General features: G+C 23.5%; 3 protein-coding genes across 4 annotated transcripts in view; all 3 read left to right on the top strand.

The window, feature by feature from the left end:
• LOC129606634 (larval/pupal cuticle protein H1C-like) overlaps positions 1-41 on the top strand; it is an 837-nt gene extending 796 nt beyond the window's left edge. The window contains exon 1 of the mRNA XM_055517048.1: positions 1-41. This exon is cut by the window's left edge and continues 796 nt beyond it. Within this exon, the coding sequence (XP_055373023.1) occupies positions 1-41 (41 nt within the window).
• Positions 42-945: 904 nt separating this feature from the next.
• Positions 946-4,195, top strand: LOC129606686 (uncharacterized oxidoreductase dhs-27-like). The gene is made up of 5 exons (XM_055517121.1): positions 946-1,202; positions 1,642-2,002; positions 2,125-2,454; positions 2,562-2,860; positions 2,939-4,195. The coding sequence occupies exons 2-5, from the start codon at positions 1,691-1,693 to the stop codon at positions 3,264-3,266; spliced, it is 1,269 nt and encodes a 422-aa protein (XP_055373096.1). The 5' UTR covers positions 946-1,202; positions 1,642-1,690; the 3' UTR covers positions 3,267-4,195.
• Positions 4,196-35,154: 30,959 nt separating this feature from the next.
• On the top strand, positions 35,155-106,274 carry LOC129606618 (S-antigen protein-like). Of its 2 annotated transcripts, none has more exons than XM_055517026.1 (3): positions 35,155-37,185; positions 52,856-53,594; positions 106,122-106,274. In XM_055517026.1, exons 1-3 carry the CDS (start codon positions 37,092-37,094, stop codon positions 106,123-106,125), a joined length of 837 nt encoding a protein of 278 aa, XP_055373001.1. In that variant the 5' UTR covers positions 35,155-37,091; the 3' UTR covers positions 106,126-106,274. The 2 variants fall into 2 exon arrangements, with proteins under 2 accessions (XP_055373001.1, XP_055373002.1); XM_055517027.1 differs by lacking the exon at positions 35,155-37,185 and adding an exon at positions 45,529-45,677.
• Positions 106,275-144,179: the final 37,905 nt, after the last annotated feature.

Genomic DNA, 144,179 nt, shown 5'->3' on the forward strand with positions numbered 1-144,179 from the left:
ATGTATCATTTGAAGGTCATGGTACCCAGTATGCATGGTAAATTTGAGAATAATTTATTGTTGATTTCATATGTAATGAATAAAACAAAAACTAATTGAAGCAAAAATTTATGCTACATGTATTCGAATAAAAACAATATTTTTTTTATAAATAAATAAAATACGTACTCAATTGATATTTTCAAATATAAAATAAATATTAAATTTTTTAATTTCAATATTGTCAAAAATAAAATAATAGACATCACGAGTCAATAAACAGCAAACTGTCGGTTTGAATAATTTTATAAAAATTCAATAATTCGTATCGAATCGAATGTATAATAATACATCGCGTGTCAATAGAGTATCGAATCGCTGAGTGATAATGACATTTATTGCAAAAAGTTCGATGTTGTAAACACAAACGAATTTATACGAATGATTTGTGTCTTTAATATAATTTTTAAAATTTTTACGATAAATAACACTATCACTATATAATTCGGTACTCAACATTCAAAATGAAAAATTTCATTTGACATTAAATGTCAAATTGCATATTCTCTAATTGGTGTCAAAAAAAAATTATTCTTATAGAAAAATTTCTAACCTGCAAATACATTTTCTTTGAAAAAATATTATTAAACTTTGAATTACACTTGTTCAAGTTAATGTTGTCCTTCTAAAATCCGTTCAATTTATTTTTGCTGTCTGAACATCCTAGTTAATTGCATTCCACCATATGATTGAAGGAAAACATAATAACAGCGCATGTTCCAAAGTGTTTCTCAATTGCAAACAAAAAAAAAAAGAACGGAATAAAAATCCTCATATATCCTTGAAGGGGAATGAACTAGATGTTTTTTTTTTTTGCTACATACATACAAATATATTTAAATATATTTTAAGGAAGATAACTTCTGTCAAATCATTGTCTTTTCATCACATTTTGGGTGTTAATCATTAAAATAAAATAAAAAAAAATTTTTTTTAAAAATGTTTTTTTAATGAAAATTTTAATACGACGTTCGTTCCAAAAAATTTACAATTTTTTATTAAAAAACAGTGCCAAATTGTTATTTTAAAATTAGTAGATTGTTTTTCTTAGTTTTTTTGTTTTTTAAAGAAGGAAGTAAAGTGTCTTTTTATAAGGACTTTCAATTAAAAATAGTTTTCAAAAAAAAATTTTTTTTCCAAGAGAGAAAAGAAAATTTTCTGAGGTAAATTTAAAGTGTCAAAATTTTACGCTAATTATAAAAATGTTGTCGAAATTGTTAGAGAAGTACAAAATTTATTAAAGAAAGATATTGTTGTTAACAAAAATTCGGAGTTCCCAAAGAAAGTTTTGCGTTTTTTTTTTAATGTTAATTGAAGCCTAACAAAAAATCTACACCGCCCTTTTTGTTGTTGTGTCTGCAATGTGCATATAAAAATCGTCAGATTTTTGAAAATTTTTTTTTTTTATATAATTGGGTGCAATATAGTCAGTGTTTCTCAAATTTTTTAATTAATAATTTTTTAATTTTAATTTTGATAATAGTTTGATTTTTGTATTTTTCGAATTTGTTTTTTTCTTTTTAACCACAATCATATATGTAGATATGTTGATACCTACTTGCTTTAATAATTTCTCTCTTCTTTGTTTTTTTTTTTTTACAGAAATCAAATTTTTTTTTTGTATTTACGATATAATAATTTGTTTATAATAATGTCTGATGGTGAGGAAGAAATATGTGGAACTGATAATTGGGTTATCAATTTGGAATGGATTCAAGATTTTTTAAAAGAAGTACACGAAGATGAACAAGATTTTACTATTAAAAATTATGATGTATCAAATGGTAGTACGAATGGTATACGTAATTTAAGTGAAGTTTTAGCAGTCAGTATCGATTATGAGTATAAATCTGTAATGAAACGTTTAGATTTATTTATAAAATTATTGCCGCATGATCCATTTAGCCGGTATTTTGTAACTGAGGCGCAATTCGATTTAAGAGAAATAAAATTTTATACTCAGGTATGTAAATAGTCATATCAATTTCATTCTATACTTATAAATATATTAATTTTTATAAAATTTAATTAATTGCGTTAATTGAAAATTTTACTATTTTATTATTTTACATAAATAACATGAAGATATTGCCAGATTTATTGGATTTTCAAAATAAATATTTAAAGCCAAATGAAAAACCATTATCAATTAATGTGCCAAAATGTTATCATACAACATATACATTAGGAACATTTATTGAATCAATTCATCAAAATCCAAATTTAAGTCCAGAACCACCCGAAAGTATACTAGTTTTACAGGATATGAGATCATTAAATTATAAATCAGCACATTTTACAACTGGTTTAACATATGATGAAGCAAAATATGCCATATCATCAATTGCAGTTGTTCATGCTTTATCAATTGGTATGAAATTTAAGGAGAAAGTTAATTTAAATGAAAAATATCCGGTATGTTATATAAAATATTAAAATTGAAAATTATTTTAAAATTTTTAAAAGATTATAATTAGAAATTTATGTTTTTTATTTCGAAAAAATATACGTACAATATGCAGTTTCTTTTTCAAATAAAAAAAGCGTCCGATAGTTATCAACAGTTGGTAGAACAAGGTTTACCTCAATTATCGAAATTTTTACATGAACGAGGTGGTAAAGAAGATGTATTGAATGCATTAAATGATATTCATTCTCAAACACGTGGAATAATTGAAGCATTATTACAACCTGTTGAACCAATGGGTCTAATAACACATACAGATTTTTGGTGTAATAATTTATTGATGCGAGAAAAAGCTAATCCATCTTCAGATGATAATTGTGTTATTTTAGATTGGCAAATGGTAACATATAGCAGGTACATATAGTAAACATATTATATTATTATAATTATAGTTATATACGTACACTAATAAACTTTAAATTTTATTTTTAGGCCGACAAATGATATTGCACTTCTTTTGGTGTCATCATTACCATCAGATATTAGAAGAGAAAATGTTGGTCATCTTTTAGATTATTATTTTGATTGTTTAAAAACGAATCTATGTAAAATTGATGTTGATTTGATATCAGATCTTAAATATTCAAGAGAAAAACTTGGTGAAGATTACAGACAATCTCAATTATTAGCTTTATTATTATGCATTGGATCTGTTGATATTGCATTAGGAAATCAAGAAGCCGAAAATAGATTTTTAGATGTTTTGGAAGATTTCTATAAGGAAGGAGTTTTAGGAAAAAATTTCATTCAACAATATTAAATTATAAACAAAATGACACTGTTTCAGTAAAATGCATTTAAATGTCAGCTTTCTATAGCTGAAAAAAATATGATACAAATTTGACATAAAAGAAATTAACATTTTTATTTAAAATTACAATACAAAGTATACAATATATCTTATATTATATATATATAGAAAAATTTTAAGAAATTTCAGCTTGCAGTTTTGAAAAAATAAACAAAAAATATTCAAAATTTGATTATTACCCTGTAAATGTTAAAAAAGATAAAAATTTACAGAAAACACTAATCAAACAATTTGACATAAATAAATTTTCAAAATATTACAAAATAAAAGTTGATAAAAAAAAACAGGTTTACAAAAATAAAATTGAATTCTCAACTAAACTAATCATGACAAAATTTATATAAAAAAAAAGAAATAATTATTTATTAAAACGTTAAAGCAATAAAATTTTTTTTGAACTTCCAAGTTTCAAACCAGTAAAAAAAATCGTGTACAAAATCCTATAGAATTTTCGACCGATGCAGTAGCCATAAAAAATCCAAGACAAAATAAAGCCGTCATTTTGTTTATATTTTGTAATTATTTTGTATGAATAAAGAAAAAAATTGGAATTTCCTACAGTTGTATCCCATCTAAATTAGCAAGGTTTAAGAACTTTAGTAATTGTTTTTTTCCACTTAATATTATTGCATTAACAATATTATTTTAAAAATTCTCTTTCAATATTTTTGGAAAAAATACACAACTAATTAATTTTTTTAGCCGGCATAAAACCTAAAAACGAAAGCATACTAATGTAATTATATTTTTATAATTTAAATTAAAATTCAAGATATCTGTAAAACGTTTTGATACATACATACATACTTACACATTATTTAGATAACATAAATACATAATTTAAGCTCTAATTTGATGTTTTTTTTAATTATTTTTTAAAAAAACAAATTATCATAACACACAACATAGATTAATTAAAATATTTAATACGTAGAAATGGACACCAATAAAATTCTTCATAAAAATAATTATTCATGTTTTATTTAAAAAAATATACATTTTTAAATAAATTAAATGTTAAATTTTGAGTGATTTGTGAAAAAAAAGCAAACAAAAATAGTTTGACATTAAATTACTTGTAACGAAATATCGATTAATATGAATGAAAATCGATTAATATCGCCCAGAAATAGATATTGATTAAAAAAATTAAGATTTTTTTAATATTCATTATATAGGTGAACTGAGCTCCCTAATAATCTTAAATAAATACCAGTTTCCCTCAAATTCTTATTTTTTTTTTTAAGCCATTATAAGTGGCAAGAATCAATTTCATTAAAATGTCAAAGTAATATTGAAACTTACACGCATAACATCGCATTTTGAGGCTGTAAAATCATAATTGTTTTTCTATTCTGGGTAAAATCACATATTAAGAAAAATGGCTGAGTTACGATAGTCGTAAATACAGAAAGCTTCCTTTTTTTATTCAATGAAATTGAATTGATTGATTAATAAATTTAATAAAATTTAAATTTATAAATAAAACCTATAATAGTTAATTATTAAAATAGCCGAAAAACACGACTTCTAAATAAAATTCTATAAAAAAAAAACGTTTAAATCAGCGACATTTAACAAAATAACTTTCTCTACAATAATAAAAAACATTTTTACTGCTTATGAGTAATTTACTTTTTGTATGTATGTAAAACTGCATTTCTCATTTAACGTAAACCTATTTAACATAAAATTTAAATTTAGGTAAAATATTCTCAGTTTATTACTTTTCATTCAAAATTTTTTTGTAGAAAAAATTCAATTTGAATTTCGATAAATTTAATAGTCATTTAGAAAAAAAAAACAACCCAATAAACATTTAACACTTTTACAATATTTAGAATTAATTTCACAGTTTCAGAAGCTCTGTCAGCCATTTACTTTCTAGGTAAAATGTCATGTTGAATTATAGATGTCAAAAAAAAAAATATATTTTGACAATTGCAACGCAAAAAGTCGCGATTTTCTTAACCTCAATAGTGTTTATAGCTTTTCTAATTAAATTTCAAGAAATATTTTAATAAAATTTTATAATTTTATTAATTATAAGTACAATGTGAAATCAAATTAAGAATTAACATAACAATTATCTGATTTATTATTGAATTAAAAAGTTGTATATCAGTGTATAAGTTTTTTTTTTTTTTTTTGAGAAGCTTCAGTTAAGAATCTGCGGGAAATTTTAAGTGTTCCCCCATTAAGAAAAGTATAATTTAATAAAGTGTAATTACTTTTAATAAAATTTATAATTGAATTGAAAAAAACCTAAATAAAATATAAATTAAATTTAAAAAGTTAAAAAAAAATATAAATGAAAATTTTAATATTGTAAAAGGAAAAAGTTGGGCGCTGAAACAATAATTTTATTGGTATGATTATGTGTTGCCATTATAAATGAGAAGTAATTTGCAAAAGGAAAAATAGAAAAAATGAAAAAAAAATTACCTAGCTGACGTTTTGTAATTTATTTTTTCTCTTTTTTTTTTTTTTTATTTGTTTATGGCTACAACAAAATGGTTTGATTCTATGATTTATTTTGGTTTAAGAATAAAATATAATGGTTTAGAATCTAGATAATTTGAATGAAAATTAATTTATACAAGTAAAATTACTCTACCTAATAATATTTTTAAGAATATGTACACAAAATTGTTTATTATTTTTTTTTAAATACTTTGAACATTAAATACGAAATTATTATTTACTCATATAGATTTGAAAAAAAATATAAAATTTGCAAATTGTTCAAATATTGATAGCTTAAATACACAATAATAATATGTGAAAAAAAAAAATTTATTTAGAATATTGAATGGGGTCTTCACATTTTTGAAATTGATTTATAATTCAATTTTGTGAAATCCAATTTTAATGAAATATGTAGACGTACTTATACCTACATGAGTATCTACTTGAGTACATAGTTTATTTCGTTATTAGTCGCTGATTTTCTCATTATTTTACTATGGTTTAATAATATACTCGTGTAATATTCCAGTAATTTAGAACAATACTTTTAAAAAAGAGTTGCTTTTAGTAAGTATTAAGTTATCCATATGATCACAGAGGAAAGCAATAGAAAGATTTTCTTTAATAAATTTCTGAAACGCCGTGAATCATGAAATTTAATAGGGAACTACTATGGAAATAGATACTTATATTTTATAAGGATTAAATTTCACACCGGTTGAGGAATCTGGACACTAGTTTCTACATTGATCCACTAAAAATATTAATTTTCACTTCTCTAAATTCGGTAACTTTAAATAAATTTTTGTTTACTCAAAAAAAAATTAACATGTATCATACATAATTATAATACTTATAGTTGCACTTTCCTCTACAAAAATTAATGAAAGCTCTTAATTTTAACCTTCTTGCTTAATTTAAAAAAATTGAATACCTACTTAGTACTTATAATATTTTACTTAATACATAAGAAAATATTTTTCTTAATATTAGATTAATTTAATATGCAGGCTAGTAAGAAGATACCTACCAGAGTTTCACCGTTATTTTTGTGTGAATTTCAAAATATCGGTTCTTTATTTTTAGCATTATTAAATTAAGGTTAATATTTTCGTATTTTATCATTGATGACTTTTAAACTGTTCACTTTTATAAAATAAAAAATTTTACTGCCATACTTAAATGGTATGTGCTAAAAAAGAACGCTACGTCCTATGTAAATTGTAAATATTAATATGATTTATTTATTAGATTTCGAAGTTGTAGGGCTTCGGAAGTTAAATGAATTAAACGATATTTTACAATAACTTTCATATTAAGTACTCGTAACTACTTGCTACACCTGATACACTCAACGTACTCATTTATATCTAATAAATTGTATATTAAGCGCACTACTTTTACTCGTAATACCTACATTTCACTGCGTGTTATTACTCTTATAAAAGTTTTGTTTTCAGAATAAATGTAATACTTAATTCTGTGCATTTTTCTTCCATAAGCTTATGTAATCTTTTAACAAGAACATAATTTAAATATTGGTCACCATCCTCCTTCCTAATATCTACTTATATGCATTTTATCCAATTGAGATTAGTGAATTTTTTATTTTTTATGTGAATAATTTTTAAAGTGAATAAATTTAATAATAATAAAAAAAAAAAATATAGCCTAAAAAAAGTTTCAGGTTCCATCATCACCTTATCCGTGTTATAAAAAATTTTTTGTTTTTTTTTTTGCTGCGTCGTCAATTTTTTCACTGAATTCAAGTGCAATGTCGACGGACGGCGACGCAAATGATGATACTGATGCTGGTATTGATATTATTGATAATGATGAGACATTCATAAAAAAAAAATATGTATTTTTTTTTTTAATTCTTAAGCAGAACAAAAATAAAAATGAAAAAGAAGAATAAAATAAGAAAAAAATCAAAGTTTATAACCAAAGATTTGAGATATCTAATAATGGTAACTTGGTACCCACCAAAAATATAATAAATAAATAAAACATAAAATATAACGAAACAACCAATAAGTATACAAAATAATAAAATAAGATTTAAAATTTAAGATTTATAGAAAGCAAATTTCCTTGGTATTTGTTTTTTTTTTTTTGAAATACGGCAAGGTCGCCTGAATTGCCGATTTAAATAATTGTTGTGTTTGATTCAGATAAGAAATCTTCATTTTTTTAAATTATTATTACAATTTACAATGAAAAGCAAATTGTATAACAGTAAATTTATAAAAATTTATTATACCTATTTTGTTGTACTTACACATTTTCAATTTATTTGTGAGTTTCTTTTGTATATTTTAAATATCAAATTGAAATCAGAAAAATTGTATTTTTAGTTAATTTCTGTTGACTGTTCTAAACGTCAATTTAACGTCAAATAAGTAATGTTTTGAAATTTAAGTGTTATACCTAAATGAACATCGTATATGGATTCCGATCGCTAAAAAAATATTGTTTTATATATTATTATACGTAATATTATAAAAGTAATAAATTGATATTGAGGCATGATTCAATTTTTGAATGTCGAAATGCAAAATATATAATAACTTTACGTAGAACGCAGCGTTCTTTGAAGCATTTATAAATACCATATATATTTTATTCTTAAGACATATAACAGGTATTACTGTGATAAGCATGAATTATTTCCCAAGAACGAATAAATGGGATCCAAGAGTGTTAGCTTGCAAGTTAAGATTGCAATGGGATCCAAGAGTGTTAGCTTGCAATTAGTAACAGACAATTATTATAAGACTCGAATTAAAGAAAATAAATGTAATATTGAGTACATTAAGAGAATTATTATAATTAAGTTCAAGAATTGAAAAATTCAATATTGTCCAAGTTCTTACAAGTTACAAGGCCATTCAATGTTAAAATATAATCCAACTTTCAAAACCAAACAGACAAATTATTTTATTAATTTTACTCTGTTTTCATTTTTGGATTTAAAAATGTGCTAAAAATAAAAAAAATTTTTTTTTTTTTAAGAAAAAAGGAAAAAAAAGTGTCGGCGGGAATTTTTGTTTTTGGTTCTCTACACATTTTTTTTTTCGAGTTTTGATTTTAGGTTTTTTTTCTTTTCTTTTTTGGTTTTACGTTCTTCTTTTATTATTATTTTGTCTTTTATATATTTATAACTCTTATCTTTTTGGGTGTTTTTGCATTTATATAGCTGTTAGTCAGTTGAAAAAGAATTTCTGTTGATACCACTTTTCGTCGTGACTTCTTACTTTAAAAAACAAAAAAAAAAAACGAAGAATGAAGTAAATAAAATCCCAAACTTAAAAAAAAAAAAACATATGAATCCAAGGAACTAATATTTAAAAAAGAAAAAGAAACTCAAAACAAAAAAAAACAAACTTGATTTGATCTTCAAAAACTCATCGCTATGTTTCGAGTTCACTTACATTTTGAATTCACTTTGACTAAATAGATTCAATGTTAACCTTTAAAATATTGTTTTGTATTTATTAAGCAATTCTTTCATTTTCTGTTTCGTTTATAAAAAACTCATATGTTGTGTAAGAAACAAAAAAAAAATACACCTGGAAATGGTGGAAAAAAAAAATATTGAATTCATGTTCTTATTTTAATAATCGTAGCCAAAATATTATTTGTAATTTGCATGAATTTAAAGGTTACTACAAAATTAAATGGGATTATGTTGGCGAGAACGAATTGTGTACTTAAATTTAAAAAAAAATAAATTAAATTTATAATCTGGGTACTAACATTATGAATTTTAATTCTAAATTTATTAAGGATTAAATATATCAGCACTAGAATTGAAAAATATAAAAGCAACTACGTACGAGTATAATACCAGGGAGTCATTATGTACTTCAAGTTTCTCATTCTAGATTAGGTTATGTTAAGTTGCAAGGCCGTACACTTAGGTCCGTTGTGATGCCACCGGATCTCCCCCCCTCTCTTTTACTAAAACCAGCTCGAGCTCCTCAGAAACCGGTCATGGTCTTTAGTATTTACTCTCGCTAGTTCCGTAGCCCGCCGAAAAAATTAATAATTGTAATTCTTGAAATACAATTTGGAAACATTATTAGGATTAATTTAGAATATTTAAATTGTAAAAGATTTGTCTGTATTTTTATTTCGAAAAAATTAACTATAACTATTCTAAGAACATAGGCGAAATTAATGAATAAGAACATAGGCTTCGATACTCGTATGACATTGCGTATTACTAAAAATAAATTTCTTTAAATTTCACGGTTTGGAAAAAATTCCATTTCTCTTAAAACAATTTAAGGCTAGAATTTGTGTCAGAGTAGTTTTGGGCCTATACAATTAATTAGATAGCGATATTTAACTAAAATAATTTTTTAATTGCTTATTAAGTATAACATTATTAAATTTTTAAGAGTCAGTAAATCTTGAAATAATAATTTTTGAAAAATTTTCATTAGCTTCGGAAATTGAATTAGATTGAGAATTAATGATATTTATTGAGATATAAGAGTAAAATTTTTGAATAAGAAGACGATTACTGTTACATTCTAGTTTCTTTTTCTTTTATAATTACTCCCTTTTATATTCCTTTCTCACACTTTCATATAACTGTGTACCTTCATTCATTCTATTTAATGCTCTCTTACACAGTTTTAGTTTTGTTTCCCTTTTTGTGTGTAAAGCACTTGCAGAGAAATTGAGAGAGAAACTTAAAAATTACTACCAGGTTGACAAAAATGTTTCGTAAAAAATTTCACCTCATAAGTTAATGTTTAATTATGAGTAGTAAGCGCCGGATCTGTCATATATGCAAAGTAAGCATATGCAATGAGCGCCAGAAAATAGGGGCGTAGTTATTATATGCAATATTAAATGTTTGTTGCATATTGTTCATTGTTTGGAAAGCGGTAGGCCAAACTTTTTGAGAACCGCGTAGGGCGCCGAACAGCTCAGAACCGAGACTGTGAGTAGTACAGGGTTTATCTTATTGTAATTTATCTAACTGAGGACAATATTAAGATTTTATGTTAGAACTTACTATTTTTTCTTAGAAATTCAAATCCTCTTAGTACATACACACACATTTACATATAATGTAAATGTAATGATCGCTTCTATTATTTTAAAATACTTTATATATTGTGTTTACATAGTTAATAAGTGACTTATTTACTAATTAAATAAAAATTAAATTAAGTAAAGGAAAAAAAAAATTGGACTATAGCTAATCGGATTTTCCCGATTTTAAACAACATAAAAGCAATTATTTATAAAAATTATGGAAAATTCTGATAAGTATAAGAAACTTATAATGTAAGAATTATATTTTAATATTATTCTAAAACAAATTGTATGTATATGTATGTATATTTATGTTATTTAGTTATTTATTATAAAATTTTAAGTAGGCCAAAAGTTAATAAGATGTTATTAAGATGAATAGATCCTCGTGAATCATTATTTTTAATATTATACTATAATTAAATTAAAAATAAATATGTATAACAAAATTCATATAACACTTATCTATATTTACATACATACTTATATATTATATGTATATAATCAATTATAGTGCAAATTTTATATAAAAAAAATATAATGAAAATTCTATTCATTTGACATTGTACTTATAATGATAACCTTAATATTTTAAACGTGTATCATATTACTAATTCTTTAAAAGTTTAAATATATATATATATACATATATGTACATATATATTTTAAAATCGATTTTTGAATTAATTAGGTTATCGATTTATTTGTTATTCTTTACTTAGCTGATTTGGACATAATTTAACTAAAAATAACTCAATATAAATAAGTATTACAGTTTGCAATATTTTACATAAAAAAAAAATCATTTAGCAGAATGAATTAAAAATTTAGAATAACAATAAATTTTATTTTCGTCAGTTAAAATTAAAAATAATCGAAATATTTTCTCTTATCAAATATTCAATAATTTTGTAAGTGATTTTTATAACAATTTTTGGGAGTGTGCATATTTTGTGCTAGAAAGCAAAAATATGTTATTCTAATTGTTCGAAAATTCGAATTTTTCATTAATTTGTACACGTACTTGCTATTAAATGCTAAATCCTAACTGTTCCTTTTGAGAAATTTTCAAGAAATGAGTCTTTCATACTTATACTGTTATATTTTCAAAAATACTGTTTTGTTATACTGTTATATTTTCAAAAAATTCACTAAAATCACTTCGAGTCTAAATTGATCTCGCGAAATTTTAGTACGGGTAAATGAATATGTAAAATGCCATCAAAAAGTTGCTGAAAATCACAATTTTACAGTCTGTAATTTAAAATGTTATTAAAACTAATTTTTTAAAATTGAGCTATTCTGAATAATTTTTTCTGTTATTTAAGTAGATTTCTCTAACTTTTGAAATTTATTTTCAAGTTTATTATTAATTTTCCATTGTTTCGTTTATACAACACAAATATTATGTACCTTAAATTTTGCTTTCATTTAATCATCTTCATAATATACGATCATACATTCAAATCTTGATTTGTATATATATGTGTATGTATATGTACATATTTTACTAAACGCACATCTTCGTGTATAGTATATATATATATATGTATTTATTATGTATACAACAATTAAATACACGTTATTAATGTAATTTCTGAATATTATACCTATATACATGTATATTTGTTATTAAGTGCATTTGTGTTTCTATGCAAAATGTAAATACAGTAGCATCGATTCGGCAAAGGCCATTACAAGTATACTCATATTATACTTATATTTATTATAATAGTATAACATGTTTTAAAATTAAACTAAAAAAATTTAATTATGTAATTGCGGCTTCAATAACAGTAGTATTTTACTTAATAATTTCCGCATTCGAAATGATTTTTTTTTTTGCAAAATAGTTGCGAATGTTGACAAATTCCAAATGAACTACACATAATTTTAGCTGAATAACTTTTAAATTTAGTACTTCGTTTATTATATTAGTAATAAATCAAAGAAATTTATAAATTGTTATAAATTTTAAAATTTTAGTACTTGTATGTACAAAGAAAATATAATTAAAATTTTAATTAACAAAAAAAATTCTATCGGCTGTTAAATGAAAGCATCTCATATATTGTGATTATTAAAATAATTATTTAAAATTTTTAATTTTCGAAGAATTACTTGAGATTTTCGTTATATAATTCCGATAAATTACTTTATCGTCTTCTATTTAGTCATAAGGCTAACTTCGTCGTCTTATGACTAGATTTAGATTAGAGCCACCGCAACCATTCCTGACATTCATTGTAGCCTCCCCACGCTCCCGCCTATAATATCCCCGTCCCAACTATAAAGCCGGAGATATCCCCAGACCAAAAAAGGGTAGCGGCTACACATAAAACGCCTTATGACTAAATAGTATAAGTATTCAAAATTAAACATTAAAAAATGTATTCTACAAAAATATTGGACAATTTTTTGTTTGATGCAGTTAAGTACGAAGAAATATTTCTATTTTTTTTTGTAAAAAAATAAGTTCATCTCTAATGAGTTAATATACTGATTTGATATACTCGTATAACTTTCTACCACTGTATATGAATTATATATACACAAAAAAAATTTTTGTATTTTTGATCATTTTTTTTTAAATTTTCTTTGTTTTATTGCACATAAATAATTATTTATATATACTTATACAAATGTTCATAATGCCTTTATGCCTAAAATATACAATATATACATACTACATATATGAAGATGTTCTTATATTATATATGAATAGGAATGTGTACATATTAATAAATAACAATAATATGTATAAAGAAAACTCATTTTAGTAGACAATATTTCTATGAAGCATAAAATTATACCTGACTGCCTGAATTCTTTTTACATACCTGAATGAAGTATTTTCTTATTTTTTTTCTTTTATATTAAATATATATATACATACATATGTATGTGTATTTTTGTACCTACAAAACTATAATTTGTTTTTCGAACGACTTTATCACTTAAAAACTAAAAAAATTACAGTCAAGTGCCTTTAATATTGACACGATTTTTTTTTAATTATTCCACATTTTTATAAAACTCTTTTAATCCTTTTTATACATAGTTACAGTGTGAATTGTTATCAATTGTTAAGTCTATTTCTTTCATACTTATTGTTTAAGAAATTCATTTAATAAAACGAAAATATGAAAATTTTATTTACAGTACCCAAAAAATCCTGACAAACAAATTTAAAATAACAAAAATTTCTCTTTAGTTTAATTAATATTTTCAGAATTTGGAAATAAAATCCCAATTCTTTGATTTATATGCATTAGATTTCTTTCACATGCTCAGGTTAATTCTCTCTTGTATAAGTAATTGAAAATTATTTTTATTTTTGCTATCTAGAATTTTGATTTTTTTTTCTTTCATTAATATAATTTTTAAATAGATTGTACTGTATAAATTGTTTTTTTTGTGAATAAGAAGAAAAACTAGAAAATTTGAAATGCATTTAATTTTTATATCAGTAGGTATGTACCCATAATTTAAACGCTTGTAAGTATATGAATATGTGTGTATGGTTTCATTTTTATATAAATTTTTTTTTATATTCTTACATATTTTACTACATACATGTTAGATTGTCTTCTTTAAACAAAAGAAAGAATAATAATGTATTCATAAATACAAAAAAAAAAAATTTGATTCTGCCTACAAGTGCCATACATAATTATGTACATACTTATACATAAATTTTATTGCATTTACCCTAGCCCTATATGTAATTTTATTAAATTAATAAATTCAAAATAAAAAATATTTAGCATCACATATCATAATCGATTGTTGTAGCCAACTACTGAAATTGACAGCACATAATCATCGGTTTTGTTTAACAAAAAAAAAAAAATGATAAATTTATTAAAAAGAAAAAATGAAAATCTCATCAAGATTCAAACTAAAAATCATAATATAAACCTGCTCCTGATTCCTTAATTTTACATACTCTTACACATGTATATATACATTTAGTATAATTACATATTTACTATGTACATATGAAACTGCATACATATTATATGTATGCATGTACATAGCTATACATATATTGCATCTCTATAAATATATGCATATGTAAGTAAATATAGATTTGCCAGTATGTACCTATATGAAAATTTTTGTATTAAAATTTAAAATTTTTACGTTTATGAGCATATACACATAAATATATATATATATATATATATATATATATCACAATTTATATCTAACTTCTCATATGCATATGCAATATGTATATATAATATTATATGTAAATATTATATTCAATTTATATATACATGTTGATAAACAAATGACTTACACAACATTTACAACTTGATGCTGAGATCAAATTTTATGTTTTCTTTTTTCTTTCTCATTTCTTTATAGTTATTGTTGCATTTTAGGACAGAAATAAAAAAAATAACCTAAAAAAAAAAAGAAAAGGAAAGAAGATCATCGCAAGAAGAATTTCTTTTTTTCTGTTTCTGTTGTTGTGGTTTTATAAAAAAAAAAAAAAAGGAGAAAAACCCCGAGAAGAAATTCTAAATTAATTTTATATTGTTTGATCAAATTCAAAAAAAGGCGCACAATATCTTAAAAAAGGTTTTTGTCCTTGCTATTAACAAATTAATTAATTTTTTTTTCAAATAATATTAAAAAAAACTGTAAAATTATGTGTGATAACATTGAATGAATGTAAATTTGAAATTAGAAATAAAAGTGTTACTCAAATATTTTAAATTTATTGAAAACATTAAAAATATATATATATATATAAGAAATAATTAAAGGATTCGAAAGGACGTAAGAATTCAGTTGAAAAATACTGAGAAAAATATTTTTTTTTGTCAAAATATAAACAAAAAAAAAAGTGCTAGAATTTTTTTTCATTTAAAAAATTAAATAAAACAAAATTAAAATTTTGGATTTTGGTAAGTAATTATTTTATAATATAAAACTTATTTTTTTCTATATTTTATTTATTTTCTTTAAAAATTTTATTTTTTTATAAAAATTTTAAGCTCCAATTGATGATCAACTTAAAATTTTATTTTGATTGCTTAGTTGAAAGCAATCAACATCAGTTAGTTAGGAATAAGGCCGCTTCATTATCCGAAAATTAAATTTATTTAGAGAAATACTACATATGTACATGGTTATATTAAGTATAATATCATTTTTAGGATTACCAGATTTAAACTCTAAAGGGTAATAAACTCTTCAAGTTGTGTACTGTTATTTGCAATTTTTCTGATCTTAAAACTCTAAGTTAGAAAATAAAGTAAAATTAATATCAGATTCTGAACTGTTAAAAATAATAAGAGAATTTGTTATACTTACATAATATTGTTAAGAAATATTTTGAATAATCGGTTTTTGTTAAAATTTTCAAATAAATTCGATATTCTGTATAATAAATTTAACTGAATTTAAAATTAAAATAAGATAATTTGATAATTTGAGACTTTTTGAAAAAAAGCGACACACTTATATGCAAAACTCGCAATTGAAGAGATAAGCACAATTTTCTTTCACATAAATTTAAACGGATAAATGCATCGCGAGTGAGTCCAGAAATTCGGTTAAAAGTAGCCAAAAGTTTGTAATGGCACAAAAAACATGCATTTTGAAAAATTTCATCCCTTAAATTATTTTGTATTGCTAAGCGACATAAAAAGGCAATTTCGAGATTTTAAGGTGTTATAATCAATTCCTAAAATAGCTTTGGATATTAAAAAGGTATAGAATTTTTGATACATGAAATTTGATGATTTTCCTATTTTAACTCACTTTATATTGTTGTGGTTGCCGAGTCATTCGTTCATTTTGCTATCATTATTATTGGGTGGAGAAGGTACAAAAAAATAAAAATCATATCTGAAAATTATTTTCATTACATTTTTTTTTTCCGATTTCTTCATTAAAGCAGTATGGAAACCTCATCATTTACATTTTTATTTATGAACATTTTTTAAAATTTATAACATGAAATGTTGAAAAAAAAACAAAAAGAAAAATTATTTTTTCTCTGCAATAGAATAAAAGTGAACGGAACAGAACAACGGTCAAGAGATATGGCATTAAAGAATAGAAGAGAGGTAAAGAGAAAATTTTATCAATGAAACAGGTTTTTCGTATACGCATAAATAACAAAAAATATGTTTTATTTTTTTATTTTTATTTCTCTCTTTATATATGCTTGTCTTCTTACCTATCTTCTTGTATATTCTTATCGTTGTCGTTACCTGTTGTCTTGTTGTTTAGTGTGCACCTTAATGGCTGGCGTTTTAATTTTTTTTTTTTTTTTTCAAGAAAAATATAAAATAACCAAAAATAATAACGCATCTAAAAGTATGAATATAAAATGAAAGAAAAAAATATCGAAAAAAAAAACTAAGAGAAGAAAAAAGTAGGATTAGTATACCAAGAGTGGTAAAAAGATAAATTTTGTTGCGATCTAAAAACCAAATTTGCAATGTTGTATATATTTCCATTCAAACTATTAAAATATATAAATAATAACAATTAAAAATAAAAAAGCAAATCAAAAATTTACAAAAAGAACTAGTTAAACATTATACGTTGTTCAATTTAATAAATATTTTGATATCTAAAATAAGTAACCATACAAAATATCATACAACAAACCATCCGATTAAGATAGAGTTATATTGAAAAAGAGTAAAAAGAATACAATAAAAATTTTATTACATGAAACACAATATAATGCGAATTCGTTACGCGAATTATACAAACGAAAAATTTTATTGAATGCTCAGCGGATTCAAGATAAATATTTAAATGTATGGAGTTAGTTTTCAAATTATAATTTTAGTAATTGTGCATACTATACAAATTTTACTGAGATGGCGAGACAGTTCGATTTAATATCTCTTCGTCAGGGATATATTGGAACAGTTATAACGGAGTGTCAATTAATTGTTAAAAATGCAAAGAGCATTAGTCTCTACGCGTATTATCTCAACAGGAATTGTTGTGGCGGATTATCTACTTTCCTCTTTGGCTCAGCTTTGGTAAAGACTATCCCGAGATTTTTTAGCTATTAAAATGAAAAAGTTTGAAATGTGTAAACTTTTAATAAATGCCGGTACCTAAAATTGTTAAAATAATCCTTCTTGAATGGTAATTTCGTGTACGCTTTTATCGCTCATAGCAAACGCTATTTCATTGTACTTCAAACAATTGAAATTTAAAAAAAAAAAATGTATCTGAAAAAGAATTTTATAGTATGTAATTTACCTATTTTATTTTCCCCCCTTTTATTTTTTTTTTTCTACTATTACAGTTGCAAAAATCTATAAATTTTACAAGATCTTTTGAAATGATTTTCGATTTTCCATTTCTTTTTTATGTTTTTGTTTTTTGGTTTTCTTTTTTTTTACTAAAATGTCATCAGATAAAAGTATGAAAATAAAAAATAAATTATGTTTGAATGTGTGTTTTTTAAAACAGAACAAACAAAAAAAATATAAAAGAGTAAAGAGAACATAACTAAATTGGTACAACAAACAAGGACGATGATAGTTGATAGTAGATGAGTACATCATGTAATCGTGTATCTTTACCGAAACAAAAAAAAAAAAAAACAAAAAAGGAAAAAAAGAACATTTGTTTTTTTTTTGTTATTTTTATGTTGATAGTTTTTGTTTTTGCTCGTTTTTTTTTCATTATTAAAATCCAGATGGCATTGCGAATGCGCAAGGTCTTTTAAATTTTAATTTATGATCAAATTTTAACACCTATAGGTGAAATGATTGCTTTCAAATAAGGAAAATGTAGAGAAGAGAAAATAAGTGCAAATAAAAAATTTTGAATGAAAATTTTTTTGAGGAATCAGAAAAAAGAAATGAAAAATTATAGGTACACAATATAAGATGCATAACATGTATAAAACATAGTTGTAAAACTTTATTAAAGAATTTTCAACAGGTTTTTTTTTTTGTTAATTGTAAAAGATGATATAATTAGTGTTATAGACAATTTCATTGCTCATTAATTTCTTAAAAGATACAAAATAGATTTTAGAGTTCATTTTATATATTTAAAAGATTTTTACGATCATGCTTTTAATAGAAATTTTTAGAAAATAAGAAAACGATATTAATAGTGAATTAAAATTTTTTTGTGACAGCAATAAGTAACTAAGCATATAAGTATAAGTTTCAGAATAAGACGGCTTAGACGATCTTATATTCATTTATAGTTTTTTTTTTGCTTATTTTGTTAATCCTATAAACATGGAATTGTAGTGGTTATTAAGGTTAAGTTGGTTTGATACATTGTGCTATCATGTACCGTAATATAAAAAATAGTACTATTGTTGCCACCTACCAACTAACATATTTCAATCTGGGCAAATATATACATAGATCTAATTTACTCGGATCATTTCTATTATACTCGTATTATTATTAAAATCTTTTAAAAGAAATCATATAGAAATGTCCTCACTTGTTATACAATCTAGAATAGATTCTTTATATAACAGTACTATAAATTAATTCAGATTAAACGAATAGTTTTTAAAGTAGCATATTCCCCCCGTTAAAAATATTATCATTAAAAGTATTATCATTAACATATACCAAAATGTAGCATAATTTTTAAATGCTTTAATATCAAAATTTGACGGATAATTTGAGGTGTTAAGACAATCAATTAATTATGTTTTTTGATTACAACACAAAATTACTTTGCTAGTAAATATATAATTTCGGAATCGTTTACAGTTTCGAGAAAATGACGTACCTAAAATTTATATTTTAATAATTTTGATAGTCAGTGACTTGTGAAGGGATTAAGCTAGAAAATTTTCTGCTAACATAATGTCTAGAGGCCGTTAAAATTTGGAATTCCTATACAATTTACCGGGAATAAAAACGAGTTTAAGATGATGGTTAGTTTTAGCAGACATTTTAAATATTATAAATTCTAACTACGCTCTTTCGAATTAGAAATAAATTCTAATTTTTCTATATTCCATTGTTTCGACATAAAATATTTTTCATAGTTTCGACACAAAAACCTAAAACCTCCTTAAGCCTAATAACTTAAAAGAGGGGGAGGTAAATAAAAATTTTTTTCTAGATTAAAAGAACCGCAAAAATCTGTTTAAGGTCCATTTTTTTTTTCGGACAGTTCAGTAGTATGCCTCCTTAAGCCTAATAATTTAAAAGAGGGGGAGGTAAATAAAAATTTTTTTCTAGATTAAAAGAACCGCAAAAATCTATTTAAGATCTATTTTTTTTTCGGACAGTTCAGTAGTATGCATCTATAAAAAATTCGTTCGTTCGGACTGTTCGGCAATTGAATGTGTGATTATTCGGACCGTTCGGCATTATTATTTTTAATTTAGTTAGAAATTAAAACTGTAAGTTGGAGTAGTTTTTTTTCTTACTAATTATTTTTAATAAAATTTACTTAATTTAAAATTTAATTTTATCAAGATTTATGAATTTTAAGTCAGATTTATTTTCATTCCTATCAATTTTAAATTTTCCGTGATAAATTATCAACGCATAAAATTTCTTCAATTTTTTTTAGGTTTGCTCCAAATTTATTTTTGTATGTATATATGTATGTTAAAATACACCTACCGAATTTCTTGAAATGAAAGATTGATTATTCATTAAAATTGTCCAAATTATTACGATATAAAAGAAAGGAAAACAAAAAATAAAAATTTATCCTATTCTTATAATTTTTTTGTCTTTTTTTTTGTTTTCTATTACAGTTATAAATTTTTCTGCTTTAACTGTCTTTAATATACACTACTATACTTAATAACTGGTGTTTCAGCAAAATTTATTATTATTTCCAAGGCCATTATTATAACTATATACACATACTTAAGTACTTTTTTTGCATTATATTTTCCTTATATTTTCTCCTTCTGATTACTACGTGTACAAGTGTAAAATTTCTGTATATGTGTATATATAAAAATCCCTTAAAAAATAAATTTTTATACATACAATTTTTTTTCCCTTTTGCTTTGTTTTTTATTTTTTTTTTTTCATAAGGATATCGGTACGTATACGTATATCAATTCCTTTAATAATGTATTTTATATAGAAAAGATGTATGATGATTGTATACAGATCAGAATAGATACATGATAGATACATATATGCATGTATATATGTACACGTATATGTATAAAAAAATGTAAGTATTAAAGGATGTTCCATGAATTAAGACCGTAAAATCATTATAGTCAAAATGAAGTTTATAGAATGATGTCTATTTAGTTAATAAAACAAAAAAAAATTCAAGAAAACGGAAACAAAAGAAAGATATAAAAAAAAAAACGTAAAAGAAAGTGTATAACAGATTTATGTGAGATGATATAGAATGAATGAATTGTGTAGGTGTCCTTGATCGCGTCACTAAATTAATATATGTACATATTTTCTTATGTACATATATATTTACAATTTGTATATCAATATGTACTTGTCAACTATTTATAATTCTATATAATATGTACATACATATATATATACATATATAGGTATCTTCTACATCTTCTATATTATTATTGAAAATATTTTAAGGTTTGAATGATAAAAACATATTTAGTATTCATAATGGCTAAAAAAAAAAAATTAAAATTTTATTTTTCATTATGATCTTTTCTATTTTAAAAAAAAAAATGTTTTCAAATATTGTAAAATAATTATTATATACCATTTCATCCAATTTGAAAATGGAACATAGAACTTAGCAATGTCACATTATCCAAGTTGCAAACCAAAAATTATTTTTGATAATGATATATGATTCAAGTTGTAAAGTTTACGTTTTGTAAAAATGTTCATAACGCAAAAAAATTTTTTGTGCATTTGGTTTACTTACTTACCTTCACCGGTTTCAACAGATTTATTGCGGCAAAACTATTTGCTCATCCACTAAAATAGATGCTTCCATAGATAAGTATAAATTATTAAAAAATTTAAAAAAATAGAAGAAACAGCTGTTGTCAAAAACAAATTATGTGATAATAATTGATGACATCTAATGAAAGTTAAAAACTGTTTCAAACCAACAAGCATTTTATGTAATTTGTTCAAACTATGGTAATTACATTTGGTAAATGGGAGTCACGGATAGTATTTATATTCGAAATTTTCATAAACTGCAATACTACAAAATAATAACTACAAAACGGAGTACTACTAACAAAACGCAATACTGCAAAAACGTAACGTGATTATGCTTTTGACTATTTCATGAAAGCAAAAGCAATACATTTCAAAAGATAACAATTTCATTTTATTGCTAATAATTTAGCAATGTTTATGATCAAACAGGATTAGCAACATTTGTTTATGAACGTAAATATTCCGTTTTTTTTGCTATATATTGCTGGTAGACAGGATAATTCATCTTTTCAATGTAACAAAAGGGAAATGATTAAAGATATGGCAGGAGTATGGTTGTTATGATACTAGCATGAAACAAAAGTATATAGACAAATAAATTATAAATATTTAGTGTATAGTCAAAAATAATTTAAAATTTATCAGAAAATTTAAAATATAGAGAGCGGTCTCTTACTAACATTAAGATCAAATAAACTAAATTTTGAAATAATAAATTAGTGTTTAGTACATGGAAACTTTATCTGGTTCCACAACCTCATTTGTTGCTTACTTATTCAAATTAAATATTGCATATACTGAATTCTACTTAATTCTAATGAATCTATCGTTTAGATTTCGATGAAATAATTCAAAATCTTATTTTTCTTGTTAAAAATTTTGTTTTTATAGTTTATAAGTTTGTATTTATCTTAATATGTATATATATATATATATATATGTATGTATGTACTTAATTTAAGTGCAATTATAAAAAAAAATTAAATCTTTACAAAGAAAAATGAAAATATGTTAGGTATGGTAATTTCAATTAGACATATTAATTTTCTGAATAAAACTTTTAAAAGTTTTTTTTTTGAAATTTAGAAAGTAATTTGTTTAAAAGTATTATTCATACAATATACATATGTATGTATGTACACATATATGGTTTGTTTTACTACACATAGGAAGTTATTAGAAAACCAGAAAAATATTGTTGATTTTATTATTTTTGTATAAGTTTGTATGTTTATAAAATTATCTTAAAAAATCGAACAGTAGGTATGATACCATACTGTTCGATTCTTATATATGTAGGTACATTTGTATAAATGTAAATAATATATATTTTTGATGCGTGCATGCAATTAAGTTTAAATTTTACAAAAGTTTCTTTTTCGTACATTTCCAAAAAATTTGTAACAAAAATTTTGTATTTGTTTTACTCTGTACATCTTTCTGTTTGGCTGGATTCTTCAAGATAACACCGTATAATTTTATAAATATAATAGATGTCTTATTATCTTAAGTAGATGTTAGTACGAAGAACTCAAAAAGATGTTCTTCGCAACAATCAGATTTTTTTTTAACCTCACTCTCATTCTTCTACCAATTCTATGAAAACACAGAAGTCCGTAATTACTTTTATCGTAAAAAGCTATTATAAGTAGTATGTGGCACGTATTACCCCTCAAAGTTTACAAAATCCTAATTTTGATCTCATATTTCACTTATATGGCAAATAATAGAACTTTAATTGTTGAATTTATTGTTAACATATTAGCTATTTTAATGACTATTATACAAAAATATTGATATAGCAAAATAAATATCAAAGCCGGAAATTGTTAAATTGTATCTTTAAAAATATGAACGAACACTACAATATGTATTTTTGTTCTCTTATATGTTGCGTGTTGTCTATATGAAGATTCGATCTTATTAGTTGCCCAATCTCTTTTTTTTATAGGCCATTTTATAAGTTTATATTAAATATTATTACTTATAAAACATTATTATAAATTTTATATAATAATTCATTAATTTAGACCAAGCCAATGATTTGTAAAGAAGCACATTTCCCTTTGAACAAACGAATATAATATTTCTTTTTAAAAACAATCGTCACATTACTCTTGTTAATATAAATTATGGCATACTTTTAGGTTAAAAGAATATGATTTGATTACACAAGACAATTACCATTAGCCTCTTGATTTTTGTAACTATTTGTTATAACGATTCGCGAAAAACATTAACGGAAGAAATTGTTAGGATGCCTTTTATTAGTCTTATAAAATTTCCTATTAAATAATAAAAAGGAATTTCATTTAAAATTAAATTTACATTTTTAATCATCAACTAACCAGTGCCTAATTTAATTTATATATTACTTTTTCTAATATTTCTCCTAAATTTATGCAATATCATGTAAATAATTTTAATAGAACATTTTTTTTCTTTAGATATTTTTGACCCTTATAGTCATAGTCAAAAGTCTATTCTTTTGTCAATTATTTGTATTTTGTTACCAAACAAAAGAAATGAAACATATATATGCAGGCATACATATATACATAGTTATATAAGATTTTATTTGTAAATGCAAATGTATAAATTTTATTTCAATGTTATGCAAATAAACTATTGCTTGTTGCCTCACATTCAATGGCTAATTAATGATTAAATTATTGATGAGACATTAATGATAACCCAAAAGTGTTATCAATATAATGATAATTACATATATTATAATGTTCATATCCTATATATTATGTACTGTAATAAAATATAATGTGTACAATAATATAGACATAATACGGAAGTTAAAATTTTTTTCCATTAATATTGCATTTCAATAGAGATGTATTAGAAATTAAATGTATATATAGTTATCCATTTATACATATATATATATATATATATATATATATCTATATAGAACCATTTGCGAGTATAATTTTCGAGGAAGTTGGTATAGTATTTTGATTTCGCATTTTGTTAAAGGAAATGTCGTGGAAATACTAGTGGGATTATTATACTTTTATGACATCTTCGGTATGTATTACAAGTAGAACATAAGTTTTTTAACAACTTTAATTCAGTAACTCATCTATTTTTAAGAGAATTAACAATTTAAGCTCTTTTTAACCCGGTCGCACTCTTTTTTTCTAAGGGTCTCCCTCATCAATTTTTGTTTTTTACTAAAAAATGTTCATCTTAAAGACTTAAAATCACTTTTTAAAGTTGTCATAATATCACTAAATTTTTTTTCAGTTTACAATGTGTTTAAAAAATTTATATATATATGTACGTACATATATAATATACGTAAATAAAAATATTTATTTATACATACATATTATACTCTTGCATAAATATAACATGCACATGTCCATACATTTTTTTAAAATAAAAAATAAATTTTAACAAATTTAAAAAAACACAAAACAATAAAAAGTGCATCAGAGAGAGAGACAGAGAGAGAAAAAAAAAAATAATTGTACATTCCCTCAAATGTACTCTAAAATTTCCTATCATCAGGTAACACAAACATCGCAAAATCGTCATTATTTTTATAAAAATAATAATAAATAAAAAGAAAAATAATAAATGTACATTATTATGTATATATGTGTGTATTGAAATTGTTATTATATGCATATGTATATATATATATATAGAGTTGTAAATATATTATACTTGAATGTATACTATACGTATGTACATATGCGCATAAAGCGAATGCATAAGTATAAAAGTTTGTATACACTCGAATATAATATCGGAGATGTTGAAGAAACAGCAATTGTTTTTGTATTTTACACAAGTAATTTTGTATATGTATCCTCTGCTATTTTGGTTCCCAACCTGCCTATTTTATTTACCTTAGTCCAATTACTAAAAAAAAATTCAATTTTTTATTTTTATTTCATATACACATTTGTATATATGTATGCAAACATACGATATACACAAATATATTTGAATCTTATACCGTTCTCTATTTGCTTATACTGCATATCTGTATCTCTTTCTATACACGTATACCTACCATTAAATAAAGATATAAATGGACATATGTACATTTGTACATACACAGTATACAAAGAATATTCAATTTACCTGATAAAACATGTATGTATAAATTTATTCCCAATATTATATACATATGATTTGTATACTTACTATTGAATTTTTTTTAAAATATAAAAATATACAATATACGAGTACTTATTTGTATGCATAAATAGGTATAGTATGTGTTTGTTTAATTGTAAATGGGGTTTTAGTAATACAAATATAAAATTTTTATATTGTGTATACGAATTCGCTAGCATACAAAAGTATAAATGCAGGAGCCTTTTAACTTATGAATTTGTGACACAAAAATGGTATTTAAAATTTGTTTTTATAGAAAATTTTTTAGTTATCGGTTAGGAATGTGTTACCTTAAATATTATGAAAGGGAATGGAAAGAAACACCTTTCAGGTGATATTATAAAAAATTTTATTAAGTTACATTCTTATCACGTTCTAATAAAATACTTAACAGTTGTTCGAGAAGAGCAAATTACTACAAATTGGGTATACACTTGATAATCGGTAATAAGGGAGAAATAGATTTGACTAAAATGTGGTCAAATTATCGGTTTTTAGGTAGCGGAATCATGTGGAATATACAAGACACTAAAGAATAATAAAGAAAAAAAATGATGGATAAATAAGAGTCTGCCTTTATCTGACGTTCGGAATCTTTTTCTGTGCCTCAGTATGACAAAAAAGGTTGTTAAGCACTTTTTTAACATATACTTAATATGACTTCAAATACATACTTATGTATATATGTATTTATAATTCAACTAGGCATATGATTTGTACACACATATTAGATTAACAATATCGCGTAATAAGTTGTGAATGTCAAATTTGTTTTACAAACTAAAATAAGTATGCAGCCAAGTTTGGAAATAAAACATAAACGCTCAAACTTACTTAGCATTAATAATTCAAACATGTAAAATTTAATTTTTACACCGGAATAATGCAGCATGATGGCTATACTTTATTTTAACGACTATGTAAAATAGGTCATCGCTATAATCGATTTACATTGGTTTACATCGAATTGACATTTGGTTATTAAAGTGTTCCGGAACTTATTTGTTATTTTACTTTTTTGACGCAATTGACTGTCGACTGACTTTAAATTATAATCAGTTATCCGAATTATAATTGACCAAGGAGTTAAGCTAAAAGATGTTAGATGCGATAAATTTATTTGTTATTGGAGTAGTCAAAACTGAACTCAAGAATTTCACCTCTAGTAAATGGGTGCAAAGTATTATTAATTTGCGACATATGAATTGATTTGTCCAAGATGAAAATGACTTTCTTGAAAAGAACGTTAGTTGCGTACATGCTCAACATGAGGCTTTATGTTTATGCCAAATTTTGATGCCGGAACTTACAATTACAATCTATAGTTTTAGAATTTTTGTTTGCTTATTTATAAATTGAAAACTGTTATAATTTCTAGCTCAATAGCCTGGGTTTGCCCTGTATTTGATATGATTTTACTCGGTAAAACAAACATAAACATATACGTACCTATGTTTCTCAATTGAATATATAATTATACCTATACGTTTGTATGTACATATGTTTGCATACATAGACACATTATGTAAATATATGTTTATTGGGTAAACTGAATAAATATTGTATGAATATATGAACGTATAAATACAACTACATATGCTGTCATATATCTAATATAATTTTATCGAAACATCAACACACGCATACATGTTTACGTCAATGTATTCTGATTCAACTGAATATTACATAAATCTACAGATATTGTACGTTCATAATGTGTGTTTTATTCGTTTTTATAACACACGTATATACAGTTCAGCTTCATACTTTAAAACATTACAAACCTTAATGCATTAATAAATAACGTATATTCATAAGGAATAGTCTGTAAATTATATATGTATGTCATTTTATTCTTAAAGTATGTAAGGTTGATTATAGATTTGTATAAAATGAAATATTTTATTATTGTTTTTTTCCATTATTTTCTATCTCTTTCATTATTTCACTTTCTGTTACTTATTTTGTTCTCTTTCTGTAATTTTTAGCTTTTCGTTTTCGAAATGTATATATATATGTAGATGTATGGATGTATAAAATTTCATACTGATATAAATCTATACATCTGCATATACATTCATATAATAAATAGTTTATAATAATAAAAAATTTTATAATATGTAAGAGTGTTATAATATGTAAGAGTAACGTGAACCTATAAACATACACACTTAAAATTTATAAAAATGCGTACATACATATATTAACATGAATATGTATAAAATTATATACAGTTTTAAATGTCAATATGTATATTAATATTTGAGAAAAGTAAATATACATTTATACATTCGAAAACAAAAAAAAAAGAAAAAAACGAAGAAAAAAGAAGAACGAAAAGAAAGAGCACAAAAAAATAAGAAGAAAAAGCGATATGTTTATGGGGCGGCTATAAAACGTGTTTGTGTTGGTTTTATGAAGAGCATTATTATATTTTTATACTCTTATTTGCTTGTGGCACAAAGCAGTGTTACCAAAGATTTTTGCCATATTTTACTAAAGATTAGCAAAGATACGAAGGAGTACTATCTAGTATTTAATAAAAAATTAATACACGAACATTTGTCTTGCACTTATCTTTCAGATAAGTGCAAGACAAATACATAATTCAAGTGCAAGTAATGAACAGCGATTTCATAAAATAGCTTCTTGAATTTTTGAACAGCTTCTATTGTATGGATGTAAGAAACATAAACAGCAAATTAACCTTATATTAAAAATAAATTCTAACCGGAACAATAAAACTAGAAATTGTAACTTTGGAATTAATAAACTACTTCGCTTGCCTTTTTATGAAACCAACCATTGACATTAACTGAAAAATATTTCGAAAGTATAACTTAAATGAAAAAACAAAGAAAAACCTTATTTAAATCAGTATAAAGGACATCGGTCTGATCTTTCTTTTGTACATTAAGAGAAATGGAAATTAATTTCGCCGAATTCGTAACAGTAAATTTACCACTGAGGAATTCATGTTGATATTCAAATATCTAGAAGAACAATAAAAGAATATTCGTATAAACAATCTTCTCAAACATCATAAATAAAAATTTATTATAAAAATTTTGTCTACATTTTTAATAAAAATTTTTTTGCACCTCTTTTTTGTAAATTGAGTTCATAAATGACATTTTCCATACATCCGGAAAGACACTGCAGAATTTTATTAATAATGAAATCGAAATATTAAAGTTCGATATCTTTTTAATAAAATTGTCGCAAGACCAAACTTCTTTATCAAAGTGTTATTGATTCTTTGGTGGTTGTTGTTTATCAGAAATAGCGCACAGGAATTGGTATGTCGATCAAGTTTCATCTATTATGTGTTGTTAGAGTATTTTGAAATTGAGGTTCTAAATTTCTAAGCCTTGTGAACTTTTTAATTTCTAGAAAGGATCCAGAATGAATTAACAGAAAATATTATCGAATTTCTTTACATGGCATATCGTCTGAAAGATTTTGGAATACTCTACAAATTCTGTTTCAGGACTCTATCAAGATTTCGTAATTGGAGATTTATTCAAAAATCCAGTTTTGTGTGGATTAGATTAACGAGAACAAACCTACTAATAAAATTCACTCAAAGCAACCGATAAATAAACACCCTAAATAAACATTATAACATCTTTAAGAAACAAACTTGGCAACAATATTCCCCCCTTAAATTTCATTTGTTCTTACATATACATATCTATATGTAAATATACGTGTATACATATGTACGTATATTTTTAATACAAAAAAAAAAAAAACAAAAAAATTCAGACTTATTCACATTTAGATCTTCACATTGCCAGAAAAAGTAACAAAAAATAAATCAACAAAACAAAAAAAAAAACAAAATTACCTTTAATATGTACAATTTTCAAACTACCATAAATAATACGTTGTTATAATATGCCTATACCTAAAATATACATATGCATGTGTGTGTATGTGCTTAAATACAATAATAAATTCAAACCTAATATCTGTAGTATATTCACATAACCGTAAAATATATAAACAAATATTTATGCATACATGTATGTATGTATATATTTTATATAATTTGTATATCACTACATACTTAAATATATTTAGATTTAAAATATAGTATGTACCTACATACTTACATATGCATATAAAAACAACAAATTTTTCAATTCACATATTGATAGTTTTCCAGAGCTATATTTTGTATACTTATGCATATACATACTAGGTACTTAGAGTATCATATACTATATATGTATGTATGTATATGTATATTTATAGAGTATGCACTATATACTTTTAATATATATGTACATACATGTGTATATGCTATAATATACATACATTTATTATTATTAGTAGTATACAGAGAACATCGAACAAATTTAAAATCTTACATTAATTTTGTTCCGAAGAATAGTTATTTGTAAGATATTCTTTGCTTGGTTCTACCTATGATTATCGTACACATTTCTATTATTGCTTTTTGGTTAGTTAGTCAGCTAGTTTTTTTTTTTTTACAAAGTTTTTAACTACAGAAAACTATTTTATATAAAATCTTTCAAATATTTTTATATGAGCATGAATATAGGAATATATTATGTTTTCTACCTATCTATATATGTATGTATACATACGTATGAAATATTTTACTAAATGTATGTATGTACACATGTTCTAGTATGTAACTTATTACAACAATATTCACACCGATATCGATAAAACGAAATTTTAATAAAAGTTTTTTTTTTTTTCTTATGTTTAATTTCAAATTTTTTTATTTGCTTTTTATTTTATGCTCCTTTAAACATAACCGGTATACTAGTTTAATAATTATACCAATTTTTCTATTAAAATTTCGTTCTACCGTGTTTATAAATCATAACCTAAATATGGAATCTTTGAAATCAAATTAATGCCCCAACAATATAATACCCCCAATTTATTTAACATTTTCGTATTCCTATGCCGTGATATGTATTGTATATCGAATGAAAATTTCGTTAATTCGAGCTTCACATTTTGCTAATAATTAAAAAATAATTTACAGTTTTTTTCAACTTAGCTTTTTAACCATGAAAATTTACGGGACCATACGAAGTCAATTGATTTACATGATAATTTTCCCATGTGATTAGATATTGTATTTATAAAGTGTATTATTAAGTATTTCTATTTATGTAGGCATTCTTAATATTTTGGTGTTAAATTAATAGAGGAGCTTGAATACTTATTGGTAAATTGACAATGATAACAGAAGCAGTATTTAATAACAACGGCAACGTTGAATGATATAAAAAAAATATCAAAAAGAGAAAAAAAAAATTTACGTATAATAATAACAATAATAATAATAAAAAGAACAGAAAAAAAAATCATTCCTTTCTGTTTCTAGTGTGCCGTTCAAATCTCTTTTCGGTTTCCCTCTCTTTCTAGCTACTTTTATATTGAATCTTTTCGTCACTGCACTTCTCTTTCTTTTGGCTTATCTTTTATAAATTTTATGAAGAGAAACATAAAAAAAAAAGAAGAATAAAACAGAAGAAAATAAATAAATAAATAAATAAATTTTTTTTTTTTCGGTTTGCTACCATTTAGTTACCGTTCTAGTTGCTACTTGATAAAAAGAAACTCTAAATATGTAAGTGAAAATCATCTGTATGAACTTAAAATAATTTCAAAGAAATTCGTGTACTTACATATGTGCGTTTCATTTCACATTTAACAGATTTATTTAAATATTTCGAAACTCAGTTATAATCTGCATCCATAGCTCTTCATATGATGGTTTTTATGAATTTATTTTCTTGAAAATTTCCTCACAATAATTATTTTATTTATTTTCATCCACTTTAATATTAATTTAATTGTAATTCTTTCTATAATATTATTCAATTCATAACGTTACTCAGATTGAAAGATTAAATTGACAGCAATTTTTCATTTTCATGAAATATGAAAAACAAAAAATTTGTCTTGAGTTCGAATCCAAATTTTACCATTTTTAAAAAAAAATTTTAATAATATTTTCATTTTGAATTGAAAATGAAAATAAAAAAAAATTTTATCCTCGTGAATATTTAAAAAATAAAAATATTTTTGAAAAGTATATGTATACTATAATTTGGTGGTTTATATTAAGAATTAGTTCCTATATATTTGGTATGAGTGTTGTTGAGATTGTGGTTTGTTGTGTGAATGTGTTATTAGATTAAGTTTAAAGTTTTCAAAACATTTTTTCGACTTAGATTTTTAGATTTGTAGTACGACCGCACAAGCTGTGGCTAGAGGCTGGTCAATTTTTAGACCGGACTTAGGTCTTGATCCGTCAAAATTTTGACATTTTTTGTTTTTATATGTAAATAATATGATTGATTTCGAAGCCAGATTTTACAATTTAAAATTTTTGTTTTTTTGTATTTTGAAGCTTTTTTTTTGTAAAACAATAAAATTTATATTAGAAGAAAAAAATTTTATGATATCTAGAGACCTTTGTTCAAATCCACATTTCTATTAATATTTACATTTTTAATAGAAAAACATAAATTTTATGGAAAATTTTTATTTAAAGTAAGTTTAATGAATCATTTCACATTTGAATCAAAATATTGACATTCGAGTTGAAGTAGTTGCAGAACACAATTTTATTTAAAATTAAATTTAAAAATAATAAAACAATGAATTATGATGCAAACAATAAAAATGGCTATTGCAATTCTATCGAGAAAAGAATGATCCAAAAATTTTAGTAGTCAGAGGATTTGTTTTTTTGTCACGGAAGATATAACTCAAGGTTAATGAAATAATTATGCTTCTTGAATTTGTAATATATTAGAAAAATTAACAACGGAGAAAAGTTGGATTCAAAATTCCTGTACTGGTTTTCGAAAATATGAAATTTATATTTTCTTTTGTATACTTACATGTATTAAAATAATTATATTCGGCATTACGGAGAATAGGGCGGAAAAATCTTTAAGTGACTTCGGCATGTTAAAAACTTCCAGATGATAATCACCAAAGTCGATTTAAGAATATTGCAATGGAAGGGGTATTGTCGAATAAATAAACATTGGGGAAACGATTGTGAACTTATGTCCGATAAATAATTAGAAATTCTGTATGAAAAAATTTTCGGTTGTTGTGCGCTATCGCTTCTATTTCTTTATTTAAAATATACAATTATTGTAGTGAAACACAATTTGTAGAACTGTAAAATTTCGATGTATTTTATTAAAATTTGAAACTGTCCCCAAATTACCGCAGTGTCATTCATATAAAAAATTCGAACAAATACATTAACTTTTGTACCTAAAACAAACCAAAAGTAGATAGATACATTGAAAACAATAAAAAAGAAAAAGGAAGAAAAATATGAAATAAAAAAAAATGCTTTTATTTTTAAAATAAGGGAACACCAATAAAGATTCCAAAATCTTAAAAATTTTAAAGATTCATTTAATTTAGTGTAGGAGTTTAATGCAAATCAAACCTTTCCTTTTGTAGACATATTATGATGTGTGGTTGAATGCTCTGTTTAAAATTGACCGCAAACTTCAATCAATCAATAAGTGAAACAAGATGAATTTCAATTCGTCTTACTTTATAACAGTAATTTACAAAGTAGGAAACAGTAAGTGTTGGTTAGAATCGATTAGTTTTATTTACGGCTATCGAGATATGAATGCTTCTATTTGTGTTATAAAAGTTTCTTCAAAATTTTAAAAATTTATTCTCCATTATTAGTATTGGATGATATGAACTGAACATAAATACGTTTATGATCAATTTAATTGATTTGATTATTAGATAATATTAGAAAAATAGTAAGATTAGCATTTGGCAAAAAAATTTCGGTAGGGCTCATTGGATGGAGACCTGTTCTTCGAGCTGTTTCCCTAATTCCTTAGTGCTTGTTTCGTATTTGCAGTTATGTATTTTATACACATAAACATCTACACATAAAAAACTTTAACTTTAAAAGTAACAGGAAACTAAAACGAATTATAGATACAGATTGAAAATCATAAAAATAAAAATAATTTCTCTTTATATATACGAATAATAAATAATAAGTACATAAGTATATCTATATGTGTACGTAGATATGTACATACATTATTTATATATATCAATATTTTTTCCCTCATTGCTTATATACCGAACTAAAAAAAGCATTTGTTATGTACATACAAAAGTATATAAAATTTGTATAATAACGACACTCACGCATAGCGCAGCAGCAGCCGGTTGTATTAAAAGTATATACACACAATTGCACGATTCAATATACAATTATATACTTATAAAATACATTCGTATATATTTTTATATTACAATAAAACGAAATGTTACCAGAACTTATGATTTTTAAATACATAATATAAAAAAATTTTAAAAATATTTTCTTTAAATATCTTTAAATTTGTAAATTTCAAATGAAAAATCTAAAACTGACTTCTCCTCATCCTTTTTAAAGTTCTTGTATTTCGAACTTTTGCGACATATGTGAGCCATCATCAGTATATCAGAAATTTAAATTTGCCTATAATAATAAAAAGTCATTCTTATAAAAGCAATATTTTTATATTACCTTACCGCTCTCGCATATCTTTTAATGAGATAGTTGCCGAGCCGATGATTTTAAATACAAAACCTTTATTCATAAGTTAAATATATCAAAATTTACATAGATAGAATATACAAAAATTATACATAGATAGATTAAAGATCTCATAGATAGGTGCGCTCTTTATACCTCTTTGTGTGCTATAAACGAAACCATGACATAAAGCGTAAAGGCGTACAAAAAATATTTTGAAGAGGAGGTGATGGTTCTAAAGAACTGCATAAAAAAATAACGCAATTAACGCATACAGAATCACCGTAATTGCAAAAAAAAAAAAACACAAACCCTTAACATAAGACTGACAGCTGTCACATTCTCATCTTAGTCATATTATAAAAATAATCGTATCTCTTTATTAATTAAAACGTCAACTTTTGTTTGTTGCATGTTACATTTTGTATTCAATGTCACAAATAAGAAGCCTCACATTTTTTTTTTTTTGCTAACGCACGGTCTTATTACAGTCAAAAAATCAACTTTAAATAACTTCCAGTATTTGTAATTGATATTCTGAGAAACCAATAGTATCATATGTGTTCAAATTGAAATTGACTTTGGTTTTGAATGTAAGACAATGTTTGCAGTAAACTTTGTTGGCAACTCCAATAATAAATACGTATTTATATGACAATCTATTTTCATTGCTTTTATTATATATTCAGTATTGAAAGACAATCATACAAACCTACTTTATGTAATAGACAGAGACCTATCTTCGAATTCAAAAGTATATAATATAGAGATATGAGATATTTAGGTATATGTGCATGTATATTCGTAAACGTAATTCATACACACACATACACTATTGTAATACATATTTGAATATAAGACGGGGAAAAAAAATTAAAACCTAAGTAGAAAATAATAAAAAAATCAAAAGAAAAAACGAAAATAAAAAGAAAAAAAAAATATTTTTTCGGTACATCATTTCAACACAAAATTTTTGTTGCTTTTGCTTTTTATTTTTATTATTGTTGTTTTTATATTATTATTATTATTATTTTTTTTTGTTTTGTCTTTTTTATTTTATTATTTTTGTTTTTTTCTTTTATTTTCTTTTTCTTTTTGAATTTAGTGGATTGCATGAATGTTACTGACTGAGACTCTCAGAATATACCACAAATTATTGTATTGTCATGGCGTCGTCAGCGACGTTGTGTGTCTGGCAGTCGTCGTATCAGAACTGAATTAAAATAAATAATAATAAAAAAAAAAATATAATAAATAAATAAATAAATAAGAAATAGAAAATAAATAATAAAAGCAAAAAAATATTTGATAAAAAAATATATATATTTTTTTTTTAAATATAATTTGCAAACTGCAAAACAGAGATAATCACAAAAAAAATAATAAAAAATAATAATTTTTAATTTTAAATAAAATAAAAATTATATATAAATATATATGTATATACATATATATTATATACAATAAATAATTTTGGAATTGAAGACGCGAAAGTTGACGTAAATGAATCGCGTGCTGATTTTCGGCGGTTTAGTAAGCATTTTTGTTTTCTGATATTTTTCGGTTTTGAAACCCGGTTCATTTTTCGATTTTTGTTTCTATTACAAAAATTATTTGTGTGACAACAAGAAAAAAAATAATAATAATAAAATTTTTTTAATTTTAAAATATGCAACGATCTTAGAAATTTTAATTTATAAATAATGAAAAAGAAAAAATTAAAAATAATTTAATAAAAAAAATATTTTAAATATCAAATGTCATTTTTGTATTTTTTTTTTTTTTTTTTGTTTGAAAATATTCAATATTTAAACGAGTGTATTATTTGTTATAATTTTATAATAAAAAGAAAAAAATATTAAATTAATTAAAACAAAAATTTGAAGTATTATTAAAAATAAATAAGAAAACCGAATTATTAAAATAATATTAAGAAAATATTTATAAAAAATGTATTACTATTAATAATAGTAGAAAAAAGTATTGTTTACATCACACACAGGATATATTTAAAAAAAAGAAAAACAACAACAACAGCAACAAAAGAGAAAGCGAAAATGTAAACACACAATCACAATATCAAGGAAGAAAAATAATTTTTATATTTATAAAAAAAAACAATAATTGTTTTTGACAGATTAAAAATAATAAACACTAAGAAGTGAATGTGTTAATTGTCACATTAATTGTTGTGTGAATGTGATTATATAAAATAAAAATGTATATAATTGAATAAAAAAAGTATAATTTTGTTTTACAAAAAAAAAATAAATAAATTAGTATTTATTATTTAATTTAAAAGAAAAGAGAAGATAAATAAAAATTAAAAAAAAAAATTAGTAGCCATAATGGAAATGAAAAGGACTTGTAGATGATTAAGAACAATTAAGACACAAAACAACATTTTAAAAATGTTATGATTTCTTTGAATCACAAAATTTAATAAAATTTTTTGACATTTCTTTTAAACTACAAAAAGTCAAACAAAAAAAAAATAAATTTATAAAATAATCAAACAAAAAAAGAAAATTTATTATTATTATTGTTATTTTACAATTTTACGTTTTTAAATGTGTATATATTTCACAATACATTTTGAGTTGTCAAATTATTTGACAACTCTTGAATATATGAATGACAGATAAATATAGTGATTCAAAGCCGTCGGTAATATCATTAATTAGTGATTTTATCCAAAAAAAAATTACAAATATAGAAAATTCAGAGTGTTAGTATTATTATTATCTTATTTATACATATATAATTTTTTTTAAAATTAATAAATATAATATATATATTAATAACGAAAAATTTTGATATACCTATATTTAATTTAATCTATTTAATAATCTGTTTTTGTTTATTTTTTTTTTTTTTTCAAAAATTTAATTTTTAAAACTATGATTTGCTCCCATATCTATATTTACAATACATGAATGCATATTAAGTTTTTAATTTATAGGTATATTTTAAATTTAATTAAAAAATTCTATTGAAATATAAAATAAGTATGTTTGCATTATAATATGTGTATTGAATTTTGATAAATACAATGTACATACTGAAATATACTAAATGATGAAATTTATATTTATTACATGTAAACTATACATGTACGTACTTAAACCGGTTTTTGAGGAAGAAAAAAAAAAATAGAATGAGAGGGTGAAATTGAAAATGAAATATATACAGTAACTTTGTTGAAGTTTTCAAATTTGACATTTCAATTGTCAAAATTATCACAGTGACTTTTGACAGTTTGAATGTCAATTAATAATTAAATTTTAATAAAATTGATTAAATTATGTAAATGATGTATGCAAAAAGCAATTAGTTTTTACTTATGTATATATACTTGTATATGTATAACATGTGCAACTATATTTGTTATTTATTAAGCATTGTATTTCATTAAATAAATTAACTATTATTTTAAGTTTAATTATAATGTTTTCTCAACTATATATTTTGGAATAAAATTTACATATGTATAACAGATTATGTGTACATTGTGTTCAGATATTTTTGATAAATATGAAATTTAAGAAGATTGTCAAATTTTAAATGATTTCTCAATTTCTCTTTTAAGAATATTGAAGATTATTTTAATGCCGAATTTGTTCTGATTTTTGGAAGATGTTAAAGTCTTTTTAATTAATTTTTGCTTTCATTTCAAATAAAATTTTAAAATATTACAGTTATGTAAATGTTTTATACTCGGTAGATAATGTAGGTTTATTTAAAAATTTTAAATAAAATTTGATTTTTATTTCGAGTCTTCTTGTTTGATAAATATATTTTACGTTTTTTTTTTGTTGGCATAGTGTGAACTTTTATGTTCTCTAATTCACTATACTGTACTATATACTGTATTTACTTTTTCAAAGAAAAGAAAACAATAATAAACGAAAAAGGATATGAACATGAGAAAGAGAAAAATATAGTGATTTTTATTTTTTTTTATTGCCTCAAAAAATGTGCTTTGCTTCAAATATCTAAATAAAAAAAAAAATTAAAAAAAAAGTATGGTAAAACAAAAATTTATAAAAAAAAATCTATAATAATACCTAAATTCATACATACATACATATGTGAGTCTGTATTAGTATCTGAAAAAAAGTGTAAAGATACATAATTTTCTTAGTGTGAATTTCTTGATAATAGCAGTAAATTTACAGCAGGGGTTTAAAATATTCGAACGAAATGAATTCTTATAAATAAATTCTTCCAAATTTTAATATTAATAAAATTTTTAATAATATTATTAATGGGTGATTTAATTAAGTATACCTTATAATTATAAAGATTACTTAATCATGTTTTAATTCATTTAATAGGTTCAGAATTTTCAACATTCTCCTTTTATTTCCCTAACGTCTCTTTGGTTAAGACTAGCTTTGAAAAATCGATTTTTTCTCTGAATTGGGGCAATATCTGTTCGTAGAACTTCATGGTTTTATTAACCTTATTTATTCAAGGGTTGTTGGTAACTCAATTTTTGCGTTTTTTTCAAAATCTTTCTTCTCTTTAGCAGATTTTGATAAACTGTGAGTCAAATTCAAAATAAGTTGCTTAATTTTTAATAATGATTTCTAATAAACTGTTACACTTGACAGTTTACATCGTTAACGTAGTAAATGTAGGGCAACTACAGTTGTGGAGAAACTCTATTGAGCCTACACCGGTTTACTGTGTATATTAGGACAAGAATCCATGGAGATGTATTAATATTTCTAAATACATTCACCATATTGATTGAATGTACTTACTAATAATTTTACTCGTCAAATTTTATTTCCACTATTCCATCTTTGTGTATGTGTATTTGTGTATATAGAATTTCTAAAATTATATTTTAAGTTAAACAATTATGTATGTAAGTATTATGAATGTATGTATGCATAAATAGATAGTTTTTAATTGTGAAAGATTACTTTCAATTAGATATCTTCAAATGTCATTTTTGAATTTTTCATTTTAAAAATCAAAATAATTATTAAAAGTTTGTAAGAAAGAATTGAGTATTCTTTCTTCTTTATTGCTCATAATATTGAATCATAAAAAAATTTAAAAAGTCCACATTTCTTTGGCAGAGATTCAAAATAATTTTATTATTTTTCTCTTCTTTTTTTTTTTTTTTTTTGGAAAAGTACAATATCATCTACTACCGCTACTACTACTATTAGTACTACTACTACTACCTGTATTAATTTTGATAATTCATGTTGACAAACGTACTATTAATTTATATTTCTGTATGTGTGTGTGTGTGTGCATCCATACTTTTAATCGCAAGTATAGATAAGCAACGCGCTATATCAAATTATACATACTGTGTGTATAGGATATGAACGTGTAAATGTAAATTTTATGAAATCTTAATGCTATTAAAAGCATTCGAATGAAATTTTATATGAAAAAGAAAATAGAAAATTTAAAAAAAGGGAACAAACAAAAAACCAAAAACGAATTTTTATAAAAATTTTCATATTTTCCTTACATTTTTATTTTGCATTTTCATAAATCTAAAGCTGCGTGTAGTATATAATGTTATAGGTATGTACATATGTAGGTATTATAATTTCATTGTGTTCCGAAACAATTGAAATGTACAATCATACTCCTACAAATACAATTTTAAATTGATCATGTAGGTTTTTATTTGCAATTTGAACAGGTCTCTGACATTTGTTGTACTCTGGCATTCTCATTTGTAAACCAAACTTTTTTAATGGTTTTTGGTTTTCTTGAAATTTGATTTTTTCGTGTTTCTAAATATTTTATGTATCAATTGAAATAATTACAATGATTTTATAGAGGAAATTTTATAAAATGCATAAAATTTTGTCTTTTTTTTTTTGGAATTGGAGAGTAAATTCTTTGTTATGTAGAGTAATCTTAAATTTTCCCACCATAAGAACACATTCCTTGCACATTATTTACTATTTGAACTCTGGAAATTTTTTACTTTTCTTACTCTCTGAATGTCCATTATATCTTTGTTTTTATTCTAAAGTACGCTAATGCACGTATATGTGTGTGTACATACAATGGAATAGAATATATTGGTAAAACCGAAGAGCGAATATATTTAATACATTTGATTTTAAACTTTGAATCTATGCATATTTTGTAATAATATGTGTGCCTAAAATATTTGACTAAATATATATAATACAATACAAACGTAGCAATTGAAAAAAAAAAAAAAAAACAAATATACATTTATGCACATATACACACAAATATAGATAAAATTTTATTCTCTTTAAATTACAATAATGTAGTATAAGTAATTTGCTTTCTCCAAGCAAACATAAATACATATGTATTTTCAATATGCTATCCCTGATATAATAAAATTGTTCAATAGTGCAATGCATGTGTGTGAGCAAAATAACAATTTATCAATTTTATTTTTATATTACATTATATTTCTCTTTCTTTTATATTAATTATCAATATAACAAAACATTATTACAAATTCATGTAGTATACATGCACTTATTTATGCATTTTATAAGTGTAATATTACATCCTTGAGAAATATTTTTATATAAGAATGTAAAATCATGTGTATATACATTATATATTTTATGAACATACGGGCATACAAGTTTGCAGCAATAAAATAATAAAAAATAATAGATACGTATATGTACATATATAAAAATAATTTTTATACTCATGCATACATAATAATATTATGTATTTATAAAAACTGTTATAATATTCGTATAGAAACATAAATTTATTGAAGTACATACGAGTATGTATTCCTAAAATGAATGAGCACCTTAATATAATTTGAATAATATAAAATTGAATGAATATACTTGTGTGAGTAGAATTTATATAAAATTTAAAATTATACGTATGCAATTATTATGAATGTGTATATAGGTATAAATATGTACATATATATCTCGCAAGTTTGTGTTTCAATTTAAAGAACACAACCAAATACACTTAAATCACGAATTTAACCTAATACATACATCATGCTATCATATTTAAAAATATATGTATTTTTATTCTCTTCTATTAAACTATTGTACATGCATGTATGTATATACAAATCAATGTGGATAATAATTATGTGTAAACATTTGTTCCAAATCTATAATAAGTATATAAAAAGTATATGTACCAAAATATAAGCAATACACATATTTATGGCAAAGCAAACATAGAATAAATGAAATAGTATAATAATAATAATATTATGCTGCATAAGTATATAAATGTTATACTAATATAACACTATAATTTAAATATGCATACATAAGAATATGCGTATATACGTATATTTCGGTATACATAAAAGTGTGTGCATTTATGTATATAAATATTAATGTGTGCGTGTGGAAGAGTGCGGTGTTTTTTTTTTCTTCTCATTTTTGTTATACTGTTTTTTTTTTTTAATATTATTAATTATTTTGGTTTTTTTTTTAACTTATTTTTTTTTTTTATGAAAAATGTGCTAAAAAATAAACAAATTTTGAAATATACTTTTTTTTTTCTTGTTTTGTTTACTTTGTATTTATAAATAAAAAAAAAAATTTCTAAATAATAAAAATAAAAGAAATGAAAAAAATTTACTTATTTACTCCCTTAAATGTCGAATTTCCAAGAAATTATTTAGAACAAACAATTTACAAATTAATTTTACTTTTGTATATACTTTATACTTTATACTTTAATTTAATATACAAATGTAGTACCTATAATTTATAAATTAAAAAATAAGTTATGAGAAAAATTATTGAAATTTTTAAAATTATTTTAAATTATAAAACATTGAAACCTTTGAAAATATTGAAAGTGAATAAAAAAAAGAGAAAAATAAAAATTAAAAAAAAAAAAAAATTATTTACTTATTGGCCTTTACACGTGTTAGCATTACTGATTGCTATATTACAGTTAGTTGTGCAGTGTTGTGACTTCGGCAAAAACAAAAACAAGAAAAATTTAATAATTAATTAAATAAGAACAAAAAAAAAATGTAGTAAAATCTTAATGAAAATTTTAAAAATTAAGGATACCTAGTATTTTTTTAAATATTTTCAAAATTTTTAAATTAATTTTAAAAATATTTTAAATTAATTAATTATTAGTAGTAAAATTATTAAAAGCAATAATTTTGTTATTTGTTTTTTTATTCTTAAATTTTTAATGAAAAAATTTTAAATTTGTTAAAAAGTAAAATTAATAATAAAAATTAAATGTTGTTATTATTAAATTTAATAATATTTTTACTACTATAAAATTAAATAAAAAGAAAATTAACAATAAACAAAAATTTTTGAAATAAAATAAAAAAAATCTTTATTTTTCCTGGAAGGTTGTTGTTATCTACTTTGAGGCTTGTTCTTTCCCATATAAGAAGGTTATCTTTTTTTTTTCTAATTATTTTTTTTTTTTTTGTTTCTTAAATAAAAGTAAATTAATGCATATTTTTTTTTTTGTTTACATTTTTTTTTTTTGTTTTAACATAAAAATCGCTAATATTTTATTAATATTTTTATCTTTACATATTACATGAATATCATATATATATACATACTTATAATCATATATATCATATGTATATACTACTCAGTTATATATCATATGTATATACTACTCAGTATTATCATATATATTATATACTACGAGTACTCAGTAATTTTTTAGTTTATATATTATAGATATGTTAGACTTTTTGAATGCCGAAATCACTGTGTAATTTATATACAATATAACATACTATTCTAAAACATTATTTAATTTATATAACGATATTAATTATTTGTAATAATTACGGAACTAATGAAGAATTGAAAAATCACATATTGTATATGAAAAAATTACGATAAAAATTAAGAATATTAAAATAATAAATAAAATATTTTGAAACGTTTTGCATTTTATTGAAAAAAAAAAAAAATTTATATTAAAAACGAAAAGTTTTTTGTAAAATTTAATTTTAGCAATTGAAAGTTAATTTCGAAATTCGAATAATTTGTCATTTTAGTATTTTCTGAAATAAAAAATTAACAAATTTTATTTTTACAATTTAATTTTAGTTTTAACTATTGTCATTTACTCATGTATGTTTTATTAACCCTTTGAAACACCTTAAAGTAGTAAAGTAGTAGGTTTCTTAGTTACCATTTTTTTCTTCTTGTCTTACATTTACAATAAAAATTTAATGATTTTTTTTTCTGCTAATTTAATTTTTACTCTATTTGTTTTTTTTCTTGTTAATGAAATAAAATTTGTATTTCTAATTAAAAAATTGAGATTTTTAAATTTGTATAAGTAATTATTAATTTTTGATTGAAATTTTAAATTCTCATTAATAATTTTAGTTCTAACTTCTTTGTTACTAGGTTTATTTTAGGTATAAATTGTTCTCATTCTTGACCCGTCTATTTTTTTTCTTGCTCAATAAAACTCAAATTCTTAACTTGTGTGCAAAAAAAAAAAAAATTTGTTTATTTTTTTTTTTTTGCGGCAATTTGCATAAATGTATAGTACCTATATGTACATAAATTCATTGAAAATTATAATTTAATTTTGGTGAACAAAAACAGAAGCTATAAAATAACCGTAATACGATGCTTGGTGGTTAACAACAGTGCTCTAATAACATAATGTTGTAATCATGTATGTCGAAGTATGACTTATTAATGGGTTTTATTTTTTTAAGATTATTTGAGTTCATGATTTTAATTTTCTATGAAAATTTTAAAATTAAAAAAAATTTGATCTTAACGGATTAATTCAGCTTACTACGCGTTATAATAAATTGTAAAATAGCATAGCAATAATATTATTTTAGTATGTTAGGGTAAATTTGAAATTTTTTGAATTTTATACAAAATTTTTTAAGAAATTATTGAATAAGTAGGATTTTTTTTTTTTAATATTTGATAATTTAAGGGTTATATGATTATAAAATAAGGGTTACGATTATTTAATTTTCTTATTTTAATTGAAAATTCATTTAAATATTATAAAATATATTCTTTTTCTCCTATATATGTACTATAAATTAAAGCATAGTATCAGTGATACTAACTACTTAAGTAAAGGTCAAATGTTGAATTATTAAAAAAAATATAAATAAAAATAAATAAATTAAATTTTTTAATAAAAAAATAAAATATTAAAAAAAATTTCCAAAATTTAATTTCATTATTAATTTCATTTTTAACTCACATTAAATAATATTTTATTTTTTTCGTTCTTCTTTATAGTTAACATATAATTTACATTATATACAAAATAAATTGAATAAAATTATTTAAAAAAAAAAAATAAATGAAAAATAAAATTAAATCAAAGATCTCGTCATATTTAAAATTCAAAATTTAATTTTACTTTATAAAAAAAAAATTACAAATAATTAAAAAATTACATAAGAAAAAAAATAAAATAAATTATAATTTTTTTATAATTGAAAATTAAATTATACTAATAAAAAAAAAGTATGGAAAAGTGTTTTTTTTTTTGTAATTATTTTTGTGTTCTAATTATGAAAAAAAAATAAGAAAATGAAAAAAAAATAATAAAATTTCAAATTATCCTTTAAATTATCAGGACTCTACTACTACTACTACCGGTTGTTATTAAATTATTTTCAAAAATTAATTTTAATTAGAATTTTTTTTTCCATAAAATAAGTGAAAATTAATTAATATTTAAAAAGTATAACAAAAGAAAAATTAAGTGTAAAATACAAAAAAAAAAAAATTCAGAGAAAATTAAAATTAAAAAAAAATTAAAAAATAAAATTAAATAAAAAATAAAAAGGAATTTAAAATTAATTTTAATTATATTTAATATAAGTAAAAAAAAAAAATTAGAATTCCTTTGGTGATATTAATTTTTTATGTATATATATAACAAAAAAGAAATTGTATAAAATAAAAAATTTAAAATTAATTTAATTAAAAAATTATAAAAGAAATGAAAATTAAGTTATAAATATATATATATATATATATATATATATATATATATTTTAAAAATATATATAACTAATAAATTATCTAAATTTAATATTAATGTTTATATATATATATAAAACTTGTATATTATATAATAGTATAAATAATAAAATCAATAATAAAACAAACAAACAATAACCATACTTAATTAATTAAAAACTAGGAAAAAAAAACTGTATAACAAAATTATTTTGTCATTTTGTGGATAATAACAACATGCTAGGTTAGTTTATTTGTTTCCTATTTATTTTACAAAAAAAACAAAATAAAAAAATTAAAAATTAATAATAATAAATATTTAAATTTTTTTTGTTATATTTTTTTTTTAATTTAAATTATTTGTTAAATAATAATTTTAAATATAAAATAAAGACAGCAAAAATTACTTTGTTGCATAAAATATATTGTGAATATTTACACTATAGAAATTTCCTTTTATTGGCTATTAGGTATTAGGACATCTATTGACGAGATCTTTAATTATATTGTATGCAATTTTTAATTCGATAAATTGATTCAAAGTGTTATTGTTGTTGTTTTTTTTTTTTTTCTTCTTTAATTTTTCATTTGCTTATATTTATAATATTGTTAGAGTTTTAGTTGTTTTTTTAGTTTGTGGTCCAAATCCGACTAATGCCTACCCCCCCACCCACCTAACCATTGCATAGTACAAATTAAATACATGCGATTAATTACAAATAGAAAAAAAAAATTAAATTAAAAATATAAAATGCAAAACGTTTTTATAATAATATTTAATTTTAGAAATTACTTTTTATAAATAAAGATTTTTATAGGTAAAAAAATATTCATAGATTATGTGTATGTATAATATGTAAAGTAAATATATTAGCGATTAAAATTTTTGTAGATTGGAAATTATTAAATTTACTTTTATAAAGAATATTATTTTTGATATTGTTATAGGAGCCGGTTTATTAATTTTGTTTTGAAAATTAAAAATTTGCAAAATAATAAAGTAACAAGCTTCAGATGACAATTCTTTAAACTTTATTTATAACAGTAAAGATTTTACTACATTTATGAATAATTTGCTTATTGTCTAGACATGACGACATTTTGCTCTCCGCCCTAAAGTATGCTATTGTATGATAAATTAAGTAAATATATAATATAACAATATTATAACATTAATTGCTAAAATTTGTCTAAACAATAGCGATTTGTAAATGCAATGACAAGGGTTTTTTTACAGGAATAGTGTTCGGAATTGAGTTCGATATATTTTTCAAATTTTTGTATTTGTATTTAATTTTGTGAATTTAAACTTTACAATTCTTTTTTTTAATAAGTAAGTTGTATAAATAAATTTGTGCTATTTTCAGACGTACTTGCTTGATCCGTAAATTTTTTGTAATTCTGTGGTACAAATTCGATTTATATACAAATTAAAAGTAGTAGCCCTGTAAAATGTTTCCTAATATTAAAATTAACAGTTAAGCAATTAGTTACATTTTACATGATTTCAGCAATATAATAAAAAATGTCAATTTTAAAAATGAAAAAAAAAATATGAAATTGTTATCTATTGGTAGGTTTTTCGAAATAAAAATTTATTTATCTCAATTTTAGTTTTGTTTAAAAGAAAAACAAAAAAAAATTCATAGTACGAGTATTTAACAAATTTTTCTTTGTTTTCAAATTTATCAAAGTCAATAAGTCAGAACATATTTATAAATTTAATAATTATTGTTATATACATACATATATATATATATATATACATTCATACGTATTTAGAAAAAATACAGGAAGAAAAATAAAAATTTTTAGTATTTGTGCAATAATTTTTTATTACATATTCAAGGTAAATAAATTTTTATTTCAAGCGAAAAACTAATTGTATTTACGGTGTATTAAAATTCAATATTTAAATTTATTAGCAAATGTTTTCCAACACAACTTAAGAATTTTAATAAATTTTTATGTTAAATGTTTAGGATGAAAAAAAAAATATATAAAATAAATGTCAAAACTTTTAAGAATTGTGAATATGTTCGAAAAATTTCAAAAATATTTTGTGCTTACCTACTCATTAATGTCATAATAAGAGCGTGTTTCTACACACTTATTCTAGACTCTTCATAAATGTCATAAATTGAGTTCAGTATGACAACTATAGTTTGACAATTTAATAATGACATTTAATTTGCTTTAATTTGCATTTTTATTCGTTTTTATCTTTTTATACATCATTATATTTTTATCGAATACTGTTTATAATTTAGAAAATCTCATTGCTAAAGCAGTAATTTGAATTTTTCCGAAACTCCCATAAATATTAAATGTCAATTTAATTTTTCAATTGTCAAATTTAAAATATGTCTTTAAAAATGGTATCATCTGTTGCAATTAAAATTCATTGTCGAAATTGTACGTACTTTTTCAATTTCTTTATATATTTATTTATTACTGACATAGAATATTTTATAGTATTCTTAAAATGTCAAAATTAAAAACTGTAATAAAACAACTTTAATAACTGTAGGAAATACAAACCAATTTTTATTATTAGGAAGAAAAATTTTTTATTCTATTTCTTTCTCTTTTTTTTTCCAATTTGTACGTGTTTACCGACTATGTACATGTGTATTTTTAAGTCATCTACTTGTTGATTAAATACTCAATATTTAAATAAAAATACAAGTACTTACACATAATTTTTGATTTTTATTTTTATTTTATGAGATATAAGGAAAAACTTTATCATCTAGACAAAGATTATAGACATGAACATTTACACATATTTTACTTACCAATTTTTTTTTTTTTTTAATTTTGTTAAAAGTTCTAGATCTTCTACATTTTGTTAATCAAAACAAAAATAAAATTTATATGTATAGAATCTTGTACATCAAATAAAAAAATTTCAAAATTCATTCCTCTCTACCCACCCCTACATTATATTTTACATTTTTATTTTATTTTCTAATTTACTCCGATTGATAGAAATCATCCACATCTACTACATACATATATTTATTTGAATTTGCAATCATTCATTCATAACCTATAAAAAGTTTCAAACCCCAAATATGTAATTGAAATTGTAAATAGATCAAATTCCAAATATGAAAGAAAGTAAGAACAAAAAAAAAATCGAAAAAATAAAACAATAAAAAATTTATATGCTTTGATTTCATCTTTGCATGCCAAACACAAAATCAACAAACAAAAGGACGACAAGAATCCACCTATATGTGAGAATTTAAAAAAGAATTTTAAACATAAATATTAAAAAACAAGAAAAATTAAAGAGAAAAAACTGTACTCATCTCTCATATGTAAAGAGTAGTAAAGAAAGAAAATTTATTTAAGAATTGAAAAACTTGCAGAAATAAAAAAATATTTTTCCTTATCGACATCGATAGTAAAAACAATAAAAAAAAAAAAATAGAAAGTAATACAAGAACAAACAAAATATACGAAAAGGCGACAATAATACTTTTTTAGTATACAAGGATGTGTAGAAAAACTTTTTCCGGAAACTTTTTTTTTTATTTATATTTTGATTTTGTTATTTTTTTGTTTTACGTACTTTAAACAGAAAAAAAATTATATTATTTTTTTTTCTATCACTAGTTAAGTCAGAAAAAAAAGTGGTAGCACTATATTTGAATAAACGACCATTTTTTTTTTTTGATTTTCTATAATGCCTCCTTATTATTATGCGTGTCCGTAACACCTCATGATGCCGAACTCTTGTCTGTCACGCTGTTTCCATACTGTTTGGATTTTTCATGTAAATCTTTAATAATTTATTTATGTCATCAATTTTGTCACAATAATAAATATATTGATTCAATTATAGGATTCCAGTTCCAGTTGCGATCAGTTATTTTAGGAAAGCCGAACGTTTGTGATAGAACAAAATTTCTTACTTTAAACAATTAGTACGTAGTCGACATTATGTATAAAGTATTATTTCAAACTCTTTACTTATTTTTCGATATATCTACTGCAAATAATAAATTTGAAATGTGGGCATTGAAATGTGTGATTAAACAAAATTTGATTGGTTTTGAACAATGTGAATGTCAAAATTAAAGTGAGAAAAACACTCCTTTTGATCTATATATCTGATACCTTTTTGACTTGCCATATTAAACAAAATTTTATAATGTAGTGCAATTCTTATTCTAAATTCTAATATTGCATTTCATGTAAATTTTTAAAGGAAATAAATTCTATATTTCTTCTTGTTCTCTTGATCTTAACATTATTTAACATTTAAAATTTAAACTCATTATGTACACAATAAAATTAAAAGCATACATATATCTATATTTTCGAATGTTTACAAAAGATGGCGCCTTTAAAGTTTATTTAGTTTATTTGAAACCAATTTAACTAGCTAAAACTGTTCCCTCTTGTCGAAGCAAAAAACTACTCGTAATAGAAAATAAACTTGTAACTTATTTGTTTTCAATTTTCTACAATAATTTAGATAAAATTTTACTTATTATGTCATTTTGCTCTTTTAGTTTTTCATTTTAATTTTATAAGTTTAAATAATAAGTTTTTCTTTTAAAAATAACTTTTGCTACTTTAAAATATAAAAGGAAAACAAAAATACTTTATACATACATACATTTATGCAAATAAATACTTATTTAATAGAAGAGTAGAGAATATTTATTTTTAAATATTACAAAATTTTTAATACGTATGCTTATGTTTGAATGCAAAATATGAAAATGAATTTAGATTAATATAATTAATGGGAGTGTTTACATGTGCATCGTAGTTTGAGCGTAAAGCACAACGTTTACTACCCTTTAAATAAACGTTATTTTTATAGTAGAGAGGGTGTGCGAAACATTAAGGAAGGGCTGTGTATACGCTCATTGCATACTCGTTTAAACAAAGCCAATGCGTTATGACCGGCAAAGGATTTTGTAGTCCCAGCGTCATCTATGTTATGACATCAAAGTAACCATATCAATTGATTAATTGTCAAAGTAAATGTTTGACGCAAATATAAATTTTTTGGAATTGTATTAAAATGTTTAAGTAATTGACAACTAAAAATTAAATTATTAAAATTTAACGCTTGATACCACACCATTTGTCGTATAAATTGTCTCTCTTTCTCTCTTTTGCAGTCCTTCAACAAGAGTGTTGAACACTGTAAATAATGATAATACCTATATGTTACCATTTAGTGCCTATATAAATTATAATTTCCAGCACCTACAATTGGCTTACATTTTCTACTGGGACATTTTTTATGAGAAGTGTTAAATTTCTTGTTGCAAAAATTTCATATTTCATAACTTAAATATGTAAATCACATTTTGACATATTAATGTGAAAACTGTTATATTTGAATGGTGACACATTTCATAACTGTTATATAGATGACATTTTTGCTTGTGTGACATAATTATAATTTTCAAGTAAGTTTTATTTTCACATTGTCAGATCAAATCCTATACTAGTTGCTTAATAATATTAAAATAAAAAGTTGATGACTTTTTTGATCAAATAAACGACTAACGTTTGCACATCTAAGTTACGTTATTATTTTCATCAGATCGAGCGAAATTCTTGAACAACTTTTGATTTTTACATACTGTCATACGTAAATTTTATCTATAATAAAAGTATTTAATTATAGGAATCAAGAATTTTGGAATTTTCCAATTCTTTTCTACATATAGTTTGCCTTTTTTGTTCAAATTTCTATTTCTAGCTTAATTGAAACGCTTAATAAATGTTTGTGAATGTTTTCAACCAATAATTATAATAATTTCTGGTATACTAAGTCTACTTTTTGACCTTAATTGCCTTTAAAGGATCAAATCAATAGAAACCTTTCAAGATGAAAGTTTTGTTTTTAACAAAGACTTTTAATTTTTCTCAACTAAAGATTGATTAACTTGTGAAAGGATTTTAATTAGAATTTCGTGATTGAATTCATTAAACAGAAAAAAAAATATTGAAAATTTCTAGTTAATAAACAAATTATTCCCTTTATATTTTTAACATTTCCTTATTTTTATAATTGAAAAAACAATTAGAGATGGACAAAGTAAGACAGAAAAAAAAATTTGTAGTGCTTTTTGCTCAAATTCTAAATAACAAGCAAAAGAAACCTATTTAAATAAAATCAAACTAATAGCTTGTAAAAAAAAATAAAACAGCATCTGCTCTTTAAGCATTTAAAAAGTTTAAGGAAAAGTTGACGATAGGTAATTAAAATTTTTCGTTTTTTCTTGCATTTGAAATGAAAATGCAGAATTGAGGGTTTTTTAAAATCATAAGAAAGAAATGCTAATTTTATCCAGTAATGCTGAACATATTATAAATGCTCGTTTACATGAGAGTGCGTTTTTGTATGTACTCAAATTAGAATTGAAAAATAAAAGGGGTGAAAGTTAAAGCGATAAGATTTGTTCTACATTTTCATTTTTTCAATAAGATCATGTGCTCATTTTTGAATTTGCTATTAGAAAATGCTGTCATTTCAATTTGGGACAGACAAATTTGTAATTAAGCTCAAGTGAAAAAAAAAATCGGAATACTTTGAAAAATTTGATGTTTTTCGGATGAAACCGAAGCTGTTTCTCATGATAACTGTTAAGTCGAGCTTTTTCACTTAAAAATCGTTTATGTGTTTTGCAACGTTTTGCATTTAAACTTTTAACTTTTGCAATATCTTACTCATAGCCCTACATGAATTTAACTACAAATTTTAATTTTGCAATTATTGTTAAAGTCAACTGTTTAATGTTTACCAAGAAACGCATAAAATACTGCTTAAGCTCAAATTCTTTAAAAAACTGAAATTAGTGATATTTTTTAATTTTTTTTTCTTTTTGGTGCTGTACGAGACTTAAAATGCAAACTATCAAAAAAAAAAAAAAACAAGAAAAAATCAAAAACATTCAAGTAAAAAAAAAAACTCACATTAGGAAAAACTTTTTTCAACACAAACAATCATAGTTGAGCAACAAAATGAAAAAAAAAAGTTATGAAAGTTAAGAGAGAAAAAAAAAAATTGGAAGAACTTTGAAAAAGTTTTCCATTTTTCTCATAAAAAAAAAGTAGAAACTTCAAAACAAAATTGTTCTTTAAACAAAAACAAAAAAAAAAACTTTTTAGTTATGACATTGAAGGTCTATTTCTCGAGTCTTTTATATTTTTTGGTGCGCCCATATATAAAAAATCTGATCAGATTTGCAATAGCAAATTAAAAGCAGAATTTTCTCTTTCTTTAGTTGGTTTTTTTTTGTTAAACGAAATTCTCTGAAATTGCAATGAATTTTTGGAAGCAACAAAGTTTTTTTTGTATTTTAAGTTATAAAAGTTTTATGTACTCTATTCAAATTTGCGAAAATCTTTAATATTTATTCATTTATTTTCTTATATTTTCAGGGTTAAGTAGACGCGGAGTGGCTCCTGGGCCGCCATTGAGTCTGCCGTCCACGCTGGAGGATTCAACAGCCGGTTGGAAAGGTGGACCGGCTGGTGGTGGTCCCGATAATCAAACAGTTCCTGGCGGTGGCGGTAGCGGTCCTGGAAATGGTCCAGGTAATGGACCGGGTAGTGGTGGAGGAGGAGGTGGTGGATTTGGTCCATCTGGACCAAATTCATTTGGTGGTCCAGTTTCAGTATTTCCACAAGCTGGTCAAGGTTCACCAGCTGGTAATAGCCAATCGGTAGGTGGTTATCAAACAGGTCCACCACCAGGTTCAAATACACCACAGTATACAGCATCACCCGCCCCATCTGGTTCATCGACACCTGGTCCCGGACCACCACAAAATGTTAGCGGTGCTGGTTTTCCTCCTCCTCCGAATTCAGCGGGTCCACCATATAATGGGCCGGGTCCTGGTCCGGGAGGACCAGGTGGACCATTCGGATCACCCTCAGGACCAGGACAATTTGGTCGTCCTGGTAGTAGTGGGCCTACATTCGGGGGTGGACCAGGTCCAGGGGGACCTGGTGGTCCACATTTTGCTTCACCAGGTGGTCCAGGGGGATTTGGAGGGCCACAATTCGGTATGCCACCTGGTTCACCATTCGGTCATCCGGGTGGTGGACATCCTATGGGCCCCATGGGCCCCGGTCATATGATGGGAGGACCTCAGCCAGTTGATAGAATGGATCAGGGGTAAGTTTTTATAAGAAATTATTTATTTTAAATATTTTGATATTTTAATTTTAAAATTTTCATAAATAAATTCTCGAAATGAATTTTTTTTTTTGTAAATAATCGACGTATTATTTTTACACGCCCTCATGATTTGATTTTAATCTTGTTTTTTTTTTTTTTGAAAAATGTCTAAAAGAGGTCTTCAATATTGAGTGTATGATGAGAAAAAAAAAGATCTGTATATGTGAATCATATACAATTGTACACGAAAAGGCAAGTACACGTACACAATTAACATATGTATGCTAATATGCACTTCATCAACTACTTTAACCATGATTAGATCGTTGTTAAAAAATATTCAAAGTTTCTAACTATGATATGATGATCCAAATAATATGTGAACCAAAAAAAGAAAAAATTAAAATGAGAAAAAGAATGAAATAATTTTTTTTTTTATTTCGAAAGTTTCCAACTGAGAAAAAATTTATGCTGCGATGCGCGCATGACCACAACTAAATACATAAGGATAAAACGAATAACGAGAAAATGATTCGAACAAACGAATATACTTACATATGAATATTGTTGTATGGTGTTGTTGCTGTTATAATGTTATTGTACATTTAACATCAGCGTATAAAAAGAAATGAATGAGTTTTATTCGGAAAATTTTCATTTCAGAGTGTATCGAAGCAAAATTTAAACCAAAAAAAAAGAAAAGAACAAAAGAGAAAGAAAACAAAAAAGAAAGTAATTTTTTTTAATATCTCTGGAGGAATGCAAAATATCGAATTGAAAAATTATGTTTACCTACACTCATAATATGAGTACGTTGTAATTCTTTAAGCAATTGTGAATGTTATGATGTCAGCAACAGAAGTCAGTGATTATAGTTAATTATTACTGATTGATTCATGAATTTTTAGCTTTTTATATTTAATTCTTACAAACGATGAAAACATCAATACATTCTATATCGAAAGGAATATTTTAGTAATATTTAGTCTGAATTAGAGAATTTCAAATCAAAACTTCTTAAAATAGTGTTCAAATTTTTAGAATCCATTTTGAAAACGTCAAAGATTTTTCCTCTAAAACATATACGCAAACACAAATTACATTATGGAAACATCTTATTCTGCTCGGAATAACTTAATTGTTAGTATAGCTCACATTTGTAAGATTATGTGCTTACAAATATTGCTCTGAACATTTTATATATCCCCGTATTCATCTACAATATTTTTCATTTTATTTTCAAATTTTTTTTTTCCTTGAATAATTAACCTTAATGTTGGAGTGCTGAGTTATTAAGCCTTCTTGCTTAGACCTCCTTAATTTTATGTCCAAAATTCCGAATAATTTCTATAAGCAGCTTTAATCACACAAATCATAAAATTTTCAATAAATCTAGACTAAAAAAGATTTCATTCAGCTTTAGAGACCAAACTCCAGTTATGTGCAAAGAGAAAAAAAAACTAAGTCACATGTTGAGGGTTAAATTTTTTTTTTTTCTCATATTGAACAGATGAAGTATAGATTAAAGTTGTATATGTAGGTACATAAGTATTTTTTTTTTTATTTTCTGCAAAAAAAAAAAACAAATTTATTACATATGTACATGTATTATTATTGTTTGTATAAAAACATATATACATTATATACTTACATGTACGTACATAAATAATTTCCAATCTTTAGTCAGTTATTCAGTCATCTAGTCAGTCAGTCAGCTAACCAGCCAGCCGTAGCCAAATCAACCAACCAGCCAACCATCTAACCAATTCAACCAACCCATCAGTGTTAGTTTCGGTTTTAGCGTTATGTTCTTAATTCTTGAGGAAAACCGCACAATATTCCTACATACTATATATACATATGTTAGTGATATATATGTATGTATAACTTTATATGAATCTTTGTACATATATTGTATGTGTATATTAGTAGAAATAATGTACATATGTAGCGATTTATCTTCAGTGTAATATAGGAAAATAATATAAAAAAAAGAAAAAAAAAACGGTTTTCCAGTTCTTCTTTCGCAACTAAATATAATACGTAGATTATGTATTTCACACACACACATGTATACATCGAGTACATTTGTTAAATATTATTTGTATATTTAAAATATAGAAACGGAAAAAAATTGCAAAATTTAAAAAAAATTAATTTCTTATTTTTTATACTATTGGAAAATGTTAAAAATTAAAATGGTTAAGAAAATTTGGGCTTTGCTTTTTGGTAACTATATAAACCGAATACTATTTGCTTATAATACACGGGTACACAGAATGTACACATAATATATATACATATTATGTATATATAATGTGCTTATTCTGCTAAAAAATATGTACTCGAAGAATAATTACAGAGTCATACTTTGTAATTATAAAATTTAGAATATGATTTCACAAATAAATCAAGTCGCGATTAACAATCTTTAACCTTGTATGAGTATAACTTTTCACAAAAACAATGTTATAAAATATGACTGGTCCCTATTTTAAACGAAACAAGAATTCGAATACTATTTTAGCAAATTCTAGCCAAATTTAGACATTAGACAAAATATTAAAATTAAGAACCTCAATCAAGGGAATTTTCATTTGAAAACCTATTAGGCGAGTCACAATACCACCGTTGTCTATTAATTGTCAAACGACTGAAGTCCGAAATGGCATAGTATGAAATAAAAAAAAAACTTCACTGTCAAAATTTAAGTTAAATATTAAATTAAATTTTATTTGTGACGTTCAAAAATAAATATATAAGTAACATATAGTATGTACATATATGCATATGTGTTTGGCGAGTACATTTCAGTTTCTAATATAATTTCTATACCGTTATTTGTTCTATATTATTGTTTTTCATATCTCATTTTGTAAATTTAAACTCAAATAGCTGGGAATTTTTTTACCTAGTCAACTGTCAATTTTTGATAGTATTTTTGGAATTTTTGTCGGTTTTTTTTTTTGTATCCAATTCGGCTTATCGAATTTGATCTTATTCTAAATCGGTTTTTTTTATTATAATTACTTGTAGTTTTTTATAATTTGACTTTTATCAAACTTTTAGATATAAAATTTTGAAATTAAATTAATTGTTAAAATTAGTAATTGAGTTACTTACTCTTTATGTATTTCTTGCCAAAATTTTACTGGAGGCAGTGTTCCCTTGTGTTATTAAGCCGTTTCTTAAGAAACTCATGACTTATTTTATGGCATTATCCTATAATTTACATATACAAACCAATTTATTTTTCCATTATTTGTTAATTTAAAAAAAAAAATCAAACCAAAGAAAAAACAACACCCAAACGCTTTTAACAAACATATAAAATTTTTAATTTTTCACCTTTAATTGCCTATTCTAAAGAAATTAGAAATAAAAACCACCATTACACAAAAAAAAAAGAAATCTTATATTTTCGGGTTCATATGGTATCAAATGTGCTTTACACATTTTGTGGGCTTGTGATATGAGTTATAAAAAAAAAAGAAAAAAATTTGAAAGAAGCCATAAAATATCGGAAAACATTATTATTGTTCGTTTTCTTCTATTTCGAAATTGAATTTTTTTTTTTCTATATAAATTTTCAAAATAACACGTGTTATTTGTTCCAAAAATACACAAATTCTTATTATTTTATTTCTTCATTTTAATCGTACATTGTACATGGGTTGCTCTCACCGAATTTTCAAAAAAACTTTTGAATTTTGTTGGCGTTCAATTTTTAATTGTTGTATTTATGATTTCTTAAAATTTTTTTTGTTGTTTTTTTTTTTTTTTGATTTAAACATAAATAAATAAAAAATTAAAACAGAAAATAAATTATTTTTTGATTTTTTTTCTTTTAAAGACGCATCTATAAGAGGGAAAATAAAAATGTTGTATATCGAGAAATTAAGCCAAAAAAGAAAATCCCATGCAGATGAAATCCCAAAAATAGAAATTTTTTCAAATTTATAAATTTAATGAAAAAGAAAAAAAATGAAATTCTTCTTTCTATATTATGAAGTGTAATATCGCATCGCTTCCTCCCCATATTTAAAAAAAAAAAAAATAAAATGAGAAAAAAACACACATTCTGTGTGTTTAATATGGGAGGAAAGAAAACACAAAAGAAACGTTACCTTGATCGCGCATTTTCATTTGAACGTCACCATATAGACAATTTTTTGTTTTTTAATGTTGTTGTTTTTTTTTTATTATAAAATTTATTTGAAAAACTTTAAATATTTTGTAATGAAATCAAGTTCGAAAACAATAATTATGTGGTGAAAATTAAAATTTTGAATATTTATTGAAAAAGGGCTTTTTAAAATTTATTTTGTAAATCAAATCCTTTCCATCAATTTTGAATTTTGTTCTATTGTAAAGGCATAAATTTTTCACTTAATTTTTTTTACATTTTTCATATAATATGAAATCATTAACCCTTTCTGTACCGTGGTATTCATGGGGTTTTATCACTACATAGGGTATGATCTCGCTATTTTACTTGTCAAGAGAGAAAAAAAAAATGAGTTACTATTATATATTTGTATGTATAATGTAATTGTCTCGCGAGAAAATTTTTTTTTGTATTGCGAATCTCATTTTTTTTTGTAAAATGTGTACAAAATTATTGATTACGAGTAGCATTATTGATTCAATTTGTTTTTGAAAATTAAATAGTTTAAGTTAATATTATATTTTGAGAAAGAGCGCGAAAATCCAATTAAAATAATGAGAATTGCAAAACTGACGCATTTATTTAAAAAAAAAAATTGAGAGTTCTGATTTGAATTCACTTTCGAAAAAGCGAGACGAAAGAGTATTAGACTGACAAAGTTTATTTGAATCATTCAATTGAGTTATTATAGAATGGTTTTCATTTTATTTCATTACCTTTTAGTAGTTTTTATTTTATGTTGTAATTTAAAATAATAAAAAAATTGTTTAGTTGCCGAAATATAAATTTGAGGTTTAAAGGGTTAAAGATTAAATTTAATTTAAATTTTAAAGTACACTTATTCCTCTAATATTCCGAAAATTTCAGTGGTTGTACCAATTGTGGCAATATACACGTTTGAAAATACACAATTTTTCGAAAAGAAACTATAAATATTTCGATCCACTGTTACAGTTTTAAAAATTTAGACAGTTCTAACATTTGACTTAAAACAATACAAAAAAAAAAAATTGTAAAAGCCGGTGCAAGAAAAATTTCACTAACACAAAAAACAAGTACATATTGCCGTTTTTGAAGAAATTTGTCATTATATGAAATAAAATGTCAAAAAATATTCTATTGTCGCTATATAGATTTACGTTGTATAAGGTGTTACGTTATAAGAGCAATTCGTGTATTATGAATTAAAATAGCTTTATTCACAAATAATTTTCGAAATTATGAAGAATTCTTTCCGAAATTAAAAAGTTTTACTTCAAAATTTTTATTTTCTGTAATAATTTATAGTACCAATATGCATATTTTGACATTTACGTACAAAAATGACAAAAGTATAGAATTAAAATTATTTTATTTAATTCGTTATATGAACCATAATGATTATTATGGTATACAATTAATTACTTATATATACATATATACATAGAAATAGAAATAGAAATAGAAATTTTTTTGTTACATAACAATTCCAAATTAAAAAAGAGAACGCGCTATTAATCAAAAAACCTTTACATTAAAAGTAAGATATTATTATTATACATAGTACATGTGTTATACTATGTACTATGTACTTCTTGTTATACACGTATAAAAGGTAGTAAGTATAGTTGAAATAAGAAATAAATCTTGATTCTAAAATTGTTTTATCATGGTGACATTTAAATTAGCCTATCATATACATATATAAAGTAAGTACCTATACGTATACTAAGTTATATACTATGTAAGTACTATATTATGTTAAAGAAAATAAGTTGCCAAAAAAAAAAAAAACTACAACAAAAATACTAAGAATAATTTTCTTATTTCAAACGGTAGCACCAAAATATCATTTGAAAATTTGTTCGTATAAGCACTACAAAAAAAAAAAAAATATAACAGTAATTGAGTAATAGTAGCTATGTATAAAAGAATATTTGTATAACAATATGATTATTATACAAAATTTAAAATCAGTTAGTATAGAGAAGAGGTTTTTTCATTACCATTTTGTGGTTAACCACGAAAAAAAAAATATTTATTGATTAATGGACGCCTTTTCAATGAGCTTTTAAAGTATAACATAAATTTATATAGAATAACGCGTTATTTTTTCTATTTTTGTTTTTACTTCTGGTCGATTTTCATTTTATTATTTTGCACATACAATTATTTTTTTCTAAAAATTTATTTTATTATTTATGACTTAACTAAGATTTATTTCTGTTTTTTTTTTTTCATTTTTTTACTTACATTAGTTTGTAGGTGTATTATAGATGTATATAGATTATATAATTTTCATACTATACTTAGGTACAATTTACTTAAATATTATTTGGCAATAATTTATTTAACTTTCAACCCCTCTTTAATATTATATTTGTATAAATACCCAAGGGTATGGGAATGGGGCGGAAGGTATATATTGTTTAATTTGGTAGTATATATATAGGCGTTGTTGAGGAGAGATTGAAATAACAATATTATAGCAAAAAATCTCATTTTCTTATCAAAGGAATAAAATCTTTAAGAGTTAATTTCTTTTTCAATAATTTTGGTTTCTTTTCATTTTATTGTTGGTATTTGTATGTTTTTTTAACCTTTCTGAAATTCTAACAAAAAAACAAACCTTTTATTGAAAATGAAAATAATTTTCTTTTTTTAGTTATACCTATTTTAAATATATATTTAAGGTATAATTTTAGATATTGAGGCGGAGGATAAAATATTACATTAAATCTATAATAATTTTAATGTATATATATATATATATATGCATTAAATATAGGGAAAGTATAGAATTTCATAAAGTGTATAAGAATGTATTAAGGGGGTCCATATGCAAGGAGTACCTATAATATGCCTGTTTACATATAGTAACAGTGTAATGTTAATGATCGTTATTATATTGTGGAGTTTGGTAATTTTTTATTTTTTTTGGTATTTCAAATTAAATATGTGGTTTGTATTTATTTGTGTGTGTGTGTTGTTTTGTGTATATTATTATTATAAAATTAGTACATACAAAATGAAAAGATATCATTAAATCAGTATCGCGTGATACCCAATATATAATAATAATTTTGCGTTTAAATATTCAAAAAAAAAAAAAAAAACTAAAGGAAATAAATGAAATGCTATTATGTAAAATGAAAAAATAAGAAAAATTGATTTTTTTTTTTTTACCTTTAATGCAAAACGAACATTAGATACCTATATAACTTAATAATTTCTTTTTCATTTAGTAGGAAAGAAATTATTTGATGGTATATTTTTAAAATTTAATATACTAGTCCTTATAGGACAAAATTTCCTATTTTTTAAGAAAACCTCTATTGGATATCGTCCCTAACATTTGCAATTACACGGAATTATTTGGTAGTAGTTAGTAGTAGGATTGTTACCATTATTCGTACATTGCCGCTGAAATTAAGTACAATATTCCCTACTTTCAGGATTGTTCAATTAATGATTGATTATTTGATGAAATGCAAAAAATTGACAGATAAGAAATTGACAATATTGCAAAAATCACATGATTTGCAATCATATATATGAAAATATATTTAAAATTGTTAATTTCAAATTTTGAACAATGCTTGAAGGGTATATTAACTAGAAATGTCCGTTAATCTGCCCGTTCGATCGGACGATAACTCAAAAACGAATACAGCAAACAACATCAAATTTTTGACAGATTGCTTCTTTTCTGCTAAGGAAAGTAACAATTGAATATGCAGTCCGGATTAGCCTAATTACAATATTGACTCAATTACTATATTGGTCTAATTCGGACGACATGTTCGGTAACTGCCATACTACTCAAGGAGATTATTTTAAATATTTTAAAAAACTTAGAAATTAATAATAACATAAAATGTTATAAAGGCGTGGTGTCCCCAATTACATTTTACATATTATATTCTGAAAATTTTCATTTACATACTTGAAACTATAAATTATTTAAGTTTTTTATTAATATTTTTATTTAATAAATTAAAGCCGAATTTGAATTCATATTAAAAAATATGTTTGAGATATTCAATTTGCACAAACATACAATATTTATGTAAGACACTAAAATTATCCTATTAGATATGCAATTTATACTCGGACATAGTTACGTTATATAACTCAAACGTTACATAATATAGCTGAGAATAAAAATTAAATTGAATAATAATACCATCAATTTCCACCAATTCCAAAAAAAAAATTTGTGTATATATACTTCAGTATGCATTTTTAAACTGATGAATCTTACAAAGTCGCCGTTCTACGTGTTGATTTTAATAACCATGTTATCCCTATGTAATATTGGTAAGGACTCGTGTCATTTCTATTTTTTTTTTTAATTCTAATATATCGATAATATTTATATACATACATATATAAATATATTCATACATACAAATATCTAATGTATTGTTACAAATGATAGATTATAAAAAAATATATATATATATATGTATATAAAATCACTTTTCAATTGATAAAACATGTGTATGTGTTTGATAATAGATTTATTCCCATTTATAATTATATGTATGTATGTATGTATTTGTTTAATGATTTATTAGTTATATATATATATATATATATATATATATATATGTGTACATTTAGGGTCGTTGGAAAATAGGGGTTAGAAATTCGATAAAAATACTCTAATACTTCATAATTTTTTTTTTTCTCTTGATTATTGTTGTTATTATTCTTTTGTGTTTGCATTTTTTTTTTCCTTTCTTTTTATTATTTTTTTTTTTTTGATTTTGTTACTTAATTCTAGACAACAATATTATAAATATTGTATGTATGTTCATAGATATATATATATATATCATATACATGATATATATATATCTATATATATATATATATATATATATCATGTGTTTTTGTATATTATATGAACATGGGCTCAGTTGAAGGACATTTTTGTGCCATGAGTTGTGATCATTGATTTTGTAATTTACATTTTGTTTGCTGTTATTTTTTCCTATACTTATTATTATTTTTATAGTGCTGTTGTTTATATTATGATTCAGGTACTTCCTTTCCCTAACTCTTTTCCCCTTCTGTTTTATTCTATATTTTATTAAATTTCTCACACTATGCCACATATTATGTCTATATATATCAATATATTATGTAGTGTGTACAGTTAAAAATTTGAATGCAAAAGGCAAAATAAAGTGGCAATTGCAATACATAATGTCATTTTGTATATATATACATAATATATATATATATACTTGTATGCACAGAGAAATTAACGGTATATATTTATATAGCATAATGTATATATATATATATGTTTTTGAGTTTGAAACATAAGGGGGAAAAAAAAGAAGGACCCCTGTGGAAAATAAACCTGAAGGAATAAAAAACACAAAAAAAAAAGAATATTTTTTATTTTTGTCTTTTGTAAGTGTTGGTTTGGTTGGTTGGTTTATTCTTTCTGGAGGGTTCATTTCTTTTTATTATATATTATTAATATGTATATTATATACTTGTATATTATATATATATATATATATATATATATATATATCTCCTTTGTTATTTATTCTGTACCCGTTTTTCATTTTGAATATTCATATTTATAAGAGTATACATTCACTTTTATAAAGATGCAGAATGTACAAAAAAGTTGCAGTGCATAGTATACACGTTAAATGCATATAATGCATAAGAATTGCATATACTGATATTACAAAAGAAAGGAAGAAAAAAAAAATGCAATGAAAAAAATTCAGGAAAATGCAAGTCGCGATTGAAAAATATCCTTTAATATAAATAATGGTGATACACTCAGAAAAGAATCAGCATTTCATGATTTAATTTCTTGAATTAAATTAATATTGAGCCTTTGAGTTGGTCAATTATGTTCGTAAGTTTGTGATTTATTTTAAGAAATTCCTAAAGATTTAAATAGGGAATAGTTACTTTAAATATTGCTCTTTTGGCCTTGCATTGCTCTTTTTGCCAATATATGGTAAGACTTTTCAACATTTTCACTGCAAATATATAATAGAACATCGTTTATTTAAATGAAGAGTTTTCTGATTCTAATTTGATTTTAGGTGTAGACAATATTTTGAATTTAATAAATTTTGGAACAAGTTATTACCCACTCAATAAATACCCACAGAATCAATTAATATTTAAATAATCAATAATTATGTTCTTTTTCTGAGTGTAGAAAAAAATGCACTAAATGTAATGAAAAAGAAAATAAATAAATAAATAAAGGCAACAAAACAACTTATTCAAAAGCACCAATGCCTAATATGAGGTTTTTGTGTGTTCGTCTATCATAGCGTTCTAAAAATTGCTTTTTTTCCTATTTGTTTTTTTTTTTTTGATGAAACTTTGGAAGAATTATTGACATGAAGACGTTACATGATAAAGATATGATATAGATATTCTAGTATATTCACAAAATATATAGAAACATTTAAAGTATAGACACTTTATTTTTATTTTGTTATTGGTGTATACCTTCTGGGTATATTTTGTTTATATTCAGTTTTATTGAGGTTTCATACCATATAAATACTAAAGACAGGTATGATCAACCTTTTTTTTTTTTGAAATCTATACTTAAAGTAAAATTTTCAGATTAATATTAATAAAACAACTATGATGCATTCTGAATTTTGCAAGATGCAGCAGTAATATAAAGTTATTGCATAGAAAAATTTAATTGCAATTTTCGATTTTTGCTTAAATTTGTCATTTATTCAAAAAATTTGATTTGATGAGTTAAGCCAAAGTATACAATTTGAGGTGACCAGTTTAACTTATTGGTTTTGTTGCCAAAAACTTATATGTGCGTTCAGATATAAGCAAATGATAGTAATTGCATACCACCTGGCGTTTATACAAAATAATTGGAAAATAGATAGATTTTTTACAAATATGCAATATGATTTTCATTATTTTATTGTACAAGTCACAGCCGTCTTTTAATTTGTGCCAATTGACTTTTTTTTGTAAAAGTAAAATTTAAAATGTCAAAAATGACAGTTAATTAACGATCACTATTGCGTCAAAGGTTACGATCTCATGGTAAATAGGCTGCATTATACGCTTACCATAACTGAATAGCAGAATGCAAGTTTATTTATTAAATTATCCTAAATTGTGTATGTGTTCATTTAATTTTGAATGTATGCTGTAAAAAATTTTTACAAAGAATGCATACAAAGCACAACATAAAAATCCTTCTCTATTACATTGTTGTCCTATTATGAATTTTCTTTTTTTCTAGAATTTTGTATACTTTTCGGTTTCGAAGGGATCTTTCGAACAGAATTCTTTATTTTTACTTTTTAACTTCTTATTTTATATTTTTCTTACATATACATTATATTAAAGACTAAAAAGAAAATAAAATTATACAAACTCATACACATTTGGAATGTCAACATATTCATGTGTATGGGTATATAGCATATAAATACAAATGGGTATATAAGAAGAATATAAACACATGTGAAACATAAATATTATCACATATTTATTATTTAAAGAATAAAATCATAGAAAGGATATTTATGTATGCACTCAGAGTATACCAGAAATTCTTGGAATTATTCACAAGGATAATTTAGAAGTTTATTTTCTTCGGCTATAAATAAAATAGAAAAAGAAAAAAAAAAATACATGTCAAGTTGGGATGCATTTTTAACATTAAATTATAAATTTTTTCCTTTCTTTTTCAAGCTGAACAGCTGAAAAAAAAAACTGTATTTGTAAATGTATGTGTAATGAATGCTTAACAAATCGTTAGCTCTAATGCTTTGTATCAATTATATTTCTTATAATATAAAATATTTTTTAAATAAGTACACAATTATTGTGTTAAATCAAAATTTTAAAAATTTTAAATAACTATACAATTAAGACTTCAATATTAGCAAATCAAAATAGTTAGCCGAAAACTAGGTTTAAAGGCATAAAACTGCAATATATTATGTAGAAAGACCAAGCATATCAAATAATAAAATTTGCTAGAAAAATATTTGTGAGTAGGTAAATTTAATTTCTAGAAAATTTGGGTTCGATAATCCAGAAATTTCGATTAAATTTTAATTGAATTTAAAATCCATATTCCGAAAATGAGAATTGGTTTCAATTTTTTTTTAAGAAAATTTTTAATCATAGAAAACAGTTTCAAAAAAGTCGCCAAAATTCGCAATTGCTGCATACAAAACCCATTTAGAATCTTCTGGAAAAGTTATCATGCGATCCTAGACTTATGCATACTCTACGTCATATTCTAGAAAATTTCAAAATTTCAATAATGTATAGAAAAAAATAAATTTACCAAAATTTTTACCATAATCAAAATTAACCCCTTTTTTTAAGTTCCGTCAAAAACAAAGAATTTTCAGTTTGAACTGATGAGAATATCATTTATCATACGAATGACATTGTAATAGTCAACTGTTATACCAACATACCTTGGTAAAATGAAATTTACTTTTATAATTTTTCGTTGTTTTGTAAATGCCCTAATATTTAAGTTAGTTAATCCCTACAGATCATTTATTATGAGAATTTAATGAAACGACTTTTTTTTTTCATGAAAATGTTTTATATTTCAATTTTTTTCGTATAATGGTACGAATATTGTATAAAAAATTTTTTCCGGTATTTATTCAATAAATCATTGTCTTAGGCATGGTAATTGTCCATGGAATCTTAACGACTAAGTATTTTGTAGAATTTATATTTTATTACACTATTTGATTGCAATTACAATTTTTTGTAAAAAATTGTAAAAAATTATTTATTTGCTCGCAATTCCTAAAATATTATTTTTATTAATAGTTTTAAGAATTGGCAATTATTATGATTTTTACAACACTATTTTGAAATTTCTATTTCGTATTAATTTGAAAATGTATAACACATTTTATGCGTCATTTTATTAAATAAACACATGTTTTAAAACGTAATACAAAATTGTTATATAAAAAAAAAAAATTATAATTTATCCGGTATTGGTTTTTCTTTTATAATTTCTTAATTTCTTATTTTATACAAAATGTATTAAAATTTATACGCAAAAGTGCTGAAATTAAAATTGCGAAAAAAAAAAGAAAGAGAAAAAAATATGCACAATTTTTAATAATAAAAACAATTATTTTAAAAAAAAACAAAAAAAACAAAATTTTGTAGACATTGAGCAAATATAAAAGTAATAATAGAGTGGAAGAGAGAGATAGAGGGAGAATATTTTTATTTTTAACCTTTAAACATAATACATATATTTTTCCATCTTTAAAATTATACAAAATTAAACCGATATTACAATATGGCTACACATTATATAAATACAAAAAAAAAAAAATATTTTTTTTTTAAAAAGAATTTACCTTCAAAAAATGTTACCATATTTAAAATTTTTTAAAAATTTATTTTCGTTAAAATTTATTTACAAAAAAATTTGCTAATACTACAATATTATTAAAATTTTCATTAAACGAAAAGTAATTTACAAGCATAAATTATAATTAGAAAAAAAAAATTAAATTAAACTTAAAAATTTATCGAAAGTTTTTACTTTGATTGACAACAAAAGCGGTGGTTAAAAAATAAGCAAAGAAAATGTATAAAATATATATTGGAAAATTCACTCATTATTGAACTTAAGCAATATTTATAATTAAACGAACTTAACGAAAAACTAAATTACATAATTTAATAATAATTTATTGATATTCGGTAAGTTTCGTTAAGTTTCGTTAAAAATCAAATTACGTATAAAAATCCGTTAACCTCAATTTATTAGGGAATTATGGATGCCAAATCAAATTATTTATCTTTAACGAGCGAAATAATATTTACAAATACTATACTGACTTGTTCTGTACACATAATTTTAAATTTTTCTGTAAATTATTTAAAATATAATACTCGTATAATAAGAATTTAATTAATTCTAAAGTAATATTATAATATATCAAAATTTCTTCATAAATATTGTTTTGCAAATTTAACGAAAGATAAAATGTTTCGTTAATTAAAATTTTAAGATTTTATTATATTATGTTAAAGTATAATATTTAACAATAATTTATTTTAAATTACTTCATAACCATCGCTCAAATTCTGTTATTTCAATTGCTGTCAAAGTTTCGTTAAATTTCGTTAAGAACTCGTTTAGTTTTTTTTTTTTTAATTTTTAATGATATAAAATTTTTATTTTTTTCCCCCTAAAATAATTATTTTTTTAATTTTATTGTATTATCAAATAAAGGTGATAAAATATACGTCGGAAAATTAGTTTCTTTTTTTTTTTAATTTTTCACCTTTAAATATTTAATTTAAAAACGTGCTTTTAGCTAGATAAACGATATAAGATGAAACAAATATAAATAATAACTGTACACGAGTTGATGTGCATAATCTATATATATATATATCTATATATATATATATATATGTATATATATATATATATCTATATATATATATGTGTATATATATATAATTATAAATCGAAATTATACGCAATACATCGTACAATATTATGATTTCGTTTACATATACTTATTTATGTGCGGGTATGGGTGCATTTATATCCCGCTATATATATATATATATAATGTATAATTAAAACAAATATAAACCATTTTGTATTTATTAAAGACTTTTTGTTATTATTAAATATCATATAATTTTATTTTACGATGTTATTTTCAAACCAACCTGTTGAGAGAAGGAGAGAGAGAAAGAAAAAAAAGAATGATCTATATTTTCACATTTAAGTTAATTAATTTTTTTTTCGCGTGAAATAATTTTTTTTTTTTTCATTTTTGTAAACGGTAGCCTATAATAGATTTATAACAATTAATAATTATTAAACACGAATAATAGATTTTTATAAATATACCAAATACTTATGCATTTATGTAAGTACAAATTTATATACTTACATACAATATAAAGCAAACTATATACAGTAGTTGAGAATAAATCAGAAAAAGAACAAATTGTGGTGGAAATAATTGATTTCAACTCATTCATGTTATATTTGCTTAATTTTTTAAATAATTATTATATATGTACATATGTATAGATATGCATTGAAAATAAAATATTATTTGAAAATGAAAAATTTCTAATTCATAAAATTCGTGCTTCCGATTTAATATTAAATATTATTATACAATAAATTTAAATATAAATATTAAAAATTCTATTAAATATGAATGAAATATTTAAAAAATATTTAGAAATTTATCAAGGAATTAAAAAAAAAATTTCTTAACATAAATTTGGTATATATAAGAAAATGATGTACAAAATACAATAAACATTGCATGTCATACAATATTTACTGTATGAAGAAGTATTTCATACAATACACATGAATATTGTGTAACATACATTTTGTTGAAAAGTAAAAATCACAAATTATCAGCAAACACATTCGATGCTATTTACCGCCGTCGTATTTAATGTACATAATTGGTGAATGATATTTTCCAAATTTAATATTTTATAACATTTAAAAATATACCAATTTGTTTTTGTCGAATATTTTATCGAATTTTCATTAAGCATTACTGTTTCTCAATATGATTTGGTAACACTGATTTTATTTTTTTGTTTTTTTTTGTGTATATTAAAAATATTAAAGTTTTGTTCAATACTGTTGTGTTGTATGATCATCCTCGTGATTAAATCTTATTACACACATATATTCATACATAATCATGATTATAATGATCATTATTATTATTATATATACCTTACTTATTTGGTTAAGATTTTTTGTAGTTATAAAATCAAATTTGTTTAATTTTTTTTATTTTTTGAAGAACAAAACAAAAAAAAAAATTGTAAAAATTAAATAAATTATAAAAATGAAAATAAAAATGGTTGAAAAGCTTTTAAGTAAATAAAATATAAAACAAATTGAAGAACAAATTGAAAATTTAAATATTTTTTTCTCATATACGATATTGTTAATGATTCTGTGAAATATTGTTTAAGTACATTTTTAAGTTTCTAACAGGAGAACAATATTAATCGAATAAAAATAGACTAATTTTTAGTTTAAGCTGGTTTTGATTTTACTTATCTTGTTTTTACTTCATATTGAAATTAAAATTAAAAGGTTCAACTTTATATATTATATAATGGGGGGGGTGTTAAAATTATTGCTACGCAAATTTCAACTGCTAGAGAAAATAGTGACAATTTGTAATAGTTCCCATTTTTACTCATAGTTCGCATTTATTAAGATACGATAAGACAGGCGTTAAAAAATTCGTTCCGTAATCTACATGACAGTATACCAGTTTTTGAGTTTTCTGTACATAGTCAAAATATTTTGGAAAAATAAGTTTGAAATTGTGACACATTTATGAATTTTATTTTCGCGTTCAGATTTTCGATATAAGACTTCTCAAATTATTTAAAATATTAAAATCAAATTTTCCGAATTTTTCAAATTTTTTTTTTTTTTTTTACAAATTTGTATACCATGTACAATAAAAAATATATATGTATGTACATACTTATATACAAATTTAGAAACTATAATTATATGAAATCCAATCCTTTAAAACGGGTAAATGTAATTTTGATCAAATTGTAACTTAGTACATATTGTAAGACAGGTGGTGAAATAAAAAAAAAATTTTTTTTTTTTGTTTTACAGCTACGTACGCTTAGTAACTCTATGTACACACTTCTCTTTATATACACACATATGTACATTATGTACAAATATGTAATTAATTTTCTATATTTTATATATGTACATACTTAATTTTTATATACCTACATACACGAATATTATAATTATATTTAAATATATAAGTTTTATATATACTTGCTATATTTAAATTATATGTATATGATTTTTCGATTTGGTTGTTAAGGTAAACAAAAAAGCTCCATCTGTACTTATTTATTTTGAATATATAGAAAAATAGGAAATAAAGAATTTTTTTTTTCTTCTAATTTTTATTTTTCTTTTTTTTTCTATTACAAATTGTATGTATTATTTTGTATATATAAGAATTTTTTTGATTAAATACATAGTGAACACGCGAGCAAAAATTGTAATATTCAGTAATGTATAACATTTTTCATTTATATATAAGTACATTATATTAGTACACAATATTTATATTAACAATTGTATGTGATATATGTATGTAATATATTAATGTATGTATGTAATATGAATTTATCATATAGGAATTTCTATAGTGTTATACACATAAGAAATTTGAAAATTCTTGCTAAAAGTTGTACTTGACGTGTCATATTTTTATATTTCTTCCGTTTGACAATGTCGAGATTTCACGAAAATATTTTTCTTAATGTCAAAATTATACCGTAAAATATTATAGACACTTTAACGTACAATGCAAACGAATATTTTTCATTCAATTGTCTTTTAATTTATTGAAATTTTCTTCATATTTTTTAAATTTTATCGGTGTTAACAACCAAAACTTAGTTGTGAAACTTACTATCATAATTTGAATAATTCTATATATCTAAGTAAATAAGTTGACATAGTTGTAAATTTGAAATAATGAAAATTTAAAAAGCTAATTTTAGAACGAATATTTAATAATTCTGAGAGTAAATTATGAAAATCAAAAATTTAATGTTACAAATCGTTTATGTTACGATGTTCAGCATTTCGAATATCTAAGCAGAAATCTTGAATATAATGGCAACACTAGTTTTTTTTTTTTCAAACCGATCAGTCTTTGCAATTCGAACAAATTCAGATTTCGCAGTAATATTATCAAAGATTATGCAGATAGTATTTTAAAATGTGGTAGCAATATGGATTGTATTCAGGTCTCATGAATTAACTCTGAATGTACCATAATCGATATTTATATAAATATATATGTATATATTATTACGTATATAACAAGTATATATAATTTTTTAAAATGATAATGTTGCATGTATAAAAAATTATAAAATAATATGTTGTCATAATCACATTTAAATTGGGAAAAACTTTTTGTTTTACTAATCTTTTGCAACTTCTGGGCTCATACATGCATTCGTACATAGTATTATATATATGTATACATATATTATCTGCATATTTACTTGTATGGCAATTTAATTTTTTTTTTATTTTAATTATTATCTTATTATTCAGATAATTATCATGTTTGCATGCTAAAATTATTTTGTTAATAATAAAAATCAGAGATAAATAAAAAAAATAAAAATAGTATTAAATTATATGTTTTAAATAAAATATATGTATATATATATATATATGGAATTTACAAGCATTTATACTTGTATAAACATTTACATATATCAGATTTTAATATAACACATAAATTTATATAGAATATGTACATATACATACATATGTATTTACATTAAATTTAAGTTGATTATTACTTGTTGTCATACAAAATAAAATTGTACAATTGTATGGCAATTTTTATATATATATGGCGCGAAATATGCAACAATCACATAAATTTACTTATACAAAATGCATATAAGTAAAGATATTTGACATGTACATGTAATGAGTTGTAAACAATTTGTGACATAATTAAAAAAGTATTGAAGCAAAAAAAAAAATTACAGAAAAAAAAAAATAAATATAGGAAAAAAATGAATTAAAACACTTTCAATTTCAAAAGAATTTTGAATTATTTACAGTAAATTAAACTTGTCATAAAAATATTGATAAAAAAAAAATAGAAAAATCATGTATGTTCGCACATACGTTAAAAATTTATAACATGGTTGGTGTATTTGGTGAAATTTTGTATTTTTAACATGTTGAATTAAAAAAAAAAAAAAAAATTGCGAAAATTTTTGATTTAACATGAGTTTTTTCTCATAGTTTTTTTGTAATAGTACTATTGTAAGTTTGACAGATACATAAATGACAATGTGAAATACAAAAGTACTTAATGGCTTAATGTTTTTTTTTTATTATAAAATAGTTTATTTATTAAAGATTAAGTATAAGTTAAATTCTCACCAAAGACAGCTGGTGCTTATTGTGAGTATCGAATAACTAAGTGATAGAGTTAATTATCGTGAAAAGTAGAATATTATTATTGTAAAAACAAACTAATTCACACAAATAATTCATGTCAATAATAATATTTTTGAAATTCGATACTCCAAATTGATCCCACTATTTTTTTGCTAACTAACTAACTAACATTTCATGCAACGAGAACTTACTGCATCTTGAACTTGAAGTCTTGACATTTTATTTAGGTACTTATCGAAATATTCATAGCTCGATGAAACGTTGATGATATACATAGTGCGTAGGGGTTAATTTCACCATGTTTTCGCTTGATTGTTGACTCAGATATCATGGTTGGGTATCAATCTCAATATTTACCTATACATTTTAAATTCAGCATGTAATTCAGAAATATTACAGGCAATTGCAAAAACTTTTCTTCCACTTTTTTTTCAGTTGATGGCGCTAAAATCGGCAATTTTTAGTGCACTAGTTCTGGATATTTTCTAGATTTACAAAACTTTATTTTGCACATTTTTGTAGAAAATATTAAATTTTTACACAGACACATACTTCTGAAAATAAATTATTTTAAATTAATGCAATAATAAATTTTAAAAGAGAAATATGTCAAGTTATCTACGATAATTCAATGTTAATTCAAATTTCAGCAAAAAATTAAACCGTGTTACCAAAAAAAAAAAAAAAATTTTTAACGAAACTCAAACGATTAAATTTTGTATGCCTTTTAAATTCACGTTTTCTTTTTTTTTTTTGGTTTTTTTTCAAAATCGCTAGCTACATCAAATACAAGGCACGAAAAAAAATTAATACTAACACTGAAAAAAAAAATAAGAAAAACTTGAAAAACAAAAGTAACACATCGTCTAATTACGTTATTAAAAAAGCAGAAAGAAAAAAATAGCTGTTAAGTTAAATTATGCAAAAATTTGCTCCATCACACGATAATTAACCCAAAGAAAATTGCAATGTCATGGCTAATTATTTAAAAGCGCATACAAACAACAAACTAAATATCTAATGAAAATAAGGTAAAGAGCAACAACAACGACAGTAGCAACAACACTAAATTCAGTCAGACTACTTTCCTCGTGTCAAAAAAAACTAAGACGATAGGAGAAAGAAGAAAAAACAAAATTTGCAAACAAAAGTATAAAAAAAATATAAAAAAAAATATTTTTTTTTTTATTTTCGTTTTGCATTTTTATTTTTTTACTGAAATTCAAAGCGATTTTCTTTTTGTGATATAAGTAAATAGTACTTTTTGTTTTTGTTATTTTAAATTAAATTTTGTTTTTTTCAAATAAAAAAGGAAAATTATTAAAGAAACAAAATTATAAAGCATATTCGAAATTCTTCAAAAATTGTTTCAACAATTGTTTAATGCCACTTGTATGGTGAGACCGGCACTGGATTTTAATTTTTCTTTAATAATGATATCGGACGGTATCAGTATGGGCATCATCACGAAAAAATCGTACCACTTCAAAATAGCAGATAATTTCTCAGATCTCAATTCCATTAACAGTCTTAAAATAGGTTAAAAACTCAGACTTTTATATAGAAACTGCTTTCCCAATAAAAGGTTAAATTTCGGAAATATTTTCTCAATTAATTTTTTAAATTTTTAATTAATTCTCATTAAATACTCATTTTGGTACTCAATTTTGGTATGTTAATGGAAATTGGTAGTGCTCCTTTAATATGCTATCAGTTTATCAAATTAATTATTATTAAACTCACTTTTTTTCGGATAATTTCTATATTTTGTAATTTGTTACTTATGTTAATTACAAATGCTAGAAATATGTATTCCGAAAAAACTAAGTTGATAGTTATAATTTTCTCAAATTTAAATAAAAGTAAAAGTTACAAAAAATTTACAACAAATGATTGAAATTACAATGTTTTGTAACTTTTGACATAACTTTGACAGATATTTAGCAATTTCGGAAAAACTAGAAAAAGTACGAATAAATGAAGGGAGAAAAATAAGAAGAAAAAATTCTTCTTTCTCATTATTTTTAATTTTCTCAGCTAAAATTCATTGTTCTAAATTTAAAAGAAGACGAATAAGTTTTTCTCATTCTTTTTTTCTTTCTTTCTTTCTTTTTTTCTTATAAAACAAGTTCATAAAATAAAAAATTTTATTAAGATATAAAAATGAATTCTAAAGAAAAAAAATTTTGTTGAATAAAGAGAATAGAAAGAGATGAAAAATTTTGCATATCTTGTTATTTCAGTTTTTGCTTTTGCTTTTCTTATTTTTTTTTTATTCCTTGTTAACAAAAAAGAAAAAAAAAGTTTTTTTTTCCTTTTCACTTTAGTCTTTCTTTAAATTTTTTTTTTCCAACTAAGACTAAAAGATGAAACTTTAATATTATTTTTATTTTCTTGTTGTTTTTCTTTTTTTTTTCGCTACTTTGAAATCTATAGCATTTTGTATAAATGTAAGGATTTTTATAAAGAAACGACAGCGGAAAATCGTAACAGAACAGAAAATTATTAAGGTGCATTTTGTTCAAATAAATATGAAAAAAAAAAACATTTAAAGTTGACAGTGACAACTCTAAGATATTTGATGCATTGATTGAATGCAAACTATTTCGAGGAGTTAAAATCTATAATGGTAATTTTTTAAGGGGATTAGAAAATCTCTTATTTGTATTAAACCTAAAGTCTTGTTAATTTTATGAAGCACGACAATTTTTTTTAAAGAAATAATCATATTTAAAAGTTATTTATTAGAGACTCAAACCAATTTTGGATTTAAAATCGCACTAATTGAAACAATATAATTTCTAACATTTTTAGACTATTAAAGTATATGAAATCTGTTGAGGTATGAGTAAAGTCACATCCCATCTTATGTAATTACTGGTTCGTATAAAACCCTTTACAGTTCAATCAACAAGAGTCGTCTTCATTTGTCCGAAATCGACTTTTGTCGTTTGATTTTTGTCGTCGAGATCGAAGTGGTGGCAATGGTAAATCTATAATTAAATTCCTTTTATTTAAAATAGCATATAAAGAGAAAATAATCAAATTTCAAATTTTCGGAATATTCGGCAAACAATTTTGCCGAATATAGTAAATTTCTATCCCACGATCTTTTGAATGGGTATTAAAATTGGATGAATAAATTTGTTACATTCTTATAAATTACATGGTATAAGTATGAAGATGAAGCAACAGAAATAAGGGATGAAAAAAAGATTTCGGTATATATCATTGAGAAAAAAAATGTTATCCTTTCAAAGTTTTGTTGCCTTGTGTCTTTGCCTTTTGTTTTATACATGAAAAATTTTGAACCCCTGATATTTTTTTCATTTCTAATTTTATTTCTTTGTGTTTTCGTTTGTTTTTGTATCTCCTCTTCATTCTAGACATTTAATTTAGTTTAAGTTGGCTTGTCTGCCGGTCTGTTCTATGGTGGTATGTTTTATTAAGATGGAATTATGTTTTAATATTTTCTTATTTTTTTTTTTTGTTCCTGTGAGCTTCTGTATCGTAATGTTTTTTTTCATTATTTTTTATTTGTTTGATTTTTGTGTTTTCTTTCTTTAATATTTAAGTTGTATAATGTAATTCAACAGTCTAAGTTAAAGTTTGAATATTAATTCATTGAAGAAAGGAATGGTGATGTTTTTTGATGGTATAGAGAGAAATTGTATGTTGTAATGGTTGTTGTATGATTGCTGTTCGTATGAGTGTACATACAATATGTACATATGTTATAAATAAAAAAGTTTGAATGCGCATGATGTCCATGGAATTGGATAATTTACTTTTTTAAAAATATGATAAGAAAGTTGATTTTTTGAAAATAAATTCAAAGTAAAAAATAAACTAAGTGGAATACTTAGACTAGAAAATGAAAAATTTTATTATAAATCGATTTTGTATGATTAGCATTTTAAACATTTTTAACGTAATTTTTGTATGAACATACATTACATACTTGTTGAGTTCAGAACTTTATCTAAATTAATGTAAAATTCTGGATAACTCAAAAGTGCTTTTCAAATTAATTATTTAAATTTGCGAGTTCACTTTTTTTAATTCGTATTGCGATATTTTTCTTGCTAAGTGAGGAGAAGGTAATCCACTATTATATATTTGTATATTGTAATTTTCGAATGAGACGAATTTTTCCGTATTGCTTATCACGTTGTTATTAAAATGTATACGAAATTTATTCACTTCGTTTTTGACGGTATGTAACCAGCCAGAGTCCATAATTTGAGAAAAAATGTAAAAATTCAATTAAAAAATTGAGTAATTTTATTAGAAAATTGAAATATTCATTAGAAAAACGGAGAATTCTGGCTTGATTCTGAGTGAATAAAAAATGGGATGAAAAAACGAGATACACGATCAGACTGTAAAATTTAACATTTTTTATTAAAAAAAAACCATTCTATAAATGAATAATTACGAAAGGACTGTGATCATTTTTAAAACTATTTTTTTTAATTAATTATTTTCGACAATTAATTTCATTAATTTGGTAACCCTTTTAGCTTGAAGCACTGATTTATGTTTTTTTTTAACAAGCCCTAAATATGTTTCTCTCTCTCTCTGTCTCTCTCTTTCTCTTTTTTTTTTGTGTTTTTACCTTTTACGTTTACATTTTTCTTAATTTTTTGTCCGTTGTTGTTGCTCTTTTTTTTTAAATACGTACTTTAATTATAATTTTTATTATAAACTTTTTTAACTTTAAAAAATTTAAAATCTGATTAAATTTTAAATGAAAAGTATAGAAAATTGCAAAATTTGAAGTTTTTTCGAAAAGAGAAAATTAAAGAGAATGCTCTTTAAGTTCTAAGTGAATTGTTCTCTTTTTTTTATGTGTTCTTTACAAATTACAATTTTTACTTTAAAGAGCAAAAGTTTTTCTTGTATAAAATTCTTTATTAAAGATTATGAGAAATTTGAGACTAAGAAAAAAAAAGAACAAAACAAAAAATAATGCAAATGACTTAAAAATAAGACAAGAGAGAAAAAAAGAGGAAATAAAATTTATCAATTTTTGGAATTAAGAAAAAGAAAGTATGAGAACCTTTTTTTTGTTGTTTTAAAGACGAGAAATTAAAGTTAATGTTGATTTCGCAGGTTTTCTTAGTAATCGTCCAGTTTTGATCTTTTGACCTTAGTAGTACTGTAAAGTTTTTAAAAACATTTTAAAATAGAAGTAATTCTAAATTTAGGCGCCGATTTATAACATTAACAATGTTTTTAACTGGATTGTATACATATTCTGTATATTCTTTGGTTCTTTGTTTGATTTTCTTCACTAAGAGACGTGGAGTTGGTTTTAAAATTTTGTAATTCTAATTATAATATTTTTTAAGATCGTAAATTTGTTTCAGGTCTTGAATCTGAAGTTCTGTTTGTAAAAGATATTTTTTAATCTATTATAATATCATTCAATTGAAAAAATTTCAAGACTTCGAAATCACGTTTCCGTTCTTATAATATCGTAATCTGAATTTCCGTTCTTATAATATCGTAATAAAAAATTTTAAAATAATATAGTGTCAAACCATTATTTTCGAATTTTTCCATTCTAAAATATTGATTTTCAATAAACACTCTTTTTTTTATTATATAAGTGTGTATTTATTCAAAAATCAATGTGCCATATGAATACAAATTATAATATCGTATATTTATTCAATATTTATATTAAGAAAAAAACAAAATTAAAAATACTTGATGTGCCAAAAAATTTCTTCCATGAATGTTAATTAAACCAAATTTGGTACACAAAATTTTTTGTGTACCAAATTACCAGTGAGTACTAGTTTTATCTATGTTTAGTTTAAATAAATAGCAATACGAAGAATTAAATTCAAATTAGCCAAGAAAATTTTTTTGCAATTATTTTTGAAAGTTTTCGTAAAATTTTTTACTTGGCTTTCCAAATTGGTGCGCATAATATTTTTGAGATTATATATGTGGATCCAAAATTTTTTGCTTGTTTAAACTCATTACAAAATGTTGCTTAAATGTAACGAGTTTTGCTCATAAAGTAACAATGTATAAAATATGCGTTTCGGGATTCAATGAAAATTTCAATTCAGCAATTTAAAAAAAAAAATTTAATTTTATATTTTCAATTTTTTCTTATTTTATTTTTCAACACAATTAAAATTTTGTAAATGATTTAAACATAATAACAATTTTTTTTTGTATTTTTATTTAAATTGCAATGTATTATACATTTCCTTAAAATTTTAATGTGTACTCATACTACTCTCAAAACGAAAAAAAAAATTTGTATTGTGGAAAGCTCTTTAAAATTTTTTTTTTTATTTTTGTACTACTTCTTCAAAATTATCCTTAAGAAATGAAAGGTACAACAATTCATATCCTTTCTGGCATCAAGCACAACAACAAGCTAAAAAAAATGCAAAATTGCAAGAAAAAGAACCGAAAAAACCTCAACTACATTAAAATAAAAAAGACAAAAAAAAAAATCAAAAAAAAAAATAAAAATGAAAATTCGTACCAATTACACCAAATGTCAGAAATTATAGAATTAAAAGAAGAAAAAGAAAATCATGAAAAATTCTAACTATGTGCATACTTCAAAATAATAAAACAACTTGACATCGCTGCAATCTAACAAGCACATAATTTTAACCTGTTTAAAAAAAAAAAGAAATAAATTTGTTTTTTTTCTCCTTTAAATTCAAAAAAATCAAAATGAATGAAATATTAAATATAATTTTTAATTTCTGACAATTATGGGGACATTTTGTACTTTTAAAAATTTTTCAATTAATTTTTATGAAAAATTGTAAAAGGCTCAGTCATTTGCAAGGCTCTTTTATTCATAAAATTGATGTTTTACTTTCAGAATTTGTTAAACTGAGCCTTGAGATAATTATGGGAATAGATTTTGCTGAGAAAATATTCAATTTTTAACACTCAATTTAATATTTTTTGAGCGAGAAACACGCAAACTTCAAAACGAACAAGAAGAAAATTAATTACTGTGCCATTAACACTAAAAGCAAATATGTGAAATAATGTTATAAAATTATAATAATATTATACAGAATACAGTTTTCAATTACTGTCACAAAAATATTGTGGTATGAGAGTAAAACTTGTTCAAAAAAAATTATATATATACAACATGTTGTTGTCGTTTATTTGTAAAAATAGCAATTATTTTGATATAATCAAAAAAATGTACACTCCTTGGTCATTTTATAAACTTATTAGCACTAAAATTGGAATAAAAAGTAGGTGTTAATTCCGGCTGCCTGAAATAAAAATTTAATAACAAATGACAAAATAAATAATATCAATCGCATGACTATTAATGTTTAACCGTTAGAGTGCTAAGCGGCGCAAAACGGTAGCAATAGTTCGAATCACAAATCGGCAGCGCCAAACTGCCGCACGTATCATTGTGTTTTTAGTGCTTCGTGATAGTAATTGTTTGATATTTGCCTGAATTAGATTTTGTTTTATTTGACAACATTATTTTTCCTTTCAAAAATAATTAAAAAAATGTATAACAATTTTCATTGTAGTTAAATGGAATCGCAATTATAACATCGGATATTATAAATGTTATAACAATTTCATTATACTAATTTTTAAAAATGAAAATTTTGTATATCCGTCATAAGCGTAAGAGAAGACATAGAAAATATCGAATTGAAGAGAATAACCTTCCAATTTTCTATATATACCCACAATTTTATTATATTATGTGAATATACCTACATATATTGCATATACATGTATATATGTTTGCTTATATACCAAATAAATTATACAGCACAAGTATACAATATAATTCAATGGCTTAGCTACATAACTAAATAAATATAGAAGAGTATAATCGCAATATTTGTTAAAATAAAAGTAGAAAATTTCTAAAAAAAAGAAAAAATAAAAAAAAAGAAAAAATAAAAAAAAAAGAAACAGCAGTACTGAATTGCAAAACATGAAGGAGATGCATTATAATGAAACCTCTTTTCATAACCAGCGAAGCAAAATTTTTATATTTTTTTTTCTTTTTTTGTTTTTATTCTTCTTCTGTAGAAATTTTAATTCTACGTTGTTCTATTTCATTCATTTCTATACCCTGCCATTATTTTTTCTTTTTAATATTTTTGATTTTAATTTTGTTTTTTCTTTTCATTTCGTTCCGTTTTCTTTCCTGTTGTTTCTTTTGAGTATTTCTTTTTTTTTTCTGCGTTTGTTTTGTTTTTTTCTTTCCGTATATCGCTATCGCTACTTTTGCTTGCTTTGCTACTGATGGAAAATTCTGCTAGTGCGACTGCCACTGTTATTCTCGCTGCTGTTCTTGCTGTTGTTGCTGTTGTTGTTATTATTAAAGAAAATTTTCTAAAAAAAAAAAAAAACAAGGAAACCGTTAACGATATTGCAAAAAAAAAAATTAAATAAAAAAGGAAGAGAAAAAATATAAAAGAAACAAAAAAAAAAAACAAAAAAAAGGACCTCTTGTTTCATTTACAGACTGAAAATTCATTTTATTTAAATTTTATTCTGAGGAAAATTTTTATACAAAAAAAAAAAAAAAAAAACAGAATAATTATTTTTTTTTCTGTTATACACAATTTATGCAATATGAACGAATGTTTGTATACGATTATTATTATTAAATTATTTTTTTTTCTTTCCTTCTTAGTTTGTTGTTATGTTTGTTTTCATCTCTCTCATTTAAAACTGCTTATTGTAAGAGATGAAATGTTGATGATTTTCTTTTTTTTTGAAATCTAGTGTTGTCAAACATTTTAAAATCAATTCAACACCGAATACAATACGGCGCCAATTTAAAAATTCAAGAAAACAAAAAGGAAAGTGGGGAGCGCAAAGAAAAAAAAAATCTAAACTTTTCCTGTTGCAATTATTTCTGTCAACAAAAGATGCAATAAAAAATCAAATATTTTATTTAAAATTTTCGATAAGTTGTCACATGTGTTTTCGAAAAAAAAAAACAAAAATCAATTGAAAATTTTTCGATTTAATTGATAACAATTGAAAATTTCTATTGGATTTGCTTTATAAAATTTAAAAATGATTATTAACATTATTCAAGATTTAAGTCTGCATTTAAAATTTTTGAAAATTTCAGTCTTCGATAAGGGGAACTATATTTTTTCCTCAAAGAGTTAATTTAAAGAACGAAAACGAACAAACTTTTGAATTTAAGCTTAAAATATTTAAAATTACTTGCTAGCGCAAAATCTTGTATATATAGTGGGACCTCTATAACTCGAAATCGCACGAGAACACTAAAACAGTTCGAGTTGTGGAGATTTCTCAAATAAAAAAAATATACCAATGTTCAAGGGAACTTATATGGTTTCGAGGTAAGGAGATTTTCGAGTTGTAGAAGTTGGTGTTGTAGAGGCTCCACTGTATTTTTTTATTTTCCTCCACGGAGGACCGAGGCCCCTAGGCCCCACTCACTTCGACTCATAGGATCTTTTGTGATTCCCATCCCTCTACGTTAGCTCTATTCCTAGGCCCTATTCCACTGTATTTATTTTTAAACTCAACATCACAGCTCATACTGGGATGGGACTTTAGCGAAACAACATCGAAATTTCATTTATGCTAATTCAATTAAGTGTCATTGTTTTTTTGAGTACTATTAATCGATTCTTATTTCAAAATTTAATTGTAATTCAGTATTGCTGAATCAAAATAAATGACAATTTTATTATATTAACAAAATCTTTAAAAAATTTGAGTGTTTCCCAACAATTTTACGGTTGAGTCATCCATCATTGTTGAGGAAAATTGCTGTAAATTTTTTTTATTTTTAAATTTTTAATGCTTTCGTAATAGTTTCAGTCAAAATTTATTTTCAAAATATTTTTTAGGTTAGATTACTCATGTACTAAATTTTTTTAATGGTCACGATTTCTCTAGATAAGACAGGTGCATGTTTTATAAGTTTATGTACTATTTTTAGTTTTTAGTTGAAAAAATTTTTCATACCTAAAATATTTTTAAGGTGTAAAAATTCGTTTCGGTTCGATGTGTTTTCTAAATTCATTTGGATTTTGAAGGTGGAAAATAGTTTTTTTTTTTTATTTTCAGTTTTCTTTTTGAATTTTTTATTAAAATATTTCTTTCTCTTCCTTATATGTTGTTTTTCTTTCTTTCTTTTATTTGATTTTATTTATGTGCCGCGTCTATTTTTTTTTTCATTTTATATGATTATCTTCTTCATTTTTCCATTTTGATCAACGATTTCTTCATAAAATGAATTAAAAACCGAAAAAAAAACCTAAAGTGAAAAATTAAGCTAACGTTGAATAAGGTGGTGGTTACCTAAAAATAACGATATTTGTTTTTTTTTTTAGTGATTTTATGTATTTTTTCCCCCCATTGTTGTCTTTTTTATCATTATTTTTCTGATTTTGCTTTTTTTTTTATGTATTATTCAGCTTTTGTGTCTTAATAGTCCCTAAGAGCGTTTGTTATATACACATTCACATATATTTTTAAATATTGCGGGTGTAATGTACGTTTTATACCCATCGCCATCATATCTATGAGGTCGCCGCGTGATGAATTTCATTTTGTTTGTTACTCATTCTTTTTATTTATTTTTTTTTTTTTGGTTGCTTAAGGTTGAAAAAGCAATATAACAAAAAAAAAAGAGAAGCGAAAATAATAAAAAAAAAATGGTAGACACACGGAGAAAAATAATTGCCATAATATATCAGGTGTGCAGGTTGTGTATTAGTGGTTGATTTTGGTTTTATTGCTGTTTTTGTTGCTCCTGTTGTACATTTTTTTTCCTTGTTTGTGTGTGTTTTTTTTTTTATACATCTGTTTCATTCTGTTGAGTGAATTATTTGAATAGCGATTAGAATTAATGTGTTTCATTTTTCTGTTTATTTTTTTCAATTTGTTTTTTTTTTTTGGAGTTAGTAGAGGTTCTTGTTGGGGTAGATTAAAGGTTATTTATGTGATGATGATGACAATAGTATATATATATGTATGTACGTGCTTAACACATATTTATACTTATATTTATGTATGTTTGTATATGTACATATATATTTAGATTAAAATATTTTATAAAACAGGTGGTTTAATTTATTTATTTAAATATTTATGTTTCGATAAATTTTTTTATCGAAACATAAAAACAGATACAAACATATACATACATTTATATGAATGTTTGTGATAAAATATTATTAAAATGAAATTGAAAAGTGAAATTTATAAAAACAGAAAGAAACAAAGGAATTTAACATTATAAATTTCGCAAGTTTATTGATCTTGTCTAGAAGGAATTTTAATTATAGATCATTTTTATTAATTTATAATTAACAATTTGAAAAATATTCAAAAATTTAAAGATAATATTGAATTTTATTATCTATTATAAATTATATTAGACTAGGAACTACTTTGATAAAAAATTCTAATTAAAAATTTGATTTAAGTGAATTTAACTTTAGGAAATAATTTTATTTTTGAAGAGTATCAGTATTAAGTCTGTCTGTTATATGTATTTGAAGGTTTTATTAGTATTCCCAATATTAATTTAAGTCAATTAATTTTAACGAAAATTAACGTTTATTTATGAAGGAATTTCGCCAAATATTTATGTTAATTTGGTTGTTGTACCTGAGTTTTACAGTTTTCATGTGGGAATATTACTGTTTCAATTTTAAATTTCATTATTCAATAATTTTGAAAAAAAAAAAAAATTAGGTGAAAATTTTGGAAGAATTTAACGAAACCTAACGAAAATTTGGAAAATTTTATCGAAACTTAACGAAATGCCGAACTTTAAACTTAACTTGCCGAAACTTGACGAAATGTCGAACTTTTTAACGAAACATAACGAAAAATCGATAATTTTTGATGAAACTTAAGGATTATTTAAAGAAATTAACGAAACTTAACAAAAATTTGAAAAATTTCGATTTTGAAAAACTGGTATACAATTGTTCATTCCATTATCTAGGATTTAAAAGTGTATAAATAAATATTTGGAAATAGTTGACGAAATTTAACGAAATATTATTGATTTTGTAAATGTTTGAATACAATATTTTTATCAGTGTTTTCTTGTATAACAAAAATGACTATGAAAAAATATATTATTTTTCTTTTTGTTGATTTTCTATTCTTCGATGATTTCTTTTTTATTTATTTTTTTTTTCTTGTTTTTTTTTTTTTTATTTAATTTTTCTTAAGTTTTATTTTCTATCAGAGTACTTAGATTATTTATTACATACATACATATGTAGGTACATACAGGTACGTATGTATTTTTTCTAGTGTTTTGTTACTGATCTTGTATAAATTATGGTACCATTATAAAAGAAAAAACTGAATTATTGTTTCTCAGAGTTTTAGAATTCTAATGCTTTCATTGTACATAAATGTATAAGATTTAAATGCATATTTATATGTATATGTACATGATATGTATATACAACAGTAAATTATATTTATATACCGTATATAAATTGTTATAGTTTTGTATTTTTTTATTGAAATCCAACAACTTAAGCATAAAATGTTTATAAAATATTTATACATTATGTAAGTAGGTAATATTAACATGAAATTTACATGGTTTAATTTTTGTTTTATTTAAACGCTTCTCTTGAAACTATGCATAGATACATATATGTACATACCTATATTATTTATAAATATAATTAATGTAAAGGTACACGGATATTTACCTTCTTCTTTAGTAAATTTTTATATTTGACTTTCTGAGTCTTTCTGATATATTTTGGTCAAATTAAAAAAAAAAGCGGCAACGTTGAATGAACTAAAATGCGCGTCTCGATTACACCACCATATTTTTTTTTGTAGCTCTTTCTCTCTAGCTCTTGCTTTCTTATTTATTCTATGATTTTTTTTATTTATTTTCCATTATTACATTAGATTTTACTAATGTTTATTAAATTGTTTAGCTGCTATTTTTTTTTGTAAATTTTAGCAGAATGATTTTCTTTTTGGCTCACTTCACATGCTCCCCAGATATAAAATTGGACCTATATATTTTAAGTGTAAGAGAGAAAATAATAAAAAAGACTTCTTTTTTCTTTAAAAAAGCTAAAAAAAAAAAGAAATATGTAAGTATTTTCGAGGGAGACACACAGAGAGTACGTAATATCGAAAACGGTTTATGACAGGTTCTCGTCTAAACTAAACAATCGTGAATTTTTTACATTGATTTTCAGGTGGTTTTATTATTTTAAACTTGATATTATTTTTGTTCAAAAAATTAAAGAAGAGTGAAAAAAAAAATGTTTTTTTTTAAATAAAAAGTATAAAAGAATAAGAAAAAGAAAAATAAATAAATAAAAAAAAAACATTAAAATTTTTTTCGGGTCAAATATTTTGATGATGGTGATCACCTTCTTTTCGGTCAATCGCTCTAAAAAACTAAAACAAGGAAAAGAGAAAAAAAATCTCTACCATGATGACGATCACGTCAATGCTTATGTTTTTTATTTAAATATATTTTTTGTACATGTTTACTTACGTAGGTACTGTGATTTTGAAACATAAGTGGTGTACAATGAAGAAATAAAAGCAAAAAAACAAAAATGGTGGATTTTCAAAAACTTTTTTAGGTAAAAAAATACCACAAAAATTACGAGAAAGAAAAAAATTGACTAGATTAATTAGACAAAGACAGAAAAAAAAAATGTTTTGCTTTCCCATTTTCAAGAGGGAAGTGAAAACTGAAACGTTTTCAGTTTATTTACATAATGTCAAAAATTTTCTGTGTATTTTTTTTATTTCTTTATTTCTTAAATGTTATTTTCTCGTTTTTGACATGATTTTTTTGATTAAATGTACGATATGTGTGTATGTGCGCATTGATTGTGTGTATTCAAAAAAAAAAATAGTGTCAAATTTACGGATTATTTTTTTTTTTAAATTTAATTTTATTTTGCATGATTTGCCGCGGGACTTTTTTTTTTTTTTTAAATTACCTTAATCGTTTGATATTCATTTCATCTTGATTATTGTACAGGAGTGATACTTTAAGTGTCCTTGAAAATTATTGTTGAATATCATAAAATTCTTCATAAATCTTCACGTCTTTTTTTTTTGTGTTATCGTAATTTCAAATAGTGAAATTAAATCACCTTAATAATTATTATAATATTTTAAAAATTGTGTTGGTAATTATTGCTGAATGACAGAGATTGTATACATTGACAATTGTTCATGACACATTTTTTGGCGATTACGAGAATAATCCATTCTAAAACAATTTCTTAACACCAGAACAAGCACTAAACAACAATAATTAAATAGTTGTTCGCTTTTGTATTTTATTTTTTTAAATGCACTTGTGTGTATTTCAGGACCTTTTAAGCTTTTAGAGCTTTAAATTTTATTATTTCAAATTTATTTATATATGCAAGTGTCTATATAAAATGACTTTGTGTAGACTTCTGTCGATTTCAAAATCAGAAGGAAATTTTGACTGGTTTCCTGAAGAGTGTTATAATTGTACTTGAGGTTATGATTACAATTGGGGAAGGCATTAAGGTTGAGGTTGGGAAGGCATTGAGGCAAGGAGGTTTTTGAGCCCAGAGTGGTCAGATTTCGAGTAAGAATAGAAGTACGATATTGACAAGCAGAGGTCCGTGGCGAATTTAAGATTTTGACAAAAAAGTATCCCAAAAGAATAGGAGGAACAAATTAAAAATTGCAGAAAAATCATCTGAATATATTGAATAATTTTAAATTTTTAATAAAATTCATTTAAATTATTTTGAATTCATATTGAATTTGTATTGAATTTTATTGTACAAATTTTAAAAAATAATTTGTATTTGTTATACACGTTTATATTTTTACATTAAATTTTGAGAATTACTTTAAATTATTTAAATTTCTTTTCATTAAAATTTAAATATAATAAGACAATTGTATGATATATGTAAGTGTGCATATTTATACATATGAATGTAGGTATCTACATATATAAAAATTCATAAAAATTTTATATAAAATAATATTATACAAGTTCATAAAACTGTATCTTGAATTCCCACTTGTTTAAACAATTTTCCTTTAATTTTCTATTTCACTGGTTTCATTTATACATAGTAGGCGTTAAAAATTTTGATATAAACCTACACATTTTGACATAGTATACATGGAGAAAAAGAACACTGAATTTCATCCAGTTTTTTCAAATTCATAAAAAAGGTATTTTTTTTTTTAATTAAATTTTTTTTTTTTATGGTAATTTACGTATACTAAAATATGCTTTGATTTTTATTTAATATGTAAGAATTTCTTAAATTTTAAATATATTTACAACTATTACAAATTTGACTAATAAAGGTAAAATGTATATTTATTTAAATCTATGTATATCAATTGAATTTTATTAAAACAAAGGTTTGATCATACATGAAAATAAAATTTCAGATCCAGTAGATATGCTTAAATAATTTATTATTGAAATTTACAACAATACTGTGAGTTATATTTAATGTGAGCTAAATAATATTTCATTGCGTAGCCTTACACAGTATGACATCTATCACAATCATGGAAATTTCGCCGCTAATACCAATTAGGTGCATACACATACATATTTATGTATTTACATATAATTTAAATCACACAATATAAATCTTAGTAATATATTTTCTCAGTGTATAAATACTTTAATAGATTTGCACTTAAAAATTTATTACAATATTTGTACACTGGGAAAAAAAATTAGTTTATTTTTGATCCGGTTTTTGTTGAAGCTCAAATTTTTTGTGTTGTCCAACAATATTAATCACTGACAAATGATTTTATATTTGTTAAATTGTTAAATTGATTTATAAACAAAATAATTGTCTAACATGCCCTTTTTTTTCAAAATTTCCAAATAAAACTAAAAATATTCAATAAATTAATTTTAATTAAAAGGCACAATCCGATTTGCTTCTACAATATTGTAATTTTTAAATTATACGAGTATGTACATATAATTTTGTGTTTTATACATGTTATCCTCTTTTTTTTTTTTTGCTAAGAAAGCTGTCATATGTACAAATTTATAGTTTCTAAAATAATGTATATATCCATTCTTTAAAATTTACAGTTATACCGTTCCATTTATGAATATATAATCTGTGTTTATAATAATAACAATATTGTGTATTTAAAAGAGGGGCGAGAAAAAGAGAAAGAAATAATTATTAATGTAACCTAATAGAGTATAAAGATTTTAAAATATAAATGAGTTCCTAATATTCATTCACCCCATTTTCAAAGATTTCAATAATAAATATAATATTACTATTGCAATCGTGTACATAAAAATAAATAAATTATGGTGTATACATACAAAATATTTATGTGTACTCATCTTACATTATTATTATTATTATTATATAAATAAAATGTACAATAAAGGATGTTAAAGGATAATGATATTGTATATAATTTAGAAAATAATACAAAAAAAAAATGTACTTAATACAAAATTTATAACGTATGTATATCCTTTTCTTCTGCATTTAGGAAAAGAATGGAAAAAAAGAGAGAATGTCTAATGTCCGTTTTTATTGATTTCCAAAGTCTAAAAATTCTCTATATTACAATGCATGTGCCATCTGTCTAAATTTTTTTTTTGTTTTCTGATTTTTTTATTATATTTTTTGTTTTTTATACATATACATTGTATATGGCTTCAGTTTTTGTATTATTTTCTCTTTTTTTCCTTTAATTTCTTTTGTTCTGTTTTTGATTCAAAAAAATCATAAGACATCTGTCAACTTTTTATAAAAATTTGTCCTGTTTTTTTTTTGTTTATGTTTTTGTTTTTTTTATTTATTGCTATTTTTAGTTTCAATCTTAATTTAGGGCAATCTTCTAAATTTTTTTTTTTGTTTTTGTGTAACTGAAAGGTATTAAAATTCGATTTTGTAATAAGAGGCTTAATACGTATGTCGAATTCGCCAACTTGTCAAATTCTTTTAAGTTGGCGAATTTGTTAGCATTTTACGTTATATATATTGCAAATGGATTTATTCGCCAGTTTTTATTCTATAAATAAATTTTATTCTTTTCACAAATCCTGTTTTGAATTCGCCTTACAACAATAAGCGTCTAAAATTTGCTTTCAAAAATGATCAACACGAGAAAAAATGCAACTTACAGTTGTTACAAAGTACAGTTCTCAAACATTCTCTCGGTTATATCAGTTAAGAGAGTATATAACACATACGTTTATTTACCTTCATCCCAATTACCTTCAATTTACCTTCAATTGATTTAACACCCTCTTGTAAAATAAAGCTGAAAAAAATCACATTAGCTTAAATAAAACACTGCCGTTAAATAGTAATTTTCTTTTCCACAAGATGGCCATAGTATAATATTTTTTAAATGTCAATAATGTCAAACTAAATTAAATTTCAGAATCAAAACTGCTTAACTTTTTCAGAATCAAATTCATCGTCATATCGTAACCACATATTTGTTAAACGAAAAAACTTATAATTTTAGTCAAATTCGAAATTACAAAAAAAAAATCAATTAAGGATTAAGTAACGACGTAATTTTTTCTTACTTTATATCGGAAGTAAATCTTAACTTTTGACTTATTTTAAGTTTAAACCATAAGACAGTTGAATTTTCTTAAATTGACTTCAGACAATTAAACAAATAAAATTTTCAACCAGTCTATATTTAGTACATTGTCAAAAAAACTGTCAAAAAATTTCTTTTTTCTTTTAAAAACAAAAATACTTCACTTTTATTTATGACATTTTAATTAGAGTTAAGTAAAAGAAAAATAAAGAAAAAATTGTCAACATCAAACAAAAACAAAACAAATAGCATTGAATTAAGTGAAACGCCTAAAATTATACACAAACACATTATATTGCAGGGGTGGTAAAATAGATTAGACAACATAGTGAAATTGAGACAACATTCTGTATGAAATCAATCAAAAAAAATTTTACAAGTTATAAACTGTCTATCTATACTCTTCTCTTAATAGGAGAACAATAAATAAGAAAAAGTGTATGATGTATGAATTGCATTTATTACATGCATACACTCATACATGTAAATATATTTTGTTTGCAATATTATATAGTATGTGTAGACATCGATATTTCAAAGGCGTAACGCTTTGCTGTGACAACAAGGAAAAATTTGTAGGTTATACGTTGAACAGAAACTGGGAAAACAAAATATAGTTTCTATTATTTTTATTTTTTGTTTATTTTTAAAACTTGTTGCAACAAAGAAATGAAATTTTTAAGTTATGAACGATGTATGAGGATGACCGAAATTACAAAAAACAAAAAGGAAAAAGGGGAAGAAAAATCAGTGAACTAAAAATAATTAAAAGGAACTATTAAGGACGATTTAGTTTTTTTTTTTCCTCATGGAACATAATTGTTGATTGTTTTCAAAGGCTTTGTATTTTTTTTTTTTTATTTTGAATTTTTCAATGTCGCACCATGCTACATAAATTAAAATTTTATGGATTAGTCTTTTTTGTATTTAAGTATAGAATTGGGTTGGATTAAATTTTAATTAATTGTTTCTAAATTTATAAATTATTTCAGTTGTTTTTGTTCATTGATGAATGAAATGTAAAAGAAATTATTGAAATCAAGCAATAAGTGACAAAGGCTGGATCTGTGTCGCACCAGTGACAGACATTGGAACTTTGACCTCTTCGTTACAGACATTGTTTTATTTTATGTTTCAAACATACCAGGATGAACCGCCCTGTGAATGATCTCTTTAGGGTTGCTATGACAAGGAGGAGTTGCCTTGGCTCATTTTTCTTTTTTACGGGATACGGAACTGGCGAATGCTAATCCCGGTTTTAGCCGGTTTCTGAAAAGTTTGGGTTGGTTTTTGTGCTGTGCTGTGAATTTTGTATATCTAGCGGTATCACAACGGACCTATGTGGTCTATGTGCACCTTACAGTATCATCGTTAATCTAACCTAACTTAAGTCATGAGTTGTGTTAATATTTAAAATTATTTACTTAAAAGTGAATATTTTCATGAGTGATAATACACTTTTGTAATAACGATAAGAGAATTTTATAAAAAGTATAGAAATTTAAAACAAATCAAATACCTCTTTTGATATAAACATTTGGTATGACTATGTTTGATTTAAATTTTTTTTGTATGAATCAAAAATTTTTGATTTATTGCAATTTATAATGGGCTCCTGAAAGATTTGCATTTGCATGACTGCAAATAATTTAAATAATAAAAAATAATATTTAAATTTCATAAAAATTTTTTACAACCAATTATTGAATTCTTCAAAATAATCAAACATGTTGTTCATACAAGAAAATTAATGCTTTAGATGGAAAGTATTAAGATGAGTTATTTATGAAGTTTGCATAACTCATGTTGACTGATGTCATTTTATATTCAAGATGACTAAAATATTTAATTAAAATGTTATTTAGCGTCATATGGAACATGTTTTGTTGGACCTGAACTGAATGTATCGTGAATACAAAAGGAATTCAAACTTAGAACTGGAAATATCGTATTTTTTCTATTAATTACAAAGTTTGTAGATATCACACCAAATACAAATTATAATCCGTGTTCTTAGGAGAGTAGTAATTTTACAAAAGAATTAACATACTATATGCTGCGAGAAATCAAAATTGTTAAGATTTATTTACAACAAAATCTAGATATTACCGTGTTTGAATCCTTCATTTTAAAATCTATATGTCAGAAAAATTTGGTTTAATTCGAACTAGTAAAAAGAGGCGATAAAATGAAATTTATTGAATAAAATTATTGATTTAATGTCTTAATTGGAATCCTAAAAATTTTACCAGAAATTTCTTTATCTTAAAGCTTGATTTACTTAAAAATTTCAAACAACTTATAGTTTTAATTAAAGTAATTTTTCTTTATTACTCTAAATGCTAAAATAAAATTTATCATGCTTCAATAATTTAAAAATCAAATGATTGAAATTCAAACCCTCTTTCACTTTAATTTCAATTGTTTCTCAAACTTATTCAGTTTTTCTTAATATTTTTAAGTAAATCTATTTTTACGTATTGATTTATACGTAGATTTTATTAATTTATTAATATTTATTTCGCTTCTAATATAATTTCATTATACTTTCAATTTTATAAAAATTTATTACTCTATTTCTAATAAGATTTCGATGTTGTCTTCAAGCCTATTTTATAATTAAATTTTCAAATCATTCTACTATATTTTTTTTATTTTCCTCAACCCTGTATCCAACAATATATTGTTGACTATATTCAAATAGAATTCATATAAAGTCGGAATAAGTAAAGGTATAACAGTAGATAATTTGAACAACAGTATCACCAACATCATCATCATCATCTTTATCAATATCATCAAGATTGTCGTCGTTCAGTTGCTTTCGTCGTCGTCATCGTCGTTCTAGTCGTAAAAAAAAAACCCGAGGAAATATATTATAAAGCTTAACAAAAAGGATAACCATAAAATAAGAAAATTTATATTCTAGCAATTTAATACCAATGATTGGTATATGTAGTAGTCAAGAATAATTGGATATAAGGGAATATAAAAGTATATTAAAAAAAAAAAATAAAAGAACAAAAAAAATGTTCGTGATGTCTCATAGCTCAGACTTCCAGAATAATTCGGTTAAGTCAAAGAAGAATCTCTTTTCTATATTTTTCACTCATATTTTTATTCTTATACACTTTAACTACTATTTTCTCGATCCCTAATAACAAAAAAAAAAAAAAAATAGTGAAAAAACATTTGGAACTGTAAAAATAAAGCATCTATATTTTTTCGAATGGGGTCCTTAGTTTTTTTTTTTGTTTTATTTTATTTTATATACACGTATATAAATGGAAAACAAGGAACGATGACTACCGTTAGTGCGATTTTCATTTACAAAATTATTGATGTTATGATGGTGAAAATCGTTTTTAACATTTATTTTTTGTTCTTGTATTGTTCTGTTTGGCATCATATCGTATATAATAAGAAAAAGGATATAACTCGAATATTTGTATTTGCAAGCTGTATAAAAGATGTTATTCTCCGCTCATAATAAAATGTTCCAAAAATTCAATGAAATGGGTTCTCTAATAAAAAAATTGGTATTGCAAAAATCTGATCAGAGGAATGCTATTCGTATATCATTTTCATTTAGAATAAAAAATATTTTTTTTGTAATAGTAAAGTCTTCGAAGATCCGTAAATTTTGTGATTTGAAGCGCTTTCGTTCGGAAAAGTTCGGAAACGTTCGGAAACGCTTGCAAATATCAATAATTTTATAAATTCTATGTTTTATAAGTGACTGAATTCAATTTGTGTACTAAAATTTTCATTAAATAAATGGAATTTTCATTTTGAACATTTTTTTTTAAATTATCGGGAATTAATGGGTTAATGCGAATTACCCTATTATTAATAACATTAATACTATTAAATTTAATTAGAATATGAAATTTTTTTTGGCATCAAAAGTGTGAAACAAACCATAATACTCAAAAAGATGAAAAGACAACCTTAAAATTGATTACAATCAACTTTTGATATATAGTTTTCTCGCAATTTCGCCGATTGAATACCAAAAATTCAATATATTATAATTACAATACAAATATACAAATTTTATTGATGACAGAGTACAGGGAATTGAAATCATTACAAAAAAGTAAATAATATCTATAAATTTTATGTATATGTATGAATGTATGTGTATACGTATAAGTTTAAATATGAAAATGACATCTTATTCTGAAGTTGAACATTCTAGTTATTTCAATTTTAAATATATGTATGTATGTATATAAAAATAAGTTAAAAAAACGAATAATAATAGAAACAACAATAGTAACAAAAATAATAACAGTAAAAATTACATAGACACATATATTATACTATCACCGCGCCATCTCTCCTATAATATATGAAAATGGTGAGAGAGAGAGACCAGTTATGATGTGGTTGTATAACAGGAATAAAATTTTCTCGCTATATATTTTTCATTGATTTTTTATTTATTGTTATTTTTTTCTGTTTTTTTTTTTTTGTTTTCGACTTGTCCCCCCTTTACTGTACTTATACGGTACCGATATTCTGTATTCTGTATCAAAATATATAGGTACGACTGTATATATAAGTATGTATAATATTTACTATTTAAAATCCTGGATTTTCAATGGTATATCTACAAGGTAAATCTAAAACTAAATTATGAATAAAAAAAAAATGAGTAGAAAAATAATAATATAAAAATTAAAATTTCTGACCATTCTCTATGATAATTTGAAATTATGATGTAATCATTCTCGTCTTTAATTTATACATCTTGTAATATTGGAAAAATTTATTTTAAATTGGTAACAAAATTATGGTTATTCCAATTTAATAAATTTTTAATTTTTTAAACATTATACTTGTAAGTATATTTTTTGTATTTATGAATTGAAACAAAAAAAAAAAAAATTTATTCCAATTCAGTTTTCCATTTGCATCGATTTGAGTTTCTTTAAATTCAAGTTCTTAAAATTGGAACTCCGGTTTGCAAGCAAATTACGAATAACTTATTTTTAATATTGTCAAATTTTCTCATTACACATTTCCAATTTAGTACTGTTTACATAATAATTTACACTTTGATACAATACATGTGACACTTGTGCCCAGGATAGAAACTGTTTCTTTTAGAGAAAAGTGCTTTTTGCACTTTCTTCAAAAGTTTTCCTAGAATCAAAAATTTTCCATTAACATAATATTATGATTAACACTGATCAGATCAGATTAGAAATTCAAAAATCTCATCAGATTTTTCTTGCAGTTATTGCATATAAGTTACCTTTTTTATGTTACCTAAGAAACTAATTTAGTTTACAAATTCTTGAATTAATTTTTCCCAAATTTACAAATATCGTTTTTGAAATAGGGTACTGATCATGTTAAAATCATCAGTTTTATTGTTAAATAACTAAGAATTTTCTAATTTTTTATTAATAATATTGAGAACAAAAAATGTCAAATTTAAAAAATTTTGAAGTTTATAAAATGTCAAAATATAATTTGAACTATTACAATTATTTTTTTTTATTCTAATCTGAATTCTAATATTAATTATAGGAGCCATTATTTTAAGGCTCTCATTGTATATTGTTGATTGTACAGGCGAAGTAATAGTATGCATAGCGACCAGCATATTAGGCTCCTATTACGAAGGTTCCAAAAGTAAAAAAGTAATTACATTATAATTTTGAATTTCTGATTCAAAAACATCAGTTTAAGAATTTCTTGAACCATTTATGGTACTATAAAAATAAATTTTCAATTATTTTTATTGTACAAATAAAAAAATTTCAATTTTTTTTTTTTTGCAGCAGCAGCATAACTTTTGATTTTGATTTCGAAAGATCAAAAAATGCGAATATAAATGCGCATGTTATACAAATTATATTTTATATTTTCATTCAATTCCTTTATCCATTAACTGTATTATTCTGTAACCAATTCAAAGCTTTATCAATTCTACTATTTTCCATAATACATACCTATATATAATGGGAATTGTAATTTAGTATTGCTATATACCAATAATTGTGCGGTATTATTTATAGTTATATCAATCGTATATTTACTATTATTATGTAAGTATAACAAAAAATATTGTATACAATATTGTTGGTTGTATAATGAAAAAATTATTAAGAAAATATTTTTGTATTGCTAATTAAATTAGAAATTAATTCTGAAAAAAAAAAATTATTAAAACTCTAGTCCTCGATTATTTTATAGTTTTCTATCTCTGTTTGCATATAGTACATAATTTACAAAAAAAAACAAAATAAAATTACAATTAATGATACAAAAAGTTCAAAGTTATTTCCGTTGAATTTATTTTTTTTGTATTTTTTATGGTTTTATTCAATTTTACTTTAAGATATTTTTGAATAATATTTTTTTTTCAGTATTGAAATAGGAACGCCAACAATTTCCATCAAAGAAAAGTAAAAAAAAATACTTAAAAATTTTAAATTTCTCTTGTAATTTTAGCTATGAATTAAATAATATGTTTGTGGGTGTGTACATATTCTTTTTTAATTTTAATGAGAAATGTCTAATAAATCAATATGAAACCATTTTTTGTGCGGTTTTATAAACTGAAGACCAAAGGAAACCTGCATATTTGTCCCTTTATTGGAAAACATGTTATTTAGGAAACGTGAGCCATTAATGTCAAAAAAAAAAAAAAATCAAAAAAATTATTTTTACGAAACTTGTCAAAATCAGCATTTGACATTTTTTTTATATGTCATATAAATTTATCGAATTATGGTGAATATCGAACGCTTATTCACCATGAGTTAAAATTATTTTTTAATTCAAAATTTTTAGTAAACTTTTTGCATTCAAACTTTCAAGTATAACTATAAAATTTACTTAAATGACAATACTGAATGACATGTATATTTTCCGTCTTTATTGTTTAATATTTAAATGTCAAAATAAAATCTCCTCTATTCTATTTATATGATGATCTAGCTGAAATTTCCAAAAAAATTTAACCAACACTAGCTAAAATTTAACTAAAGTTTAATTCAATTGTAATCTTATTATAATTTTTAATTAATCTAGAATATAACATAATTATAATAACAGAATTAATAAAGGGTATAACAGATATATAATTAATTAAAAATTAAAATTCAAAATTTTTTTTTTCCATTAATTTCAAACTTAATTCCTAAATTACAATATTAAAATTTACCTACCCAAAATTTTATGACAAATATGATATGACATGACATTTCACAAAAAAAAAAAATAAAAATTTATATCTGTCATTCTATTTGACATTGTCAATTCAAAATGGAAAATTTTTTTTTTTACTTTTATTTGCTTTTTTTTTTTTGTTAGTAAACTTTTGATTTATAACATGAAACTATTTAACTATATAAAACAAATACATATATATATATATATATGTATAACATGTTATATATGTATAACACATTAATAAAACAGGTGAAATATGTACTCGTACTTATATATGAAATTTTATATTTATTACTAATGCAATAGAATTTATTTTGAAAGAAATGATAACAATTATATTTTTCCAGAAAACCAATTAATTTATTATACGACATATTTTATACGACAAAGAATTAAATACATACAGTATAAACTTTCAAAAATTCAATGGTTTTTCTAATTCAATTTCAATTTAATATTTTTTAATTCTATGAAAATATGTTCAAGTAATTTTGGTGTGTATGTCAATTATACGGTATTTCATAGTAAATTCATAATATTATTATTTAATTTTCAGGTGTACTTTTGTTAATGTTGTGAACACGTGTACAATGCCATTTGTACCTACACATATTATGTATATACGATTTATAAACCAAGTTCGCAATATACATGGATCATTTAACAAAAGCATAGCTTGAAATTATAAGCGTGTAAACAACATCTTGTGCAATTATTACATTTCTTATATGAAAGTCGCGACTATAATAATTTAATTATTATTTTAAGTTAAACAATTCGTTCGAAAAAATATTATAAATTTAATTTATAATATTTTTTTAATTTCAACAAATATCTAATCTCTTTCATGAAAAAATATTAAATTTCGAAAGATTTTTAATATTTTTTTAAATTTTACCAAAATTACGATAGTTTACCGTAATTACTTACGATATTGTACTGTGATTATTAGTCTTTTAGAATATGAAGCCCGTTTTTGCTGATTTTAAGTAATAAAATTGAATTATAGAGTATTTCATAATTACTCTACTTATTTAAAACAGCTAAATAATTATTTCATAGAAATTTAACAATAAAATGACAGAAAAAGAGGAAAGACAAAATTAAATATCAATACGATAAAAAAAGAGAAGCAGAAAAATTAAAAAAAAAAATACATTTTTTTCTCTATTTCACCATATCTAATATAATGGAGATAGAAATTATTTAAATATTTTTTTTTTTATGTTCGAAAATATTTTTGACAACCGATATCGAAAATAGATATTTTATACAAAAGGTAGTAGCATTATAACAAAATGTAAACTTACATGTAACTTAAATGTAAGTATATATGAATAGATTTACCAATCTATTCCAATCATCCAATACAAAATGTAACATGGAACATAATATCATAGCCAGTTTTAAATTTACTGGTCCGCTATAATATGGTAAACATTAAAGAGAAACGAGATTATTTCAGTTTGTTTAGTTGTTAATGTACAGTTTGTATAAAAATTTGTACATGATTTGATGTAGATTTTCGTATAAATGTATGTATACATTTTAAGATATAAATATATATACGTAAGTATGTATATGTATATAATATATTAAAATTTATAAAAATAATTTTTAGAATATAAATTGTGTATATTAAACACTTTAATATTTTCTGCTGGTACAGAAGCTATCATACTTCAATATATATATCTACATATGTATGTATATAATATAAAATAATACATACATTTATATAACACTGTATAACTGTTATAACAATAGCATTTATATACTATATTTATTTTTGGGGGGGGGGGGGGGGGGGGGGGGGGGGAACAAAATTTAGTTTATTATTTTTTTCTTTTTATATTATGTTTAAATGTGTACAGTTGTACATACATTCAATGTATGTATGTATGTATGTATTCCAAAAAAAATAAAATAAAAGAAATGAGAAAATACCATACTAAGCCTGATACACAATACTGTTGCACAATATTCCTTAAAAATGTAAGTAGGTAACAAAAAAAAAGAGAAAAGAATAAGAAAACAAATCAAAAATTCAACAAAATAAAAATATTTGAATAATAACAGTAAAGGACAAAAAATTTCAGTTTCTTTATTTATTTTCTTATATGCCAATTTATCTCTTATAAATATACCAGTTATATTTAAAAATTGCAATAATTTTGCATTATGGAACGTAAGAATTTCGCAGTGTATTTTTTTTGGTTCGTTGTCCGCCACATAATTTTATAATTAAATATTCTTCAAAGACCTTAAAATATTCCGGAGCTCATCAACTCTCATCCGTCCTCTGATTTTGAGAGTATAAGTTCCGTTCTATTATAGTCTGAATTTAATTTAAACCTTGTCAAATATTTTCAAATTGTTAATGTCAAAAATTCTCGGGACATATGTATTGGGTTCTCACTATAAATGATTAGATATTTTTTTGGAATAATTGTAACATCACATTGTGTCAGAAATGTAGAAATTTATTTTTTGCTTGAAAATCTATTGAAAATCACCCGTCAAAATTTTATAAACCTCATACTTATTTTTTTTTATAAAATATAGATATACAATCTATTTATTTACATACATAGCGCATTATGTATATATATATATACGGTATGTGTAGAATAATAATATTATTCTCAACATCAGCAATATTGAGAGAAAAAAAATAACAAAAAAGAAAAATAAAAAATCAACAAAAATAATAAGAAAACAGGGAAAAGAAAAGAGTCTGACGTCTGTAAGAGTAAAACTGAAAAATAATAAAAAAAAATAAAATGAAAAATAAGAGAAAAGAAGGAAAGGAAAAAAAAAAAAACAGGAATCAGGACATAAGAATACCACGATGGTTATAATTTTCTTGTTTCCACATTTTTATGCGATTTTTCTTTGTTTTTTGATTTGTTTTTCTTCATTTTTTTTCCTCTCTTTTTTTTTTAATGTGTGGCAAAAAAAATATGAAGTGAGAAGTTTTTTTTATTCAAAATGTATTAAAAAAAAATTTTTACTTGAATATTTTTTAAGTGTTTTTTTAATAATTGTAAGCCATTCTTGTGTCACTTACGAATTGTGAGATTAAAAACTAAAAAATTTCAAACCAAAAACTTCTATAACTAAGATTCTTTACTTTCGAAATTAATTTCGAAAAGTACCTAACTTATTTAATTGAATACCATGCTGTTGATTGGTTGGTTGGTTATTGGAGCTTGTGCAGCAGGTCTACCACACCCCAATTAGCACAATTGTGTTGTTTTGTCACCCAGCTCTTTTAAGGAATCTATCCGAATCTCTGATGCCAATCTTTGATATCTGTTCCAGTCCCGCCACATCCGCTCTGGTTAACGTGACTAGTCTAGGCCCGCCCAGAGGTGGATCAAATATTATAGTTCTAATTTTGCTTAAGACATATTCAAATTATAAATTAAAAATGATGCAACATTCACATAGAATCCCAAAATAATATTTTTTAAATATTATAATATATGAAACTTAAGTAAATTTTAATATAAATTTTTTTAATTCGGCAAATAATGTAATTGTTTCACTCTACTTGCCAAAATAAAATGCTAATTAATTTTTGTTTGAAAAAATAAGCTGGAACTTATGAAAGAAATTTTTAAGTTATAAGAATCCTAAGGCTCATAATATAAAAGAGCCCTAAGACTCATAATATAAAAGAGTCCTAACGCTCATAATAGAACTGTGGAATAAGAGATGTGTGTTTAAAATTTTCATGTTAAAATTAACGTGTGTTGTATAACAGCTTAGTATAATAGGCTTCATTTGAACAGGTGTTTAAATTTTTGTTACCAATTTTCTTCTCAGAAACAAAATACGGTTGGAGTGAGTGAAAAAAAGACGAATAAATCCGAAGGCAGGCGATTCTATTAATTCAATTCAAAAGCAAAAAAATTATTAATATTTTTAAAATGGAATGATTTTTATATTTTTTTAACTTGTTGTAAATTTATTTACCAATTTTTTTGAATTCAATTGACTTTGGTTTATTAAATTTCAATCACACAGATCACATAGATTTTTAAAACAAAGATTTTGTCGATCTCTGTACTAAATTTATTCCCAATATCTTAGAATTTTTAGTATTTTTCCAATTAAAATCTATACATTTTTTTTCTTTAAATTTTTAAAACGAAAGAATTGAAAAATTAAAGAAAATTTCTTTTACTTGATTAATAATTCAAACTTTAAACTAGCAAGCTAAAATACAATTTCTCTTATTTTTCTTTCAATATATAAAAGAAGGACAAACGGTCAGATGAAAGCGGACAGATTGAGGACATAAAATAACTAAAGCACAAACAAAACAAAAAAATAAAATAAATTTTTACCAACAATAACCATTCTACATGCTGCTTTTACTATAGCAGAAGAAAAAAAAAAGAGAGAAATTGTGAAATACTTCTAGGATTTTATATAGTAGTTATGATGCCAACCACTTTATATTGGCCCATCATAACATTGCAGGGTTCAGGATATGCTTTTTTTTTTTTGCTTTTTTATTGTTTTATAGTTCAACATTTTTGTTTTATTTTCGGTTTTTGTTTTTCTTTTCTATATAAACGACAACAACAATGATTATGATAAAAAAAAAAACAAAAAAAGAGAGAAAAAAAAAGAAACTTGGATATTTGCAAATATAAATGATCCTTTTATAATATACAAATATAGATATCGCACCCTTAAAACTAGACTGTACCACATATGAAATGTTGCAAATGTGGAGCAATGGTAACCTATAGATGTGCGATGTTATATTAGATTTAGTGATAACAGTTTGGTCTCAAAATCTCGATTAAGTATGTGACCCCAATTACATTTGTTTTTACTTGTAATCTGGATCAGATTTCGATTCCGACGATAATGCATTTAAAGCAGTAGTTTTTTAAATTTTAAATTGAAAAAAGCGACTATAGGAATTGAAAAATCCAGAAATTTCGACTTTGACACTGTTTACTTGGTACTCGCTTTTTGACTTTGATTCTCATTTTTCGACTTTCACTTCCCGACTTTTCGAAATTATTTCCGATTTATTTCCGAATTTTCGAATATGACTCTTCGGATCGTTAACTTCAACTCTTCAACACCAGCTCTTCAATTTCGACCCCGATTCTGGGATACTAAAAAAAATAAATCGTTCCAAATTGAGCTTTATTATTTAATTTCGCACAGAACATACCAGACTCTAAATTAAAAAATCTCGAACATTCAAAATTGGAAAAAGATATTTTAGTGATGTTTTAAAGCTACGATTTATCGTGTGTATGTATATTTAAATATATATATATATGTATATGTACGTAATAATATGTTTATGCATATTATTATATCTTATACATATATCTAACATACTTATATTTTAAAATATTCATAATATATTTGTATTTGTATAACAGGATAACAATATTCATATATCTACATGTACATATATATTAGAGAAGGCAATAATAGTAGCAACAGCAAATAAGGGGAAAAAAAAGAAAGGGCAGCAAATTGACTATGTATGGATTGATGGGTTCATTCGTGAGGGTTGATGGGTGGAATAACATAATATTTGTTTTCATTATTTTATTTTATTTTTTCTTTTTTTATGGCTTTCTGTTATTTTTTCTTTTTATTTTATGATTTTTACCATTTTCTCGTCATACATTTTTTGACAACGTTCCTATTATAAATAAATGTACATTTGTATATTGATATAAATGCTTGTACATTTAGTATAACAGATATATTATGTATATAACTGCATATATATATGACAGCATATCTTTCTAAATAAAAAAAAAGAAAGAGAGGAAACTGAAAATAAACATTAAAAGAATGAATGAGACAAAGATATCTTAAATGTAAAAAGCAAAAAAGAGATGGAAATATAAAAATAGTTAAAAGAAAGAAAAAGAAATAGGTACAAAACAAAACAAAAAAACAGAAAAAAAACGAAAAGAAAATAAAATGAAAGGGACGAAAAATAAAGAATTGATAAAATAAATATATGCATGGCTCGTTATCAAAAAGAGAGAGCAAGAATAATAAAAAATGAAAAGAGTGAAAGAGATAGAAAGAAATTGAAATTATTTTCCTTTTTATTTTATGTTTTTTTTTTTTTACTATTTCTGTTTTGGTTCGTTTTTTTTTTTATTTACGTTAAAATTCGTGGCAAATGTTATGAGGAAAGAGGAGAATGGTGGGAGCTTTGAATGTGAAAATTTTCTCTTTAAGGATTTAAAAAGACGAAAAATACCTTAAAAATTTAATGTTTAAAAAAAAAAAAAAAATTTTATATTTTGTTTTCTTTGTATTTTCCAATATCTTCTTGCTCCTGTAAAAAATTCGGACGATGAAAATTTTTGTTTATTTTAAAGAAGTGTAAAAAGAAAATTTTTTGATTCTTTGTATAGTTTCCAAGAAGGATTTAGTTTGTCATACATAAGTACATATATGGATGTATGTATATGTGCCTATATACTGAATTTTTCTTTACCTTCTCTCCTTTCAACATAAATGTTTCAGTTTCTTTTTTTTTTTTTTGCTAAAAATATTTTCTATAAATATCAAAAGAAAAATATTTGAATTCAATAACTTAGCAACAAGTATATTTATACTTAAAAATTGAAATATACTGGTACAAAGGAAAATTAAAAGAACGTTTTGCTATTTTGTACACTTATTAGTAAAGATGAATTGAGGAAATCACACCTATAACTAGAATACATACATCTATACATTTCCACGCATAAATAGATTTTATTAAACAAATTTGTTTGTTAAGAAAATGATTTTTTAATTATTCACTTAAGATTATTTTTAAATACTAAATACTAAATCAATAAAAAATACTAAATTTGTAGCTTTAAATAAATTTCTTCACTTAATTACATACATATTTGTATTAAATATGAGGAATTCTAATAAGTGTCATTTGTTTTCTGAACCACGAACAGAAATTAATTTAAATAAGACACCACAAAGTAAAATTTAAGTTTCACTATCATTCTTAATGGTGTGGTTTTTCTATATAGATTTTTTCAAATTCTAACCGACGTTTTCTATTTTTCAAATATACAACAGGTTTCTTCTTGGCAATACACTCTCTGAGTCCGACGTCTAATAAACATCTTCTAACATTTCTCGCAGACACATCTAAATTGAAATCTTTTTTCATTTGTTGCTGAATCTTAATTGAAGTAAGAAAAGAATCTTTTTTATTTAAACGTACCATGGCTCTATCTTCATTGACCGTTGTTTTTGTTATCTAAGCTTTTTAATTTTTACACATCGCAAATAGCGTTTTGTACAAAACAACGAGATCTTTTTACCACAGTCGAAATTTTTTTAAACACACTCATAAATTAATTGGCTTTTATCTGGAGTGCAGTGTTTTCCTCTCCAAAGTTTCATGCTTTATTAATAGTTTCACAGTATTTTTAAGCAATATTTATTTATTTTTAATATTGAAGCTCTAAAATTCCAAAAACTTATTAATTGCAACATTTACTTTGAAAAATTATTAAAATAATAGCTACTTTTAAAATGTGTCTTATTTAAATGCCCGCAGTATAACTGAAGCACTATATTTAAGGTGTCTACTATATCGAAAACAAAAACTCCCATTATAATAATTGCTTTTGAAATTCTAAGTGAGGAAGGCAGTATGTTTCAAAATATTAATATTATGTAGGGTGTTTTATTTAGCTGGCCACCAGTATATATATATAATCGAAATTTGATCATTTTAATCCTATATACCAGGAAAAAAGAGCTCACATACAGCCAATGTTGCAAAAATCCTATTTTTGATAAAAATAGGATTTTTGCAACATTGGCTTTTTTGATTTTTGATAAAAATATAGTTTAGCTCCTTCATTTTTTCAACGTATGTTTAATATAAGTGAGCCTTAAATCATTGTGATAAATTTTAGTTTCTTGAAATTTAATTACATACCATATTCTTGTAATGCCTTCATTTTGCTTACCTATATTTTCAGTTTAAATCTTCCAAAAATGGAAAGTGGTTGTCTGGATTAATATTTAAGTTCTAATATTGAAAAATAGATTTGATAGTCCTGTACAATTTTATTTAATTCGCGATAAAGATCTCCCATCAAATTTGATACTGTTTAAACATCAAAAATATGATGACAAACCGTTCTAAGACAAATGTATTGTCATCAGCCCATAAACTAGTATGAGTAACTTGTATATTACAACAATCTGAACTACGAAATCTTCCATATTCAATAAAAAAGCTTGTGAAAAATTTATTAATTTTTAAAATTACTTTAAAATTACATTTTTTATTTTGTTTCCTTCTAATTAATTAATAATTTTATTGACAATTAATAAAAAATTTGTACCATTTTGTTTTTGAATTTTTTAAACAAAAGCTAAAAAGTAATTAAACAACAAAAACTTTAATAATCGAGAATTTATTTTATAGTTTTTTTTTTATCTACTAAATTTTTATTTAAAATTTTAAATTATTCTGTAATTAATTTTAAATTTTTTTTTCCTATCTTTTCAGGTGAGTTTTAAATCAATTTTTTAATGTGAATTAACTATAAGTAAGTAAAAGTCATTAAAATTTTTAATTTCTTTTATTGAAATGCATAATAAAATTGTAATTATATTCTAAATTCTATATTTTGAATAGCTCGCATTGTTTTGTGTTGTTAAACATTTTATAATCTATTAGAATAATCTCAAAATGATTTTACAAAGTATGAGATTATTTTGCCTTAACCACGGTTTTTCATCTTTAATGCTTTGTAATATTTTCTAAATGTGTATAGAGGAAATATTTTTTCTCAGTGTGTCAGAAATCAAATATTTGAAAATTTGTTCATTATATTTCATTTTTGATTTGAGGAACTGGAGTATGAACACCTAAATTTGCAATTGACTAATGAATAATCTGCATATTAGTATCGGACATCGATGAAAATAAATTTTTATATATACCAACTTACACGCATTTGTATATACCCGCAATTAGTTAAGTAGGTAAGATCAATAATCTCTGATAACCGTCGGAATGATTAGTTCTATTGGAGTACGAATGACAGTAATAACTTTCATAGTAGTGCTCAGAGACTCAGGCTCGTTCACTAAATATGATTCTGTATAATTTTATTGTTATAATTTGAATAGCTTTTGAGAGATCTGAATATTATTTGAGAGCAAGTTAAAATTGTATATGCAAATAAGTTGAATTCACACCATACGCATCAAGTTTAAATAAAATTTTGGAATTTGATACATACAACTATGTATGTATACACTTAAGTAAATCAAATGTAGACATGTCAATATCTCAGACTAATAGCGGAGTTACGTTAAACTTACATGATATGAACATTGGTAATAAAGGTAACAATTTGTCTGGATTTCAACCTTATCATCTTGTAATTTAAAAAATATTTTGAATTTTTAATGCACATAAAATAATTAGTCAGAAATTATTGTCATTAATATTTATAAATGGCGATTCTCATAAATAATATTAGCAGTCGAACAATTAAAATCTGTCTAAAAAAAAAATGTCAATATTTCAAAAATAATTAAATGGAGAAAAAAAAACTATAATTAAATAAAAAAAAAAATAACAAATTATTCAATGTAATCAAAAGAAAGAGTGAGAAAATCTTTTCAACTTTTAGTTCTGTTATTATACGACACAACATTTATATGTCATATACGACACATTTGAGACCGACATTTTTATAATAGGAACATTGCGGGTAATTATTTTTAATTTCTAGACTACCAGACTATAATATTACATTTTGATTATTTATTCTAATTTATTATTTATAAAAAAAAAGCAAGAAAATAGCAAAAAAAAAAAGTCCAACTAATTATAGACGTTTTAGTGAAGCGTAAATTTTTTTCTATAATACACAAAGCATTTTTTGTTTTTTTATTTAGCGCTTTTCGTTTTTACTTGATTTAGTGACATGAAACTTATGTTAAAATTTATATTTATATTATTTAAAGTAATTTACGTATTCATATGTACATATATATGTGTGTGTACATATAGCCTTCGAATATACGATATATGTAAATGTTATACACATTAATTTTTTTTTTTGAATTTAAACAGTAGTGGTGTTGAGTAACAGGGTGTTAGAAAAAAATTCAATCATATTTTATTAAGTACTTAATACTTGGCATATGGGTATAATTCGGCGCCGAATTACGCTTGCAGCGTTCGTGTTTTCGTGAATCACGCGGAAGTTTAGTTAGTCAGAAAAATCGCATTAAATCAAAAACTACTTCGTTTTCATGAACGGAACAAAAGAAAAAATGCAAATTGTTGCAAATCAAAATACGTATTTTTACGTGACCCGCGCTCCTACTACAGACTACAAAAAACGTAAAAATACGTTGCCCGCATGAAAAGTGTTAATTATGTTAAACAAATTTATATAATGTCGTAACTCGAAATGTCGTATTAGAAGATATCGTATCTCGAGGACTTATTGTATGTAGCCAACTGCTGGAATGAATGTGCGCCAACTATTTCTATACTACCATTCTATATATACTGGTCTAGTTAAAAGTGTTACCCTCTTAGTTGCTAGTGTCGTATGCCTTTAATGAAAGAGAACCAGTAATAATTAATTTTTTAATTATTATTTCTTTGTTTTTTTTTTCTGAGTAGAGTCACTTTTAAAATCAATTTCATCAAATATGAACCCATATGATTAAAATGCACTCGTGTGTACTTAACAAAATTATTCTATTTTCAAACTAAATTTTAATTAAACAAATAAATTTTCAGTTTATAAAGTGTTACACCCTGTAAAAATCTAAGGAAAGAAGAAAAAAAAAGCAAATAAAAGTACAAATCTTTTGCACACTATTCAAAAAGTGTCTCTTAACAACACATACACGCCACCTACTTTTGAACTAATCTAAACATTTTTTTTTTTTAAATGTAAGTTTTTTTATTGTTATTATTTTTTTTTTATTTTTTATTGTTGCTGCTATTATAAATATATTATGTACTTTGTGATTGATTGAATTAGGTCATCGGAAGAAAATTTGTCAAATGGTGTAGAGACATTTTTTATTTTTTCATTTTATTATTATTTTTTGTATATATATTTTAGTTTTTATTTTATATGTAATTGTTATTATTTTTGTAGGGCTTAAAAATACAAAATATTATACTTTTAAAAACAAGGAATATTAATGTTAATAACTTAAGGGATAAAAAAACAGGATAAGGTCGATAATAGTAACATAATAGTTTCTTTGTATAATTCAATTGGTTTCAAAGAAATTACTCTCAAACAAAAATTTTGATACCTCTCTGTTATTAACATTTAAAGTAAATGTAGTTGTCCAGAGCTTTTCAAAACTACATACATGGAAGTACAAACAGAAACAAGGCCCTCAGTCTCCGGCACAACGAGGGTGCTAAGAATCCCCGGAGGTAAAACTCAACGCAAACTAAAAATAGGTACTTGGAATGTTCGTAGCATTTATGAAAGCGGTAAACTAGCAAATACCATACAAGAAATGAAGAGACTTCACATCGATATATTAGGTGTTTGTGAAACATGGTGGCCTGATTCTGGCAAATGTAAAACAAACGGTGCAACAATGTATTATTCCGGGAACCAAAGTAGAAACCATAGAAATGGGGTTGGAATAATCGTCTCAGAGGCCGTCGAAAAATGCGTAAAAAACTTTTTGCCATACTCAGATAGAACTTTATTGCTTCAAATACACGCGAAGCCTTTGAATATAAACATCATTCAAACATATGCACCAACTGCTGATAAAACTGACGAAGACGTTGAATCATTCTACAATGAAGTCGAGGAGCTCATGAAAATGACCAAAAAACACGAGATCAACATCATTATGGGGGATTTTAATGCCAAAATAGGAAAGTCGCAAGTAGAAAAAATTGTTGGACCATTTGGTTTAGGTACCAGAAACCCAAGAGGTGATAGACTAATTCAGTTCTGTACGGAACAAGAGCTCAAAATAATGAATACTTGGTTTTGTTTACCACCTCGTCGACTTTACACATGGAAATCACCTGAAGATAACGATCGAAATGTAATCCGGAACCAGATCGACTTTATATTAATTAACCAGCGATACAGTACATGCGTATCAAAAGTTTCAACGTATCCAGGTGCCGATGTTCCTTCAGACCATAATTTACTGTTATCGCAAATCAACATAAAATTGGCAGTAATGACAAAATCAACACGCAAAAAACATTTAGACCTACAGAAACTCAAGGAAGATGAATGTAAAACCGAAGTTACTCAGGAGCTTAATAATCAAATGAAATTAAATTTCGAAGGTACCAGCTTTAATAATGTGGAAATTGATGAAGTATGGGATCGATTGAAAAGTACTATGAAAAATGTAGCTTCAACCAAACTGGGCCACACGAACAGCAGAGCAAAACAGAAATGGATGACAAGCGAGATCTTAAACTTAATGGACCAGGGACGAATGCACAAAAATAAGGACTATAGTCAATATAAGCGCCTGCAAACAGTAATTCGCTCAAAAATTAGATCTGCAAAGTCACAATGGTTGAACTCTCAATGTCAAGAAATTGAGACTTTTCAAAATCGTCACGATATATTTAATCTTCACAAGAAAATTAAAGAAACCGCTGGAGTATACCGCAAACAGACATTTTCTAATCTAGTTGACAACAATAATAATATAGTCCTAGATCAAGAACAGAAAAAACAAGTCTGGAAGGAATACATAGAAGAAGTATTCAATGATATTAGTAGAACCGATGCTCTAAGAACTTCGGAAACTGAACCCACAGGTCCTTCAATAACAACAGAGGAAATAAAAAGAGCAATTAAGTTGTCAAAAAATAATAAAGCTCCTGGACCCGATGAGCTACCCGCAGAAATTTTTAAGCTAATAGATGACGAAAACTTAGAAATTTTGAAAAACATTTTTAACAAAATTTATGATAGCGGAATATATCCAAAGGAATGGCTAAGTTCGGCATTCGTTACCTTACCTAAAAAATCAAACTCGAAAAAATGTAGTGAATATCGACTTATAAGCTTAATGAGCCACGCTTTAAAAATTTTTTTAAAAATTATTCATTCCCGTATCTACAAAAAATGTGAAAGCAGCATCAGTAACACACAATTTGGCTTCAGGGAAGGTCTCGGTACGAGAGAAGCGCTTCTTGGTCTCCAAGTATTAATTCAGAACTGCCGCGATGTTCATCGAGACATTTTTATATGCTTCATTGACTACGAAAAAGCTTTCGACTGCGTGCAACACGACAAATTAATGGAGGTTTTGAATAAAATAGATCTGGATGAAAAAGAGATTCGATGTATCAAAAACTTATACTGGAACCAAAAAGCTCAAGTTGTTACGAGAGATTTCACCACTGATGAGATAGAAATAAAAAGAGGAGTGAGGCAAGGTTGCATATTATCGCCTTTACTTTTTAACCTATACTCTGAAAAGATATTCGAAGAAGTAGCTGATAACGTAGATGTTGGTATAAAAGTAAATGGAGTAAATATTAACAATATACGATATGCAGACGATACCACCTTGATTGCCGGCAGTATTACTGAACTACAACAACTTTTAAACTCAGTAAATGACCACAGTATGCTCTTCGGTTTAAATATGAATATTTCTAAAACCAAATTCATGGTTATATCCAGGACCAACACATTTAATAATCTAGTTTTAACCGTGAATGGCCAAAATATCGAAAGAGTTTCAAGTTTTAAGTATCTGGGATGTTGGTTAAACGAAGACTGGAATTCAGATATGGAAATAAAATGCCGAATTGAATACGCGCGCAGATCTTTTATAAAGTACCAAAATATATTTTGCAATCGGGATATACATCTCCACAACCGTATTCGATTTGTAAAATGCTACGTGTGGTCAATTCTCCTCTATGGAATGGAAGCTTGGACACTAAAAATATCAACAATGAACAAGCTAGAAGCCTTCGAGATGTGGATATACCGCAAGATGTTAAAAATCCCATGGATAGATAGAGTTACAAATGAAGAGGTCTTAAGAAGAGTAAATAATGACCGAGAATTATTACTAACAATAAAACACAGAAAAGCAACATTTCTCGGTCATTTAATGCGTAACGACAAATATTTCATACTGCAGCTGATTTTGCAAGGCAAAATTGAGGGAAGAAGGCGTGTGGGAAGAAAGCAGATGTCTTGGCTCAGAAACATCAGACAATGGACTGGCATACGAACAGTAGAAGAGCTGGTACATGTTGCGCAAGACAGGGAGGCATATAGAAATGTAGTCGCAAGCATCCAGTAAGTGGATACGCAGAGGAAGAAGAAGAAGAAGAGCTTTTCACTCACATTTCATTCAGTCTGATTTCAGTATTTATGTCCATATATCTTATACTATTTTAGGTGTTACGTGACAGACAGATAGACGTACGGGCGGGCGAACGGATCGACATTACTGAATCGATTCTGAATTCAATGGTGACCAAAAACATATAGAGCGATTCTGTGTCTCAGTTGTCTACTTCTTAGCGTTACAAACTGAGTGATAAATTTATAATACTCTCAGAATATTCGTTCGTTTGGTCATATTGGGAGTATAAAATCGGGGTCACCATTATAACAGCAAGTGCAGATGTAGTTAAAACACCTTTTTAGTTGAGTTCTGTTTCAAGACTGATTTATTTCATTATTCAATACATATTCTTATAATCTATAATAGTGTATTTATGTTCTATGTACTTGTGTAAGCAATAATGTAAGCAGCCAGTGTTTCCACATCATATACCCTTCAAACATTTCGTCCAGCGAATATATGCTTTGAGGAATAGCTAATGTGTCAAACTGTGTGCCTATAGCTTAGTTTTGGATTGACGTTTTATAAAACGGAAATTGCTATCAATTTTTTAGAACCTTATATTCTTATTAAATTCCTGAAATTTTAAATTTCCTGATTTAAGTATATCCGATCTTTGATATTTATATAAAAATATGGAAATTTTTTATTTGAAATTGACTAAACGACTTACATTTTACATAAAAAATGACTGAGCAACTTTGTTTGTTTATCAGAGATTCTATTACACTAATGTCTCTTAATGAATATTAACATACGTGCAATAGATCATAATAACGAGTAAGTACCTGTGTTTAACCAAATAAAAGACATTTAGTTTGCGGGTTAGAACGTGCATACATACTTATTTATGTAAATACATATATACATAGGATAGGCTATTAACATTATTATGCACATTAATAATTTACAATATTAATAATGGTAGAAAGTAAATTAAAAAGTGAACACAATTGAAAATGGGGTTCCAAAAACAACCTGCTTTTGAAGGCAATGAATAAAAAGAAAAATTCAAATTTTATACTTCAATTCTAATGAAAAAATGAAAGGGGGGGTTTTATGACAAATAATAAACAATAAAAAAAAATGATATTGCTGAATGATTGAAATGATTGATTGATTGATTTGACATCTGGTATAATATTTGTGACACTTACAAATTTCACTCATTTATTCACTCAATTTTCTTTTCATTTTTTCAGAAAATACTTTTTTTTTTTAATTTTTTTAATAATATTTTTTTTTTTTAATTTATTAACTACGAAAAAAAAAAATGTTAATCAAATATTATGACATATTGCATACATGTGAGGTGCTTCAAAGTTACATACACGCGCATACATATACAGAGTGCTTAAATAAATTATTTTGATGGATTCAAAGACTTGTTTTTTTTTTTCATTGGTATTATATTTAAAATGGATTCGCTTTTAATAACATTTATTATCAACATAAAAGCAAAAAAAAAACAAGAAACAAAAAGAGTCATAAAAATTTGCTATTACGTACATAAATAACACCCCAAAAATAATACTGGCAAATTGTTGTTTTGAATTTGTGTTATTGATACCATCGATGATTGCCAATTAGTTTGAATTTTTCACTGAATTTTTTTTACCTTTATTGGATGGTACTTTTATATACTCCACAGAAACTAATTTAAACTCCACAGAAATACACAGGACAAAAGTCTAAATATGACATTTCAACATTACAATTTAGATATCTGCGTCAGATTATGTAAGCAGAAAAACTTTTGCTTCAAACTTTTTCTCGCTTTTATTTCAAAATTACAAGCAAACATGAAATTTTTAGTTTCGCAATTACTTCTTGATTGTAAAATCAAAAACATTTACTGCTGAACCAATTGACTGTTTGCTTACATTGCGTCATTTCAAATTCATTGCGTTAACTAAAAATTGCAATGAGTTCGTAAAAAATTACAAACTGTTTGATTGCTTAATTGTATGCGATCATACTGTTGGATGTGTGCGTGGTTGTAAATATGCAATCAAACAGTTGTTTAACTGTTCTTAAAAATTGCAATTAGTTCGTAAAAAATTACTAACTATTTGATTGCTTAATTGCATGTGATCATACAGTTGCCAGGTGTACTCGCTTGGAAATAAGCAATCCCTTTCCTTAAGGGTATTCGAGCCCTTCCTGCACTCGAATACCCTTACATTTTAAATATTCTTACATTATTATGTTAGGGGTACAATTTTTTTTTTTGTAGATTACAAATATCCACATATTCATTAAAAAAAAAAAACAAAAACTATAAAAGAGTAAAAAGTGGAAAAAAAAAATTTGCACAAAACGCGACACAAATTCCGCGACAAATTTCGCGTTTAGCTTTTTTTTTTTGCGAAAATCTTTTTTTTTTTTGTTTCTTTCTTTCCTTTTGCGTTCTTTTCATTTGTTTTGATTTTTTTTTTATATTCTATATATTTTTTTTGTTTGCATATTTTATTTTGAGACAAGAAATGCGATAAGATAATTTTATTATGGCGAATAAAATGTTTTTGATAAAAAAAAAAAACAACAAATTTAATAGAAAAATGTACAGAGTTTTTTTTTTTTTTGATAAATTTTATTTAGGGGAATATTTTGTTGTTGTTTGCGCGTACTTTGTTAAAAATTGTTAGTAAGAAAAAAATTTTTTTTTTTGATTTATTTTTAGCCTTATTTTTCATATCTAATGAATCGCTAATCATTTAAAAATTTTTTTTTTTTGGTTATTTTACAGCATTAATCTGCGTTTTAAAAATTCTAGTGAGATTTGTTTCAAATTGAAATTTTTTTCTTCTGTATAGAAATTTTTATTGAGATTTTTCAAAAATTTAGTATGGATTAGTATAATTAAAAGTAGCTGCAAGTACGAATTTTGTTTCTAATACGCAAACTAACAATTCTTGTTGATTAATCAAAATTTTCATTCGAGTAACAGATTTGTGAAACACAAACAGTCCTTTCTTATGCAATATGTACAATTGCTCCTAAGTCTCTAAACTTGAATCTCTATGTAGTCGCCCTCCATACTTGTTAATTTCAAAAATAATCTAGTTATTTCTCAATAATATTCTATTGGTATATGTACATATATTATATATTAAAATGGTTTATAGGCAAGTACTAACAAAATTTAATAAATTCTAATAACAAAACTTTAATATTTTTCAATATTTTAACTACTATTCATATATATCAAACAAATAGGTGATTAAGCAATTCAAATTATTAATTAACTATTCATGTGTATGTAGACACATACTTATGTAAAATGACACAAAATGTTGAAGGTTAAAAACCAGACAAATTTATTGTATTTATATTTGCCACGAGCTATAGTCATAAAATTCCTAAATATATGCAAACTATAAAATTAAAATTCATTTCAGTATAAGGTTAGACTAAGTTACTAACAACGTAATTATTACAAAATTTTCGAATAATATTAAAAATAGAGGGAATTCATATTTTATTTTTCATACAAAAAAAAAAAAATTATGTACAAACAAATTAAAATTATACTAGATTTAAGATAAATCTTGTCTTGAATCTTTAATAATTTTCATATTACAAATTTTTTATATATTTGTCTCACCTATGCAATAAATTACAGCCAGTAAAATATTCTTACAACACTATTTTTACTTACTGACTATTCATTTTATAATATTCACAATAGATTATTATAAACTTTACTGATCAATTACTAATCATTGACCGAAAATTACCGAAAGTTGAATGGCCGCTTTATGAATAATGGCAGCTCTCTTCGACAGAGATTAAATGTATGTACATGCATAAATAATATTTATAAAAATATGTTGAAATGATAATAGGGGTTTATAAAGAAGCACATTTTCATATATATACATAAGTGTAACGAATTTTATTATTACAATAAGGTAAAAAAATTATCGAAAATTAAGAAAATAAAATTTCAATAAATGTTTTTTTTAAAAAAAAAAAAAAAAGCCTTGTAATATTTTATCGTTTACAAAAAATTAATCAGTACTCTATGTACATACACATGTATATATTAAGCTCCATACTACAAGTATATTAAAATACGATCTTTGGAAATTTTATGGGCTCCTAGCGATATCTCGGATAGCAAAACGGCGTAGTGATAGCAAAACGACACATTTGTGCTAATTAAGGTGCGGTGAACTTGCTGTACCAATTATGTACGTCAACAAATCAATCAACCGGCAAGTGTTATGCTACAGTAATCAACAGCTGAATTGTGTGCAATTTCGAAAAATTTTTTTAGAAAACTTCTTTAACATTGACTAGATCAAATATCTAAGAATATATTGAAGTTATCATTTGTACTGCTGAATGAATTAAAATTTTGTTAGGTTCAAATTTCAATAGATTTAATTGTCTCTGGGGTCGCCCATTATCTTGTTATTTTTGCGCTTGATGTGTTTTCATTCTTTTAAGATTTTATGTAAAAATATTGAAAACAAAAAAAAGCCAAACAAGAAGAATTAAACAAATAAGCCAACTATTTTGAATTTTATTCAAACACACTAAAACGGAAAACATTATTTAACCATTTTCTGCGATCAACATGTATTTATTTTTTTCTGCTCTTTCCATTTTTTTTTTTCTGAAAATATGTACATATACTTATGTATATGTTTGTATGTATATGTTTATAAATATATGATTTTTTTTTAAAAAATCATTCATAAAAATTGGTAGCAAATCTCTTTCTATATACACAATAATTTTAAAATATTTCAACATAATTTTTTTTTTTGATTTTTACTTTAAAAATTTTCCAAGATACTTAAGTAACAATGGCAATAAGAGTATGGAGCAGAAGTAAACAGCAAGCAACAGCATAAAAATCTGTTGTCCATAATTTTCTTTAATTTTTATTATGTATGGTTTTTGTTTTTCTGTTTTAATTTTTTGTGTTTTACATTTTTCTCTTTTACATCTCAACCTCTTATGACAGCATTCAATAATAAACGTTGATTTGCTAAGTGCTTCTTTACTATACAATTTTATTTTCTACATAAATACATACATATCTACATATATATACGTTTTGATTATATATACAGCTAGGCAATAACACACAGAAGTCACAAACCTTATTCGGGGGCAAACTTAATGCCAAATTTAGCGTGAACTAAAAAAAAAAACAAAACAGAAAAAAAAAAGTATAAAAAAAGAGCAAACAAAAAAAAATTTGAAACTTGAAACCACAACACTATTATGTCCATGTAGTTCTTCTATATGTACCCACAATATAACGTTATCATCCCGTATTATAAGGTTGACAAACGCCACATAAAAATTTGTTTGATAATTATGTGTGTACATATGTATGTATGCGATTTTTTTCAATAATATTTTTTATGTTGTTTTCGTTTTTGACGTAGTAGTCTTGTTTGTGCTAAAAGAAAATATAATTGTTTACAAGTACATAAAAATAGTTAAAGAAAAATTACAAAAAATTTGGGAATCGCTGAAATGACATGACGTTTGTAATGTTGAGAGGGTATGTTGAATAACATTATAAAAATTGTATAGCAATACCAATGTTAATTAAATATTTGCAGAAAATATCATTAAAATTGTGAATTCAGTAAAAGAAAAAAAAAACATTTTGTTCTATTGTACGATCGCATCCCACTTGAGAAGCACAAGTGAATATGCGAGAGTATGTTTGGAAAGAGAGAAATGTCGTATGCAACATTAAAAAGAGTGCAGTAAAAATTAAGTACATTCTAAAAAATGAGTCGAATAGCGAAACTATTTGTGTTTTTCAAAAAAATTTTTTTATCTATGTTTCATACTTTTGAATTATTTTTACTTTTTTTTTTAATTTTTTCCAAAGTTATTCAAAATATTTATTTTTGAAACACAAAATGCCATTTTAGTAATTTACTTGTTCGGGAGCTATAAACAAAAATATCGCTTAATTTGATTTTACCACCCACCAAATTGCAATTGAAGTTTTTGTATAAGCACATAATTTTACATGTTACATTACACACAACACAATATTTTCCTATAAATATTCGATAAATTTGCATATTATTAGGCTGAAGATTTTTTTTTCATTATGTATTTAATTAACCATTGATTATAATCTTATAAAATTTTACAATATTGTAATTAAATAATATAATTATTTTCTAAGAATATAAATTTTAATTAGTAAAATGTTGTAAAAAATAATAAAAAAAATAATAATATTAATTTTTATATACTTTGTATAACAACAATATATATTTTATTTATGATGATGCTGATGTAAACGTAAAAAATTCTATCTTAAAATATTTGATTTTTATTATTCTTTTTTTTCTCATAGATGAACATTTAGTAAAAAAAAATATATATATAAGTCAATAATAATTTATTATTACCCTTAAGTAAGTAATGAAAAACCGGTATATTACGCGATAATGTAATTTCAATATAAGTACATCTTATTTTACTATTCGCCATACATTCATGTATAAACTATACAATAAAAATACTATTGTAAACGCCATTCAACAGAAAATTCATATGTATATAGAATAGTTTGTTTCTCTTTTAAATTAAAAACATAAAAAAAATCGAAATTCTTTTATTTTTCCTTTCATGTCTTAGGTATCAGCTGCAGGCATCTGTTAGTTTATTCACTCATTATATTTGAACATCAAAATAAAAAAATCTGATGTGGTCAGCACATAACCGACCGCAATGTGTATTGTCTAATTAAGTGAAAGTGTTAAAGAATATTATAAAAATGTCTGTTAAATACTTCTTTTCAATTTTTAGGACTTTAGTAAGCTTATAGTTAATATACCTAGAAAAATGTAAATTTGGCTCTTAGTAAAGCTTCACTTTGTGCTACCCGAATTCCCTGAAATGCTCGCGAATTAGTTTCGGTAACAACCAGAACTCAAATATTAAATTTCAAGAAATTCCATCAATTCGTTCCGTAGATATGGTAAAAAATGTAAAATCGGCCCGCAGATCAGTTTTCGAGCCCATTTGTTGCCATCACATAACCTACCTATTGTTTACACAATACGGTCGGTAAAAAAAAACTGCAAACATAAAAGGAAAAAAGGAATCATAAAATGAATGACCATTTGTAAACTTATTAAAAAATCTACTTTAGGATGCCTGTACATGCAGTGAAGTCTAATATTTTTAATATTGAAAGTAATTAGTAGATCCAAAAATAAAAATTAGAACTCGTGTTAGTAAATTTTACAGAAAAAAAAAATTGAATTATACTCGTATAAGTAGCTGTAGAATATGTTTATGCTTACAATTGTATAAAATAATTTAATTAATAATATCAGTAATAATCGGAAATAGTAATTTTAAAGAGTTTGAAAGAATGGCGGCACGACCTCTGTTATCGAATTATAAAACTAAAACCTATAGTTTCTGTGTTTGAAAAATTTTTGAGATCTTTTACATTATAGAAACTGCACGCGCATATTTGTTATATTGATATAATAAAAATTGACATATAATGATGAATAAAAATTGACACACAGAAGGAGGTATTGATACATAATACATAATTGCAGATGCCGCACATAATAACAAAGTTATATATATGCGCTGCCTACATAAAAATCTACTAATTAGGAATTTTGATTTTTTAACCAGAACTAAATGTTACAAACGCAATTAAAATTTTTAATGCGTACCATTCAAATGTCATTGGACCATTGGTCTCTTGCGCGCTGCTGTTAAATTACTTTACTTCGCAAATTATTCCTTTGTATGCACATGTATGCACGTATGTATGTATGTATGCACACATTATTCTCTTTTGTTTACTTTGGTGTTGATGAATTGATCTGACTGACTATAAATGTCATTGGAATTGCATTATATACATATAAGTAGATCTATGCAATTTTAACAAATTCATAAATCAATCAATGGTGATCTTTTTATATGTACATATGTAGGTTTTTTTTTATTGTTATTTTTTTGTTTTGTAACGAGATGACAGTTTGTGCTTATTTTCATTATTATTGTTTTGTTTCCCAATGTTTCTTGTTTTTATCGTCGTGTGTTAAATTTTTGTACTTTCAGTAGACCGCAATTTCAAAATTATTTTTGCTTATTTTGTAAATTTTGCAAATTTTTTTTTTTTTTTGAATTTTTGCAAGCAGGTTGAAAATATTTTTTTATTATTATTGTGTGTTTCTAATACCAAAATAAGTAAATAACCATAAACATAAGTATATATAAAAAATTAAAGTTGCACATTTTAGTTAAAATGTGTGCCCGTTTAAATTTGCTTTGTGTACGTTTTTTTTTTTATGGTACACACATAAGGTTTTATGCAACAAATATGACGCGAGATTTTTATTTTTATTTTTTGCCTATAATTTATAATTTCATTATATTTTTTCGTTTTTATATTTTTTTTATTTTACTATTTACCTTTTGTGACAAAGTTGCAATTTACATTCACAATATTCGTAAATTTTTATTACATACTTTTTTTTCACTCATTTGCTTGCTCATTTTTTTTTTGCTCATTTTCCATTTTGTTATTTTGCTGACGCTGTAATTTTTAAAATTTTTTAACACTTTTTAATATTTTAAATATATAGGAACACTACTTTAATGTTATGTTATTTATTTTGTTGTTGCATTTAATTTTTATGATCACTAAATTATGGCAAAAAGAAAAAAAAAAAAAACGAAACAAAACTAGTAAATGAATAAATTAAAAAAAATAAAGAGCAAAGCAAAAATTTTTAACCTGTGGAATATTGGACATTAACTTAACCATATATGTATGTATGTGGATGCATAAAAATTCATATGTACATGTGTATACTTCAAAGCTATAATGAGCCTTTAAAAAAAGTTTAAATTTATATAATCATTAATTTATAAGTATATAACTACATACATAACATATGAAATATTTTTGTACACATAAGCCTTTATATGTGTTCATATATGAAAATATAATAAAGTGAAAAATAAAGAGAAAAAAGGTACTCAAAAAAAAAAATTTTGCGATGGTAGCTCTGCTCAATGTGATGCCGGAGAAACGTTAAGTGAGAAAGAGTAATAAGAGAAAAAGAGCAAGTAGAAAAAATAAAGTTTCAAGAAAAAAAAAATAATGAGAAAAAATAATGAAAAGGTGTACGGCACTTTATAAAATTCAGCCGACGTTTTGACTGTTATTTTGTCTTTGTTTTTACTTTGCTTTAATTTGTTTGGTTTTTTTTATTCTGTTATATTTTTTTTCCTTTACTTACATTGAGTCCTTGTCTGAGAAAAACATATTGTAAAAACAAAAATATTAGTTTACTTTCAGATGTTCAGATAAATTTGGCGAATAAATAATTTGGCGAAAATCGAGAAAATAAAATCTAAAAATCTCACATCCCTTTCTCAAGCTTTCTTTTCAAAACAAAGCTTTTCTGTATTTAAATATTTTTTTTTTAAATGTACCTATACTGAGAAATAAATTAATTCGATAAAATTACAAATTATGTATGTATAATATCGTAAGAAATTTAATGGTAAATCGTAAAAAATTTTTATTAGTTTAAGAGGATTAATGACCTGTTGGTACCAAATAATAATTTTTAATCGCAAAGCTATTGTGATATTTTATTATAGAAAGTTACTAATAATAAGTTGATATTACTACGATATATATATTACTCGTATTGTAAACACAAACCAATTCCTATAAATTATTCATGTCTCTAATAAAACGTTTGATACTTTTACGATATTTATATCACCATCACTTGTGATGATCGATATTCAGAATAAATTCAAATACAAAATTATTATAAAATGAAAATGAAACCCATATTTTATTTTTACGATACAAAATATATTTCTGTATATACTTCATTAATTTATTAAATTTACTTGTTTTTAATTTGGTTGTAATCCAATCTACGTTCAACATAAAATAATTAAATATTCTTATAATAATAGGATTGTTATATTTCTCACCTGCTGCTGTTGCTGATATTGTTGTTTCTATTGCTGTTGGTGATATTGCAGCTATTATTGTTGCTGCTGCTGCTAATATTATTGTTATTTTTGTATATTTTTTTTTTTACATTGTAGGTGCCTGCTGGCTTGCTGATCACCATTGCAATACATATAAATTTATGTATATATAAATAAATATACACATATTAGTATAGGCAGATCAGAGCAAGTGTTGACGGCAGTTTTAACAATAATAAAAAAAACAAAAAAAAAAATATGAAAATACGGACAAAATTTTTCTGTTTTATGCTTAAGATATTCGGACTATGGGAATATGCTGCAATAAGAGGTTTCAGAAGAGTATGGAAAAGAGAAAAGTATATTGAAGACATAAAGATGAAAACTAAAAAAAAAATGTGAATAACCAACATTTTGTGAGTTATGTGAATAGTTGTATTTTTTTTTTCATGATTATTTAATGTTGTTTTTGTTGCCTTATTTTTTTTTTTTTTAAATATAAACAAAAAGTAATAATAAAACATAAAAATCAGTTTTTGATCGCAACCTGATCAGGTTTTCTGGTTTTACAACAACAACAAAAAAAAAAATAATAAAAATGCAAGGAGAAAAAAAATGCATTCACTTACCTGTCGCACACGCGTATGTGAGTGTGTTTTTGATTTTTGTTCTTTTTTTTTTTTTGGTATTTTTTAATACTTACAATGTTCATACAATTCAGCATCATTATAAACTCAACACTGTACTATTTATGTATTTTTACATCAGCTTAGCTCATAACAACAAAAATATTCATTTAAATGGCAACAGCAGCAGCAACAACAACAGCAATAAATACGATAAAAAAAATAATAAAACAAAAAAACATATGAAAAAATGAAATAAGAAAAAACAATGTGTATAGGAGAAAGGGACAAAAAGTTAAAAACCTGTTTTGTTTTATGACGACATCAAAATTATTTGATAAAGCTGCACAATCTTGTTTCTTATACTTACTTTTTATACCCTGCATCTTCGTGAAGGAGTTGGCTGCGGTATGGACATGAATATATATTCTTGATCAGCATGAAATTTTGCATTTACTTAGCTATGTCCGTCCGTCTGCCGATCCGTCCGTCTGTCCGTAGGTTCGTCCGTCTTTTCACCTGTCTGTCCGTCGATCCGTCCGCTCGTCTGTTTATCCGATCGCACCATAACTCAAAAACGAATAATCAAATCGACACCAAACTTTAACAAGTTCTTCCTTTTCTGCCAATTATTGGACCAATTCGGACAACGATTTCGGGTAGCTTCCATACAACGCAAATAGGTTTTTTTTTTTTTAAATATTTCAAAAACTAATTAAGATATTAATATCGAATTTGTAGTAGGGGTGTGTCCAATTACATTCTACATATTATATTCTGAAAATTTTAATGGAATGACTAGACTGGTTCGGGTAACTGTCATACAACTTTATAAGTTAATTTTAAATATTTGGAAAAATAATCAAGCCAAATTCATGAAACTTGGCAGTCGTGTGCCCAGTTATAGGTCACACAAAGTTTCTGTAGAATAGTTTCAGAGGTTCGAATAATTATTATACAACAACGAAATATGCAGGGTATAATTTAATCGATTTATTCCGACTGAAACGTTTTTACTTGTTTTTATATTAAAATCGAACTGGACTCGAATTCGGTGGACACAAAAACTTGTGAAACAATATTCATAGAGATGGGATTTTTTTTCTTTGTTTTTTTTTCTTCTAGTTTTTTTTTGGTTTTTTTTTCTTCAGTTTATTGTTTTATTCTGCCTATATGCATGGTGAATTGTGTAAGCTTAGGTTAAGCTGAGTTGTTCAATTCAGTTTTTATCTTTGAAAAATCTCTAAGGAATTTTGTGTGGTAACTGGTTCAGGACGGGTTTTTTTTCTCTTTTTTATCTTATTTGTTTTTTTTTCGCAAAAAAAAATTTTTTTTTCTTTTTTGCATTTTTGTTTTTCTTTGCAAAATTTTTAATGTTATTATTTCTGTTTAAAAACTTCATATTTGCAAAATAAAGGAGCTGATTAAAAACATACTTACATATGTGCATATTATGTGTACATACATATAATACACAGAGAAAAATAAAATAAAAATTTAAAAAATAAAGTGAAAAAAAAAAAATACCGGAGAACAAAATGTTGCTGTTGCCACCACGTGCATTTCAGATTAAAATTTAAATATTTAAAAGATTTTATTTTATTTTTTTTTTTATTTTTTTTGCTTTTTATTATAGTAAACATTGAGTAATTAATTTAAGAAATAAATCCTTAAATATAAAATGATGATACTCTTTATGATGATAAATATAATACTGATATTGATAATTATTATGATGGTCACGATGATGAAAATGAATGCATATGTATATATTGATATACATATATATATGTGTCGGAACAAGTTACAGAACTGCTGATGCAAAGGTACTTATAATAAATATATTATATAGGAATATTAAAAACGAAATGATAGAAAAGTTAAATAATGTTGATAAATAAAATTTAATTATGTATGGACACATATGTGTACATTATATATATATATGTATGTTGGTATATGCACAATTTTTTTTTTAATTCTTTATTATCATTGTGATGTATCGGTTAATGTATTACAAATTGTTAAAGTGTTATATAAAAAACAAAAAAACAATAGAAGCAAAAAATAATAAGAAGAAAAAATTACAAAATAAGAAGTGTAAAGGGAGAAGAACAAGAAGAAGAAGAGGAGAAGATTCTATTCCTAATTAAAGGTTAATTAAATATGAAAATTTAATTACATGATGAAGAAAGTGCAATGTGCGATAAACATGTGCATCATATGATAATTATTATTCATTCCAATTAGAATTAGAAATAGAATTAGAATTAGAATTACATAATAGATAAACAGATGATTAGGATTTATTCTGTAATAATGTGCAAAATGTATAGGGTCTGATATGCGTTTAAAATGTAATTATTTTATACAATATGTTACGTAATTCTGCAATTTCATTTGTATACTCGTATTTTGTATGTAATCCTTAATTTTAATAATAATTTTAAAATTTTTTAAAATGATTTCATTAAATTCTTAAAAATTAGACTATTACGTATAATATCTTTTGATAAATTGAATTTGTAAATCAAAATTTAAAATTTGTATAAAATTTTGGGATTAAGAAATAATATTGAATTAGAATTGGTTACAGTTACAAATCATATAGCTTTTATTTCATAATTAAAATTCTCGTTATTATTCTTTTATTTCTTAATTAGAAATCTCATTATTAAATTTGTAATTAAAAATCGATTAAATTTGTGAACTATGTACTTTAATTTTGTTTAAATTTAATCACAATACAGCAATTTTTTTTTATTATTTATATTTTCGAGTTTTAATTTAATACTTTAGTATTAGGTCTCAAACAGTATACAATACCTTATAAATTGTTAAAAAAAAAATTGCACTAACTATTGTGAATTTGATTAAAATTGAATTATCATTGAAAAGTAAATAAAAATATTAAAATTCTTTATATTTTATTAAATAAGATTGAATTCTTTATAGTTATTAATTAAATTTAAAATTTTCTTCAATAACTTTACGAAGTAAACATAAAATATTCAATTAATATTAAATTAATATTCACGGTAAATAACTTGTCAAAGGGAGAGAGAGGGAGTGAGAGAAACAAAAAAGAATTTATTAATTTAATTACATTAAATTTATTAAATTTCTTTAAATTAAACACAAATCCTTTTTATAATAATTGAAGAATTGCATGCTCACACCATTAACTTTCAAAAAGGAATTGAAAGTTTAATAAATTCAATAAACTTTAATGGGGAATTTTCATATGTATATGTATATAGAGTAATTTTACCATAAATATATTATAATGCTCATATATGTATACATACGCGTTACACATATGTATACATGTTACGCTTTTAATAATATTAATGTCATGGAATTTTCCATAACCATAATATTTAAATTACTTTAAGAATAAGAAACATTAATTTGTATAAGTATAAAAAAAATTTAATATTTCCGATAATATTCAAATTAAAGAAGTAAAAAATTTGACTCTTTTTTGGGCTGGACAAGTTTCATAAATTTTTGAAGTTAGCAATAATTCAATGAGTTTTTTTTTAATAACACAAATTGATTTAAGAACAAAAAAAAAAAAATTTCAAAAAAAAAACACAAAAATTCTGAATTTGTCGAATTCTATCTGGAAAGCGATACCACAAATTAATTTGATTGTAAGACCGAAAATATTAGTTTCCCAATGGTTACTCTATGCCGCATGTTTCCGAAGTTATGAGTATTTATTTATATGCAGGAACAATGTGGTACCTTTTTTTCAACAGGCTGCAGCTTCAAAACGAGTATATCTACACCCCACCGACCCACACAATTTTTTACTGAAACTTGATCAAAGAATCATCCCTGAAATTATTTGTCACCTTATGCGCAACACTCTATATAAAAATGCTTAAATTAAAATTTATTTCTCCAAACACACCGAATATACTTATGTTATCGTAATTTTATTCACATTTCTTAATTAAAATTAAATGTTATTAAATTGCAATTGAAAAATTTTATTCAAATAGTATTCGAATTAAGTAATCTTAATCGGTTTCTGAAGAAATCGAACAATTCGGATAAGAATGTTGTGAATAATTTTGGGACTTATGTTAATGGAAATTATATAAGTATTTAAAAAGAAAAATTCAATAATCTCTTTATAAAATTCAAAAATTCTATTATATTTATAAAAATTCTTATAAAAGTTGGTCAATCGAAAGTATAATGTTTGCTTCTATATGTTCTATACGAACTCTATATGATTTATAAATTATTGTGTTTAATTAAAATTAATATACATTCTATGGTCACTTTACTATGAAAGGATATAATTTAGGATCTAGTTATTTTTGTTATACGAACACCATTAAGATATTACAAAAAAAAAATTTTTTTTTTCTCTTTAAACATTTATCTTAGCTTTTCATCTGACACATTTTATCTATTACACATATCAAAACCAAAAAACCTATTATTTCTCTTTAAAAAAATGAAAACCAAAATAAAAATATAAGAAAAATGAGAGAAAAAACAAAAAGCAAAATTTAAATATAAAAGCGACAAAAAATAAATATAAGCAAACATTTCAGAAAGAAAGGGTATGGGTAGCAATCGTCTTCATCATCATCATCATCATCATCATCTCATTATCCGTCAACACATTAATTCAAAATAATACAAAAAAAAATTCCAGAAAACTTAAATGAAGAAAAAAAATTAAATTTTTTTTTTGTATTCTTTACGGCCCCATAAGTAAACATTCCCCAAAAAGTTAAAGTCAAATGTTAGTGTGCGATTTAAGTTTTGTTTACAAAAAGCATAACAATTGTCATGTAAACAGGATAAGAAAAACTAAAAAAAAAGGAGGGAATTCTCTTCCTTTTTTTCCTTACGTTTTTCTTATTTTTCTTATTTTTCCTTTAAATATTATTTTTTCCATATGTATACACAAATATACCCTTTTTCATTTAAAAATTTTTAAATGCGTTCTATATACCCTCACCCTCATATATACGTGTATTTATGTATACATTTTTGAAAATATATGTATGTATTTTGTGTGCATACATGCATGCATAATGTTTTTTTTTCTTCTACATATATGTGAATAATTTTTATTGTTTTTATTAAAAGTTTTCCCTTAACTTTATTATGGAATTGCCAGATGTTTAAATTTTAATATAATTTGTATGGTAAAATAGTGCAAATTTTAGAGTGGAATATACAAAAAAAAATTACGAGTAATTATAACATTATTGACATTATTGACATAAGCTAATTTGACATTATTGACATATTTAAGGGTGGAACTAACGAATGCTCTTGCACTTTAATATTTTAGATCTATTTCAATTTACTCAAATAAAAAAATTTTTGAAATTTCTTAAAGAAACTATGTCCAAAAAACTGAACTATTGCTAAATTTCTCGAATTTTATTTTATACCCATTTCCTTGTTGTCAAATTTCCGTCGAATTTGTGTCGAATTCAAAATAAGTGAGCAATCAGACTATATTCCTTATTCAAGGGTTACTCTCGCTAATATTTAATTAATAATCGGGTTTCTTGCTAATCATTATATTTTTAATATTTTTCCAAATTTATCCAAAGTAATATATTAATTTGCATATTTTGGGGCGTCTTAATTTTTTTTTCTAGCTATTGTTTATTGTATGTAGTTTCATTTAAAGCTTAGAGTTCGTTAGTATTAAAAATTAATGACTTTAATTCATTGCGAATTCAGAAAAATTATCAATTACAAAAGTAAGTTATTTTAACATAAGTATTTTTAGCTGTATGGGTAATACTTCTCATTTGCTTATATAATACATGAAATTTGTAATTATTTATATTTTACTTTAATTTTTACATAATGTATGCATCTATATACAATGATTATGCCTATATATATATATATTAAATTTTCACTTATATCACATATTTAACTTTTGTTCGAAATTTAAGATTTCTCCTACATACTTCCTTTATATAGTATGTTGACTTCTTATTTATAAATACGTACATACACGCAAATATACATATATATACTATATATGAAAAATGAAAATAAGAAAATATTAATTTTAAAATTTCAAAAATATATGTATAGAAAGAAAAAAAGAAAACAGAAAAAGTCCAAAATTATTTAATTTTTATTTTCCTGCAAAAAAAAAAACTTAAAAAATTCGGCAAAACTTAAAAAAAAAACTATATGGTATGTTTGTGTTTACATTTACCATAAAAACTGTGGCAATAAGACAACACTGTTCAAGTCAACTTAACTCAAAATTTGAAAGCTGTAACATTTCAATTCTCTGTATTCGAACAATTATTTTAAATTTTAATTCAATTTCAGCTATTATATAGGGTATAACAAAAATAAAATGAGAAAAAAGGATTTAAAAAATTTTATTAAATATCAAGTATTATTTGCAATTCTATTCTTTAGAAACAACTGATTGTAATCAGGTCAATTTTATAATAAAATGTACTCCTACCTACCCTGTCAAATATCATACTGGAATTCTAAAATTTTATTTGCTTACAAAAAGAGAAGACAAATTACATTTTAACCCAAATTACTTAAATGGAATTAAAATTAATTATATGGAAATAATTGCCTGACTCCGAGCAGAGTTTTCTAAAATATACAATAATAAGTTAACCATTGAGTAGAAAAAAACCATTGTAACATTTTATATTCAAATTTTATTTTCATTCTATAAAAAGTTAAAAATTTGAATTGCAACAGAATAGTTTTCAATTTGTAAAGTGTTATACAATGTACATTTTTAATATGCATATTATTGCCTTATATGAACATTTATATATATGTATACCACATATAAGCACCATATCTAAAATAAATATTAATATATACTTACTATTTTATACATATATGTACATAAAATAAATAAAGCATACATAAAAAGAAAGAGAAAAACAAATAAAAAAATTTTGTTGGAAAAAAAAGAGAGGTGGAAAATATGTGCATATATATGGGTGTAAATATATATATATGTAAATAGAGATTTCAATGTGATAACAATTTACATATAAAATGTTACATAAACATTTAATAACGGTACATTTACATCAAGTGAAATTGGGAACATATACATACGTACATATGTATGTACTTATACAATTTTAGATATATATTATAATTCATTATATACTCATATATTTATAGATTTAAATGCGTATTAAAATATATTTAGATATATATATATATATATATATATATATATATAAATATACATATATATGTAAAATACAGTTATTTTCTAATAATGGTTACAGAAATAAAAAAAAAAAACAAAAACAAATAAAAAATTAATACAAAATTCACAATGTGAACGTGCGCTTGTCAATATAACATTATAACTACCTATAATAACGGTTTGTTTGCATAACCAATTTTCTTTTTTTTTTTTTTTTTCATTTTTCGTTTTTATTTTTTGTTTATTTTACTTTTATTTCGTTTTTCACAATTTTTTTTTTTTTTTTGTTTTTACTATGTAGTTTTTCCCTCTTTCATATTTTAAGCATTATATATTTACATACATATTAATGTTGTTTGTATATATAACAATAACTGGTTTATATACCCATGCATATGTATGTATTTAAAATTATATAATGAAATGTATATGTATTTGTGAGCATTTAATCCTTATACGTGTAAATATATATAAATGCATATAACATAAATGAAAATATGGAAATATTTAAGTATTGTCTTAGATACATAATAAATTTTCTGGAAAATATGAATTAAAAATCGAAAAATAAGAAAAAGAAAAACAATAACAAAAAAAAAAATTGTGGAAAACTTAAATCAGAAGTTGAGAATTTTCGGAGGATTTTTGTACTTTTATGACGAATGTAATTTTATTTAAATAAAATTCCTAGTTTAGGTGGAACGAAATATATAGAGATGAGAAAGGGCTATATAACAGAAAAAAAAAAATAGTAAAAAAAAAAATGAGAAAACCGGGTATTAATGTTGTGTGTATGCTTTGTGATATGCGGTTTATTTTATGTTTGTGTAATTGTTGCGGTTATAGAGAGCTTAATTGTGAAGCTTTTTTTTTTATTCCAGTTCAGAAATTTTTGTTTATTTTTTTTTTTTTGTTCTTTTGTTTTAATGCTTTTATATTTTGTGTATCTACATAGTTAGAGTATGTATTCAGATACAAATCCGACATGCAGATATATGTATGTATATGAATTATAACGTATATAAAATATATATATGTATGTGCATTAGTATAAACATATTTTATGTATAAATAGCTTTTCATTTTTTTCTTGTTTTCTTGTTTTTTTTTGTATAAAGATAAAAATGTTGAATGTTTTTGGTACTCGTATATATATATATATGTAAATATTTAATATATGCAATTATATATATAATTTAGTTTAATATAGAGATTTTATATTTTTGGATCTATTTAGGAATATTTATAGGTTTTAGTTTTTTCTTTTTTGTGTGTATATTTTAATATTTAAAGTATATTAAAGCTTTTAATATTTTAAGATTTTTTACAATTTTTTAATGTTTTAACTGCGTTTTTCGTGAATTTTGAAAATTTTGCTTATTTTTGATATTGGTAATACCATTCTTTCCTATAATATTGTAAAAATTTTTTAAGATATTTAAAAAAAAAATTGCCTACTTATAGGCGAAGAAATTAATTTTCCCGAGAAAATTTTTATTTGATACAGGAATTTATGGATATATTTTTTTATTTTTTTTTTAACAGAGATTTATTTGGGTCCAACTTTAGTATATGTATGTATGCTCTGACGAATCAAGAACTGTTTTGCTATTGAAGTGTTGATTTCATACATAAATTGTCTAGGTAGATTCAACCAGGGTACATTACATTGGATGCCCAATATATTTGGTGTTAGAAAAAAGGGTCGATGACGTACATACGGGGCCGGAATCCTTTTTTGAACGTAGACAACAAATGGTCTAGGACAAAAATTGATTTAAAAAAATTTTAAAACAATTACTGTAAAACTGCTTCACGAATTATTTATACATATTCAAAGACGATTTTACAGTAATACGATGGTTAAATAAAATTGGAGCTTAAGCCCTGTGATCAGAGTTCACATATTAAATTACCAATAATTACCAATTTCTATATTCAGGCTACATCAGGTTACATTAAATGTCAATTTTAATTAAATTTAAACTTTAAAACTCCTAAATTTATGCAAAATTGAGTAAAATTATTTAATATGGAATAATTTTTAAATTTTCCTAAATTATTGTTTTTTTTTTTAATTCCATATAAATAATCTCGAGTTAATCATGTACAAATCTTTTACTAAATTTATTTTCGTCTCTTTCGAAATTTATTGTTACGTACGCCTCTCTCGTTTGTTTTCGTTTTTTGTATTTAACCTGAAAAACTCACTTTTATGTTAGAGATGAACCATTACCCAATTACTGTGTAAATCTTTCTCAGTTTAATTTACTTTTAAATGTTTTATAAATTTTTCAGTGATTTACTTTTTTCTGTTATATTTTTTTTATCTTAACACGTGCACGTCCGATAAAAATTTCAAAAAAAAAAAAAAAATATATGTAAAAAAATTTTCTTTTTTTCTTCGTTTTTAAACACGTAATAAATTATATGACAATTTAATATTATTTGTCTCTTTCTCTCTTAATGTTTTAGAAATGTTTAAAATATATAATTATATTCATGTTATATTATGTTTGTATGTGTAAAATAATATGCTTATATTTTTTATAAGTGCATATGAACTTATAAATTATGTGATTTTTTTTTTATAAATAAATAAATAAATATATCAATGTAGTTAAATATATATATATATGTGTGCCGAATATAATTTTACGGGTAATTAACTAAAGTATTTCAATGAAAATTTTCTTTTATATATAAGTATATATATAATGAAAATATATAATATAACAATTAACAAATAGATAATATAATATACATATAATGCATTGAATATAAATAATCAATTATATAAATACATAATATGTACATACACAACTAAAAGGTATATTTACTTAGAATATGTATATTTAATAAATAAAACCGGATGTTTCGGCTAAAAATATTTATGTATATAGAGAATTTAATCTCGAATATAAAGAGCATATGTATTGGAATAATTTTATTTTCGGCGACGAAAATAGATAGAAATAATGTTGTGTAAAATAGCAAATTTTCTTAAAACAACATACTTTTAAATTTTATTGCATACTTTTAGGGGAATAAGAAATATTAAAATAATATAATTATATGCTTACAATAATAAAATTATATGCTGAATTCGGTCAGTTTATGTATATAGAACTGACATTGTATTTTATGTCACGTCATTGTACGCCACTTTCCTGTTCTGATTCAAATTTTAGTCAGAAGGTTATAGTTGAAGACTTTTCATATGTTGATTGGAATAATTTTGGTACTGATCATAAAATTATAACTACTTTATATTAATATAATTTATTGTTTTTTATAGAAATAAACTATTAATCATATTTTGTGTATGAGGAGGCCGGAGATGAGGGTTAATCATAATTTCTATGACACACTCCGTATATTTATCTATTATGCAGAAAATTAATTTATGTGTGTATATATGAAGAGAAGATATTATAAAATATTAAAGAGACAAACAGTTTTTGATTATATTCCAGCAGGTGTGAAGATTTCACACAAAAATTTTCTAAAAAGAGAAAAAAGGAAAAAAGCAAACAAATACAGAAAACTATGAGAGAAAAAAAAAATAAAATATTTTTTTTTTCAATTTAATTTGAAAGCTTTTTTTATTCTTATTAATTTTTATTATAAAATTTATATATGTATAATCGATTAATTTATTTATTTACATATACATACATAGGAATTATTATGTATTTGTATTCGAACGTAATTCCTATGTATACTAATGTCCTATGTGAAAAAATCTAGGAACTAATACTTATTCAAAGCAATTACCATATGATAACTATATATATATGTATATATATATATATAATAGGATAACTACTACCTTTAGCTCTTATTGCAATAAAATATTTTTGTATTTTTTTATATATATATATATATATATATATATATATATATATATATATATATTATAATATTTCATTAATAGTTCATTTAAATATTAACGATATTTATAATTGTGTGGGATATTTTATGTACAGGTATAAAATATAAATAAAATGTAATTATTTATGTAAAAAAATTTTATATACATACACATAAGTAGGTACAAGGAAATGTTTAAATAAAATTTAATTACAGAGTGATTAAGGTATTCAGAACAAAAATAAAAAATTCAAATTTAATTTTTGTTATAATTTCATTTTGATTTGTTTTTCTGTTCTTCTTATGAAGAGCACAATAAATTAAGTTTTCATAGAAAAATTTAATTTTATATATTAAAACATTTTGATATTTTCCTAAATTATTTTTTTAAATTCGGAATTCATGATAAAATATTTATGTGTAAAAATTTTGATTCTAGGGGTTTGGTTATCAAAATCAATTTTCAATAAATTTTGGAACTGGCATTTAAAATTAAATTTTGAATAACAAAGAAAATCTCATATCGAATTTTAAATTTTAAAATTGAAATAAACTGGGCTTAGTAAGCCAAATTTTGGCAAAACAAAATGTTTAAGAAAATTAAAATGTTTAAACTCAATATTAAATGAAATTTTTATATAAAAATTATTGCACGAAAAGTTAAGACTTCCTTCTTAAAGTGCAACCTATAGAGTGACCAAAAGTGTGACTTTCATAAATCATAAATTAATTGTCTACCAATATAAATTTATATAATTTAATTTATTATTGCCATTTAATTCATGCCATTTACTCAGAATTAGCACGTATTTTTTAATTTATCTTAACAATATTTTTATTGAAAAATTCAGTCAAGTGCACAATGGAATCCTTCCTTGTTCCTTATTTTTTATTCTTTTATTTTCAATTTATTTTCTTTTTTAATTTTGCTCCCTTTATTCCTTGTTGTATTTATAAAGAAAAAAAAAATGAAAATTAAATAAAATAAATGTAAAAACATTTAATCATTTGATACGGCACTTTTTAACTCTATTTTAACAAACTTAGGTCAGTTTTTCTTGTTTTTTTTTTTTTTTTATTATCAGTATGCTTCAAAACAAGAAAAATCAGGGAAAAACTTATGGTTGTTTAAATTTCTTATTATATATAAGCAATTCAAACGAGATCTCATTAAATTTATAAAATATTGCTTTTTATTGTGCTTTGTATGAAAAGAAAAATTTAAACACGAAAGAAAAGAAAAATTTAACCCTGAAAATTCACATTTACGCTTACGATGAGCGTGTTATGCTCTTCTCATTCTTTTTCCTCCTTCATTTTTTTTTGGTACTCTTATTCCTTTGGTAAATCCCCCATTAATGATAGGGTTTTTTTTTCTCTTTATTCTTTCGGATTTTTGATTTTGCTTTTTTTTTTATAGTTTTTTCTTACGTTGCGGATTTTCTATATTTTTTTTCGTTTTTTTTTTTTTTATTTTTATTATTGAACTTGTGAAAATACATAAAGATTAAAATGACAGAACAGTGAGAATAACTTTGATTTATGCTGTAATATTTCACATTTGGTCATGTAGGTATAGGCTATATATTAAGGTATACGGTATAAGATGAATTAAATAAAGCGTAAAGAGTGTATGTATATATAATAATAATAAATAAATTTATCAATGTAAAATATATGAGTACACACGTGAGTACATGTTAGAATACATGAAGAAGTACTTACATATAAATTTATACATGTTTTCTATATGATCTACATATATCCTTTTTTTTTGTTCTTGAACATTTTTATGATTATTTTGTAGTATCTACTTCTTTGTTAGCAAAGAAAGCGAAAAAGAAAAAAAGAAAACCAAAGAAACGAGCAAAAAATAGAGAAAAAAGTTTTAAAGGAACAAAAAAAAATTTTTTTTTCTGTTTATTCGTCATCTCCCTCTTTCTCTTTCTCTCTCTTCCCCTCTTTCTTTCTCTTTCTTTCAATCATATACAAACAAATTTTATATATATCGTTTTCTCTCTTTTTGGCATTCATTATCAAGGATAAAGAGTATCGAAACAATAAAAAATCTTTTTTTTTTTAAAAAAAAGGAAAAACAAAAAAAGAACAGAGAAAGCAAAGTTATAAAACAAAAAAACTTTTCAATATTTTTATAAACTAGGTGAAAGCTTTTATTTTTCCCAATGTGATGATGAAATTTCGTAAGAGAAATGGTAGTTTAAAAGAGGTGGTACACTGGTTACCGTGTAATGAAGTAGGAGAGCATAACAGACAATAAGAGAGAATAAGAGAGAAAGAAAGGAAAGGAATATGTATAGTGTTGTGTGAAAGTTTGAAAAGTTTCTATTTTTTTTTTTCCTTTTTTTCTTTCAAATTATCCTGAAAAGAAAAACGAGCAAAAATTTCGGAATTTTTTTTTGATTTTTTAAATTTATTTATATAATATGTATTAGTATATATAAACATACATAGATACAAAATATGCATATTTTCCATTTATGTTTTCATGTAAATTAACCCTTGACTGGTGTTTTAGAAAAATAAAAAAATCAAATGCTTTGTGTGAATTTCTTTGTTAAAATTATTTTAATATATAGTCACAAATATTAAAATTAGAACTAATTTAAAATAATACGAGTTACTTAGTAACTCGTATTATTTTAAATTAGTTCTAATTTAAATGAGATATTTAGTGAAAAGGCGTCCGTATACCTTACTAAAGTTACTATCAACTAATTTTTTGAATATTCTAGATTTTTAATAATTTTCGAAAAAAAAAACCAAGTACTTTAAACTATCAATTAATTTGAAATCGAATTAAATTTTATTAAATTTAATTTATCGAAATCCAATTAAAAATTGATCGAATATCGAAAACTATCAGAGGAAATTGTATAATGTAAATTGAATTATAAAGGGGCCCATAACAAACATTAAACATTACAGTTAAGGGTTAAAAAAATTATTTTTCTCTATGTAAATGAAACAAAATTTTTATTTTCATAGAATTTCATATTTGGTACATATACTATACACACATATATATATATACATATAATTATAAAAGGCATGTATGTGAAAAGCCGGAAGAAAAGAAAGAAAAGTTTTGTTTTCCCAATTTTGTTTTTTTCCCCCCTAATTTTTATAATGAAATAAAAAAAAAATTTCTTGTGATTTTATTATATAACGGTGTGATGGTGTGTAGTGTGTTTATAGAGAAAATATTTAAAATAAAATTTATGTGCTTATGTTTGTATGTATAATATATTATATTAGGTGTTAGTAGTTGTGTGATATGAAATACACTTATGTATAATTAAAACTTTTTTATTTTTTATTTAATATGTTTCTTTTGTTTTTGTTTTTTTTTTTTTATACCTACAAAGTTATTTTTATTCTTTTGTATTCCCTAAAGCATGTTGCACCAATATTATCACGTGTTAAAAACTGGTTAACAGTTGGATCCTATGTGTATAAATATATAATATATATATTAATATAAGTATATAATATAATATTATCCAATATATATATATATATATATAAATATTGGATATATATACATATATATACATATTGGATATATATATATTGAATATATATATATATATATATATATATATATATATATATATATATTTTGAATATATACTGGATATATATGTATATATATATTTATATATATTGGATATGTAATTTTTTTTATTGTTATCTGGTTTTGTTGTTGTTTTTTTTTTGAGTTAATATTCTTGTTAAAAAGTTTATGTTTTATTTTTTATTTTTATTATTTTTTTTTTAAATATTTAATGCATAGGGAATAGAAGTCGATTAAAGTTTTTTTTTTATTTTGTTATTTATTTGATTTGAGAAAAGAAAAATTCATAATTCTTACACTGTTTTGTTTGTTAAAAAGCAGAAGAATAACGTAAAAAAAAAGAGAATTAAATAAATAATTTGATTATAATTCTAAAAATTTATGATTTTGTGGTTTTTTTTTTTTTTTTTGAATAATAAGAAATGATTTGAAGTGAAAAGGAATGCACGTATATTGAAATGTAAAAAAAGAGTGCATAAAAAATTTTTTCTTGTTTCATAAATATTTTGAATATTTCTATAATAGTTGAACAATTTCGGCATGATTTCAATTCGTTTTACAAAAATTTTAAATACAAAATTAAAATTTCGTAAAAATAATTAAATTAAATGTGCGTACTTAAAGAGAAAGTAATATTAAGAATAAAATTCCCATTTATAATCTACTCTCTTCTATATCTTTTATTTAACAATCGTATTTCGCATTTCACATAGATTTGATTTAACCGCTTGGAAGAGTTCGGAAGAGTTGCACAGAAATTTGTATCCATGAATGAATTTTATTCTAGTAGATCGAAATGAATTTGAATATTTTTGATTGCAACTAAAATTTCAAAAAAATTCAAAAAAAATGTGCTCTTTTACAAACCTTTGGGTCTCATTAATTTTTTTAAATGCTTATGTTTTTTTTTTTACTTTATATGAAGGCATTCTTCTTAAAGTGGTAATTCAATATTTTAAGAAAACTTATTCTTAAAGTATTAGATATATCATTGAATATTAAAAATTGCATAGTTTTAGGCTGTTTTGTTATTTGAGTTTTTATACATATTAAGTGTGTATATGTACTAAAATTTTTTTTATTATTATGCGATTATGTGTTGGTTTTAGTTTTTTACACAAATTTTTGCTATACAAGTATTCATATACAATACAATAAATTATTTTTGTAATACTCGTAATTTACAAAAAAAAATTTCAAATTTTTATAAAATTTACTACACAATTCAATAATATGACATTGTTCTAGCTCTAGATTTGCGACAAAAAAAAGGTTATATTGCTTAGCTTTATTTTAATATCCATAACAAATACAATATTATTTATATGCCAAATTTCTTAGAAAAATGTTATGATTAATTTTAATTGGAAATCAATATATTTGGAAATAAAAGAGTTATTCGGATTGTCATAATGTACAATAATGTCCTTAAAAGAGCTTAAAATAAATTAAATTGCACGTCCATACATGAGTACAAATGTAGGTATTTTTCGCATATTCAAGAAATTCTCAAATTTCTATAAAAAAATTAAATATTATAATGAAACATAAATCCATTTCTTTGTATAACATTTCCCTTTGATTTTCAAAATATTCCAAAAATAATTTAATATTTTTACACACATAATATTCATATTAAACTAAATGTGATGCAAACAAAATTTTTGAAAATTTTCAATATTATATTTAATTTTATTTAATTTTATTTCTATATTCATTATTATAAGGATATTGACCTTATAGAGACGATCCTTTTAATATACCTAGATTATATAAATATTATTAATAATAAAAAAAATTAAGTATCAAATTTTAACCCTTATGTGCATTAAATAAATTCTAGTATACAAATATATATTTATGTATGAATATAAATTTACATTTAATTTTATAATATTGTATAACATATTCCAGGTTTAAAGGATATTATATTTCTTTCAGTTAATATTTTCAATATAACAAAATTTTATTATTAAAATTTTTATTTCATTTTCTATATTTTTTGGTTTTTAAACCTAATCTGACAAATATTCTCTCTAAATTATTTAATAATTTAAATATTTTATTAAAAAAAGGAATATAATTTTCATTTTTATTTATTTATTTAATTTTTATATTTAAAATATATTTAATATACAATGATATAGTTACCAAATTCAAAAATAAAAAAAGGTTTCTGTATTATCAATATTCTCTTGACTATAATCATGCTGACTTCTAAAATTTATTTTTTTTTTGTTCGGAATACCATACATACTTATATATAGAAATCCTAATAGTTTCGATTATTGCAAGGATTTCAGTCTTTTTCGTATATTTTCGTATATTTATTATTTTTTTATTTTTTCATTTAATACCAATGAAATACGATCCAAAACAAAAGGGGGCTTTAAATATATTTAACAAAAAACAAAAAAAAAAAAATATGTAGCTATATATGAATAATTTTAATATCCCTATTTATATATTTTTAGTTATACATAGAAATATAGGTGTATGTATACAAATGTTTATATGCAATGATTATTCAACAAAAATTTTATATTATATACTCAGATATCTATATATATATTGAATGTATGTATTAAATGTATGTGAAAATTTGTTTTGGAAAACATGCGCTTTAGCTTAAATGAAAAACAAAAAAAAAATTATAATAAAAAAAAAATAATAAAAAAGAAAAAAGAAATTTTTCACAAAAGTGCAATAAAATTTATGACATTCGACAGGGTATTTTTTAAAGACAAAAAAAAAAGAAGAAAAGAAAGCAAATAAATATAAAAAGTTTATATTATATAAATTTCATAATTTATTGTACGTACACTTAGCCCTCAATTTACGATATTTTTTGTATTAAAATTATGGATTTTAATAAAGAATTTTATTGTATAAATTAAACAATAATTTTAAGAACAATTTATTTATATGAGCTCGAGAATTATTTTGTAACACTTATAGGAAAATCAACAAAAGAACTCTGGATAAAAGCGGTTTTTTATTGCACTAAATTAATTAGAACTAGAATTTCAATTTAATTTTTAAGGCAGAATATTCGTGTTTGTTGATCTACTTACTCAGTATTGGCCTTTTTGAAATTTATCATTAAGCCAAAAAGCAATTTTCACGTACATTGCAAATATTTTGTATCAGAAATCAATTACTAAAGAGAAAAGTAAAATAAATTTTCTTCTTAAATTTCACGATAAATATCTGAGTTTTTTCGGAATATGAATCATTAAAAACATCTAAACAAGATTTGATCTAAATTATGTAAATGTCAAGAATAATGTGGGTAACAATCATATCCATTTGCTTTAAATATTAAGAGTTTTATTGAAAATTCTATAAGAAATTATCAAAATTTTGCTTTAAATTCTTTGTCATAATTTCATTTGATTTAGAATGTTGAACCCTGAAAAAGTTCTAAGATCAAATTCTAAGTATGTGCTCACTAAGTAGCACATTTCTGATTTATATAGAAATACAAATTTTTTTATCGTAATTCATTAAACAAGTGTATTCATTTATTTTGTATTTTATGCATATTTTAGCTTTATTTATATTTACAAGTTTATATAATAAAATTGTGTGTATGTTAAAATGTTTGCAATTATTATAGTAGTATTTGTTAGAAATAAATACTTATATATATTAATATTTTATATATACATGTATATATTGTGCTTTAAAGTTTATCAATTTCATGTTATCTATACATACACATACATACCGCAAATACTTAACAATTATACAGAAGAATATATTATATGTAACAATAATAATAAAAAAAAAATAAAAAAATAAAATCACCCACTATACTAAAATCATCACAATTTCATCAACATGAATAATTTATTTTTCCGTGTATTGTACGTGCTTTCCAAGAAAAAAAAAAACCGGAAAATCCCAAAAATGAAATAAAAAAAAAATCATAAAAATGGTCTTATTTCACCATAAATATCTATGTGTATATGCATGTGTTTATATAATACGTCAATATATATATTTATATACTGAACGTATTAAATATACAAAAATAATAGTTATATCGTAAAATATAAGTAAATGGAATAATAATAAAAATAAAAAATAATACCATTATAATAGTATTGGTGTATAAATATAAGAAATATATATATATATATATATATATTGATATATTTATATATATATATATATATATATATATATATATATATATTGATATATTTATATATATATATATATATTGATATATATAGATTTGTTTAATATTAATACTATCTCTAATGAAACGCACGTACATATATTCTAAACTCTAAATAATATAACAAGGATTCACAAGGATATTTGATATTATATACTATATATTTTTTTTATGATATTTGAGTTATAAATATTCAGAAATGAAGAGAGAAACAAAAGAAAAATGAAAATGAAATAAAACTTAAAGCTATATAGAATTATATATATATATATAAGTATGTTTATATATATATTATGTACATAGATATTAAGTAGGATAAAAAGTATAACAATAATAATAATAATAAAAATAAAGTATAAAGAAAACGTAGATAGAAAAAAATGAGCAGTTATCATTTTATCTCTTATATATACCATTTGCCCATACCATACCTCTACGAAATCTCTTCTACTTTTCAAAATATTCTCTTAATATTTTTATTTTAGTTTTTTCCTTATGTTTTCCTTTTTTTATAAATGTAATCGTAAAATTATTGTGTATGTATATGAATTAGTATTAAAATGGGTATATATATTATATATACGATCTATAAGTATATTATGTATATTAAAAAAAAAAAAAAGGACAAAATATATTTTATAACATTCGAAAATATTCATTTAAACAATGAAGAAGTGTCTTGACTGCTCTGTACTGTCTTATATATACTAAAAATTTAATATTTTATTATAAAATAAGAATATACAAATACATACATTTAAATAATTATATGTATATAGGTTTTTGTATGTATATATTGTGTATATTAAGTTAAGAATGATATTTATTATAATAAAGAGCTAATAAAATAGTATGGTCCATTTTTAATTTTTTTCTTTAACAATAAAAAATAAAGAATATTTTTTGTCATTTAATTTTATAATAAAATCAATTATTGTATTACACATAATCCTTTCTCAAAGATAACGTATCCTGGCCTATACTAAAGGTATTATTGTAGTTTTGAATTAGATCTTTGAATTTGTGAAAAAGGCAGTAAACTATATTCGTGAAATTATTGTTGTTATTAGATTTTCAATTATTAACCCCATATTACAAAATTAAATTCAGCTCGATCTTTCTAAACCTCTCTCATATTTTATTCAATTTCTCTCTCAGTTGAATTAATTTAATTGAATTTATAGTTTCTAACTCGGTATATTTTGTTTTTATTCGTATATGTGCAATATTTTAAACAGAGAAGGTTGTTTGAATTTCTTCATAGGAGGGTAATTTTGAACCGCCCTAAATGATTTAGGTGCGATATATATAAAGAATATATTTACAATATAAATTGTTCATTCATATGAAGAAAAATATTTTTTGAATATCAATACTAATGTAAAATATTTTCTCTTTGTTTTTTAAAATTTTTTTTTTATATTCCAAGAAGGAAAGAATATAAAAATGAATAACAAAATAAATATATTTTGTCTCTCTTTTACAAATATCTGTATAATATATATGACTGACAAAATATATGAAAAATCTGGGAATGAAAATGTGTGACAAGAAAAATGTGCTCCCGTTCAGTTTATTTCTTTCTCATTTTTTTTTTTTTTTTTTTTGGTTTTTTATTTTTTATGTATTTATGTGAGAAAATATAAAATTATAACAATAATTTCATAATAATTATAACTTTAATATAAAATTTTTGAAGTAAATTTACAATTTGCTCTGTTACAGCTATAAAAATGAAATATTAAGCGTATTTTAGGTTTTACAATATTAATTTAAACTGAAAATTTATTAAAAGTTATTAGCAATTTCAAAATAATGAATTTTTCATAGAAAGGAAAGAAAAAAAATTTAATGCATACTTTTAGGCAAAATTTTTTTTCTTGTCATTTTAATTATTTTTATTCAATTATTTTCCTTTAATAGGGAATATTTTAATAATTTCACTGAATAAAATAATTAAATTGTTATAATAATAATAATATGGTCTATGGTAGATTCGTCATTTACCTAGTAAAACTTAATGACACAAAAAACTGGTTCATTGTTTAAGAAAATGATTATCATGCACCAGCCCTGTGCTCCCCACAGGATTGAAGTATGACAAAGAAAAAATAGTATGGGAATATTTGCTTTTTTCTCTGCTAGGGAACTTGAAATTACAAATTAGGACATATATCATTTTGCAGCTTTGTTTCTCATTGATTTCCTTAAATCATGTCACTAATTCTGTTCTCTATTAAGCTAATTGTAGAAATTTTAATGTATTGTGAATGCGTGTTAGAATAATTATTGCTCAAATGTGTGTTTAAATCAATAAGTGCTTATTCCAAATATGAGAGCTGGGGGAGGAATTTTAAATTTTAAAATTTTAAGAAAAACCATAAATAACTGTAAATATAATATATATGGTAAATTTTTTCTAACATGACGAATTCAGTCCAAAGTTTGGGTTTTACTTTTTAACGATAGAAAACGTTATTATGTTTTTGCGAGTATACGAGATGGCAGTGCCGTCCTTTTATTGCACTTAACTTTTTAACTAAAACAAGATTGGAAAAAATGAGATTTTATTGATTTCAGTCTGAATAGTTTCGGGGGAAAAACAAATTTAATATTATAAGCTTATTTTAATAAATTGTTAGCATCACTATTAGTCCCCCCCCCCCCTTTTAACCGACGATAACTGTAGCTCTCGATATATTAATAGAAAAACGTAAATTTTGAAAGAATTTACG

Source organism: Condylostylus longicornis, unplaced genomic scaffold (assembly GCF_029603195.1).
Source record: "Condylostylus longicornis isolate FDR11 unplaced genomic scaffold, ASM2960319v2 ptg000020l, whole genome shotgun sequence".
Classification (NCBI taxonomy): domain Eukaryota; kingdom Metazoa; phylum Arthropoda; class Insecta; order Diptera; family Dolichopodidae; genus Condylostylus; species Condylostylus longicornis.

Bases quoted from the DNA above. Each gene is read 5' to 3' on its own strand.
- LOC129606686 (XM_055517121.1), top strand. From the start codon at position 1,691: ATGTCTGATGGTGAGGAAGAAATATGTGGAACTGATAATTGGGTTATC. The intron at 2,455-2,561 runs GTATGTTATATA...TACAATATGCAG, and splicing joins ATTTAAATGAAAAATATCCG to TTTCTTTTTCAAATAAAAAA. The intron at 2,861-2,938 runs GTACATATAGTA...TTTTATTTTTAG, and splicing joins CAAATGGTAACATATAGCAG to GCCGACAAATGATATTGCAC.
- LOC129606618 (XM_055517026.1), top strand. From the start codon at position 37,092: ATGACAGATAAATATAGTGATTCAAAGCCGTCGGTAATATCATTAATT. The intron at 37,186-52,855 runs GTTAGTATTATT...TTATATTTTCAG, and splicing joins AAATATAGAAAATTCAGAGT to GGTTAAGTAGACGCGGAGTG.